Raw genomic sequence first — 103,247 nt, 5'->3', positions numbered from 1 at the left:
TTAATTTCTCCAGGAAGGTCTGCTACGTACTTATTATATTTTAATTCGAAATAATAGTTCAAAGTATCCTCCAGTTGATTATTAACAATTTGTTCAGGTTTTTCAGGAATTGCTGAGGATTTCTCCAAAAAAAGGTATTTCTCCAAAAAATGGCGTTTTTCCAACCTTTAGAAATCCCAAACAAACTTTTTTTTGCAGGGTCTATTATCAATAATTTTGTAGTACTGTAAAAGTTTAACTCGAAAATATTGCCGGTATTTTTTAAGAACATTACCGATCATGTATTGTGCTAAAATTCGTAATGTAAGATTTTCATGAATTTTGATCTTAGTGGAAACTTTTGCATTACTTTGAATATGTGTTAAAGAATTCCTGATGGACTTTCAGAAATCAGGAACCATGCGTATAAGAATTCTGCAATTTTTCAAAACTCCTATATTCAATCTTCTTTTAAATTTTTTTAAATTGCTTCTCGGCGTATGGATAGATTTTTGTGAAGGAAGGAGAAACAACAAAATATTGAAGCATGTAGAAAAAAAAGATGGGCAATGGCACAATGTAAGATAACTAATCATTTATAATCTTTTCTCAAGAGGTAAATTACAGGATAGTTATAACATCTTCTTTAGAAATTATCCGTTCAATCTATCCTTCCTTGAGTTCTGGTTTTCTGGTTCCGCCCTCGTTTCGTAAAAATTCAAACCAAGTATATAGATTCTGCCGATAATTGGTAAAATTGTATCTAAAAAAGTTTTTTTTTTTTTAAAGAAGATCAATACAAATTTCTTCATGAATATCCTAATAAATCCATGTCTTCTTCCCAGTTATTTCGCTACATGTTTCTCTACAGATTTCTTTCTCTTAATGGTTTTTCAACAAATTTCCTATGAAGATTCTGAAGATATTTAAAAAAGAATTTTCTCTTCATTTCTTTAATAATCCGGCGATTTTAAGCAAAATTTCTTGAAAAAAAGTAGAAGAATTTTTGACGCAATTTGTCTCATTTTGGAAATATTTCTTAATGACTTTTGATTGACCTCGCGGAAAAATTTGTAATATCATTTTCGGGAAAACTATTTAAAGGATTTCACAGAGGAATTTCTAGTAGAACTTTCATAGAAATATCTCAGTATTAGATTTAACGGAATCAATGATTTTTTGGAAGAATTGCGAGGGAAAACTAAACTTTATTAGGTGTCCGGATTTCCCATATTGCGGAATCAATTTGCTAATAAAAAGTAGACATATAAAGAATGGATGTCCACTAGGAGGAATACGCTTTGAAAGGATGAACAAGTCCTACAGTATTATTTGGTTAATTTCCAAGAGATTTGCAAAAGTTCTGAAGCCACCCTTCATTATTCCTTGAGGAATATGATCATACTAAAATTCTATAAAGTACCACAAAAAGTTTTTTTTTTATTTGCTACAAATTTGTTGGAAATGAAAGATGAAATAATGTATGTAATGATAAGTTTACTCAGAAAAATATAGTTTAAGCAATAAATTTATTCATGCGAAAAGACTATGGTCGATTTTGTTACATTTTTTCACACCAGGTTAAATTTCTGCCATTCATCTGAAGAAAATTTGGCCATGCCGAAATTCTTTGAAAGTTAAGCCTTATTTTTCAACAATTCAATTTTTTTTCAAAATTCCCGCTTTGTATTGTCTGGAAAATTCCTTTAGTAATTTTGTCTACCTTTTCGATTATTTTATTTTCGGACATTTTTCGAGTTGAACATAGTGTATGGATTTCTTTAGTAAATTCTCATGAGGGAAATCATCATCACCGGATACCTCGAGCAGGTTATCCTCCAAAAACATGAGAAATCTGATTGATTTTTGTTTGAAACATTGTTTGGATTAATTCGAAAAAAAAACAATTTCGGGAATCGAATTTCCAGGATATTGAGGCTTCTTTGTAGCACGGTATGTATTTTTTTTGCAACGGAGGTGTCGGAAAATTGCGCTTATCTCATAAATAAGAAACTAGTTCTAACAGTAACCATTCGATCAACAGCCGGACTGTTAAGCTTTCGGTTGTCACGCGATTCACCAAGGTCAAGGACTACTGAAGAGATTTTTGTCAATAATTGTTTTTTTTATTATCATCAAAAAAATCTGGGGGGGGGGGGGTGCTGGATGATTCTGGAGGGGGCCAAGCCCTCCCTGTTCCTACGCCAATACAATTGCTCTACTTGCCCGACTGTGTATCATCAATAAAAACTTATTCTATTCTCAAATAAATGTGATAAAATAATGTATAACGAGAGTGATATAATTCTTATTCTTGTTCTTAGTGCATATATTTTGTTATATGTAACATAGAACAAAACTGAAATCTTTTCTATGCCTTTCTGAATTTATTCACGATGTGTCTAAAATCGTTATAAACAGAAACAAATGACCATTAGTTAGGCACTCATCATTTGAAAGATATGGTATGCTAGCAGCCCCTTCGTGAATTGTAAAATATTTTATTCGAGGATTGGATTAGATGCATCTTCAACTTAAAATTTTAAAGGAAATTTTCAGAAATCCATTAGATATATTATAATTGGGTGCTATTCTGATGTGCAATGAAGATAATAAGAGTGTTACGTCTGTTTGTCTGTGCTCTTTATATTCAGTTAGGATTTTCTAAGATTCAACGGATAATTCTGAGATTAAAACTAGAAACCTTCAGGCATCATTAGTTTCGACTAAAAATCCTCAACAATCGTCAGGCTCATGCAAGGAATCATGACGATCCCATTAGAAAAGCTCCGTATTTAGTTATGACAGTGATTCCCAAAAAGGGCGAATTCGATTTTGAACGGACCATTGTGTATGGAAGATATTGAGATAGAGAACACATTTTTTTAAATTTTGGAGCCTGACAAAATACATTTAAAAAATCATTTTAACTTTGAATATAGTGAAATTTCAACACATTGGAACTTTGTTTAAAAATATCAGATTGAAAAGGTGAATTTGTATGGGAAACTGAAACAGACAACATCGAGTCTCGGATAGCGTTGGGCGATTTTGAATCGATTTCCCGAAAATCGATGTTTTTATTTCGATTTATCGATATTTTGAATCGATGTTTGGAGCCATCTGCAATCGGGTGAATCGATTTTCTTTATTCGTTTTTTTATTCGATTCAATTTGTTGAAATCGATAAATATTTCCTAATTAGTTAATGAAAAATAAGTCTAATTTGAAACTGGCCTTGATGTATTAAATCTATTCTATAGAATTTCGAAACTGAAATAGTTGAAAGATGTTAAAATCGAATGCAAATCCATTTGGTCTCATTTCAAACTTTATTAATTTTAATTCAAATTCGATTCGAATCGATTCAAAAACATCGATTCAAAGGATTTGATTAAATCGGGGAATAGATTCGGAAGCACAAATGTTAATCGATTCAGTAACATCGATGTTACAGAAAAATTTGCCCAACGCTAATAAGAATCCATTTGGTCTCATTTCAAACTTCATTAACCTTCCGCAGATGTTAAGAAAAACAACTTAATAAGATACTGGGGTCATTATGACCCAGAAATGTATACCCCTATAAATCAGTGAAATATCAACCGAATAATGAAATTTATGCCGCATTCGAAAGATATACTCCTCAAGATTCTGATCACTACCTGGAATACCGGTTCCGGTTCCAGTGGCCACCGGGAATCGGCTACGAAGGGGACCATGTTGGCCACGTGGAATTTCAGTACACCCAGTCCAGAAATCTGCAGTCATCACCAAATTGTATGAGATGCAGGCCATATAGGAACGTACTGCCTTCAGCAAACTTGCTTCAGGGACCAAGAACTTCCATATGGGATACAATTTAGTTCAGAACTCGACCACCGCGTGGCGCTAGCGTCGATATGAACTTCCGGTAGGGACTAATTATTCGATAACTCGAGATTGCGAGCACATAGAAGGTTGCTGTCTTCGGCAAAGTTGCTCAGAATGATAAGGACTTCCACATAGGATACAATTTAGTTCAGAACTCGACCACCGCGTGGCGCTAGCGTTGATATGAACTTCCGGTAGGGGCTAATTATGCGATAACTCGAGATTGCGAGCACATCGAAGAATGCTGTCTTCAGCAAAGTTGCTCAGAATGATAAGGACTTCCCCATAGGATACAATTTAGTTCAGAACTCGACCACCGCGTGGCGCTAGCGTCGATATGAACTTCCGGTAGGGGCTAATTATGCGATAACTCGAGATTGCGAGCACATCGAAGAATGCTGTCTTCGGCAAAGTTGCTCAGGAGGATAAGGGCTTCCACATAAGATACAATTTAGTTCAGAATTCGACCACCGCGTGGCGCTAACGTCCATATGAACTTCCGGTAGGGGCTAATTATGCGATAACTCGAGATTGCGAGCACATCGAAGGATGCAGTTTTCGGCAAAGTTGCTCAGGAGGATAAGGACTTTCCACATTGGTTACAATTTAGATCATAACTTGACTACCGCGTAGCGCTGGCGTCGGTATAAACTTCCGGTAAGGGCTAGTTATGCGATAATTCAAGATTATGTGCATATAGAAGGATGTATTTGGTAAAGTTGCCCAAGAGGATATTTTTTTGTCTCTTATAATGAGATTTTTAACCCATAGCATGTTTATCTCGAGAACAACGGCTCCCATCAAGGGTATGTGATTTGATCCCAGGTCTTCAGCGTGAGGGGCTTGTGGACCAACCACAATATTAGAGTTCGTCTCACAAAAGAATAAGATATTCCACATGGGCTACAGTTCAATTTAGAACTCGACCACCCGGTGGATTTGACGTCGATTTTTATTTCCGGTAAAGGGGGGTTTCATATTTCTCGAGCCCAAACCCAACCGGTACCCTACTTACTTTATTTCCTAAAACCCGGACCCAACCCGAACCTGAAAAAAATCCTCTGTTCAAATCCGTACCCTACTCGAAACGCAAACATTTTTGTAAGAAAAAACAGAGTTTTAAAAATAGATAAATTCATCGTTTCTGATGCATAAGGAAGCTTTCTGGTTGTTACTCTTTCCATAACTCTTACTAAACTCCACCTTAACCCGATTTTTTACAAGCCCGATTCCGGCGTAATCGAAATTTTTTTTCTAGCCTTCAAATCCGACCCGAATCGGTCGAGTTCGGGTTTGAAAACCCGAGACCCGACCATCTCTACTGATTATGCGATATATCGAGATTGTGAACTTATAGAAGGATGCTGTCTGCGGCAAAATTGTTAGAGAGAATAAGGAATTCGGCATGAACATACGTTCAAAATTTGTCCAGCATGTGGTGCTGGCGTCTATATGTATTTCCCGAAGGAACTCTCTTTTGAAGGTTTTTTCTTCGGCAAAGTAATTCAGTTTTTTTTATTCTGCGTAGTAAGTTCCGCGTGACGCTCGTCATTATATCGCTCTTATATGTTATGAACTACACGATCTGAAATGAAGTATATGGTACGATATAAACTATATACAGGTATGTTCCGTTTTTATCACGTTCCGATTTTGTCACGCTCCGATTTTGTCACGTTCCGATTTCGTCAACAAATTATTCCGTTTTTATCAACACACAAAAATTGATATTTTTTTTATTTTCAAAATGTTTATAATATAAACTAAATATTTATTTCAAAGCAATTTAAATACTTTTCAATAGCCTTAGAGTTGAATTTTCGACAATATGTTACTGTTGAGCACCTACGATACATGGTAGGTGTCAAGTCATATACGATTCAATAAGGTTTGACTCCTTCTTATCCACTAATTAATTGGAGTTTTCAAACTAAGCATGGTCTGTTGGACAAGATTGACCCATCCTCCAACAATCGTGATTTGCTCTGGCCACGTCCTCTCAACAACGGGAATTTTTGATTAGTTGAATACGAGAGTTGCATAGACCTGTCCATGGCATCAACGAATTTTTAATATAAATTTGATAGACAGCCTCTAGTCTATTAAATACGTAAGTCGATAACTATTTTTCGACTCCCCCCCTCATAGTATGATTTTTTGTATGAAAAAAAAAAATTGTATGGCACGTAAGATATCTCAAGACCCCCACTCCACCCATAACTCATTACGCGGTTAATGAACAATCCCATATATGTTCAGTTTTTTGTAAGATGTATGAATGTTTGGGCAACGGCAAAAGACATGATCGAGTTTATTTTATTTTTGATAAGACTGTCGATCTCGTCATATTTTGGAAATTATCTTCTATCTCTCAAACTCAATAGCATTGCACAAATTATGACAAACAGCCATTGATTAAATCCTGTTCCAACGAGTAGGGGAATATGTGAAGAGGTACAGCAAAACTAAGCAATCTATAGAAAATTTTGCAACCTGCATATAATAAGTTGGCATCGATTAAGAGGGTAAAAGACTGACCGTTCCCACGTCACGCACGTTGCCATTCCAATTTTGCTGGGATCTTGATTTTTGAGCAGACATGAACTCCTTCCCCACATGGAGACTACAAGGTTAATTAGGAGTCTTATACCAATAGCCATATGCTTTTTCATGAGACTTTAGAGTTTAGAGTTGTGTGTCACGAAATGTCTTAACAACGGGCTAATAGACTAATAAATATGATTATTTCACTGTTGCATTGATCAAGTGTTCCGACATGTTTGAGTGAAGGAAACTATTTGAAAAATTCGGCAAAAATGCTCTCAGTTGATAGCTTGGCTTAGTGTTTATAAGAACAGGAAGCTGAGAAGAAGGCTTTTTCATAGTTGGGATGTAATTATATAAAAAATAAGAAGAATCAGAAGGATGAGAATGAACAGTCGAAAAAGAAGTTGTATCTTGTTTAATCTTTCTTGCAGAAAAAAAAAACAATGATCAGCTTGACCCACTTTCTGTTAGTTATTTTTACGAATATGACGCACCTTATGGTGCAAAGGACATTTATGTGATTATCGTTTCAAGAGTTCATATTACATTTATTGAAATTCTTACCAAGAAAACTAAAATTATTTATGATTTATTACAAAATCATATTGATTGATAGGTATCTGCAATCAACTTTTATTACGAACCTATAAGAATGAACAATCTAAATGCCCCCTACAACTCCTAAACATCAATACTGTGCATTTATATGATTCTGACGGCTGCTTGGGCACGTCAGGAGTTAATCATCAATATTAACCTCCTTTTCCCGAGCAGCCTAGATAGCCGTGTAGTGTCGGTAGCGGTTGTTTCAACTGGCTAAGAATTAACACTACGGATTGCCTGTTCCGGTGGTAAAAGTCCACCTCACAGGTGACCCCTAATTTATGGTGTGATGCGTACCGTGCCTAAGAATGAATGGTTAGGGGGGTCTAAATAAAACCTAACCGCAAACGGAGCCTGTGGGGTACCAGGGCGCCCTCCACAGTATTGAGTCCTTCCTGTGCTACCCGGAGCAATGGTGCAGGTGACCTTGTGTTTCTCCGAGATAATCGGCTGCCCTTCTTCAGTCTCTATCTTGAGGCTTAATAAGGGTGGGATTATGAATATGTTGACATTTAATTTAAATTATCACCTATATGGATTCGCATTATGCGTTTTACACAGTGTATTCTGTGCTCTTTCGCCTTTGGCGACTTTAAATAGATACCGATCTGGTTTTTTCGTTGCTGGTCTTTTTCGTGCTGAGATTGCAAAAAGCTTAATCCTGCCTAGTTTGGGTAGTGGCTACGGTTAGGTTAGCTCAGATCAATCTTCAGCATAAAAGAACAGCAACGATCAATCTTTGCAGACTCATGCAAAATGGTGCAGCCCAAGTGGCGCTAGTTCAAGAACCCTACTTTCGTAGAGGGAACTTCTATCTAGGTAACCTTGTGGACCCAGTTTTTGCTACTTTTAGCAAGCTTGAAATGGCAAACTCGCGCTCCATGCCCCGCGCATGCGTGCTCGTTAATAAAGCAATCGTTGCTACACTCATTTCTGAGTTAACTACCAGAGATGTATGTGCTGTCACAATCGATGTTTCTGTTGGTGACCTCAACAGGAAATACGTCTATTGTTCGGTATATTTACCACATGATGAACCATCCCCAACGGATGACTTCAAACGAGTTGTCGTACACTGCGTAACAAAAGGCCTTCCGCTGATTGTGGGCAGTGATGCCAATGCTCATCACATCATCTGGGGCAGCTCAGATATCAATTTGAGAGGCTCCAGTCTGATGGAATACTTAAGTAGTACAGACCTTGGATTACTTAACATAGGCAATCGCCCAACCTTCATGGTTTCTAATAGAGAAGAAGTGTTAGACATAACGCTCTGCTCGAATAGAATCAGTCACGAGTTGACGAATTGGCATGTATCCGATGAGGAATCATTATCTGATCATCGCTACATCTTCTTTGAACATTCAAATGTAACTGCGCAGACTTTGCGTTTTAGGAATCCCCGGTCAACAAACTGGGAACTCTACATTGAATTGGTTGCGACCAAATTTCATGGATATTCTCCGTCCATTGAAAATCCAAGTGATCTGGATGATGCCGTTGATACTACAACATCCTACATTATGGAAGCTTTTGAAGAAGCATGTCCTCTGCGGTCTGTAAAGACTACAAGAGGGACCCCATGGTGGAATTCCGATCTGACTAGACTCAGGAAACAATGTAGAAGGAGTTGGAACAGACGCCGTTCAGCTGGATCAGAGTCGTTCAAGTCAGCTCGCAAGGCTTACAAGAAGGCTCTTCGTTCTGCTGAACGATCCGGCTGGAAAAACCTTTGTACAAATGTTTCCAGTTTGAGTGAAGTCAGTCGGTTGAACAAAATTCTTGCAAAATCTAAGGATTTCCAAGTGAACGAAATTCGCTTACCTAATGGTGACTTTACTTCTTCCGATGAAGAAGTTTTAGAATGTTTATTCAATACACACTTCCCCGGATGTGTGGACATAGCATCTACGGATGAACCAAATGTCTTTTCATGTAGTTACGAGTCTCTGGCCTCGGCTCGCAGTATCGTAACTACTGAATCGATTCAATGGGCACTTAACAGTTTTGCTCCTTTCAAATCTCCAGGAGCGGATGGGATTTATCCTGTTCTGCTCCAAAAGGGATTTGAGTCTATCAAACATGTTTTGAAAAAGCTACTTGTAAGCAGTTTTGCTACCGGGTACATTCCCAAATCCTGGCGTGATATTACTGTAAAGTTTATCCCAAAAGGAGGACGTGCGTCGTATGAGGAAGCGAAGAGTTTTAGACCAATCAGTCTGACCTCTTTTCTTCTGAAATGTCTGGAACGCATTATCGATCATCACATCCGTGATGTTTATTTGGCAAACATGCCTCTTCATGTGAATCAACATGCTTACCAATCTGGAAAGTCCACTGTGACTCTTTTACACAAAGTTGTATACGATATCGAGAAAGCATTCGCTCAGAAGCAATCGTGCTTGGGTGTTTTCTTGGATATTGAGGGTGCCTTTGATAACGTGTCTTTCGATGCCATATTGGAAGCCGCACGAAACCATGGGCTACCTACAATGATTACCAATTGGATTCATGAAATGCTCAAAAACCGACATCTCTTCTCGACATTGCGTCAAGCAGCGATTCGAAAATTGAGTGTTTGCGGATGCCCCCAAGGGGGAGTCTTGTCACCACTTTTGTGGAATCTCGTAGCAGATACGCTATTGAGGCAACTCAATAATTGCGGTTTTCCAACTTATGGATTTGCCGACGACTATCTAGCTCTGATAGTTGGTATGTGCATAAGCACCCTATTCGACCTGATGCAAAGTGCTCTTCAGGTAGTCGAGAGTTGGTGTCGCCAATATGGCCTTTCGGTTAACCCGAATAAAACATCTATTGTTCTTTTTTCGGAAAGACGAAACCGCGATGGAATTCGACCTTTACGTCTTTTTGGCACTGAGATTAATGTGACTGATCAAGTAAAGTATGTCGGAGTCATTCTAGATTCCAAACTTTCTTGGACACCTCACATTGATTTCAGAGTCAAAAAAGCTTGTATGGCCTTCGGTCAATGCAGGCGAACCTTTGGTAAAACTTGGGGCCTCAAACCCAAATATATCAAATGGATTTACACAACAGTTGTTCGACCAATATTGGCATATGGATGTCTTGTGTGGTGGCAAAAGGGCGAAGTGAGAACAATCCAATCAAAATTGGGCCATCTCCAAAGGATGTGCTTGATGGCGATGTCTGGTGCGTTCTCTACAACTCCCACGGCAGCGCTCAAGGCCCTTTTCGACGTTGCGCCACTACACATATATCTTAAACAAGAAGCACTTTCTTGCTCTTACCGTTTATGGGTACTGGATCTACTGGAGAAAAATCCAGTGAATCGTAGATCTACACACACTTCGTTGTTTCCACTTTTGGTGAATTGGGACAAAATTGTCCTTGCTCCAAGTGATCTCACAATTGCTTGTCACTTTCCTTACAGGACATTTACCACACAATTCCCTTCACGGGAAGAGTGGACGTCTGGCTATTTGGAAAGAAGTATATCAAACAATATAGTATGTTACACTGATGGCTCCCTTCTTGAAGGTAGAGCTGGTGCAGGAGTATATTCTCGTGAGCTAAGGCTGAATCAGTTTTACTCACTTGGTAGAAACTGCACCGTTTTTCAGGCGGAAATATTTGCTCTTATGTGTGGAGTGCAATCAGCACTTCAACAGCGCGTAATGGGTAAAGTCATATACTTCTGTTCAGATAGTCAGGCTGCTATAAAAGCTCTCGCTTCGGCCAACTCAAGGTCGAAGCTTGTTATCGCATGTCGAACTCAAATTGAGGAACTGAATTCAGTCAACTCTGTAAACCTTGTATGGGTACCTGGCCATTCTTCCATCGCTGGAAATGAATTGGCTGATGAGCTAGCTCGCGATGGAGCATCGCATGACTTCATTGGCCCTGAGCCGGCTATTCCAATTTCGAAGTGCTGGGTGAAGCTTCAGATAAACTCTTGGGCGGCAACTCAGCACAAGCAATATTGGAATAGTTTGGAGTCGTGTCGTCAAACAAAATTGTATATTACTGAGCCATCTCCAAAGGTGGCGAAGTATTTAACAAATCTGTCAAAGCAGAATTGCAGTCTCTTGGTCAGAGCGTTGACAGGCCACTGCCGACTCAACTATCACATGGCAAATATTCAGCGTGCTGACTCATTTGTGTGTGATAGTTGTGACTCCGATTATGGAACTTCGTATCACCTGATATGTAACTGTCCAGTTTTTGCGCAAATGCGATTCCAATTACTTGGTAAACACTTATTAAGTGAAACTGAATACAGAAGCCTGAATCTTCAGGACATCCTGTTATTCTTAACCCGCTGTGGTAATGAGCTATAGGCTCTCTTTACGCTCATGCGTTTTGCAGTGCCCTTTTTAGGGCGCTGTTCGAACCCATTGTGGTATGGAGCTACATGCTCTCATTTCGCTTATGCGATCTTCCCTCTTCAAGGGACCCCACTCCTATTTCCTCCCATCTTTCCCTTCCCTTTCCTCTCCCATCGGGTAGATGATGAAATAGGCTCACATATGGCGATGGCACAAATCTCCCAACTGGTGGGGAACGTGCCTTTGGAGCCGGCCTTCTGATACCTGATACCTGTGTGTCACGAAATGTCTTAACAACGGGCTAATAGACTAATAAATATGATTATTTCACTGTTGCATTGATCAAGTGTTCCGACATGTTTGAGTGAAGGAAACTATTTGAAAAATTCGGCAAAAATGCTCTCAGTTGATAGCTTGGCTTAGTGTTTATAAGAACAGGAAGCTGAGAAGAAGGCTTTTTCATAGTTGGGATGTAATTATATAAAAAATAAGAAGAATCAGAAGGATGAGAATGAACAGTCGAAAAAGAAGTTGTATCTTGTTTAATCTTTCTTGCAGAAAAAAAAAACAATGATCAGCTTGACCCACTTTCTGTTAGTTATTTTTACGAATATGACGCACCTTATGGTGCAAAGGACATTTATGTGATTATCGTTTCAAGAGTTCATATTACATTTATTGAAATTCTTACCAAGAAAACTAAAATTATTTATGATTTATTACAAAATCATATTGATTGATAGGTATCTGCAATCAACTTTTATTACGAACCTATAAGAATGAACAATCTAAATGCCCCCTACAACTCCTAAACATCAATACTGTGCATTTATATGATGAAAATGTGTATAATCCTGACTAAACTGCAATTTTCTTTTCAAATTTGTAAAATATTTTGTCTAAGAAAATTATTCCGTTTTTGTCACGGTTCCGTTTTTGTCAACTGAAAATTGCCGATCGTGTTGATAAAAACGGAACATACCTGTAATATGAAATGAGCTCTATGATATGATATAAACTATATTGTAGTCACTTCTAAAATTCCAACAAGAGTTAGATACAGATAGGGCAATTCGCCTAATGTTGAACGGCTAAAAACCTCGCCTATTGTTGAACAGTCCGTGCATTCCTTATGGCGTGTTCAACAATTAGCTAGCATTTTTTCGTTCAACAATTGGCGAATTACCCTAACGTCATAAAGTTGCGGAAAAAAATACTTCTTAATTTATTTAGAAGTTTCTGCAGTACCTGTGCACTTTAGTTTTTAATTGGATCCGGAGGAATCTTATGACTTTACACCAGTATTTCCTTCTGGAATTCCTTCAAAAAATCATCTGGATCTCAAGACGTAGTTCACATCGGAGTTATTCAAAGGAGATAGTCCAGTAACCTTAAATGATTTGTATGATGAATTCTACAGTTTTTTACCGAGAGCTCATCCGATGGTATACAAACTCAAGCCCTTCTGCTCATCATCCTCTCAAAATATCTTCAGAGACTCTTCCAGAGCTTTCTATAGGAAATCTTTCGAAGATTCCTCCAGGGATTTTACCAGAAAATAATCCAAGCTAATCTTTACCTTAATCCCTACAGTGATTTCTCCTGAAGTTCCACTAGGACTTTTGCCAGAGATTCTACCAGGAAGAACTTGTGTTCGCCATGCATGAAATTGTAGTTATTAGAAGACGTTTTCCCCAAAGCGTCTTTTCGAGCTAAGATTATAACTAACTGACAGTATATCTGTTTCTTGGTTTCCATACTCATATTTCTCCAAGCCAGAGAGTTGACAAGAAATTTCCTCAAGGATTCCTACAAGAAAATATGTACTTTAGAGATTTCGCAAAGATTTCCAGCAGAAATGTCTTTAGTGATTCCTCCATAGATACCTCCAGAAAAATCTGTACTGGGATTGTTTCAGGAATTTCCCCAACGATTCCTCCAGGATTCGTTTCAGGAATGCTTTGAAATTTCTCCGAAGATTTTTCCAGGGATTTTTCAAGTAATTTCTTCTGATATTCCTTTATAAAACTTTCCACAGACTTTTGCAAGGATTCCTCCCAAAAAATGTGTATACAAGGATTCTTGCACAGATATCTTCAAGGCTATCTCCAGGAGTTACACTAAAACAATCTCTTCAAGGATTACTAAACATGATTTCTCCAGAATTTATTCCGAGGATTCCTCTACGGATACATACAAAGATATCCCCAAGCAGTTCTCTCGATATTCGTTCAGAAATTACATCGGAGATTTTTTCCGGGATTCCTGCACGGATCGCTCCAGGGATGATTCTACGAGGAAATTCTACAAGGATTTGCCAAGGAATTTCTACAGGCGTTCTAAAACTCACAAATTCCTCAAAGAAATTACATGAATTGCCTCAAGGATTTCCCAAGATAATCTTCCAGGATTCCTCAAGAATTTCTTCAGGGATTCGTTCTGGGTCCAATAATACTCCATGAATTCCCCCAAGACTTCTTCTTGAAATTTCTCCAGAGATTCTCCCATAAATTCCTGCTGGAATATTATCAGAACTTATGCTAAAAATTTCTCCATAGATTACATTGAAAAAATCTCTACATATTTCCTGTAAAATCTCTACATTTTTTTTTAAATCTCTTCATGGATTTCTTCAGATATTTCTCCTGAGATTTTTCCAGAATTTTTTTTCCATTTAAATATTTCTATAAGGATTCTTCCAGGGATTTTTCAGAAAAAAATCTACAGGGGATTTTCCAGGGATTTCTCTAGCGATTCCACCAGCAAAATCTCTATAACGATTCTTCCTGGGATACCTCCAAGGATTCTCCTGTGGATCCTGACATCTCCAGAGATGTCTTCAGGAGTCCTTCAGTAATTGACTTAGAGAATCCTTCATGGATTCTTACAGGAGTTTATCCAAAGACTCCTCCAGGGATTTCTCTATGCAAATCTTTACAGTTTACTGTAGATATCGTTTCAGGAATGAACTGGTAGAGATTTGACTGTTTATATAAATGAAATATGAGTTTCGTCCACGCAGTCTTTATTATAAATAGAACGTTGAAAAAAATAAAGACTGCGTTACTGAAACGCATATTTGATGTTCCGGGGATTTTTGTAAGGAATTCCTCCAGAGTTTTCCTCAAGAATCCCTTCTTAGGCTCCTGCAAGAATTTCTCCAGCGATCCCTATAAAAACTCATAAAATAATTTCTTGTAAAATCCCCAATTGAATGGTGGAATCTCTGGAATAATTCGTTATAGAATTCCTGGAGCGATTCCTGGAGGAAATTTAAGGAATAATTCCTAGAGGAATCTTGAGAAGACTACCTGCGGAATGTCTGGAGAAATATCTTAAGTAATCTTATTGGAGGAATCCTTAGGGGAATCTGTAATTTTTATTAGAGGAATGTCAGGAGAGATAGCTTGAAGAATCTTTAGAATAATCGCTGGAGAAGTCCTTGAAGTAATCTCTGCAATAATGCCTGGAAAAGTTCCCTGAGGATTCCCGGAGAAATCTTATAAATCTATAAACTCCCTCAAAAGAGTACCTTTTAAAATTTTTCAAAATTTCTATCTGGAGTGAATTCTTCAGAGTTTTTGTAATTCCCTCACAGGTTTTTTTTATTTGAATTCTTCTACGAGCTGATTTTAAAATTGTTTTCGGTATTTCTCAAGTTATTATTGTTCGATTTGACGATATAGTCTGATGTTTTTCTAAAGGATAATTTTGAATTCTCTCATGAGGGTTTTTTTTAAACACTTCAGGGTACCTTTTTAATAATGCGTCCCGTTGAAGCTATTTGTGGAATTCCTCCAGCTGCTTTTTCTAGTATTAGTCCAAAAGATGTTTGCAACATTCGTTCAAGTTAATGTATGAATTCCTCCACGGTCATTCTTGGAATTGCTCTAGAAGTCTACTGAAAGTCTCGTTGAAGTTCTACATGGGTTTAGTTTGATTCTTCTAATAATTTATTATGGAATTTTACGAGAAAATTTGATTTTTGGGATTATTCCATAGGTGTTTGCGAAATTGCTTAATTTTTTTACAAATCTTCATTCAAGATAATGTGATGAAATTTCTCTAAGTTCTTCATGGTAATATTGTTATAATACAAAATTTTTACGCTAAATCTTGTACGCAATATTTGTTGAAATTTCTGCAGAAGCTGATTCTAAAGAAATGTCCAGAAGTTAACGGAGAAGAATTTTTTATGTCGACATTACTATCCTATTAATTATTTTTACTTACGCAAAAATAATTGATTCTGAAGCAAATCAACCACTTCAGCACTAAATTTTACGTTAAATCAAATTCACGCACCTTTTTATTTTACTATAAACTTGTATTTATCTCAATACAGGTCAGACTCGATTATCCGGAGTATCGATTTTTACTTCATCCTCCGAATAATCGAATCGCTAAAAGAAAAATTTAAATTTGCGATAAAATAACTTAAATATTATCGTTTTTCGTTGTTTTATTTATATGATGCAGTGGCGTAGCCAGAAATTATTTCTAGGAACATTGGGGCTTGAGAATAAAAAAAAATGACTAGTATACACAAAACAAAACCTTTTTCAAACTCTCGTTTTCTTACCTGCGCCCAAAACTGCTTAACCATTTATATTGTATATAACAATACTAAATTATCTCAAATTTATGCATAAAAAGTGAAAACAAGAATATCAAAAACAAACTCCGGATAATCGAGTCTAAAATTCCGGATTTACAACGTGCACTTTTTTAAGTAGAGGTAAGAAAAGGTAAGATGTTTCTTATGAAATGTGCTCAAGAGTTTCTTTCGGAATTCTATCTTTAACTTCTTCTAGGGATACGCCCCAGAATATTTTTCGAGGACATCCTTATAAATTATCTCCTAGGAGAGACATCTCTAATACTCCTCAAGGCGTAAGTTTATCAATCTATTTATTTTTACAATGATTTAAAAAATTACTCCTTAAATTACTGTTTAGGTCTTTTTGGAGTTTCTCATGAATTTCTTTCAGCAATTTGTTTCTCTGTTTTCATTGAAAATTGTTTGAAAGTTCCTTGCACAAATTATCTACCTATGCATTTCCCTCCACAATTTCTCCAGGAATTATTTCTTCACTTTTGCAAGAAATAGTTTGTAACTATTGCTAATTCTTTAAATAAGAGGTTTCGTTGGATGTAGTTAATGGGTCCCGCTTTTTGTGATACTTTCATGATTTTCTATTGATATTTTTCCCGTAATTTTTTCAAGTTCCTCTAGGAGGGTTTAGAAAATATCACTTTTGTTAAATATTAGAACACTAAAATGTTCGTACTTGGTAAAATATTTCTTCCTGAAAAAGGCATAGTAAGTCATGTAGATGTTCATGTAGATCGAAGTCTGAAAATTATCTGAAAAACGAGCATCCTTCTATGTGTAAGCAATTTCTAAATATCGCATAACTAGCTCCTATTGTAAGTTCATATAAAACCAGCACACTGCGGTGGTCGAATTCTGAACTTAATTGTATCCTTTGTGGAAGTCCTTATCATTCTGAGCAACTTTGCCGAAGACAGCATTCTTCTATATGCTCCCAATCTCGAGTTATCGCATAATTAGTCCTTACCGGAAGTTCATGTCGACGCTAGCGCCACGCGGTGGTCGAGTTCTGAACTAAATTGCATCCTATAAGGAAGCCCTTATCCTCCTGAGCAACTTTGCTGAAGACAGCATTCTTCGATGTGCTCGCAATCTCGAGTTATCGCATAATTAGCCCCTACCGGAAGTTCATATCGACGCTAGCGCCACGCGGTGGTCGAGTTCTGAACTAAATTGTATCCTATGTGGAAGTCCTTATCATTCTGAGCAACTTTGCCGAAGACAGCAACCTTCTATGTGCTCGCAATCTCGAGTTATCGAATAATTAGTCCCTACCGGAAGTTCATATCGACGCTAGCGCCACGCGGTGGTCGAGTTCTGAACTAAATTGCATCCTATAAGGAAGCCCTTATCCTCCTGAGCAACTTTGCTGAAGACATCATTCTTCGATGTGCTCGCAATCTCGAGTTATCGCAAAATTAGCCCCTACCGGAAGTTCATATCGACGCTAGCGCCACGCGGTGGTCGAGTTCTGAACTAAATTGTATCCTATGTGGAAGTCCTTATCATTCTGAGCAATTTTGCTGAAGACATCATTCTTCGATGTGCTCGCAATCTCGAGTTATCGCATAATTAGCCCCTACCGGAAGTTCATATCGACGCTAGCGCCACGCGGTGGTCGAGTTCTGAACTAAATTGTATCCTATGTGGAAGTCCTTATCATTCTGAGCAACTTTGCCGAAGACAGCAACCTTCTATGTGCTCGCAATCTCGAGTTATTGAATAATTAGTCCCTACCGGAAGTTCATATCGACGCTAGCGCCACGCGGTGGTCAAGTTCTGAACTAAATTGTATCCTATGTGGAAGTCCTTATCATTCTGAGCAACTTTGCCGAAGACAGCAACCTTCTATGTGCTCGCAATCTCGAGTTATTGAATAATTAGTCCCTACCGGAAGTTCATATCGACGCTAGCGCCACGCGGTGGTCGAGTTCTGAACTAAATTGTATCCTATGTGAAAGTCCTTATTATTCTGAGCAACTTTGCCGAAGACAGCATTCTTCTATATGCTCCCAATCTCGAGTTATCGCATAATTAGTCCTTACCGGAAGTTCATGTCGACGCTAGCGCCACGTGGTGGTCGAGTTCTGAACTAAATTGCATCCTATAAGGAAGCCCTTATCCTCCTGAGCAACTTTGCTGAAGACAGCATTCTTCGATGTGCTCGCAATCTCGAGTTATCGCATAATTAGCCCCTACCGGAAGTTCATATCGACGCTAGCGCCACGTGGTGGTCGAGTTCTGAACTAAATTGTATCCTATGTGGAAGTCCTTATCATTCTGAGCAACTTTGCCGAAGACAGCAACCTTCTATGTGCTCGCAATCTCGAGTTATCGAATAATTAGTCCCTACCGGAAGTTCATATCGACGCTAGCGCCACGCGGTGGTCGAGTTCTGAACTAAATTGCATCCTATAAGGAAGCCCTTATCCTCCTGAGCAACTTTGCTGAAGACATCATTCTTCGATGTGCTCGCAATCTCGAGTTATCGCATAATTAGCCCCTACCGGAAGTTCATATCGACGCTAGCGCCACGCGGTGGTCGAGTTCTGAACTAAATTGTATCCTATGTGGAAGTCCTTATCATTCTGAGCAACTTTGCCGAAGACAGCAACCTTCTATGTGCTCGCAATCTCGAGTTATTGAATAATTAGTCCCTACCGGAAGTTCATATCGACGCTAGCGCCACGCGGTGGTCGAGTTCTGAACTAAATTGTATCCTATGTGGAAGTCCTTATCATTCTGAGCAACTTTGCCGAAGACAGCATTCTTCTATATGCTCCCAATCTCGAGTTATCGCATAATTAGTCCTTACCGGAAGTTCATGTCGACGCTAGCGCCACGCGGTGGTCGAGTTCTGAACTAAATTGCATCCTATAAGGAAGCCCTTATCCTCCTGAGCAACTTTGCTGAAGACAGCATTCTTCGATGTGCTCGCAATCTCGAGTTATCGCATAATTAGCCCCTACCGGAAGTTCATATCGACGCTAGCGCCACGCGGTGGTCGAGTTCTGAACTAAATTGTATCCTATGTGGAAGTCCTTATCATTCTGAGCAACTTTGCCGAAGACAGCAACCTTCTATGTGCTCGCAATCTCGAGTTATCGAATAATTAGTCCCTACCGGAAGTTCATATCGACGCTAGCGCCACGCGGTGGTCGAGTTCTGAACTAAATTGCATCCTATAAGGAAGCCCTTATCCTCCTGAGCAACTTTGCTGAAGACATCATTCTTCGATATGCTCGCAATCTCGAGTTATCGCATAATTAGCCCCTACCGGAAGTTCATACCGACGCTAGCGCCACGCAGTGGTCGAGTTCTGAACTAAATTGTATCCTATGTGGAAGTCCTTATCATTCTGAGCAACTTTGCCGAAGACAGCAACCTTCTATGTGCTCGCAATCTCGAGTTATTGAATAATTAGTCCCTACCGGAAGTTCATATCGACGCTAGCGCCACGCGGTGGTCGAGTTCTGAACTAAATTGTATCCTATGTGGAAGTCCTTATCATTCTGAGCAACTTTGCCGAAGACAGCAACCTTCTATGTGCTCGCAATCTCGAGTTATCGCATAATTAGTCCCTACCGGAAGTTCATATCGACGCTAGCGCCACGCGGTGGTCGAGTTCTGAACTAAATTGCATCCTATAAGGAAGCCCTTATCCTCCTGAGCAACTTTGCTGAAGACATCATTCTTCGATGTGCTCGCAATCTCGAGTTATCGCATAATTAGCCCCTACCGGAAGTTCATATCGACGCTAGCGCCACGCGGTGGTCGAGTTCTGAACTAAATTGTATCCTATGTGGAAGTCCTTATCATTCTGAGCAACTTTGCCGAAGACAGCAACCTTCTATGTGCTCGCAATCTCGAGTTATTGCATAATTAGTCCCTACCGGAAGTTCATATCGACGCTAGCGTCACGCGGTGGTCAAGTTCTGAACTAAATTGCATCCTATAAGGAAGCCCTTATCCTCCTGAGCAACTTTGCTGAAGACAGCATTCTTCGATGTGCTCGCAATCTCGAGTTATCGCATAATTAGCCCCTACCGGAAGTTCATATCGACGCTAGCGCCACGCGGTGGTCGAGTTCTGAACTAAATTGTATCCCATATGGAAGTTCTTGGTCCCTGAAGCAAGTTTGCTGAAGGCAGTACGTTCCTATATGGCCTGCATCTCATACAATTTGGTGATGACTGTAGATTTCTGGACTGGGTGTACTGAAATTCCACGTGGCCAACATGGTCCCCTTTGTAGCCGATTCCCGGTGGCCACTGGAACCGGAACCGGTATTCCAGGTAGTGATCAGAATCTTGAGGAGTATATCTTTCGAATGCGGCATACATTTCATTATTCGATTGATATTTCGCTGATTTATAGGGGTATACATTTCTGGGTCATAATGACCCCAGTATCTTATTAAGTTGTTTTTTTGTGGCGCCATCTTAGAATCACCTTAAGAAAAAATTTTTTTGGTCTTGCGCTTCATTTCCACAAAATATTAAAAGTCAGGAAATTTCAGAAAGATCCGTTTGATAACAACAGAGATATTGCAGGTTGAAATCCGATTTTGGGTCATAATGACCCCAGTATCAAACTAAGGTTAATTTTAATTCAAATTCGATTCGAATCGATTCTGAGTTTTGAAGTTTGTGTCACGTTTACCTCGTTCCGGATTTTTTTTTCGTTTCGGCTTGTGAAAATTAGATTCGGCGGATGCCACGTGCAAATGTTCAGTGCGGGAATATGTTTTCGCAGTTTCTCATTGTAATAGGCTGATTTTAGGCTATAACATTAGACTGGCCCTTAAACAAAAAAGTTTTAAAACTCAACGGGGCACCCCCTAGATATATGCCTTAGATTAAGGAAAAAGCTCTCTCAAAATTTCAACTTATTTGGTTGCGCCCCCAGCTGGCGCATTCAAGTCGAAGTTTGTATGGAATATTCGTTTCAAATATATTGAAAATTGACCCTATGTCACTGTTTCGTTCCGTATACTAATTAATCACGTTCAATTGAGCTCAGAATGATAAATTTACTAGTTGATACCCTAATCCCCTAATGAACATAGCTGCAGAAGGTTGTATTCAGATTTAAGCTCATTTTCATTAACTTTCCAGTTGTTGAAAGTTAGGCTATGATCAGCACTCCCGTACAATCACTTATATACATGCGCCTTGTGCAGCAGCTCGCCAAGCGTCATAGGTAGCTATGATGCGCTTAGTGGCCACTACCCAGCTATGTAGAAGAAATAGTAAGCAGTATTGCAATTCAACTTCAGATAGTTAAAACACCAACTTTCTCAGTTTTATTCATGATACAACCTTCTACAATATTGTTCAGTATGGTATCAAGTAGTGTTTTTGACATTCTGGGTTCAACTGAACACGATCAACAATTTTCCTGACCCAAACAGGAGATGATGTGCTGTTTCCCATATGTTTGAGCTGAAAACCCCATATTAACTTCAATTTGATTGCGCCAGCTCATGGAACGACCAAATGAGCTGAAATTTTCAGGATGTCTTACTTTAACCCTAAGGAATAATCCTGAAGGGTGCCCCGTGGAATTCTACAACTTTGTTTTTGTTTTTCTCCCATACTGAGCTGGGCCAGTCTACTATAACATAGGCTGTACCACCTACGAATTTGTGCGAAATGCTTAATGCTAATGCTTAGTTCGATTCGAATCGATTCAAAAACATCGATTCGAAGGAACCCATTAAATCGGTGAATCGATTTGGAACCTCAAATGTGAATCGATTCAGTAACATCGATGTTGCAGAAAAATTTGCCCAACGCTAGTCTCGAAACATCAAGTTGAAGAAGTATCGTGCTAGGGAACAAAAACAAATAATTTAGAGATGAGAAAAGTTGACTGTTTTATTTTCAGCACTCGCAAAATTTTTTGTGTCGTGTTATTAAACTATTTATGATACAGTTTCAAGTAGCGTATTGATTGATTTCTCTGATTTTGGGGGTCTACCATTTTACTTAGATTTTTTTTCGAAGACTTTTTCTTGGCCGCAATAGAAATAAAAATACCATCGAACAATAGAGTGTTGGAAACCCAGGCACAGCGGTTATCTACTCAACAACAAAAACGTCCCGGGATTCGCGTGATATTACGAAGAAAAGTGCAACACGGGTTTTTCTTCTATCGTCTATTCAGGCCAACAGACTAGTACGGACTAATAATCATAACAAAACATACATTACATGGTCAATTACACATACATTAGCAATTATGCTTCGTCGGCTAATACACACTCACTCTCTATTGATCTTTCATATAGGGGATTGTCAACACTGCTCTCAAATACACCTTACCAGGGGGCTGACACTACATTACTCCAACATATAGCACCATCTGTGATCTTCCACCAAGTCAAGGAGACTTTGACGAGGTGAAGCTCTTAGGGAAGACTGAGCGCTCGTTGAACATCAAGAGGTCCGTATTGAAATTGAACCAACACACATTTCGTGATTTCCAAACAAGTTGAGCACAAACATTGCATAGACATATCAAAACCATATAGTTAGTTTAGGCTGGAGGGATTCGACTATAAAATTGTAGTGATCTTCGCTACACGATACCGAATCCAATAGCGATCGATAAATGTCGGTTCCACACACTCATACAATGTTCAGCCGATGGGCTCCGAAAGAAATTGAAATAAAAGAGATGATCAGTCGATTCTGATACTTCGAACTAAACAGCTCACAAGGGAAGGTCACGATGGTGTTACACGGGGTTTTCAACCGGACTATTTTTGTTAGATTCTACATGTCGAAATATGAAAAACCCCAAAGCCTTTCGGGTGATGGACCAGTGGTGTAGCCAGGAGGGGCTCTGAAAGGGGCAATTTTATACGTTTATTATATTATTAAGCAAATTGGAAATTTGACAAAAATATTTTTTCAGTGTCTATTGTGATGGTAGATTACAGAATTGACATTAATGTATGTTTAAAATGTATTTTCCATGCCATTGGAGTAACTAACATGGAATATGGACACCAAAACTTATTTGGTTTTATTAGAATAGTATACCAATACTAAACCCATCCCAATTGCGCCTATGGCATGGAAAATACATTTTAAACATACATTAATGTCAATTCTATTCTCTACCATCACAAAAGATATTAAAACAATATTTTTGTCAAATTTCCAATTAGCTTAATAATATAATATACGTATAAAATTGCCCCTTTCAGAGCCCCTCCTGGCTACACCACTGGTCCATCACCCGAAAGGCTTTGGGGTTTTTCATATTTCGACATGTAGAATCTAACAAAAATAGTCCGGTTGAAAACCCCGTGTAACACCATCGTGACCTTCCCTTGTCAGTTTCATCTCTTTTGAATCTACATCACATTATCTCGGCCCAATAATATCTATAGTTTATTAAAAGTATTAAAACACGAAATCGCGTATATAAAAGTGACGACGAGGCGGATTATCAACTTACCAATCGCGTGCAACAGTAACGGTTAATCTGCGATATTATTTTTCGGCTGTTTAAACCATCCCAGCAGTGTTGGTTGAGGATAAGTTATCCATTTAGTCAAACCTATATTGTGACCATAATCTTTTGTTGCTCGACGGATTTGTAGACACACCCTCAAGATTTATTCACATTTTATCTCTTTGCAAGTTAATTGCCACAATCTAAATGTTCGCTAAAGTATAAAAACCGTAAGTATTTATTCAGTTTTTTGTTTAGTGCAACACAAGCGTTCAATTATGAAGCTGTTCATCTGCACCATTTTGTTTTGATACTATACAGCGGATGTATTCAGTAATACAATTAAAGCTGAACTTCTTTTCACATCTCACGGACACATGTGTTAATAGGGTGACCCAATCATAGAACTAAATCCATTTCAACGAAAGTTAATTGTGCATTGGTGATTCCTTTTTTTTGCCTTTTGTTAACTGATTTGCCATTTTATTTTTCTTCAGGAGACTAACATGCTAGTTATCGTTTTATTTTTGCAGATTTTCAAATATATTAATTATTTGAAAACTGATGTGTGATGTTACTGTTTGGTAACGGCTCATGTATTTAAATCGTAATGTTCTTGGTTACATTAATCGTAACAAATATCTCTCTGCCTCATTGAAATAGTTTTGAGTAGGCTAAATTGTTAATTATCAATAACAAGTTCATCCCAATTACCAACTTATTATTTTAATTAGTTCAATTTGTGTTAATTTTTAATGCAAAGGTAAATTTCAATTAACAATTCCAATTATTATGAGCATTAATAGCACACCCGGTTTACAGCAGACAATGTATGGAAGGAATTTAAAAATCAAAGTTTTATGTTATAGCATGAATTATGCACGAACATTATTGTACGATTTTATGTTTATTATCAAACATTATGGAAAACAAATTTTAAGTTTAATAAAATTAATGTATGCTAAATTTGAGAATATATCTTTGACGTTGAATGAGTTTCAAGCATTAAATTATATTAAAACGACCACGAATCTCGTAATGTTTACACTTACACCTTTCAGTCAATCTGTAGTACAAACAAAATTGAAATGTGGCCAATTGGTTGAGAAATCACTAGTGAATGATTGGTTTAGGCATAAAATATGTTTATGGTGGAACAATACAGGGACGTTATATCGACCAAAGAAATATACAAACAAGAATTCCTACATTGTTAGATCACATATAGAATTTACGCTGAAGTTAACATCCTTTTACGATGTTGTAACGTCAAAGGACAGAAACACAAACAAGGATTACAAATACGACCAAAGGAACAAGGGGTTTGCTGTTGCAAACAATGCAACTAATTTACAGAGTATCAAAATGTTTTTTATCATTCGTGATGTTATTTCAACAAATGTGTTGATGGAAAATAAAGTTATTTGTTTGTTTAATGTTAAAAAAATATTTGAAAATTGTGATTACTGCCATTTATTTTTGATTATATCCAAATCCAAAAATAAAATACGGCCGATAGTTTTGGTGAGACAATTAAATAATAAGGACTTTTTGTTGGTCACAATTTTGGGCGAAAAGTCACTACATATTTTACTTAGTATTTTGGTAGGCATTATTTGCAAGAATATGAGACAAAATTCAAGAATAAATGTTTTAATAAATGAGGCCAGTAGTGTTGCTGTGAATAAGTTAGACAACGATTTCGGTCAAGTGCTAAAACAATTGTTTTACTGGGGGATTTATAAATGTAGACCTTTATATGTACCAATAGAGTTAGTAAATACTAACACATATGTTTGTAGTTTTGGTAGTAATACGTTTAGATCAAAAAAAGGAGAGCAAGAGCCTCATTGTAATGAAAAGTCATTTAGCGAGAAGATACACGTACACTCCCGTGCATAAGTTTGGGTTCACCCCCTAAAAAACATGCAAAAGTGTTCAGTCTATATCTCTGTGATTACATGTCCAATTGAAACTCTCTAAGCCGCGTTCGAAAGACAAGAGTTATTCTTACTTCGTATGTATTTTTCCAAAAATATTCTTTGAACTTAGTATACTAAATTTTAACTTAAAGTTGTGACATTTTTAAAAAACACACTGAAAAATCATAGCTAATTTCCTCAGCATTGGATCGACCAAAATCTTAAAACAAGGTGTCATTAGAATCGTAATCTTATATTCTTTGAAGAGCACTCATGAATTTTTTGCGGAAAAATCTGAAAAGTATTCAAAATCAATAAAACAGTCAGTCAAGTCATCGTGCAAAAGTTTGGGTTCACCCCTCAGTATGGTGTATCGTGCAAAAGTTTGGGTTCACCTGAACTTACTTAAATCTGTGAAATCTCAAACCAATCATGTGCGCGCCATTATTTGCGCTCAAAAAAGCTTTTAACTATTAAAATTGGTTGAAAAATGGCAGAGATATTGACAAAAATGATGTGCGTGCGGCTCAGGTGAACCCATACTTTTGCACGATTTGCATCATACTGAGGGGTGAACCCAAACTTTTGCACGATGACTTGACTGACTGTTTTATTGATTTTGAATACTTTCCAGATTTTTCCGCCAAAATTTCGTGGGGTCTCTTCAAAGGATATAAGATTACGATTCTTATGACACTTTGATTTAAAATTTTGGTCGACCCAATGCTGAGGAAATTAGATATGATTTTTCAGTGTGTTTTTTGAAAAATGTAACAACTTTAAGTAAAAATTTAGTATACAAAATTCAAAAAACGTTTTTGGAAAAATACATACGAAGTAAGAATAACTCTTTGCTTTTCGAATGCGGCTTAAAGAGTTTCAATTGGACGTGTAATCACAGAGATATGGACAGAACACTTTTGTATGTTTTTGAGGGGGTGAACCCAAACTTATGCACGGGAGTGTATGTGCATATTTAAAACAATTAAACGTCTATCCAGATTTTACCATAGAACTTGAATGGTTTGAGTTTATACATGAGTTTGTATTGGAAAAAAGTTCTTTGAAACCGAAAGATGTCGGTGTAGCAGAAACTTTACAAGATAATAAAACTAATGGACAGTTAAATAAAACGCCGATTTTGATGGCGAGTCCAGATAACGCTAGAATGACTGAAAGTTTAATGATAGCATATATCATAGTTTTGTGGTTGAGAAGAAATCTCAAGTTTGAAATATTCTTGAGTTGCCACCTGAGAGAACTGTACGGTTCAAAACATTGTTTCAAATTGAGTGTTTCAAACATAAGCAGAATAATCACTGAGGTTGAAAGAAAAACTTTCGTTTTCCACTATCGGGTGATTGAGTATATAATCAAATGGTTACAAATACTTTCGCATTTTAATGCATCGATCTTAATTTATACAATGTATTCCAATTGTGTTTTACAGATGAGCCATTTGAGAATAAGCGCAAAGGAGCAGGCCGACAAGGTACGAATGCGGCAAAGATATTGTGGTTCATCTGAGGCCTTCCGTCACGTCCAAATTAGTGATCCTTTATATGAGAGATTAGCGGAAGTAAAATGGAATGATTTGGCAACAGACCGGCAGTGCTGAGTTTGCTCGGCGTCGAGAATAATATTGTAACACGAACATGACTTTCTAATAGCTAAAAAGTGTATTTTGTTTCGTTATAGACCTTTGAGCTACAATGCCAAACTAATAAACGGCAGAAAAAATCACTAACTAAATATTGCATTGACAAACATTCAAAAAATGGAAAATATTTCATATTTTTTGCTCTATGCAAAACAAATTTCACCGAAATAATTTCAAGCGGATTACATTACTTCTCAAGAAAAGTTCAAAACAAACATAACGCATGTTCGTTTGGCTCACGCTTTGACAGCTCTCGCTGCTCGATTGGCTCACACTTTGACAGAAATGTCAGCTTCCGCGTATCTCTCTTATAAAGGATCACTAGTCCAAATGCATTAGAAGATTGAGACTATGCGAAACCAAGGAAATCTCAAATAAGAATTCGATCGTAGTAAATGTACAAGCAGAACAAACTCCGAGAAATGAAATATTTCGCTGTGATTATTGTCACCATGTACTGAGAGATTTAACCAACTTATTGTTTGTTCAATTTATAGTTTCCATTGTTGAGTGTTCGTTTATACAAAGTATTATGTATTATTTATTTGACAAATGTCAAGTTCTGATAATTATATTCTTAATTTTTAAAGGGGGAAGAACTGTAGTGATCTTCGCTACACGATACCGAATCCAATAGCGATCGATAAATGTCGGTTCCACACACTCATACAATGTTCAGCCGATGGGCTCCGAAAGAAATTGAAATAAAAGAGATGATCAGTCGATTCTGATACTTCGAACTAAACAGCTCAGTTTCATCTCTTTTGAATCTACATCACATTATCTCGGCCCAATAATATCTATAGTTTATTAAAAGTATTAAAACACGAAATCGCGTATATAAAAAAAAATAACACAAAAAGATTGTACAATTATTGTCGCTTACAGAATCTTGGGAATAATGCTAACCGACATAACATTGTTGGATCAGACGGTGGGGTAAATAAACGGTACACGCGATCTTTTTAGTAGCGCCGGTATGGAGAACTGTTTGATGGTCCGAATTAGAACAGGGTCCGAATTGGACCAGGTTCCAATATGATTATATCCGCAAAGCTGATGAAAAATCTTGAGCTGGCCCGCAGTACAACCCGAGCTGAGCACCACTGCGCTTATTGATGCCTCCCAAAACAGTGCACAGAAAAGAGTACTGAGTAGCACTTCTCAGAACTGTTTCTTATGTTTACTTTTCTTGAGCGGAACAACATATCTAGCTTTATGGCGATTATCTTGTTGATGAAAACCCAAATCGCAGAAAATTTTCCTTTTCAGTAGCAAACTGGGCTTTAGGATACGCATGTTACCCCGTATTCCCTTACAACTCGATTTTGGCGACAGAGACACGGAACGACTCCTCAGAAAATGAAAACACGCGCAGTGCGGTGCGTGAAGTGACAGTAGTGACAGATCAGCAGCAACATCAGTTTGTCAGTCGGTTCGGAACTGGAGAGCAGCAAACACTCGCACTCGAAAATCGTTTCCTCACACCACTTTTGCTTCTCGACTGTAAAGAAGGTGCTTCTTTTTTGCTGCTGCGAGCACAAAGAGAGCCAAGTTTCAGCTCAGCCTAAGTCGGTGTTGGTTAGCTTTTAGTTTTTCATTCTGTTCACACATTGTTTTTTAATGTCCTCTTCGCTGAAGTGAGGAAAATTAGTAGAGGTCCTGCTATATATTTGTTTTTAAATATTTTTCCTACAAATTTCAAATATCGGATTAAGTGCTTTTATAAAGTTAAGGTGAAACCCGAGTCGGCAAAATACCCGTCATTTTTTATTGCTTTGAAGAGTGCTCCGCAAAAGAAGTGAAAAATTAGCTTTGCCAGCAAGTGAAATTATTGTGCGGAAGAAATCGGAAATAAGTTCCAAGTCAGCTGCTCAAGGTCCTGCGTTTAGAAGCCGTGTGGAAGATGGCCAACCTGAAGCAGATTCCGCTGACATGTTCCGGCCATACCCGACCGGTGGTGCATTTGGATTTCAGCGATTTGACCGACTGCGGATACTTTCTGATATCGGCCTGCAAAGGTATGTGTTATAATCAATGATCATTGAATGGGTGGCCAAATTGGAAATTATTGTGTGTGGATTTTTCCTTCTCCTCTCCTCGTGTTTTCATGCTTCGGAAAAGACACTTTTCCCCCTGCATTACTTTCATCCATATCCATACAAGTCGGAGGAAGAGAAGTTGTATGGATAGAGGGTAGGAAGAAAGTGTTCACTGAGCGAATCGTCCAAAGAGGACCTTTTTTAATGGTTCACATGTAGGTAAATAGCATTGACAATTTTTGAGCCTTTTGTCCTTGACACTACTTCAGAATCTTCGTGTCTCGAAAACATACGCAAAATATTTACGAATGAATGAATGGTTTCAGTATATAGAGAGAGGTACTACGCAATACACTATGGGCCGGAGTGGAAAAAATGAAAGCAAGAAATTAGGAAATGTATTAATCACAGCTGGTTGGCATCTCTCAATGATAGGGGTTTGTTCACAAATTTCATAACGCTAAAAATGGCCATTTTCGACACCCACTCACCCCCTCGTAACGCTTTTTGTATGAATATTTTACAAATTTTGTATAAGCCGTAACAGCACGAGGACACCCACCCACCCCCTTAAGCGTTATGAAATTTGTGAATGGGCCCTAGAGCGTCAGAGAATATACCTAAAACCTAGGTATCTGCCAAAGGTCTGACCAGAAATCAAGGTTTGCAATAAGCATTGTTGTCCCAAATTGTTTAAGAGTACAAATAGTGAATTGTCTTTCCAGTGGCTTGCCCACGGAGGTTAGAATTTAAGGTTGAAATCCAAAGCAAGAAAAGTTCTTGTCTCGTGTCAACTGTATTTTGAAGAGTTTTTTTTCTGACGGCAACAAGGCTATCATCATGTTTGCTGTGCCGCTGTTGACGTATAGTTTCTGGTGGTAAAGTTGGCAAAACTGACTTGGAGGTAGATAGAACGCGCAGTGCGAGTGCGTTCGTCAAGCACTGCCACCCAAAATCGTCCATTGAGAGAGTCACCCTGCCACGTGCAGCAGGAGGAACAGGCGTCGCCGATATCTAGGCACTATGTGTCTTCCAGATCCAGCATCTGCGGGCATATTTCGAAGAAATGCGAAGCTGCCCAAAATTTCAGCGCCCTGCATCTGGCGCAGGAGGTCCAGCTGAACTGCGACTTCAAAACCATCGATGATCGAAACGTGGAAGCATAGTGGCGTCAAAGACATGTCTGGCGCGGGTGACCTCTTCTCGGAAACAGAAGCTTTCATGGTAGCCACATAGGACCGAAGAACTATCGGCATAGCACGAAGACGTGAAAAACCGTTGTAGGAAGTGCAATTCAGCAGAGGAGACTATCGAGCATGTCGTTGCAAGCTGTTCAGTACTAGCTGGATCAGCCTACCTCGATCATCACAAAGAAGTTGCCAAGATTGTGCACCAACAACTTGCTCTTAATCTAGGTGAACCGATACCTGCCTAACCCGGCCCTTGAAAATAGTTGCATAAAGCTGTAATGGGATTGTGAGGTCATAGCGGGCATCATCATCCGTGCCAACTGCCCCGACATGATGAGAATCCTGGAAACATTTGGACGTGACCCTTGAAAGAATTATGATGAGAATTCCTGAAGAATTTTGGGATGGGAACAGAGGCGTCGCGTCCACATGTGCAACATGTGCACAGCACAGGTGGCAACTTGTTCATCCTAACCACCTACAATATGTACTACTTTTGAAGTACAATTCAATAATTCTCTTAATAATATTAAATTGAGCTCATTTTGTTATTGCAATTTTAGAGATAACTTTCCGTTCTACTGTTGAACCAAAAGCTACCGCAGCTGTCACATTACTGTTTTCACAAAGCATCATCGATCGGTTGCGACGATACCTTGGAAACCAGACTGATGATTGTTGTTTTCGGCTGTTTTTCAAAGCTTTGGACTCTACTAGCATACTTTGATTAGATGGTTTCGTTCAATGATACAATGATTCTGAAGGCTGCGGTAGAACTTTGACAGCTGCGGTTGAACTTGGCGGCTACCGCAGAACGGAAAATTTTCAAAAGAACCGTATTATGTATCCGGTAGAAATCAAGACCAACATTTATTTATAATTATTGTTTTCTCGGGCCCCGTGCGTCGCAGCTAATATGTGAATAGTGCGCTGTGTTCATAAAAATCGTAAGAATGCAGCGCCACACTAAAAAACTGATTTCAAAATCGCGCGAGTTGAGGCGCGTCGCGAGTCTCACTGGCGCGATCCGGTTTGGTGGCGGTGCGACAATAATATCTCTATTATTGATAGCTTGTAACGCAATTTTCATCTGACAAAATATCTGTTGGTAAATTTTTGCTATGCAAATTAAATGCAAAAGCTGCTTGATGCGATGCGCGATTTGTGACCACATTTTCTCTACGCGCTCAGCATGCTGCATGCTACGCAACATTTTGTTCCACGCTACAGTTCGCTGCTGTGACGATGCAACCCAACACGTGCACTCTAATCGGGAAACGCGCTGCCTTGTATCGTACACGCAATTCTGTATATGTGGTAGAAAGCTTTTTGAGCTACAAATGCGAGTGTGTAAGTTGCCAAAGCGTCAACTCTGGCCGGTGCACAGTTTTGCTACATTACCAATTCGATCGGTGCTAGCGTGCGAATGGGAGAGAGAAGAGAAAAATCAGTTTAATGGAGAGATCTATTTTGCTTGCTCTCTTTTGACCTTGGCGCCTTCAGCATCACCATGCTTGTGGTGTGAAGTCAGGTGAATTTTTCGGGCGGCTGACGGTAGGAACTTCCTACTAGGAAGTTTCTTCTCGTTTGACACTCGCGCTGCTGTTTTTTTTTTTTTAACTAAACTGCACTCAGAAATAAAAATAGTCACAGAATTACTAAAGTTTATGCATTAATGACTATTTTCTATCTGCCTCTCTCTCATTCTGCTGTGAATTTTTACACTAACTGTCAATTCGACTGGGTTGAGACTTAGCGATGCTTCAACCCAGGCGAATTGACAAATAGGCATAAAATTCCCTGTAGGATGAAAGAGAGGCAGATAGAAAATAGTCATAAATTACTAAAATTTAGTCATTCTGTGACTACCCGTGTTTCTGAATGTGGTTAAACATCTCGCTTTTCACATACAGTGCGGGGGTACTTGCAATGGTCAGTTAGATGAAAAACAGAAAATAAACTCAAGAGGGGTGTATTTTAAAAGCGAGCATTGTTCAAAAGGTGTGCACTACACGATGCTACCGATCTTGAATTAATTATATGTAAATATATGTAAGCTATGATTGTAGTATTGCAATATTTACTAGAATCCAGTGTTTTACAAATCGTCAATGATGACCCACATAATTATAATATTCAATTTTACAATTTGCCATAATGATGACTGATCATTAAAATTGAGAAAGTGTTGGTTGAGTTGATAAATCAAACAAAACAACCCGATTAGCACATAAAATCTTAAATATTTTGAATCAACTGAGAGATCGGAATAAAATTCTATTTGAAAACGAAGGTTAGTAGCCAGTGGTTACACATTTTTATTAACTTTAAAAACATGGTTTCAATCCAATAATGCAAAAATAATATGACACTAAATTTGAAGTGCACACGTTGATAATTAGACCACGCGACGCCTCTGGATGGGAATCCTAGAAGGATTCTGATGATAATTCTGAAAGGATTCTACTCTAAACATGTGCCTTGACTTTTGCAAGCAAATGCATGCCGAAAAAATTACATGTGATTGCTTTGAATTTTAATTTACAGACAAACAAGCTAAACAAACACGTGTAATTTTTTAGGTAAATTTAATTTTGAGTGTATTTATTTATTTATTTCTTCTCCAACTAGCGACATGACTGTTGCTAACCAAGGCTAAAGCAGCACTGTTGATTTCGATCAAAGCGGTAGGTAGCCGGGTCCTATTATTGGCACTTTTTTCTCAAACTAATGTAAATGAAACAATCAATATTCATTATTTATCAGGATCATGTAATGCTTTACGTTCTTTATTGGAGATCATTCAATGGACCATACAGCCAATATTTTACAGGACGCTTTCCTGATATTCTTCCTATCCACATCCAACCTCGCACATTGAACATCGGCTCCCAAAATTGTCTGCGTCACAGCCATATTCGAATGTTGTATGCAGTATTCCTTCTAGAAAGAAAACTTTTCATTGTTCATAACGATCCTTTAATCAAACCAAAAAATACTTACCTTGAGAGATGTGTTTAATATTATTGCCCATTTACAAATAGTTACAGGAAAGAGAAATATTTATTTTACAAAAACAAACGCCACCGCACAGCCAATTGGAAAATGGCGCTGCTGCTCTTCAAAGCAGCATGAGTATTATGTACCCATCGTTAGTTATCGACTAGAAACTTCATTGAGAGGATTAAGTACCCTTTTTATGACATTTAAAAAATACCCTTTTTCTGACAACTCAGTACTGGTCATAAAAATGGGTACATGGAACCCATTAAATGGGTACTTCTGAGTTAGCGTGATATGCGTCGTATTGATGCAATGTGATATATAAGAGGTGAGGAGAAAGTCGGTGTTTGATTGTATTAGTGCACTATAAATTCAAAACAAATATTGAGGGGAAGATGGTGACGTCATACGGTTTCATTGAAATTCTGTGAGTGGATACAAAACGCTCCATATAGTGGAACAAGCCAAAATTAGACCGGAAAAAAAATCTAGAGCTAACACCTAGACGAAAAAGTCGTATAAGTAAAGTCCATGAAAAACGTTTCTTGGCAATAAATTTGTGAATTCAAGCACTTCTCCCACTTTTCGCAGTCATATTGGATTTCAGCTTTACTTTCATAATGCATCCATGTATCAAGCTAAATTTTCGTAAAATTCATTCCATTCATTCGCATCCATTAACTGCCAGTATTTCACTGTATCTTTCATGGTTCTATCTATGAATCTGCGTTGAAGATTCCTTCCTAAAATAAAATAAAAGTTAGGACTAAATTAAATGAATCACCTGCAGTGCCATCTTCCCGTGCTGATTTTTTTCTTGTTTTTGTTTGAGTAACAACACACAAAACAACCTTGGTAACGAAAGGGTTGCTAGCAACGAAGCCCCAGAAACGTTCGATAACAAACTGTATGACGTCACACATAGTCACATTGTAGTGGGTTGCTGTGTTAAAATACAAGCGCTGGACTAATATTGACAATTCGAGTGACAATTAGAAGTTCGGCAGTCAAAACTTCGGCGAAGTTCGGCGTCGGCATTCTAATTTGGTGCTTCGCCGACGCATAAGGATTGCCTTTGTCGGCGTAGCACTTCGGTAGAATGCCGACGCCGAACTTCGGCGAACTTTCGGTGATATTTCATTTCTCTTATGAACTTCGGTCTAAAGTTAATCTGAATGCACAATACATACAAACAATTGTGTGTTATACAGAATCATCTCCTCACCTCTATTACAGCACATTGGTATGGATGTGCTGCTTGTTGCAAAGTTTTAAACCATTCGGTCGAGAAAAACCCCCCATGATAAAGTAAATCTTGGAAGTGCCCAAGTAGCTCTGCACCCTATATGGCATAATCGGAAGAAAACTCGGAGTTTAGTATTGCAATTTTAGAGATAACTTTCCGTTCTACGGTTGAACAGGAAGCTACCGCAACAGTCACATTACTGATTTTCACAAAGCATCATCGATCGGCTGCGATGATACCTTAGAAACCAGACTGATGATTGTTGTTTTCGGCTGTTTTTCAAAGCTTTGGACTCTACTAGCATACTTTGATTAGATGGTTGCGTTCAATGATACAATGATTCTCAAGGCTGCGGTATAACTTTGACAGCTACGGTAGAACTTGGCGGCTACCGCAGTACGGAAAATTTTCAAAAGAACCGTAATATGTCACTGTCGAGCCACGTTTCGGTTAACGCGATGACATCATAATCGCAAATATTGAGCGCGCTAGACGAAGATCGGTAGTCTTGGTTCTCAGCCCACGGACATTCTGCAAGAATATTGTAACAGGGTGGCCACCGAACCGGGAAAAACGGAAAAAGACGGGAATTTGAATCCACCGGGAATTTGAGATGGTTACCGGAAAAATTGTCTTGAGGTTAAATTTTCAAGCTCAAAATCTACAAACCACCATAAGTTGTGTTATGTTTGATTATATTTTGATTGACCATCTATGGTTTTTGGAAAACAACTTTCCTTCGAATATGTTCATTGATAACATCAATGATTTATTTGGGGGAGGGACGTTTCGCATAAGGACGATTCGCATAAATTTATGGGTGGACGTTTGGCATAAAGAGATTTATATGCCTTCTTTAAAATGCTAAACGTCCATTATGCCAAACGTCCTTATACGAAACGGGTCACCCCCGATTCAGTTTTCTCTTCGCTACATTTAATACTTCTTAAAAATATATTTTCTTTTCTCAATGATTAGCAATGTTTCGAAATATTTGTTTTACATTTTTTAAACTTTTATTTAAATTTTTAACTCGAACTTTTGAATCTAAGTTGAATACCATAAGGACGCCATTCTCCGCTCATTGAATTATTTTGAAAAGGAACTTAACGAATTTACGCAATAGAAGTTATTACCATGTAGTAGCATATCAAAATGTGAGTGAGTTCTATTAGCGTGACATTCATATAATTTTGATATATTGTCGTAATGATAACAACCAGCTAATTAAACTAAATTAATTTTAACTAGTAATTTATATAAAGCCTCATCCTTAGGATAAGCGGTGAATGACCTCCCTTTATCATTGTCATACATATAAACCGATTTTTGTCAGAATTTAACATGTTGAAATTTTGTTAAATGAGCGGCGAATGGCGTCCTTATGGTAGTTTTTCACAGAAAGTTTCAGCACTCAAATATATTGGAATGAAAGTTTTCTTCAATCAATGAATATTTATACCACAATAAATACGGACATTCTTGAAAACTATTCTTTAGTTTAAAGAGCTTCTAATATGTCATATGCTATTCGAATACGAATAAAATAAAACAGTTAGAGATGTGTAATGGTTATCGTAAGATATTTCATTTTTATTTAGTTTAGTTTTGCAAAGAAATATTCACAGATTTTTAAGTCGTAAGCAATACTGGTGGAAAAGTCAATACTAAACAATCCACTGGAGCTAAACCAACATGCAAACTTTGATTGTTTGAAATATTTTGTAAGCTCATGTGTGAACTATTGAGCTCATTTTTGAAATCATACATCATTGCATGCATAGTTTCTTCAATCGTAAAACCGTTTATTCTTGTAAAATCTTCTTATTTGAAAGAAAATCTCCTACAATTAGGCGCATTATGCTGACTTCCAAAATTTGAATTTGCAATAAATTGGTCAAACACACCATTTGTAAGAATATTGGCGTCATTTTTTGATTAAGTGGATCCAATTTTTGAAGATATTGAATTTTTCCATTCCTCAACCTGTTTCGTTACATGATGATCATTTTCGCAAACTGTAATTTTCAATTTTGTGCTAACTTTATTCATGCTACCTTTATGAAAGATTCAATATTATTCATACAAACTCAATTAATTCAAATTGCTCCCTGTCCTTTGGTTCAGAAAGGGGTATGGGCGCGTTCTGCCAACTCGGTCGAGGCAGATTTCTTGTGTGAACAAGTTACAACATGGACGTTCTAAAGTGCCAGAATGAAGTGTTGTGCTTGTGGGGAGCACTTGAAGATGGGATGGAAGGTCATTACTTCGCGTTCGTGCTTTACTCCTGCTTATCTTAAAAGTTACATACAATAACCGACCTTAAGTTTAACTATCGAAATTAACAGTTACAAATACAATAATCGTCCTGAGTTCACTAACATGTCGTCGCGTTAATTTTATCATAATGATCTTTTATCTACATCCGTCGAACCATTCTGAATGGCCGTTGTGAGAATATCACCAAGAACTTCTCACATGCATTAAAGCTGAATTGTCCTACATTGAAACATTGAGGTTTTCGCTTTTTTGGATTCATTTTTTGTTGTTTGTCCTCAGTATTGTTGAGATGTCCTGAATGCCGCACATGGCGTACAGTGATCATTGCCATGGAGTTTCTCGTAAGCTGCATGGGGATTGTTATCATGGGAATCCAAAGAGCGAATTTTCTATGATTTCATTGTAGGCCAATGCAGCAATAAAGCATGTAACAATCACTAACATTTATTCTCTCTTTATCCTTGTTTTCATATCTAACCCGCCATTACAACGAGGAAACATCCATTGGAGAGAAAAGACATGGCAACGTATTGAACGAGAAAAGATAAGTATCATATTTTTGTAAATATTCTTATTACTGATTGCGAGGTGAATCAGATTAACTAAATTTTTAACTAATAACAAACTTGTTCCACAGAGCTATTTACAAAACACCACCCAAAATCCCTCCTTTCCCATATCCTTAGGCAAAACACTTCACTACCGCTATATGTATGACTGATTCATGTTCTTTTGACCTTGCACCATTCATACGTGTATTGGAAGTCAAGAGTAGAAGCAAAACTTAAAGAACCTTCTGGTCAAAGATGTTGCGTTGCCTACTTCCCAAACTCCAAAACCCCCTCGGTGTATTATGGACGGTGTGAGTTTTCAAACTTATGCTGGAGACTTGGCCCCTGACCCCCTTGTACATCAATAAAATAAAATAAAACTCAATTAATTCAAATTGCTGAAAAAAGGATGACAATAACTCAATTTCTAAGGATAATATAACAAAAAGTTGTAAAATAGTGATCAATTTGCCCCTCTTTACGATACCAAGAATAGGAACCCTCATATAAACATAATTGAAAACAGGGAAAATTTTGTAAATTAGACCGGGAAAAAAGCGGGGATTTGAAAATGCAAATTTGGTGGCCACCCTGTTGTAAGAGGATTTGGCCCAATAGGGTGGGAGGTGTTGTACTTTGATGTGGAAGACTGTTTGACTGAAATCGGAAATATATTTTTCTATAGGCAATAGAAACCTTAGCCAGCGCAGTTGCTGGCTAGTGTAGTGTGCTATTCCTATACCTAAAAAACAATGCGCTCTCGGGCTAGGCATTGGATATGTATAGAAAGCGTTGTGTTTGGATGGGCATCTAATTCTTCCGAAAGAGGTGCACTTTGCGAAAAAGGACCACGTGATTATTGAGCTGAAATCGAATTCAGGTTAACTTCTGCGTTCATGAGTCCTCTCATGGCGTAGTGGTTAACGCGCCCCAACTAGAGATCGGGGAGTCGTGAGTTCGATTCTCACTGAGAAGACGTGTAACTTTTTCGCAAATCTTCACATCAATTTGTCCATCTAATCCAATTGCAAATTATATGTAATGTTTAGCTTTTCGGTAGTTGTTAAACTTCCACTCGGCTGGTTGGCCGTAAACCACGATTCATAATTAACCCCTCTACCGGCAGCTTCATTTTTTGCCGCGAAATTCAAATTCAAATCGTCATAACTTTTTTGGTTTTCAATATTTTTGAACCATTTCTTCAGAAGCTTTTAAAAAACTCTTCTAGTTTTAGGATCTGTGTCGATATTGATCATTGGTCATCTGGTTTTGAAGATATTCCAAAATTCCTTGGGGGACCGACCCGTAACTAGAACCCCCCGTTAATTTCTTAGGCTACAGAATTTTAATCGTATTCGGATATTTACTCTTCGGAACAATACATTAATGAGAGTATATTGTGAAAAAATGAAGCAATTTGGTGCAGCCGTCTTTAAGTAATGAGCATTTAGGTTTCTGGAACCACGCTGGCCAAATAAAGATCTTAAAAATTTCAAAAAACATCATATCGTAATTTTCAGATATCTCCAAGAATACTGAACCGATTTGCATTATTTTTTCAGAGTAGCTTCTTATTACCTGGCATTATATAGCCCACATTTTATTTTTTTGATAAATTGATCAAAAATAAAATGGCCGCCAAAGACATTTTGTATGGAAAATGTCGGTCCCCCAAGGAACATCGGAATATCTTTAAAACCATATCACCAATAATTCATATCGACACGGATTCCTAAACTAGAAGAGTTGTTTGAGAGCTTGTCAAAAAATGGTGCAAAAATATTGAAAAACAAAAAAGTTATAACGATTTGAACATTTATTTTGCGGTAAAAAATGAAGCTGCCGGTAGAGGGGTTAAAAACAAGTAAAATATATGTTTATTCTCAAACATGTTTACTTGACTGGATCAAACAATTAAGGTTTTACGTAGTATTTTAAATCAAAGAAATTTTGAGTGTCATCAAAAATTTATTTTTCTACTCAAACATGATTACTTAACTCCTACACATAAATGAAAGCCGCAAAAACATGTCGTACATGTCATAATCTTCAATTATGGTTTACAGACGAAAAACCCCAGTAAATACGTTGTTTGTGTTGTTTTGTGAGTAGAACAATTTTTTAGTGTAATCGGAAACATAGTATTATTTTTTCTACTCAAATACGTTAACATGAGTTTCACAATCAATTTTATATAGAAAAAACTATATGTCATCGCTTTGAATTTTGAGTTACGTGCGAACTGGCTCAAAAATATGGGTTCTCGTAGTACTTATTTTGAGTAAAAGAAAAATTGTGTGTAATCAAAAATGTATTTTTCTGCTCAAACATGTTAACTACACTCATACAAGAAAATATATCTCGAAAAAACTACATGTCACCGCTTTGAATTTTGTTATATTGTTGGATTTGTGATAAAAATGGCTTTTACAAAAAACTAGGAAGTGCCTTTTGTTTAACAACTTTGGGTAGACGCATCTACATCTAAAAATGTATTCACTCTTCATATTTTTGGGTTCAAAAACTACTCCAAGAATATCTCTATATTGTTGCTTTACAAATTCCTCTATGATTTTTTTTTTTGATTTTCATACAAAAAAATCTTACTATGGGGGGAGGGGGTTTTCAAAAACCGCCAAAATTGTCTTACGTAATTAATGGACAGCCCCTAATGTAAGATTTTGATGAATTTTAATCTTAGCGAAACTTTTGCATTACTTTGAAAATTTGTTGAGGAATTCCTGATGGACTTTCAAAAACCAGAAACTGCATTCTGCAGTTTTTCAAAACTATGTTGTACAAAGTTCCTTAAAGCGTCATGCGAAAGGAGGGAGAAACAACAACATGTTGGAGCAGGTAGAACAATAGAGGGGCAATGGTACAATGAAAAATAGGTGATTATATATAATCTTTTCTCTAGAGGTAAATTACAGGATAGTTAAAACCTCTCTAAACAATTTACAAATAAAACAAATTTCTCAAGAATTTCCATCAGAATCGTCTTTAGAAATTATCCTTTAAATTTATCCTTCCTTGACTTCTGATTTTCTAGAACCCTCTAGAAATTCCGCCCTCGTATCGCACAAAAAATCAAACCAAGAATATGGATTTTGCCAATTAATAAAATTATTTCTAAAGAAGTTTTTAAAGAAGTTTTAAAAGTTTTAAAATATTCAAATTTCGTTTTGAATATTTTAATAAATCCTTTCCCCTTTCCCAGTTATTTTGCTATATGTTTTTCTACAGATTCTCTACAGACTTTTTTTTCTATTCGGGATGAACCACTGCGACCAGTTTTCTTTAATCTTTTGTGGTATACCCGTGTCCTTTATTTAGTGCATATCGTTCTACTCCATTACTATTGAGAAATAATGAAGTAGTCGTTTTTTTATACAGTTATCATTCTTTACCATTTTGCATAGAGTCTCTTTAGAAAAAGATACCGCTATTTATACTTTTTGGAGAAAACAGTTTGTCACCATTGAACTCTCAAAAGCGCACCCCTCGTTCAAGTTCGGCCACAAAGCTGGTTGAGTGATACTGATTTTTACCAAGCATCGGTACTCCAGCGTATCAAATTATTGGTTCTACTATTAAGGTTCAAAGTCGTTTTTTGTTACTGTGAACAGGTTTCATCGCATTCGACATTTAGATTTCTCGAAGCAAGAAACTTATTTAAGAATGTAGGAGATCTGCTTCTGCTACTCCACTGATTCGGAATCGTTTACCTCCTAGATATCCAAAGTTAAGTACTTGAACTCAGAAAGAAATTGTCTTATGAATTGAAACCAGCCTCAAATGCTGTTTGAGTCATTTTTTTCACTTCGACCTCCTCATCATCTAGGACAACTTGGTGGGTCTTAGTGACTTGTTACTCTCTTATACTCTTCCGACCATAAATTATCAGTATTAACAAGAACAGATACAACAAGAGTACAATATGGTAGATCTTACCTCGTAACGCACCTCGAAAAGGTGATCAACCCGCGTTACGGGAAACAGGTTCCTTTACCGCTATGCTAATTTCGGAAGCAAAAGTTTTCCTGGGGTATTTTTTTTTTCTTCTGAAGATTCCAAGGCGAGAGACGTTTCAATAACATCTTTACAATTTTTGAATAATCCGGGGACTTGAAGCAAAATTTCTAGGAAAAAAAGCATAGAAGAATTTTTGAAGCAATTTGTGATGTATTTTTTAAATATTTCTTAATGACTTTTGATGAACCTCGCAGAAGAATTTGTAATAAATCAGCGAAATAAATATCGAAATATTAGATTTGACAGAATCAATCATTTTTTGGAAAAAATACGAGGGGAAACTGAAGTTTTGTAAAATTAAGTTACATTTTTTAGGTAATTCCGGGGACATATTCCGGAATTAATTTGCTAATAAAAAGTAGACATAGAAGGAATTGATGTTCGACAGGAGGAATTCATTTTGAAAGTATGAACAAGTCCTACAATATTATTTTCCAAGAGTTGAAAAAGTTCTGAAGCGACCCTTTAATATTCCTTGAGGAACATGATTATACTAAAATTCTATAAAGAAATTCAAAAAGTTTTTGAAAAGTTTTTCTATAAACCTGTAAAAAATTGATCAAACAATTTATGAAATAATGAGATTACTTGGAAATATATAGTTTTAGCAATAAATTGATTCATGTGAAAACACTATGGTCGATTATATTACATTTTTTCGCACCACGTTAAATTTCAGCCATTCAACTGAAGAAAACTTATAATTCGACACAAATTCATTTAGTAATCTTGTCTATTTTTTCAATTTTTGATTTTTGGACATTATACGAGTTGAAGTTAACGTATGAGTTTCTTAAGTGAAATCTACTAAGGGAAATGATCATCACTGCTCACCTCAAGCAGAGTATCCTCCAAAAACATGAGAAATTAGAATGCAGTGGATGTGCTGCTTAATGCTGAAAAGGCATTATTTGGATTATTGAGAAAACCCGAATTTTCGGAATCAAATTTCCAGGACATTGACTTTTTTTTGTACTACGGTATCGTATGTTCGGTCAATCGTTAAAAAATGCAGTTCGCCGAAAATGGGTTTTTCTCGGTATGGGGCTAGGTAGGGCGCATTAGAACGCATCTGGATGCGAATCGAATACACCACTACCGAAATTAGGTATCTCGTATAGATTCCGAGAAAAATCCAAGAAACCCATTTTAGCTTTTCACCGTGCCGAAAATATTTTTTTGCCACGTCGGAAAATTGCGCTAATCACATTAAACAAGTTCTAGTTCTAACAGTATCATTCGATCGACAATCGGACGGTTAAGCTTTTGGTTGTCGTGCGATTCACCGAAGTCAGAACCGCCACGCTGATGCTGTGTAAGACAATCGAAGTTTTCTCACTATGGTTGTACCGTGTACCCCCGTTAATTTGAACGGTACCTCATGCAAACCATCGGGGTTCGTTTTTAATTTAAACATCTAGTCACCCTGGAAACGTGTTACTGGTTACCTCTTTCACTGTTTTTTTTTTGATTCTGCGTTCCGTTCCACAGCGTTCCATCTCACTTCACTCCGTTCCATGAGCTAAATCCATGTGCAAATTGGCGGGGTACAGATTAAAAGGTGTTCAGGTTAAATGTGGTCAAACCAACGGGGGTACCCGGTACTACATAAAATAACAACTGAAGAGATTTTTGTCAATAACAAGAGTGATGTACTTTAAATTGTTTATTGTCATTAAAAATTCTGGGGGGCCCTGCTGATCCTGGAGGGCTTTCCATGTATTTTTTAGAAATATTTTCTCTTAGAGTGTCCAAAACCAGTGCTTCTCAGTCCACATAAATATTCGAAATATATTGATATTTTGTCACGAATCACTGGTGGAATAGGAGGTGTGCAATACATATAAATCTCCTGCACACCACCTTAATTTTTTTTTAGAATTTGTGCTTACTAAGCCAAAATACGTGGGCAAAAGAGTGTAACAAAGTCGTCCACGCCTTTTTAAGGGTCGAAAGAAAAGCATTTGGCAGCTAACTTTTGGCTCCGCCCAAATATATTACAAAATTATTTCGCACAAATATCGCATTTAATAATTACTGCTACTATAAACTATTTTATATCGGGCCCATAGTGGCATATATCAAGCATCACAAGGAACGCACATTTTTATCCAGGTGTTATGTAAATCCGGTCCACATGAATGATATTCATTCGATTCGTCGATTACAATCATAGGCCTAAAAAATCCAAACATCGTCTTTCGTTGTTTTCGTTCCATGCGTTCTGCCCTATGCAGAACTATTTGGGCATGAATCTTCACTCCTTTGATAGCCAATGAAATAGAGGTCGAGCTCAGCATAGGCGAATTACAAGTCATCTAGATCGTTAAGGCTCAGAGGCAACCATCCGTATGTAACGAACATTATTATGTGCGTCTGTAAACTTTTGTTATCAACATTTGTCTATTCAAGGTCGCCGGTATCATTGCGTGGAACTATTCTTGTTTTTTTCGTTTGTAGTTTTTCGGCGGTTAGCAGTTGTCGGCAGACCATACGAAAAATACAACAAACACAACCTCTCTCAATTGAGATTTGCGGCTGGATGGTTTGCTCGAATAAATGCCGATTTTTGTGTTTCGCGTTTGTATTCTCGGATATTTTCATTCATTTTTTTTCGCTTGAAATTTGAATAAAAATGTACTTATTTGTCAAATATAACAATATTAAATTATTATTAATTAGTGTTGAAATGTACACAATTAAGTGATTATCTGACTCAGTGTTTTAGCAATACTTCCGCTACCATAGCAAAACGTTGTTTAGAATGACAGAATATGAAATTGGGCAACTTACGTATTTGTTATAAGAGGCTTTTGTCGGCCAAATCTTAATATGAAATTCGGCAGTAAGATACGCATACGCTGAAAGGATTGATGCAAATTTTGAGCCCAAAAGATTTTAGAAAACCACCCAAGACGAAACAAAAAAAGCTGCAGAAAACAAAAGAAAAAAAAACTAGCAATCTTGACACAAATTCTAAAATAATTTAAAAAAATCAACTTGTTTTACTAAACTACCTGTAAGAAACCCCACAGGATCAAAAACAGGAATAGGGTGTCCCAGAAAGTATGGGCACGGCTTTACCATACTGCCATTTCGAGACTAATGCAGATAAAAATCTGATTTTTATACATTTTATTCTTTTACTTGTCAAGAGTAAATATTGAATTTTTAACGATTTGTTCGCTACCTGTTTGTTGATGGTGCTACATTTCTGGAAGCTCTTCTTATCAGTTTTGCACAAATTGCATTATTTCTGAGCGACTTTGTTGTACGAAATTCGTGCTGGGTCATATAGTACTTACAATAAAAATCTGAATGAATAAATTTGTCATTGTCGATTCGATAAATGATTAGACTATCACTTATTTTATTTGAAATTATAAACTTAAGTATATGAAAACTAAAAATCCGGTTCTTGCTGTGGTCGATTTTTGAAAGTGTCAAAACCATGTCCGTGTATATCCAATAAAACATGTAAAAACCTAAAACTTGTTTTGTCTACACAAATGTATAGATATTTGATATAAGTAAATTTGAAATGAAACAATTTTACTCATATCGAAAATACCTGAAAAGCTATGATTTCGTGAAGTTATCGTAGGTAGAGAGAAAAACTTGCGAGTTTTTAGAATTTTACCATTTTGTCAAATGTTTTCTAGCAAAGCCAAATAAAATTTTAAACAAAAATTCTTGTGGAACGTCTTAGATACAATGTACTTGAACTCACCACATCGAAAGATTTCGATAGAAACATTTATTACTAGTTAAGTTCCAACAAAACACAAAAGTAGGGTCTGTGCTGGTTAGATAAGAATTGATCTTCTAAAATCAAAAGTTTCAATGTAAAAAATTATGTATTCAAACTAAATTTTCACAAGCAGCATTTAAAATACCCTAAAGTAAAATACAAAAACTAAAAATATGTATTTGTTTGAAAAAATATTGAATTTCTCGTTATCAAAGTCGTGCCCATACTTTCTGGGACACCCTATATTGTTTTATAAAAGGTGCTATTCTTATTCTTAGCAAAAAGAAACATAAATTCAGAATTAGGGAATTTTATTTTGGAGAAAAATTGTTCACTAATCAATGCAATGATTGTGTTACAGTGATCAAAAATGTTTCCATTTTAAAATCATTTTAGGAAAAAGTTTTCCGAACAGAAAATAAAATCAAAATAAAAAATGGGTTTGTTGTTGTGTTGTTAGATGATGAACTTGATTTTATAAACTTTTGATCGAGTTAGCAACAATCACTTCAGAAATTGAAATCAAAATTGTACATGAGTACCGTAAAACGGGGTAACTTTGATAATGCGGGTAACTTTGATAGTGCGAGACGCACGACATACTTAACAAAATAACAAAGTTTATGTTCATCAGTTAAGCAAAACGAATGCAAAAGTAAAGTGTATTAGTATGACACTTCATGTCAAATCTATTTTACTTGGAATCAAGTACATTTGAAAATTTATATGCAAATATAGAAAAATTATAAGATTTTAGCATTTTTCAAACGTTTACAAACAATTATCCTTGACAGCCTAGTTGTAGTAGAACATGAATTCGGTCTCAAATCTCTTAGCGAAACCCATTTTTACATACTTGGGACCATTATTGTAATCTAAGTCAGAAATTCCCATATAGCGTTAAACGCCTAGAGGTATGCAACGCCCTATAAATGTTCCGTAATTGATTCAATATTGTTTGATTTATAGTCCATTATCAAAGTTACCCCAAAACAGAAAACCGACTTTCAATTATATGAAAAATTATATATCCATTTAGAATAAATCTTTTGGCAATCTATCAACTGCAATCGATAGTTAGGATGCCAGTACTTGTTTTAAAAATATAAATTATAATTCTTTGAATCAGCATGCCTTAATATTAAAATTTTCTTCAAAAAAACTATTAAAGTTACCCCGTTTTACGGTAATTTTGAAAGTGAAACATAATTTCTTATTGTTGACAACACTTAAAACGTATTGTCATTTTTTAAACTATAGAAATTAGTAACACAGTGCATCAAAAATTGAATGTGTTGCCTGTCTCAAGGATCAACTCAATGTATCATTAGTAAATTTGGGGTTGCTGAATTCGATACCGAAATGTTTCAGCACGTCACACATTTGAGCAACAGGTCACCAAAGTTATCTAAAATACCGATTCAATTGATATTCACAAGAATTTCAAACGATGATTTCCAAAACTTTTTAGCGATCTAATCCACCAAGTGGATTTAAACTTTCATATAGGATATAGTTTGGTCTAAATAACACGATTAAATTTCGATTCAGTCGAGTTTTAAACATGCATGCAGTCTCTATACATTATTGTCATGTGCTCAAAATACCATTTCAATGTTAAATTATTTTGTTCGTAGGTCCTAAAATAATCAATTGAGTTATGTGACTTATCATTACATTTTGCAGCACTATTAGCATTAGAGTGTCAAGTCCATTACAATTACCTGAAACGGAACCCAATCCTGTTTTCCTTTTTCCATGGCTTTTGCGTTGTCAGCATAGACTATTGAGCCATTACCCCTCCTACCATCGGTTTTGGATTGACTTGCGCTCTTATTGCCCCACCAAACGCTGCAAAATGAAAATGAAATTATTTTTATGTTTATTATTAATACAGATTTGAATACATTTTTTGCTATAAAACTTTACTGTAGATTGGAAACTTATGGAGTAAACGTGCTTGACAGCTGCCATTGGGTATTTACTTGTTTGAAAAACGAGTTTCAATGATGAGGACTATGCACTCTAGTCTCAAGATTCATGTTTTGTATGCCCTGAAACCAAAATTTTCTTTAAATGCAACGATTGTTAATCAGTGAAAAAAAAATCTTCTAGAGAAAACTTACAATGGAATTTCTGGTATTTTGAACAATTGGTTTCTTGCGTTTACTAATGCTCTTAGGCGGCATCCACAAATTACGTAACGCTCGAAGGGGGGGGGGGGATTTTTTTGTGCAAGTCGAATTGCGAAAAATTACAAAGGAAATACATTTGTAAGTATTGCTTTTTGAGAAAGTGAACTGGAAAAATTTAAACTATTTCTAAAATTAGATCTCAACTAACAAGGTAGCACAAATTTACCGCTATAATTTGGCAGTTTATTTTTAATTTATGCTTATATTACTCATTTCATACGATTCAAAGAAATTAGAATCAATATTAGAACTTTTACTAAAAGCTGCTATTTGATTGAGATACATTCTGCAAGAAAAACATGTGTTGCTCTTCTCATTTTTATATAATGATGTACCGTAAAACGGGGTAACTTTGATAATGCGAATAACTTTGATAGTAGAGGACGCACAACGTACTAAACGAAATAACATAATTTCTGTTAATCAATGCAAAACGAATGCAGAAGTATAGAGTATTAATATGACACTTCACGTTAGAACTATTTTCGTTGGAAGTTATCGCTATGAAGCTTTATATTCGAATATTAAAAATTGATGAGAGTTTGTCATTTTTGAAATCCTTAAAAACAATCTGTTTTACGATCTTTATGTGATGAATCCGTCGCTAATCCCTGACAGAACATGAATCCGGTATCAAATCTCTTAGCGATAATCATTTGTACAAATTGGAGCCATTTTTGTAATCGAAGTCAGAAAGGTTGAACGCCTAGAGGAATGCAGTTCCCTATTTGCTCTAAGTAATTCATTCGGTTTTGTTCGAAATATACAGTTGTGTTCAGAATAATAGTAGTGAAAGGCGATTTTCATACAAAATGCTCAACTTTGGCATGCTGTAACTTTGTTTTCACATGAACAATCGGCATGAAATTTTGGCAGTGAACTACAAATATACTCAATTTTATTTTAACAAAATTTGAAAATTTTCACACTACCGGCTAAAAAAATAAGCACCAGGTGAAATCGCTCAAAATAATAGTAGTTTTTCTTTTGTAAATTTTTGTTCAGCAACAATATTGTAAAACAATGGCTTGTTTATACATTTATAGCTTGGGTGGTAATGGTTGAAAGGATGAGTAAAGAAAAATTCAAAAACTCAAAATACAGCAGATATTTAAATTATTAAAACTACTATTATTTTGAGTGATCTCACCTGGTGCTTAACTTTTTAGCCGGTAGTGTGAAAACTTTCAAATTTTACGATAATAAAATTGAGTATATTTGTAGTTCACTGCCAAAATTTCATGCCGATTGCTCATGTGAAAACAAAGTTACAGCATGCCAAAGTTGAGCATTTTGTATGAAAATTGCCTTTCACTACTATTATTCTGAACACAACTGTACATGTTTATACAGTTAACTCTCTCTTACTCGATATTCCGTATCTCAATATCGAGTTAGAGAACCATAGTAAAAGTTGGTTTTCATGGCTAACTCGATGGTCCCTTGGAACGCAGTTGCACTGCTTTTGTGTTCTGTAACTCGATACCTCCCTAACTCGATGGTCCCTTCGATATCGAGTAAGGGAGAGATGACTGTATTCCAAAAACGTTCGATTTATGTCGAATTCAATGTCTAAACGTGAATATCAATCAACATCTTCTAACAGATATTAGATATTAGATAACAGCTCGAAAATCATCAAAATGGCACTTGTTGGCAAACATTTTATTCGCTTTTATCTCAGTCCAGTGATTAAATCGAAAGACATCTATTCGCCTAAGATCTTTAAAATTCGGAAGTCACTCTCTTGATGGCGCTAGTTGTCAAATATTTTGTTCGCCTATATTGAAGTCCAGTGACGAAAAATAAACATGGTGTCTTCGAAAAGTTAGGGGTCTTCCTTAGCAGAGTGGTGAAAGTCCGCGCCTCTTAAGCCATGCTGAAGGTGTCTGGGTACGAAACCCGGTTGGTCCAGGATCTTTTCGTAATGGTTATCTCCTTGACTGCCCTGGGCATAAAGTATCATCGTATCTGCCACACGATATACGAATGCGAAAATGGCAACTTTGGCAATGGAAGCTCTCAGTTAATAACTGTGGAAGTGCTTATTGAACACTAAGCTGAGAAGTAGGCCCTATCCCAGTGAAGACGTAATGCCAAGAAGAAGAAGAAGAAGAAATCTTCGAAAAATTAATCAACTAAATGAAACAATTTCGCAAAAAAAAACTTATTTCCTGGGAATTGACTTTATGTGCGAAACATCAAGGAAACAACCAATCAGAAATTGGTCTGCCTAGACCAGCGGTTTTCACATCGTGCTCCGCAGAGCCCTTGGTGCTCCGCGAAGCCTTGGGAGCTGCTCCGCGACAGTTTTGAAAATTTGTGCAAATGGCTTGACATACCTCAACTTTTTGTTTCAAAATTTACTTTTAGTTATACCAAACCAAGCCATATATATTGGTTTTAATTCATTTTCGCCTTATGATGTTTGCGACATGACATGGATGACGAAACACAGTTTTTACGACACACGGTGTCGATTTTTTTTTTACAGATTTTACAAAATTGAAAAACTAAAGATATTATGGTGGTTAAAAATACATTTTGTTTGGAACAGTTTTAGCTGCAAAAAAGAGTTTCCTGAATTTAATATGGAAAATAACCCTTAAGATTGAAGGAATCTTATTTTCCCTGACAGAATATGTTAAAACTTGCAAGGTGTTCTGATAAGATAAAAAAGGCTGAAAACGACTTGAAATAACTTAAAACGGCTAAAAAGGGCTAAAATGACTTAAAACGGCTTGTAAGGGCTAAAAACGTATTAAAGCGGTTAAAACGGCCTCAAATGGCTGAAAACGGCTAAAAACGGCTAAAAACGTCTTAAAATGGCTTAAATGGCTTAAAACGGCTTATAATGGCTTAAAAAGGCTTAGAATGGCTAAAAACGGCTTAAAATTTCTTAAACGGATTAAACATGTTTAAAACGGCTTAAAATAGCTTGAAACGGATTAAAAATGTATAAAACGGCTTAAAATGGCCTAAAACGGCTTAAAACAGCATAAAACGGCCAAAAATGGCTGAACACGGCTTAAAATGGATAAAATGGCTTAAAACGGCTTAAAATAGCTGAAAACGGATTAAAAATTACCGAAAAGCTAAACATTACATATACTTTGCAATTGGATTAAATGGACAAATTGATGTGAAGTTTTGCGAAAAAGTTACACGTCTTCTCAGTGAGAATCGAACTCACGACTCCCTGATCTCTAGTTAGGGCGCATTACCCCTACGCCATGAAAGGACTCATGGACGCAAAAGTTAACCTGAATTCGATTTCAACGTGATCCTTTTTCGCAAAGTGCACCTAAAAATGGCTTAAAACGGCTTAAAATTGCTTGAAACGGGTTAAAATGGCTTGTAACGGCTGAAATCGGCTAAAAACAGCTTAAAATGGCTAAAAACGGCTTAAAATGGCTAAAAAAGGCTTAAATCGGTTTCAAATGGCTTAAAACGGCCTGAAACGGCTTAAAATGGCTAAAAACGGCTTAAAATGGTTAAAAATGGCCAAAAGCGTCTTAAAACGGCCTGAAACGGCTTAAAATGGCTTAAAATGGTTAAAACCGAACTCACGACTCCCTGATCTGAGGACTCATGGACGCAGAAGTTAACCTGAATTCGATTTCAACGTGGTCCTTTTTCGCAAAGTGCACCTAAAAATGGCTTAAAACGGCTTGAAATTGCTTGAAACGGGTTAAAATGGCTTGTAACGGCTGAAATCGGCTCTAAAAACAGCTTAAAATGGCTAAAATCGGCTTAAAATGGCTAAAAACGGCTTAAAATGGCTAAAAAAAAAGCTTAAAACGGCTTCAAATGGCTTAAAACGGCCTGAAACGGCTAAAAATGGCTAAAAATGGCTTAAAATGTAAAAACGGCTTAAAATGGCTAAAACCGTTTTTAAATGGCCGTTGTTTTACAACTTAGAACTGCTAAAAACGGCTTAAAATGGTTAAAACCGGCCAAAAGCGTCTTAATACGACAAAAACGGTTTAAAACGGCTCTAAAAGGTTTAAAATGGCTGAGAACGGCTTAAAATGGCTAGAAACGGCCTAAATGGCTAAAAACGGCTTAAAATTGCTTAAACAGCTTAAAATGGCTTTAAACGGCTAAAAATGGTTGAAAATCATCAAAATGGCACTGCTAAAAATGGCTTAGAATAGCTGAAACGACTTAAAACGGATTAAAAATGTTTAAAACGGCTAAAAATGGCTGAAAACGGTTTAAAACAGATTAAAAATGTTTAATACGGCTTAAAACTGATTGAAAATGTTTAAACCGGCTAAAAATGGCTTACAACGGTTTCAAATTGCTTGAAACGGCTTAAAATGGCTAAAAACGGCTTAAAACAGCTTAAAATGGCTAAAAATAGCTTTAAACGGCTTAAATGGCTTTTTAAGCGGATTAAAAATGTTTTAAACGGATTAAAAATGTATAAAACGGCTTAAAATGGCCTAAAATGGCTTAAAACGGCTTAAAACAGCTTAAAACGGCCAAAAATGGCTGAAACGGCTAAAATGGCTTAAAACGGTTTAACATAGCTGAAAACGGCTTAAAACGGATTAAATTTACCGAAAAGCTAAACATTACATATACTTTGCAATTAGATTAAATGGACAAATTGATGTGAAGTTTTGCGAAAGAGTTACCCGTCTACTCAGTGAGAATCGAACTCACGACTCCCTGATCTGAGGACTCATGGACGCAGAAGTTAACCTGAATTCGATTTCAACGTGGTCCTTTCTCGCAAAGTGCACCTAAAAATGGCTTATAACGGCTTAAAATTGCTTGAAACGGGTTAAAATGGCTTGTAACGGCTGAAATCGGCTAAAAACAGCTTAAAATGGCTAAAATCGGCTTAAAATGGCTAAAAACGGCTTAAAATGGCTAAAAAAAAAGGCTTAAAACGGCTTCAAATGGCTTAAAACGGCCTGAAACGGCTAAAAATGGCTAAAAATGGCTTAAAATGTAAAAACGGCTTAAAATGGCTAAAACCGTTTTTAAATGGCTTAAAACAACTTAGAACTGCTAAAAACGGCTTAAAATGGTTAAAACCGGCCAAAAGCGTCTTAAAACGACAAAAACGGTTTAAAACGGCTCTAAAAGGCTTAAAATGGCTGAGAACGGCTTAAAATGGCTAGAAACGGCCTAAATGGCTAAAAACGGCATAAAATTGCTTAAACAGCTTAAAATGGCTGAAATGGCTTTAAACGGCTAAAATTGGTTGAAAATCATCAAAATGGCACTGCTAAAAATGGCTTAGAATGGCTGAAACGGCTTAAAACGGATTAAAAATGTTTAAAATGGCTAAAAATGGCTGAAAACGGTTTAAAACAGATTAAAAATGTTTAATACGGCTTAAAACTGATTGAAATTGTTTAAACCGGCTAAAAATGGCTTAAAACGGTTTCAAATTGCTTGAAACGGCTTAAAATGGCTAAAAACGGCCTAAATGGCTAAAAACGGCTTAAAATTGCTTAAAACAGCTTAAAATGGCTGAAAATGGCTTTAAACGGCTAAAAATGGTTGAAAATCATCAAAATGGCTTAGAATGGCTGAAACGGCTTAAAAATGTTTAAAACGGCTAAAAATAGCTGAAAACGGTTTAAAACAGATTAAAAATGTTTAATACGGCTTAAAACTGATTGAATAAACATTTTCACCGGCTAAAAATGGCTTAAAACGGTTTACAATTGCTTGAAACGGCTTAAAATGGCTAAAAACTGCTTAAAACAGCTTAAAATGGCTAAAAATGGCTTAACATGTCTTAAAACGGATTAAAAATGTTTAAAACGGCTTAAAATGGCAAAAAACGGCCTAAAATGGCTGAAAACGGCTAAAAACGGATTAAAATAGCTAAAAACGGCTTAAAATGGTAAAAAACGGCTTAAAAACGCTTAAAATGGTTGAAAACGGCTAAAATCTGCTTAAAATGGCTGAAAATTGCTTAAACCGGCTAAAAACGGCTTAAAATGGTTAAAAACGGCTTAAAATGACTAAAAACAGCTTGAAACGGCTTACAACAGCATAAAATGGCTTAAAACAGCCTAAAATGGCTAAAATCGGCTTAAAATGGCTGAAAATGGCTTGAAACGGCTTAAAACGGCTTAAAACAGCTTAAAACGGCTAAAAATGGCTGAAAACGACTAAAACGGCTTTAAATGGCTTAGAACGGCTTTAAACGGATTATAAATGTTTAAAACGGCTTAAAATAGCTGAAAACGGTTTAAAACGGAATAAAAATCTTTAAAACGGCTTAAAATTGCTTAAAATGGCTTAGAACAGCTTAAAACGGCTAAAAATGGCTTGAAACGGCTTAAATTGGCTAAAAACGGCTTAAAATGGCAAAAAAAAACGGTTTAAAAAGGCTAAAAACTTTTTTAAATGGCTTAAAACGGCTTAAAATACCTAAAAACGGGTTAAAATGGCTAAAAACGGCTTAAAACAGCTTAAAATGGTTTAAAATGGCTTTGAATGTCCTAATAGGCTGAAAACGGATTAAAATGTTTAAAACGGCTTAAAATAGCCTAAAATGGCTAAAATTGGCTTAAAATGGCTGAAAATGGCTTGAAACGGCTTAAAACAGCTTCCCCTAAATTTAATATAAAAAAGTGTAGTGAGGCTTAAAATGGCTTGAAACAGCTTAAACGGCTTAAAACAGCTTTAAACGGCTTAAAACAGCTTTAAACGGCTTAAAATGGCTGAGAACGGCTAAAAATGGCTGAAAATGGCTAAAAACGGCTTAAAATGGCAAAAAACAGCTTAATATGGCTAAAAACGACTAAAATCGGCTTAAAATGTTCGAAAATGGCTTAAAACGGCTGAAAACGACTAAAATCGGCTTAAAATGTCTGAAAATGGCTTAAAACGGCTTAAAATAGCTTAAACGGTTAAAAACGGCTTAAATGGCTAAGAACGGCTCAAAATGACTAAAAACAGCTATTAACGGCTTAAAGCAGCATAAAATGGCTGAAAACGACTAAAACAAATTGAAAATGTTTAAAACGGCTTAAAATGGCTGAAAACGGCTTAAAAATGTTTAAAACGGCTTAAAATGGCTAAAAACGGCTTAAAATGACTAAAAATGGCTTAAAACAGCTTAAAATGGCTGTAAACGTCTTAAAACGGATTAAAAATGTTTAAGACGGCTTAAAACGGCTCTTAAAATTGCTTGAAACCGTTGTTTGCCGTTTTAAGACGCTTTTGGCCGTTTTTAGCCATTTTAAGCCGATTTTTAGCCGTTTAAGATGTTTTAAGTCGTTTTCAGCCATTTTAAGCCATTTTAAGTCGTTTTCAACATTTTTAATCCGTTTCAAGCTGTTTTCAGCTATTTTAAGCCATTTAAGCCGTTTTTAGCAATTTTAAGCCGTTTTAAGCAATTTAAAAACTTTTTTAGCCATTTTAATCTGTTTTTTTTTGTCATTTTAAGCCGTTTTAGCTATTTTATGCAGTTTTTAGCCATTTTAAGCCTTTTCAAGCCGTTTTAGGCCGTTTTAAGTCATTTAAAGCCGTTTCAAACCGTTTTAAGCCTTTTTTAGCCATTTTAAGCCGTTTTTGTCAGCCATTTTAAGCCGTTTTAAAAAAAAATAAGCCGCTTTTAGCCATTTTAAGCCGTTTTTAGCCATTTTAGGTCGTTTTAAGCCATTTTATGCTGCATTAAGTCGTTTATAGTTGTTTTTAGTCATTTTTAGCCCCAAGTCGTTTCAAAATATACTTGAACATTTTGTATTTTTTATTTAAATATCTAATCTAATCAATAACCCGACAAGGTGTTTTATTTTCAGAGCAGCGGAATTCATGTACCATATTATGTTTTAAACTTGATATTCAATATGAATAGTAGTACTAAGATTTGCACGACTAATGACAAGGATTACATGTGAAATCCAGACGTTTTATGTTTCATGCACTGAGGCAATTAAACTATCGATATACATAGAAACCCCTTATGAAAATTCGGGTTGAATATCATAAATTTGCCTTATGAACCTAGAATTTGAAAACAAAAACAATTTGTCGCGGCAACCTAGAATCGAACCAAGAACCTTGTGATCGATAGGTCTAGTTCGCTGCGTGTGGGAATCTTATGACGGAGAAAAAAAACAGACAAGAATTTAAGTCTCAGGCGTTCTCTTATGCAATTCGTCCGTATTTTTTGGCTCAGTGTACGGTCATCGATGCTCATGCATTGAGCTCCACTGAGACAAAGCCTGATACTTATCCTTGTGTTCTATAAGCACATCCACAGTTATTCAATTAGAGCTTTCTTTGTTTAAGTTGCCATTTTGCATTCATTTATCGTTAGGCTGGTATGGCGACCAACTATGTCCCAGTTGGGACATAATGACAGATAGAAGAAGAAGATCCTGAACCGTCCGGGAATCCAGGAAACACCATCAGCATAGCTTTTGTTTTGTAACCACAAAATTTGCTGTGTCAATCTCAGAAAGAATTCATGAAAACCTTCTGGATGAGTGTAAGAATGAATTTATTGAAAGGATTTTTTTAAGCAATCACTCTGGAAGTCTTGCAGAAATATTTGAAGAATTTTCTTAGAAATTCGTCAAAGACTTCCTTAAAAAAGTCTTCGCAGAAATCCTTTAGGAATTCTCAGAGAAATCTCCTAAAATTTATAGATATTTGGACTACCAATTTGTATTTCCACGTTGAAAATTTCCATGAAAAATTTGAAATAGGGGGACGTGACGGCTATAGGGTACATAGTTCGTACAGATTTGATCGAGCATATTCACAAATGTCAATTCCCCAGTATACACGTCATGTGCTGAGCCAGAATCAGGAACTAGAAGCATCGCGTCCAGATCAAAAAGGCAAAATAAGAACGAATGAATCGCTCAGACGACGCGCCGGGCAACCTGCTGACATTGAAAATCAATTCCAAGGTAGTGGAATATCAAACAGTAAAAAAGTGCGTCACATATATTTCATACTACGAGCCGCACCGGCTTTCAAGCGACTGTCTGCCCGCTTCCTAGAACAAAATCGCTGCAAAAGGGAGTGTAAAGAAGTCTACTCGCTCCTTTTTTACACGACGAGATTAACTAGACAACCTTCGCGATGTGGCACGGGAATGGAGGGTTTCCGTGTGTGAGATGTGGAAGTAATTCAATTTAACGCAATACATGTGGATATTGTGGCTCACTTTCACACATGGCGTGCACTACTTTTGCAAAACTAAATGAATTATGATTCTGCTACGCAACCGTTGAAGATAGCATTGCCAAGAACATATGTTGAACGAACCGTAAACGTTGACAACAGGTGTAATTATCATTAAAATGGGGAAAATATCTAGTCAGACGTTCACTTCAAACTATTTTGATAACGTCGCACAGTGCGTTGCTCCATAGACAAAAATCAAATTTCAAGTTATTTTATTCGGCGATAATAAGTATCCACAAGTGTTTATAGATAACATCAGCTATTGAAACGTGTATTTATAAGATTTATAAAGCACTAAAACGACTACAACAAGCGTCGAAAGTGACAGTTGTCGGAGTAGCAGAAAAACTTAATTTTGTCGCATGTTTTCAACATTACTTTCAACTAGTACCGAGGGTGTTGAAACCAATCCATTCAATCAAAATTTGAAAGAGAACATGTTTGAAGGTTGGTAAAGTATATTTGATGGGATAAGCACACCAATTTTAACTTTGAATATGAGAAATCGGCACGATGAGTTGGCTATTAAATCAAACTTATGAAATACTAACATGTAACTTTGGTTATCGATTCAAAAAAAGTTCCACCGAGTTCCACCCTAAGTTACCCACAGACATGTTTCTCAGAGTGTCCTCTAAGAGATCTGAAAGATACAGCTGCAACTCCCTGCAACTCTTTGAGATTTTCAATTATTTTTCGGTATACTCCTTAACCAGCACAAGTATGAAAATGAGTTGTTTGTGATAAAAAATCCGAAAATCTCGCAACACTATGTGGTCAAAGCTGAACCAGACATTACACCAGAGCAAGTTTATGTTTGAAATCATATATTTTAAATGAAGTTTCCAAGATTTTATTCGAATTTTATGTTAAAAACTAGAAAATTTTAAAAATATGCTTATTTTTTGCATAAAGGCGTATAAGTCACTTTTGCAGCTACGAGTGTGAAGAGACATATTTGCAAATAACTTCTTACATCATTATAGGCAATATTAGTTCAAATTGCAAGGTTTTTCTTGGGAAATAATGGAATTGGCGCTTAGGACAGTTTTGCGATTATGCGTATACTATATGTCATTTATGCAAATTGCAGCTCTTTTCACCAGAAAAAACTTTTCCTCTCATACCAAGGTGCTAAAATGGCTTGATCTTCCAGTTTTGATTTTTGTCCCGCATCTCCATACATTCAACGCACTGTGCGTCGTTGAGAATGACAATAAGTCTAGAACAGGGCTGCCCAACGTTCGTCCCGTGTGCCACATTCGGCCCATGAGTCGACCCGCGATGAACTTAAAAAACTCTTATCGTAATCTGGCGCGTTGTCTGACAAATTCTGAATAAATTTCATTCTAATATTCTATAAGCTTAATCATTCTTAACCTTGTAATTTGGAGGATGAGTATCCGTTATAAATGTTCTACGCGATGATCTGCTTAAGGGTATTTCGTATATCGATATCGAGTTAGAGAACCATAGTAAAAATTGGTTTCTATGGCTACCAAGATGGCTCCTAGGATCGTAGATGCTCCGGTTTTGTGTTCAGTAACTCGATGGATGAACCGCTTGACCGATTTTCAATTTCTTGGACGAAATGAAAGCTAAAGATTTTGACTTCTCAAGAAAAATATAAAATTCACAAAAATTGTTGTTGTTGTTGTTGTTGTTCTCATTTTTTCATGAAATTTCAGAAAATTTTACGTGTACTGTCAAATTTTCAGCGATGTATGTTTTTTAGTTTTTGAGACATATTTTTTTGAAAATAAAAAATCAGTCATTTTTATCGGCACATACTGTACGTTCCAGCGCATTAGATTTTGTATTTTTTAAAAATAATAAATTTTGAACAGCTCATCCGATTTCCAGTATTTTTATATGGAATGAAAGCTTAAGATTTCAACCTTTCAGAAAAAAAATATAAAACTCTGACAAAAATTTACATAAAATATATAAAAAATTCGAGTTTTTTAGGCTGTTTTAGTTTTTTGGGGTTTTTTTTTTGGTTCTGAGACCAAAGAGGGTAATACTGTTTTCATTTTTTCTAGAACGTTCAGAAAATTTTACGTTTACCCTCAAATTTTCAGCGATGTATGTTTTTTTAGTTTTTGAGATATATTTTTTGAAATTTAAACATTAGAGTTCTATATTTTTTTTGAAAAGTTGAAATCTTAAGAGCCAGTTCGCCAGAGCCGCAAGGGAAGTTGTATTGATATACTCCGATCAGGCTGAAATTCTCAGGGATTGTTCTTCTATATAAAAGAAGATGTTTTGCAAATTTTTATATTTTTATATTAGGGGGAAGTGGGATAAAATGACCCCCAATGATTTCATGTCACTAAACATGCAAAATCACAAAAACTGATATAACTATAGTAAAACTGCATGGATTATGCTGAAATTTGGCATAATTACTTACTTACTTGATGGGCTACAATCCGCTACGTTGAATCTACGCCGAATGGATAATTCTTCTCCACTGGGCTCGGTCCTGAGCCCATCGCTTCCAGTCGCCTTGAACGTATTTTATTCAACCTGGAAAAAAACTGGAATTCTCAGGGAATTTTGGCCACACTCAGGGAAATAATTTTGAAACAGTAAATCATGGGTGAATATGTCCACGATTAACTGTTTCGAAACTATTTTTGCACACCTTATTTAATATAAAAAATTTCGACCGCTTAAAAATGCTACTTGAACGATTCAGTTCATTCCAAGTTTATTAGGACGATTTCGGTGAAATCACCATATAAATCATCGGTTATTCGTAATTCCGGAAAAAAATCTTGTTTGTTGCAGGTTATGAATCTGCATGATTAAAATTTTCAAAGGTAGCAGTAATATTACACAGCTTAAAATGTATGCGTGTCTCAAAGATCAAATCATGTGCCTGGTAAATTTGGGGTTTAGTGAATTTGAAGCTGATTTCGAAAATGTTCCAGCACATTACAATTTTGAGCTACGGGTCCTCAAAGTAGTATAAAATGCTTTTTTATGTTGAAAGTTAAACTATGATTGGTATATACAGGGTGACCAGCGTACCGGGAAATCGGGAAAAAGCCGGGAATTTCGAATCACCGGGAGAAAACCGGGAAATATACGGGAACTTTAAGTAGCACCGGGAAAATTTTGCATACCAAGTAATGTTTGCATACCAAGTAATGAACTAGCACGATCTTAACTTTAGTGGATTTTTTCAAAAGCTTCTGAATTCGAATTCCGAGTTAATCAATAAAGTCAAGAATATATTCTTTATACAAATGTTACTACTTGCTCTAATACAGTAAATAATTAGCCAGTGAATTAAAAACTTTTAATGAAGAAACATTTTGCGAAAAGATTTCATATAGTTTCATGAAGCATTTCATGTTAAAAACTACAATGATTGGATGTTATAAATTTCTCTAAGCTAGATAAAATTAAATGCGTTTACAACCTATGATATTCATTGAAGATTTGCCATTCGCTTCTTGTTTGGGCTTGTTAAAAATAGTTTAAAATTCTTATCCATTTCAGAATTATTACTGTTATTTTTAATCAGAAATAATTGCTCTGAGAAAAAGTTCTAGATTTGTTAGAATAAAACATAACAAAAACTTCTATGCTGATGATCATGGAATGAAATGTTGATCCATTGATAAATTCATTTTTATGTCTACCAAATCTGTGATCGTTTAAAATTTAAAATGCGATTCATTCAAAGATTGACTCGATCCCATCATATAAACAAGGGTCAAACTTTTTTAACACTAAACTTTTTCATAGCAAATTCCACGATTACTTAAAATGACCGTCGCAAAATATCGTTTCATAGATCAAACTGGAATTTAGCAGAATCAGTATAAGCCCAAAAAATTTGAAAGCGCTGTTAGCTGGCGGGTCAGAAGGACCTGCCTTAGGGGTGAGACTCTTAGGGTCGGCACGTTGGAGCTGGTCAAGAACCCAAGTAAAACTCGCTTTCTTTGGCTTTAAGCGTTATATTTTTTCCAACTTACTGGTGTGTGTAGTGTCTGGGTGTGGCGTGTGGAACGTTGCGGCCGGCCGGAAGTGGAGCACGTGAGGGTTGTCCTGGGGTTGCTGGGGCGAGCGGGACGCTCTTCGAGCTCACGGATGCCCACGAATGGCGGCTGGGCGATGGCTGCGGAGAGAACCCGGTCTCTTGGAGCGTCCACCAAGCGTCCTGGGTATCGGAGGGCTCTCAACGACGGTTTGGCTCTCTGGGGTGACTCCTGAAGCCACTTGGATGCTCTTGGTAGCTTGTAGTACACCACTCGGAAGCCAACGGTCCGGGGTGGTCAATACTAGGTGGAATCGGCCTATAATAATGGGTCCTGAGGGAGAACGGAATCGGGCAACGGTTAAACCGAGCGACAGGATTTACTTTAAACTGTCGTTGGTAGTTGCTTTCTTCATACCTGATTCGGTTATCTATCACAACGACTGTTACTAGAACTTAACCAACGGTTATTTTAAGTACACCGGGTATATAGTTTGGTTTGCGAACTGGTTGCCTCGAGGTTCAAACTTGAATAGGCTTTGCTCTTAGCTCAGTTCGACCCAGATGCCTGTCCCTTTTCCCTCTGTCCTTTTCATCCTTTATTTTCTCTTTTTGATGTGAGTTTAACTGTGGCAACCCGTTTTCCCCTTTTTGGCTCAATCTTATGTGTGTTGTCTTAGACTTGTTCAGTGTATGGTGAAAGTGTGTTAACAAATTTTGTTCTCATATATCATAATTTTCTAATAGTTTACTAACATTTTACAAACAGAAGGATAACAATTTACAAAATTTAATATTAACTCTACTAACAAATACTAACCAATTAACAAACTTATTCTTAACAAACAATTAACAAAGTTAGCGTATCTCAACGGTAACAGCGCAGCAAAATATCTGATTTCCGTCTGCCCCTAATAGAAATGCTTTGGTTTATGACCAAAAAACTCGTACTTAAAAGCCGTTTGAAATGAGAAAAAAATCGCAATAATGTTTCTCAGCATATCATTAAACCGGGAATATTTTTGAAATACCGGGAAAAAAAACCGGAATTTGAAATTGACTTTTAACTGGCCACCCTGCCAGCATGACCAGTGCAGCGGGAAATCGAGAAAACCGGGAAAAAGCCAGGAATTTCAAATCACCGGGAGAAAACCGGGAAATATACGGGAATTTCAATTAACACCGGGAAAGTATTGTATGCCAAGTAATGTTTCAACCAGCACAATCTTCATATTGTTTGTGGATTTTAAGTAGAGCTTCTGGAATCGAATCCCATTAGCCATTAAAGTCAGGGGATAGTTTATGGAAACATATCTATCTATCTATATAAATAAAAATGGAATGGTGTTTGTATGTCACGAAATGGCTTGAGAACGAGTTCCCAGACAACCAGAAATCGCATGAAAGTTCACGTTATAACTCGTTTATTCATACTAATTACATCAAACCCGCAAAACATTGTGGATAAACTCGTCAGATTGATGAGTTTCCTCGCATAAAACACTTCTTTTCTGAGTTCATTTGTACACTTTGTTTCGTCTCGTACACTCGTACAAGGTAAATCGAATCAATCCGTAGCAGCTGTCAAATTAATAGTCGCATAAGATCACTAGTTAGTTCGGTAGGATATTTATACACTCGCATTGTATGTTATTATTCATCACATAATATATGCACGCATATCGCCTCCACTTTTGTACGTAGAAGGCCTTTTCGCGACATCTTATAAGTGAAATTTTGCACATACAAAGCCTCCAGGTGATTTCGTTATACGTACATTTTGGTTGTCTGGGTTATCACATAACTTCCGTTGTTATGTTCCTTAAGTGGTCCGATGTGTTTGTGTATAAAAGGTGGTAGGTCATTTGGCATAAAGTCGTTTGGCATAAAGCCGTTTGGCATAAAGCCGTTTGGCATAAAGTCGTTTGGCATAATGGTCATTTGGCATAAAGTCATTTGGCATAATGGTCGTTTGGCATAATGGTCGTTTGGCATAATAGTCGTTTGGCATAATGAGTCTGAAACCAAGAATTTCTATTTTTTTTCATTTTTACGTATCTATTGAATCTTTCTGATGACATCAGGCTTGTTTTGGAGTCAATTGATACAAATGACACTTTATTTAACAATCATTCGCTCTTGAATAAATTAAGGCATATTAGGAAAGTTATTGTCAATAGTATTTTATTTTTTATCCAGAAATTATCCTTCTTTCAAATATTAATTCTTCTTTTGAGTTTCGCTATTGGAACAAATTTTTGCACTGAAGATTTTTATATATTTAGCACAAATTTACCCTTCTTTTAATTGTTTTTTTTTTTTTCAAAATATGATGTAACCATTATTATAGGTATAAAAACTGTTGATTAAAATTTCATTAAAGTTCTCCTTCTTTTTTGCATAGGCTGTTCTTTGGAACTATATTTTTTAAGTATTTTTTTGTTTCCAACTGACAAAAGGGCGGCAATCGATAACATTGATCTGCTCAAATTATCAGCGAAAAGAAAAATCGATTACTGCAGTTACTTCGATGGGTTGTGATACTTTTATCCAAATGTCGGATCCCCGAATGTCGTTTCCCCGAACGCCAGTTCCCCAAATGCCAGTTCCCCGAATATCCCGTTTCTCCGAAAAGTTTTTAGCACTCATAATTGTCGTAACTTTATACATTTCAGGGTGGTGAACGAATCGACCATCTAATATGCACCCTTCTTTATTTAATTGGCGGTTCTTTCGAGTTTTACCGTCCTCAGCATTTTTGCCAACATGTGTATAGCGGAGAATGACAGAATACTTCCTTCTTTTGGCTGCTCATCGTTCTTTCTCGTCACCGCTTTTTGGGGAAACCAGTCATTCGGGGAAAAGTAGCACAATCACTTCGATGATTCTGAACGCACTTTTCTATGTCTTTTCGTTTTGTTATGCCGCAATAATTTTTGGCGTCAATTCTTCTATTAGGCTAATTATAAATTTTGCCTTCTTTTAAAAATAGGATGTTTTTTTTATATTTATACCGTTTTCAATTTTATTGTTTAGTAAAGCTGAATGTTAACCATTTTTATATTTTGCTGTTTTATCAATTCTTGCCAGATGTGTTGTTAAAATGATAATTACTTTAGAACCTGCCAATATACATATACTTTTTTGGGGCAAACGCGTGATCTCCTTCCGAGATATGCTGGAAAACATATTATTTCAGTCACAAATTTTCCCTTCTCTCGATAATAGACGATATTTTTGATGAACACTTCCAAAATTAGAATTTATATTGATCCGTTGAAAAGTTTTGTCACAAATATTTTCTTTTAAAGATGTGTTGTTCATTTGAGATATGCTGTGAAAAGATTTTTTTGCGTTAGAGCCTTAAACATTTTAAACGAAAAATAATCTGGTCTTCTATATATTTTTGCATTAAGTTGCATTGATAGATCTTTGGACTAGAGCTTTTGATATTTTGCAAAAAAAAATCCATTTTTTTATCAAACAATTTCCATCGAGTGTTACGTCCAAACTGGGACAGAGCTTGATTTGCAGCAAAATATTCTATATGCGTTCCCTTGATGAATAACTGCGAACTTTCTTTGTCAATTTATTGTTTTCAAATATATATATCGCAACAACTTCAAAGATACTCTATGTTCTGAGATGTAGGGACCTGTCACGAGTTTTATTTAGTAATGCTCTCTAATGTCACAACAATTTTTGAAATTTTCAGCTTGGAAAATCTTTGAACGAACATCACGCTTGTTTAGAACTTACCAATATTTTTTGCTATGGGCTCGGTGGTGTTGATCTCGGTAAAAGCTTAAGAAATGCCGATATTTATTTTAAGTCAATCATTATGCCTAACGGCCATTATGCCAAATGACCATAATGCCAAACGACCATTATGCCAAACGACCATTACGCCAAACGACTATATGCCAAACGGCTTTATGCCAAACGACCTTATGCCAAACGACTTTATGCCAAACGGGGTGCAATCGTATATAAAAAGCTCAGGATATTGAACGGGAAAGTCGAAAAAACGTTAGTGAACGGGAAAAACTTTGCCGGGACCGATATCCACTAAAACTTTGCCACTCGTTTCTTTTTTGAGAATGGTAAAAATAGTATAAAACTTTCTAATTAATTCCAGAATTATAACTGTTATATTTTATAAGAAATAATTGCCCTGAGAAAAACTTCTAGGTGTGTGGGGGTAAAAACATAAAAAAATGTCTATGATAATAAACATGGAACGAAATGTTGAACAATTGATAATTGATTTATTAGGTTTACTAAATATGTGTTACCGTTTAAAATTAAAACTATGATTCATTCTAAGATTGACTCTATCCCATCATATAAACAAGTGTTAATATTTTTTGGGCGGGTCCATTTTGCAAAAAGACGTTTCGCATACGGACGTTTGGCATAATGGACGTTTCGCATAAAGCAGTTTCATACAAGAACAGGTAGCATTTCAAAGAAGACATATACACTCCCGTGCATAAGTTTGGGTTCACCCCCTAAAAAACATGCAAAAGTGTTCAGTCCATATCTCTGTGATTACACGTCCAATTCAAACTCTTTAAGCCGCATTCGAAAGGCAAAGAGTTATTCTTTCTTCGTATGTATTTTTCCAAAAACATTCATTGAACTTTGTATACTAAATATGTACTTAAAGTTGTGACATTTTTCAAAAGACACACTGAAAAAACATTACTAATTTCCTCAGCATTGGATCGACCAAAATTTTAAAACAAGGTGTCTTTAGAATCGTAATCTTATATTCTTTGAAGAGCACTCATGAAATGTTTGCGGAAAAATCTGAAAAGTATTCAAAATCAATGAAACAGTCAGTCAAGTCATCGTGCAAAAGTTTGGGTTCACCCCTCAGTATGGTGTATCGTGCAAAAGTTTGGGTTCACCTGAAGTTACTTAAATCTGTGAAATCTCAAACCAATCATGTACGCGCCATTATTTGCGATCAAAAAAGCTTTAAACTATTAAAATCGGTTGAAAAATGGCAGAGATATTGACAAAAATGATGTGCTTGTGGCTCAGGTGAACCCAAACTTTTGCACGATTTGCATCATACTGAGGGGTGAACCCAAACTTTTGCACGATGACTTGACTGACTGTTTCATTGATTTTGAATACTTTCCAGATTTTTCCGCCAAAATTTCGTGGGGTCTCTTCAAAGAATATAAGATTACGATTCTAATGACACTTTGATTTCAAATTTTGGTCGACCCAATGCTGAGGAAATTAGATATGATTTTTAAGCGTGTTTTTTGAAAAATGTCACAACTTTAAGTATAAATTTAGTATACAAAATTAAAAAAATGTTTTTGGAAAAATACATACGAAGTAAGAATAACTCTTTGCCTTTCGAATGCGGCTTAAAGAGTTTCAATTGGACGTGTTATCACAGAGATATGGACAGAACACTTTTGTATGTTTTTTAGGGGGTGAACCCAAACTTATGCACGGGAGTGTATATCTAAAAAGTAACAATTTCCCTTCGCGAATGCATTTTGACGGAAACGTAGGTGATAACTCTTCCGATATCTGCAACCTCTTTGCAGATTTCTTCCAAGAAGTGTATACCACCTACTCTGAAGAAGACCGCGACCGCAGTTTCTTTTCTTTTTTCCCAGAAATTCCTAATAGTATATCTATTGAAAAACTATCAGAATAAGAAATCTTATCGGCACTAAAAAACCTGGACGCAACTAAGGGAGCAGGACCGGATGGCATTGCACCCGTGTTCTTCAAAAGTCTCTCAGAAGAACTTACCCTTCCCTTAGAACGCCTTTTCAACATGTCTCTAAACAATGGAAAATTCCCAGAAGCTTGGAAATCCTCATATTTGGTGCCTGTTTTCAAATCAGGTACCAAATCTGACATACGGAACTATCGCGGAATTGCCATTATCTCCTGTATTCCCAAACTCTTCGAATCTCTCGTAATCGACAAAATTTTCCAGCAAGTAAAAAACCAAATTACTTGTAGGCAGCATGGATTTTTTAAAGGTCGCTCAACATCTTCCAATCTGCTAGAATTTGTATCTTTCATTCTCAACGCAATGGACAATGGCAAGCACGAGAAGCCCGCTACAATGACTTCAGTAAGGCATTTGACCTAATCGACATACCATTATTAATCTTCAAATTGCAAAAAATAGGAATGGAGCCAGAACTCTTGAGTTGGATCCAGTCATATCTATCACATCGGAAACAATTAGTGCGCTTTCAAAATAAATTATCAGCACCCATTTCTGTAACCTCTGGAGTACCCCAAGGTTCTCATTTAGGCCCACTTCTTTTTATTTTGTATTTAAACGACATTTCCATTTTACTTAGAAAAATAAAATTTCTTATATATGCAGACGACATGAAGCTTTTCATGGAAGTAAGTAATTCTAGCGAAGCAGAAGAATTCCAGAATTACATTAACTTATTCTTCACTTGGTGCAAAAAAAGTCTACTCCAGCTCAATATCAAAAAATGTAATTCAATAGCATTTAGTCGAAAATTGAAGTATTTTTAGGAAATCAAGTAGTGCAGAAGTGTAAAATTGTAAGGGATTTGAGCGTAATCCTAGACTTTAAACTCACTTTTGTAGAACATTATAATTCCATAATAAACAAAGCAAACAGCATGCTTGGCGTCATTAAGAGGTTCAGCAATAATTTTCAAGACCCATATACTATTAAACTATTGTATACAATATGTAGGGAGAAACCGATACGAAATTTATGTACGTCACAGTGAGCCGAGATTCTGCTGTCACAGAATGTCACTGTGAGCCCGGATCTTAAATACTGGACTAACATGATAATAGCGCGTAATTGATCAAAACATATTTTCGCATTTCATCAAAGATGACACAAATCTAACGAAAATCTATTCAAAAATATTTAAAAGTAATTTCACGATAACACCTTTCATTATGATTGAACACAAAGTAATAAAATACGCATCTCTTTTACATTTTTGAATAGAAATGAATATGGAATGCATAGAATACTGTGGCCCTTTTTCCATGTTAGTCCGAAAAGATCGAAGGTACACTATAAAAGAAAACTAGCGATTTGCATCAAGCCTGCCTTGATGTTAGTTGGCAAACTGGAGTTATCTTGCAGTTTGAAAAAACTTTGTTTAATATTTCGTGTGTAGTATCTGTACCTCCCTCCCAGTGTAAGACCAATTCTGGAATACTGTCACCTAGTATTTAACCCGTATCATGTCGTAGACGAAGAACGCATAGAATCAGTACAGAAGCAATTCCTTTTATACACCCTTCGGAAATTGAATTGGACTGTACTGCCTCTTCCGTCGTATGAAGCACGCTGCATGCTCATCAACTTGGAAACACTTAAGCAACGCCGGGAGTTCGCAATGATTCTCTTTATAAACAACATTATTTCGAACCGTGTAGACTCTGCTGCACTTCTTTCTCAACTAAACTTCTACACACCCTCTCGTCATTTAAGAACAAGAAAATTATTTTCAGAAAAATCATGCAGGACGCATTATGCTCAAAACGGACCAATAAACCGTATGATGCGTCAGTATAATTTGCGCATTCATTGGCATTACTATGTCCAAAGAGCAGCTTAAAACACGACTAAAGAACACTAGAAGTAATCCATAGCTTGTAAGAAAGTATTGTAATTATTGTATGTAGTCTACCTATGCTTGACAAAATAAATAAATAAATTGACAAATGCCAAACGTCTTTACGCAAAGCGGGCCACCCCCTTTTTTAACACTTCATAACAAATTCCACGATTACTTAAAATGAAGTAGAATATCGATTCATATATAAAAATGAAATTCAGCAGAATCAGCATAAGCCCAGAAAATTTATATGCGCAGCAAAAAAAAACTGATTTCCGTCTACTCCTAATAGAATTTTTTTGCAGTGTTACTAAAAAACTTAAGTACGAGTTTGAAGTCGTTTGAAATGGTAAAAAAATCGTAATAATGTACATTTCATAGCATATCATTAAATCGGAAATATTTTCGAAATACCGAAAAAAAACGGGAAAAACCGGGAATTTAAAATTGACTTTTCACTGTCACCCTGGGTAACGGTCGTATTTTGGACCCCTGAGGAAGTGATTTTAGTTTTTTGTCCCAATTAATTAATTGCACAGCGTAACCAAGTCAAAGAACATGCCAAAATGCAGAGAAAAACTTCCTCTATGAGATAAAAATGCCCATACGGTCATGTAGGATCCAAAAAACGTCGAAAATAATTGAATTGTGAAGCATTGCTTTTCATAACTTTGGACACACCAATACATTTTGTACCCTCAAAGGTATATATTTTGGACACCCGGCATTGTTTATCGTTTGGCGACAAAGTCCACGACACTGGTTGTATAATATGCTTGCCCATAGTCTAATCAATCGATTGATAATGGAAAACCGCAAAAAATCTACGCTGTTAGTTCAGAAATTTGGAAAAAAATTGTTTGTTTACATTTGAAAAATTTCTGACGGCTTCAATTTCTGTGTGTAACTTGTTTTAACGGTTGCATGCATGAACCGATTAAATTAAATTAATTTCAGATAAAATAAACACCGTTTCTATGTACAAACGGTTGATACAAGTGCGGAATAGTCCTATCTTTCCAAATTGCATGCGAATTGAGTTGGTCTTTCGATTTAAACTGGGAATTTCGCAGGAAAATGGCCCAGGGAATCCAAAATATATTGGTTACCCTATATAAGAAGATATAGCGGTTCTTTACTTAGGTGACCCATCTTTACCCTACACATTTCAATTGTTGCACGATGTACCGTTCATCAGTTCTATCTGTTTATAATATACCTTATACCATGATGTTTAAAAACAGCAAATATTTTCTAAATCCAGATATGTACTTGATTGTTTATATGACAATCGATAGAAATAATATAGAATATATTATTAGAACATTTTGCAATGGAAAATTTCTATAATATGTTGTACATTACATACAGAATTATAAGGGAACATATTGTTAAACTAAAAAAAACGCTTATTCGTTGTTGTAAAAAGAAGAGGTGGTCAACTTGTCCCTAGTGAACACTTGCCCCAAACTCCGCTACTTGACATCATTTTTCATTCCAAAACCGATCAGCTACAGCTTCATCAATGAATGCCTGCAACAGTGTTCTGAAAAACTCAATTTCTCATAACTCACGCTTGAGGTTTTTCATGCGTGAGTTGTCAATCACGCAACTCAGCAGTCAAAAAATCATGGATGAATTGGCTCACCTTTTTGACTCATTGTCTCGTATTTCCAAAGTTTACTCACACACGGCAATAATTTCTTGTTAGTCTGGTAAAATTATAGTAATCCTTTCTAATGTAAACAACAACATTCGGGTTTCACGAGTTTTTGACGGATTTTGAGACTGAATCATTTTTTACGGTTTAAGTTGATTGAGTGATTTTGCATCAAAATCTCAAGCGCGAGATTTGCGAAGCAGATCTCTAATGAATTTGATCTCACGGGAGAGCGCATTGATTGAGATTTGACTGTGAGTCTATCAACAATGGCCTGCCAATGTTTACAGTAAAATAATTTGATAAATCTAATGAACATGTAACTATTCATTTAAATTGTAAAAAAATCCAATCCTTTTGACCAAGTTTATTGATATTCTTATTTTGGATGGAATACATTTCCTAGGTTTGCGGAACTGTTAAGCCTGTCCTGATAGACCGGTGCAATAACACAAGCGACACAAGCCTTTTAACATACAGGCATACATAGTATGACTTGTTGACCGGCTAGTGGCTTTACTTCGTGCACATTCAAGGTGATCTAGTCGGGTCGCACAATTCAATCCTATGGCGGAGGGTGGGGTAGCGCAATGAAGCACGTGCATATTTATATACGTCTAGTTCTTCCTGCAGTTTATCGCTGCGAAAGGTAAACCAAGAAAGGCGGCACTCGTACACTGGGTCATTGGCTGCTGCAAGCTCGTCCTTGATCTTGAGATACGGTAGTATGTTGGTGCTCATATTTTATGCGCTCTTAAATTATTCCTGTGTGATTTCGATTTCTTTTCAAATAAGTAGAGTAAAGTGGGGCAAAAGTTCGAGTGGGGTAAGAGTTTCTTTTAAAGATTTCTAGCTCAATTCAAAACAAATCTTATAAATGTCATGGTGGTTCGAATGCTATTCAAGTAAGAGACTTTTACTCCAAATATCATAAAAATCGATTGAGATTTGGAAAAGTTATGGCTTTTTGTTGTTTTTCGATGTGAATATTGTAATTTTTGGTAAAACTTTCGTTGCATGGAACCAATTGAAGATAAAATCTTTTTCAATATTTTATGTAAGGGCGTTTCTAGGCCTATCATAAGGTTGCTTTGAGGTGTCTTAGTTTTTGCATACATGCTTGAAAACAATTTTTGGCCCATAGTGGGGCAAAAGTTCGAATCAGCGGGGCAAAAGTTCGACCCATGTATAAAATCACGGAAAAATTTGCAAATTGCCTAAAATCCACATATTATATTCAGATTTAGTTAAATTTGTCTGATCGTGTGAAAATTTTCACCAAAATTTTACATTTCCACTTAGTTTTGCGAAAAACTGCTATTTTTGAGTATAATACAATTAACCCGATTTTGGACAATTTTTTGATGAAAATTTAGTGTGTATTTTTTGTCAAACTTAAGTTTACGGCTGGTGTAAAGTATGTCTGTCATAAAAGGATCGATATTTTGTGTTTTAGCCAGCGAACTTTTGCCCCGCACTAGATTCGAACTCTTGCCCCACCGGTGGGGCAAAAGTTCGTTTAAGACAATCAATTTTGAAACTGTTATAACTAAAAATGGGTAAATATTTTGACACAAGTTTGTTTAACAAAATTATAGCCAATATGTTGAAGGTTCACTGTATGGTATTTGTTTTGTTTTAACTGCTATTGTTTTCCTGGAAACTTTGATTCTACCACTAAGGTCGAACTTTTGCCCCACCTTACTCTACCTACTTGAATGCTATAAGGGATTACTAAACTAGGAATGTTCAAGTTTAAGTTGAATTAGTCTGTTTATATACATTAGAGAAAAGTAATCGCTCATACTTCTACCTTCAATCACTAGTGTATAAATTGCCCCTCCATAGATAACTAAGGTATCTATAGTTCGTGGTCTTATTTTCTGGCAACATCAACATTTATTTTTAGATTCTGCTATATGACAAGATACAACATATTCTATCATAAAATAATTTTAGAGCATCTTAAATCTTATGAACTTTGTTGATAACTATTAATAATTAACTATGAATTGAGTTCTGTGAGAACACGCTGGGAAATTATGTATTTCAAACATAAGAATACCGGTTTATTTCAATTTCAATAGAGCTTGAAGCTAGATATCCCTTTCGGGACGAACCAGCACAATTGTGCTGGACACATTTGTTTTAAAACGGCTAATTCAGGGCCCGATTCTTATACATCTTCTCTCTGTCTTCAATTCCCCATAGTCAATGAGTTGCATTAATAACTCATGAAGAGTGTAATAACTTAGCAAAGAAAGTTTGATAATAAAGGTGAAAAATCGTCCGTCCCGAAAGGGATATAGGGTGAGACCAGAAAAATTTTCCACGAGATTGGTTGATTGAATGATTGTGTATTTACAGGCTATCGACATGATGGAGACACCATCTTCTATGGTGACAGAGGGCTCGATTGGCTTGTCAGATTGATCGGGCCCGGTACATCCTGTCTACTGCAAATCGCTGCAGTTGATATAGGGCATGTCCATTGCCTGTGTATTTACGACACTTTGGGATGGTATACAAATTATGTCACGCGAAATTTCAACTTTTCCGAATTTTGTGAGGCTTGTCGACCCCCTCCTCCCTTTTGAAGCGTGATGTAATTTGTGCATGACCCCTTTACATCTGAATGCATTCACGTCGGATTTGAAAGGAGGTGCGCAACTATCTGTCAACTTCTAAATACTTCGCATCATTGCTAACTTTTGGTGAGTTGGTAGAGATAGTTGATTAGGATCCTTGAAACATTTCTAGAAAGGGACTTAGGGATTCCTGGCAAGGTGCTTGATGATATGCTTGTTAGATTTGCATTTAGATTCACAGCAAACTTATAAGGAGATCTTTGCTGGAACCCTAATAAGGTCCTAAAATGTTTAATTAAATCTTGTTTTTATTTAATATTACGAAAGAGTATGTTACTGCAACTACTTTAGCAATTTTCCCGCTTAAATAACGACTATATCATGATTAAACTTCAATTTAAAAATTGAGTCCGTAAATGAACCTTGACACTTTTGATCATGTTGACGCTCGCTTAGTCGTCGTCAAAAACACCACAGGGCTTTTAGTTTTAACACTGGGGTTGTTCCTATCTGACATTTCGGAAGGGACACGAAAAACAAAATACACCCAAAATTTGAGTTTAAGCCAAAGGGTGTGACAAAATAAAACAATCATATTTTTTGGACTTAATCAAACGAAAAATATTAAAATATTGTTTTTGGCCTAAACTTAAGCGTTTGGCACTAAAATTGGGACAGGGCTTTTGGACCCTATTGACCAGTTTCTTGAAAGTACTCTCTGATACTGAAGTATGAGTAGAAGACACCCTGATACTGATACCTTCATTACCAATCATGAAGGTATCAGTATCAGGGTGTCTACTACCTGGAAAAACCTGGATTTATCAGGGGATTTTATTCAACCTGGAAAAAACCTGGAATTCCCAGGGAATTTCTATCACAATCAGGGAAATTATTTTGAGGCAGTAATTCATGGTAGAATATGGTCAGTACAAAGGATTTTTGCGTCAAAACCCATTACTTGCAAGAAAATTTTCTTCAATCGAAATTTGAGCCGTTCTGTGAGAATCTTTCCAAAACATGATTGACGTTTACAATATCTTATGGTTGATCAGTAAAGGAATAACATATCTAGAGCCGGTAGCAGGTTTCTTTTTAGAGAATTGTTTTTTTTTTGTAAGTCTCTAAGAAGTCTTTATTTTAATCAAAATGGTATTTAAAGTATTTTTTCCCTTATCTTGCTTGCAGACAATTATGATGCAACATTCCTTCTCATTCTCAAGAACAGCTTCAGAAATTATCCTAGTGGTTTCTCCAGGGATTTCATCTAAAATACTATCAGGAACTAACGCAAGGTTTTCACCAGAAATACTTCAAGAAATTCCTCTACCAATTCTTTTAGTAATTTTTCAAAGGATGCTTTAAGGAATTATTCGAGAACTTGCTTCAGGAAATCCTTGAGCACTTCAACGTTACGTTACTTTGAACAATTTTCCAAAGACTATCCTAGGACTCCCGCCAGATATTTTTTTCACTAACTTTTCAAACGAATTCTCTAGTCGTTACTCTAAGTGATCTTCCAAATATTTTTTTCCAAGTAAACTCGCAAAGGTCAATTCTAGAGTTTTTGATTCATTCAAAGGTTTTTTTTTAACAAAACCGACAAGAATTTCATCTACTGTTATTCCAAATAATTGCTCAAAAAATTCGTCGAGTGGTTGTTCGAGTGAATCTTCAAATAATTCCGTAAAACCGACTTAAGTTTCATTTGATATTTTCTAGGAACTTCTCCAGCATTTCATCCAAGGATTACTGGAGTTTTTTCTAAATATTTTGCAATTAATTACTCCAGAAATTATCACCCATGGAATATTCAAAAGGACATTTAAGGTTCTGCACCACATAACACCACAGATTTTTTTTTTCACGAAATCTTCCTATCATTCCTACACATTTTTTAAGGATATTATCCAAAGATTGTTTTTTTGTTTTCGATTATCTCATCATCTCATTCGATTATCAAGGGTGACTTAAGAACTTACACAAGTTTTAACAGAATTTATTCTAAGATTTGCTTTCGCAACGACGTACACGATTTTTTTTTCGACGATTTCACATGCTTTCTGAAAAATTTCATTCACATTTCCTTGGAGAAATACTTAAAAAACAAGGAAGAATGCTTGATTTTTTTTTTAAACTTCCTTGAGAAATCTTTTAGAATTATTGGATGACTTCCCAAAGAAATCTTAGGAGCAATCTCTGGAGTAATTCCTGAAGGTATTCTTAGAGAAATTTTAAGTTAAAATCTTAAAGAACAATTTTATAGAAAATCCAGAGAAATCCTTGGATACAACTAGAGTAGTTTCTGGTTCAATATTCCAACATATTTTAAACGAGAGTCTTGGAGGATGTTCTTGAAAATCCGATGAAAGAATCACCTGATAAATTCCTGGAGGACTGAGGGCTTTCGTTAAAAAATATTAGAAATAATATATGCAAGAATTCTTGTTGGAATCCCTAAGGTATTGTTTGTAGTACTCTTTGAAAAGTCCAGGTTTTATTCAAAACATTTTCATATTCCTTAGGAAAATTCTTGGAGAGATTTCATGGAAAATAATAACTAAATGAACTCAAATAATAACTAAAAGAAATCTAAAAAAAGTTATCTATTTTTTCATCCAACCTGAAGAAATTATTTGCCGTAATGGCACAAGAAATTTCCTAAACTTGTTTTAGAAATATTCTCTGAGAAATGTCTCCTGATAGGTCTCGTTTTGGTTTTTGATTACCGTTTGTATTCTTTTCGGTCTCATTTTGGTTCCTGTTAAGTCTATTTCATCCGGAAAGATTTTTTGTTTAAATTTCCTAGACACTTAGTCGCTACCAGAATTGCTCCATGCACAATTTTGAGAATTTTTGAAAAATATTTGATAAAAACACGATTTTGGAAAAGTAATCTGGAATTTGAACAACTTTAAATTTAAAATTTCGTTACAATTATGATTAACCCTCACTTTTCCCTTCAATCCACTATTTATCTACGAAAAAGCTTTTTTATAGAAATTGTTTGAATAAAAAGGTTAGCAAATGAGCTAAATTATTCGAAACCTGTCCAAAAAATTACTGTTGTTATTTATCAATAGTTTTACTATTGAAGCAGTTAATTGAGTGTTGGGGTAATCTGATGTGTATAGAATCATATTTATGTAACTATTTTGCATTGTATATATCTTATTCAGTTTCTCTTAAGTTCGTCGAAAATCAATGGAGCTTTGGAGCTACCATGGGAAACAGAACATTTTCGAATAAAATGTAAAATTTCATCATTTATCTTAATTACTACATATAACGGTAAAAGGTATACAGGTCAGACGCGATTAACCGGGGGCTTGATAATCCGTGTTTCTATTATCTGAAAGAAGTTTAACGGATTATTTGTATTAATTTAGATGGAAATATACCTTATCAAATATGTAGCAAATGATTTTTTACCAACCATTAACACGATTCAATGTAGGTCAGAACTGTAAGAATACTTGCGAAAACATCGGTAAACTTAGTTTTTATATTTACATATTGTCACAAATCTAAATACTAAATCTCTCCATTCTATGGAAATATATAGTCTAAATTAAGATGCACCGAGAAATAATCTCACAGAACTTCCCATTAAGGGGGTGGATGGTAGTTTAGATATTTCAAAATATACCCAGACAACCAGAAGTCGCATAAAAGTTCACGTAATAACTCGTTTATTCATACAAGTTACATCAAACCCGCAAAACACGGTGGATAAAATCATCAGATTGATGAGTTTCCTCGCACAAAACGCTTTATTTCTGAGTTCATTTGTACATTTTGTTTCGTCCAGTACATTCGTACAAAGTAAGTCGAATCAATCCGTAGCAGCTGTCAAATCATCATTTGTTATCATAAGTTAAGTCGCATAAGATCACAGGTTAGCTTGGTAGAAAATTTTTACGCTCGCATTGTATATCGCCTCCACATTTGTACGTAGAAAGCCTTTTCGCGACATCTTATAAGTGAAATTTTGCAAATACAAAGCCTCCAGGTTAGAGTGTCCATCCCGGGACATCCCGCACGCTAACTTTGAAGTACCCATTAATGGGTACTTTCGTACCCATTTCAATGAAAAGTGGTTTAACTCATTTAATGGGTATTGGCCATTTACTCATTAAAGAGTATTTGGCTCAAACTTCAAAACATGGGTATAATTTACCCCTCATAGATTTCACAAAAATGGGTAAAAAATACCCCCCTCTTGCCGGCAAATACGGGAAACAACGATTTCGAAGGAGGTTTTAAAATAAATCAGACGACACAACACATAGTCTAATGAACATCATTTTATTAGATGATTACTTATGAATAAACTGCTAATTGGGATACTTTTACGTTGAATTTTTCATTGTCCGTGTCTCTTACTCCATATCTTCCTGTTCCAGATCCCGGATGAAAAAAACGATCTCTAATTGCCGCTTTCCATGTTTCTTCGAGGGTTCTGTGTTGAGGAGAAGTGAATTAAGCCTTTGATGTAAATAGTTTGTTCAAAAAATAGTTACTTACCATGATTCTTTCTACAAATTAATGATATATAATTCGTGGCAAAATATTCAAAGTTTTCACTCCATATAACGACAAGTGGCTTTTTTACCCATTATTGTTGACGGATCTCATTCTTCAAGAAGAGTAAAATGTACCCTTTTTAATGTCAAAAAATAATACCCTTTTTCTGACAACTCAGTACTAACAATAAAAATGGGTACAAGAAACCCATTTAATGGGTACTTTAAAGTTAGCGTGCGAGACAAAAAATCCCGGGATTTGACAAATTTCGGGATTTCCCGTTTCCCGGGATTTTATTTCTGACATCCCGGGATTCCCGGGATTCCCGAAATGTACGTAGAATACGAGGAAAACCACTAAATTTCAATGAAAAACAATGACATTTTTCCTCACTATCAACCTTATTTGATAAAGTAGAATAGCATAATGAAAAAGAGAATAAACGAGTAATTATTTTCATGAAAGGATTAATTTACCAAGTAAGAAACACATATTTTTATTTGTCTAGTTGCAAAGTTTTAATGCTTTTCTTTTCAACATTAGTTGTTCTTATAAGCCTATGCTGAGATAACAAATTTGAAAGTACACCTAAACTGCCGCAAATCGCAAGTCAGATCCATCTGTGAAAATTAGGCATTGAGAAAATTGACTAAGAAGTTTTCAATCTCATTGTCCATACAAATGTTCTAAAAATTCCAGGAGGTTGGAATATGTTTCGATCTAAATGAAACTTTCATTATTTGCTTTTCACTCCATTACCTCTCCAAGAAAAATATAAAGATGACCAAATGGTCGGTGTTCAGACAGACTGAACCAAGTGATTTTTAATGGTTTCAGTAAAACGTACTCCAGGAATTCGAAATACACTCCAACCTCTTTTTACGACCGTTTTTTTACCGACGGTTCTTTTTCCGACCACTTTTTTACGACCGAAATTCAGATTAACGACCGTTTTTATAAATGATCATTATCTTGAAAAGTATTCAAAATAGAGGATCATGATGTTCAGCAAAATTGTTCAGTAGTTCAAGGGCTAACATGTGGCGGTCATTCAATTGCGGAATTCTGCCACTAGGCGGCGCTAGTGTGCATAGAACTTTTGTTTTGCGGATAGCTCAGGATCCTGACCACTTAGAGAGATGGCGTCTTCGACAAAGTTGTTCAGTAGCTCAAGGACTATCATTATAAACGCTATGAAGTTCAAAATTTTGCCACCAGGCGGCGCTAGTGAGCATGAAACTTTTATTTTGCAGATATCTCAGGATCCTGGCCACTTAGAAAGATGGCGCCTTCGGCAAAGTTGTTCAGTAGCTCAAGCGCTATCATTATAAAAGTTATGAGATTCGAAATTTTGCTACCAGGCGGCGCTAGTGAGCATAGAATTTTTTTTGCAGGTAGCTCAGGATCCTGGCCACTTAGAAAGATGGTGTCTTCGGCAAAGTTGTTCAGTAGCTCAAGCGCTATCATTATAAAAGTTATGAGATTCGAAATTTTGCCACCAGGCGGCGCTAGTGAGCATAGTTTTTTTTTGCAGGTAGCTCAGGATCCTGGCCACTTAGAAAGATGGCGTTTTCGGCAAGGTTGTTCAGTAGCTCAAGGACTATCATTATTCTAGCCAAGAGATTCGGAATTTTGCCACCAGGCGGCGCTAGTGAGCATAGCATGTTTGTTTTCTCGATAGCTCAGGATCCTGACCACTTAGAGAGATGGCGTCTTCGACAAAGTTGTTCAGTAGCACAAGCGCTATCATTATAAACGCTATGAGGTTCAAAATTTTGCCACAAGGCGGCGCTAGTGAGCATGAAACTTTTGTTTTGCGGATATCTCAGGATCCTGGCCACTTAGAAAGATGGCGCCTTCGGCAAAGTTGTTCAGCGCTATCATTATAAAAGTTATGAGATTCGAAATTTTGCCACCAGGCGGCGCTAGTGAGCATAGATTTTTTTTTTTGCAGGTAGCTCAGGATCCTGGCCACTTAGAAAGATGGCGTCTTCGACAAAGTTGTTCAGTAGCACAAGCGCTATCATTATAAACGCTATGAGGTTCAAAATTTTGCCACAAGGCGGCGCTAGTGAGCATGAAACTTTTGTTTTGCGGATATCTCAGGATCCTGGCCACTTAGAAAGATGGCGCCTTCGGCAAAGTTGTTCAGCGCTATCATTATAAAAGTTATGAGATTCGAAATTTTGCCACCAGGCGGCGCTAGTGAGCATAGATTTTTTTTTGCAGGTAGCTCAGGATCCTGGCCACTTAGAAAGATGGCGTCTTCAGCAAGGTTGTTCAGTAGCTCAAGGACTATCATTGTTCTAGCCAAGAGATTCGGAATTTTGCCACCAGGCGGCGCTAGTGAGCATAGAATTTTTGTTTTCCCGATAGCTCAGGATCCTGACCACTTAAAAAGATGGCGTCTTCGGCAAGGTTGTTCAGTAGCTCAAGGACTATCATTATTCTAGCCAAGAGATTCGGAATTTTGCCACCAGGCGGCGCTAGTGAGCATAGAATTTTTGTTTTCCCGATAGCTCAGGATCCTGGCCACTTAGAAAGATGGCGTCTTCGGCAAGGTTGTTCAGTAGCTCAAGGACTATCATTATTCTAGCCAAGAGATTCGGAATTTTGCCACCAGGCGGCGCTAGTGAGCATAGCATGTTTGTTTTCTCGATAGCTCAGGATCCTGACCACTTAGAGAGATGGCGTCTTCGACAAAGTTGTTCAGTAGCTCAAGCGCTATCATTATAAACGCTATGAGGTTCAAAATTTTGCCACCAGGCGGCGCTAGTGAGCATGAAACTTTTGTTTTCCGGATAGCTCAGGATCCTGGCCACTTAGAAAGATGGCGTCTTCGGCAAAGTTGTTCAGTAGCTCAAGCGATATCATTATAAAAGTTATGAGATTCGAAATTTTGCCATCAGGCGGCGCTAGTGAGCATAGAATTTTTTTTTTGCAGGTAGCTCAGGATCCTGGCCACTTAGAAAGATGGCGTCTTCGGCAAAGTTGTTCAGTAGCTCAAGGACTATCATTATTCTAGCCAAGAGATTCGGAATTTTGCCACCAGGCGGCGCTAGTGAGCATAGAATTTTTGTTTTCCCGATAGCTCAGGATCCTGACCACTTAGAGAGATGGCGTCTTCGACAAAGTTGTTCAGTAGCTCAAGCGCTATCATTATAAACGCTATGAGGTTCAAAATTTTGCCACCAGGCTGCGCTAGTGAGCATGAAACTTTTGTTTTCTGGATAGCTCAGGATCCTGGTTACTTAGAAAGATGGCGTCTTCGGCAAAGTTGTTCAGTAGCTCAAGCGCTATCATTATAAACGCTGAGGTTCAAAATTTTGACACAAGGCGGCGCTAGTGAGCATAGAATTTTTGTTTTCCCGATAGCTCAGGATCCTGACCACTTAAAAAGATGGCGTCTTCGGCAAGGTTGTTCAGTAGCTCAAGGACTATCATTATTCTAGCCAAGAGATTCGGAATTTTGCCACCAGGCGGCGCTAGTGAGCATAGAATTTTTGTTTTCCCGATAGCTCAGGATCCTGGCCACTTAGAAAGATGGCGTCTTCGGCAAGGTTGTTCAGTAGCTCAAGGACTATCATTATTCTAGCCAAGAGATTCGGAATTTTGCCACCAGGCGGCGCTAGTGAGCATAGCATGTTTGTTTTCTCGATAGCTCAGGATCCTGACCACTTAGAGAGATGGCGTCTTCGACAAAGTTGTTCAGTAGCTCAAGCGCTATCATTATAAACGCTATGAGGTTCAAAATTTTGCCACCAGGCGGCGCTAGTGAGCATGAAACTTTTGTTTTCCGGATAGCTCAGGATCCTGGCCACTTAGAAAGATGGCGTCTTCGGCAAAGTTGTTCAGTAGCTCAAGCGATATCATTATAAAAGTTATGAGATTCGAAATTTTGCCGTCAGGCGGCGCTAGTGAGCATAGAATTTTTTTTTTGCAGGTAGCTCAGGATCCTGGCCACTTAGAAAGATGGCGTCTTCGGCAAAGTTGTTCAGTAGCTCAAGGACTATCATTATTCTAGCCAAGAGATTCGGAATTTTGCCACCAGGCGGCGCTAGTGAGCATAGAATTTTTGTTTTGCGGATAGCTCAGGATCCTGGCCACTTAGAAAGATGGCGTCTTCCGCAAAGTTGTTCAGTAGCTCAAGGACTATCATTATTCTAACCAAAAGATTAGAAATTTTGCCACCAGGCGGCGCTAGTGAGCATACAATTTTTGTTTTGCGGATAGCTCAGGATCCTGACCACTTAGAAAGATGGCGTCTTCGGCAAAGTTGTTCAGTAGCTCAAGGACTATCATTATAAAGCTATGAGATTCAAAATTTTGTCACCAGGCGGTGCTAGTGAGCATGAAACTTTTGTTTTCGGTTATCTTAGGATCCTGGCCACTTAGAAAGATGGAGCTTTCGGCACAGTTGTTCAGTAGCTCAAGCGCTATCATTATAAAAGTTGAGAGATTCAAAATTCCGCCACCAGGCGGCGCTAGTGAGCATAGAACTTTTGTTTGTGCTTTCCTGACCACTTAGAAAGATGGCGTCTTCGGCAAAGTTGTTCAGTAGCTCAAGGGCTATCATTATTAAAGCTACGAGATTTAAAATTTTGCCACCAGACGGCGCTAGTGAGCATAAAAATTTTGTTTTGCGGATATCTCAGGATCCAGACCACTTAGAGAGATGGCGTCTTCGACAAAGTTGTTAAGTAGCTCAAACGGTATCATAATAAAAGCTATGAGATTCAAAATTTTGCCACCAGGCGGCGCTAGTGAGCATAGAATTTTTGTTTTCTGGATAACTCAGGATCCTGGCCAATTAGAAAGATGGCGTCTTCGGCAAAGTTGTTCAGTATCTCAGAGACTATCATTATTATAGCTAAGAGATTTTAGAGTTTGCCTCCAGGCAGCGCTAGTGAGCATGAAACTTTTGTTTTGCGGTTATCTAAGGATCCTAGCCACTTAGAAAGATGTCGGCTTCGGCAAAGTTGTTCAGTAGCTCAAGCTCTATCATTATAAAAGTTATGAGATTCAAAATTCCGCCACCAGGCGGCGCTAGTGAGCATAGAACTTTTGTTTTGCGAATAGCTCCGGATCCTGACCACTTAGAAAGATAGCGTCTTCGGCAGAGTTGTTCAGTTGCTCAAGGACTATCATTATAAAAGCTATGAGATTTCAAATACCGCCACCAGGCGGCGCTAGTGAGCATATAATTTTTGTTTTGCGGATAGCTCTTGATTATGACTATTCAAAAAGGTGGCGTCTTGGGCAAAGTTGTACATCAGCTCAAGGACTATCGGCGCTATGAGATTCAAAATTTTGCCACCAGGCGGCGCTAGTGAGCATGAAACTTTTATTTTGCGGATATATCAGGATCCTGACTACATAGACATGGCGTCTTGGGCAAAGTTGAGCTACTCAACAAGTTTACCGAGGACTTCATCTTTCTTAGTGATAAGGATCCTGAGATATCCGCAAAACAAAAATTCTATGCTCACTAGCGCCGCCTAGTGACAAAATTTTGAATCTCATAGCGTTTATAATGATAGTCCTTGGGCTATTGAACAACTTTGCCGAAGACGCCATCTTCCAAAGTGGCCAGGATTCTGAGATATCCGCAAAACAAAAGTTTCATGCTCACTAGCGCCGCCTGGTGGCAAAATTTTGAATCTCATTACTTTTATAATGATAGTCCTTGAGCTACTGAACAACTTTGCCGAAGGCGCCATCTTTCTAAGTGGTTAGGATCCTGAGCTATCCGCAAAACAAAAATTTCATGCACACTAGCGCCGCCTGGTGGCAAAATTTTGAATCTCATAACTTTTATAATGATAGTCCTTGAGCTACTGAACAACTTTGCCGAAGGCGCCATCTTTCTAAGTGGTTAGGATCTTAAGATAGTCGCAAAACAAAAATTCATGCTCACTAGCGCCGCCTGGTGGCAAAATTTTGAATCTAATAGCTTTTATAATGATACCGCTTGAGCTACTGAACAATTTTGCCGAAGACGCCATCTTTCTAAGTGGCCAGGATTCTGAGATATCCGCAAAACAAAAGTTTCATGCTCACTAGCACCGCCTGGTGGCAAAATTTTGAATCTCATAACTTTTATAATGATAGTCCTTGAGCTACTGAACAACTTTGCCGAAGACGCCATTGTAAGGAAGTAATGGAAGTGTATTCAAATAATCTGTTCAGACATCATCTAATAATAAGCAGGCTTGGAAAAACTGGTTAGAAACCAAGAAACAAGCTACATTCAGTTATTGGTCTAATTTTGGCTCGCAAAGACGTTTTGAGAAAATATTCTCAAATAACTACATTGGCGCAGTCAGTAGAGTAAAATAAGAAAAAAGTGAGTTTTCTGATTGCCAAAGGCAGAAACTCAAAATTGTACATATAAAAAAAAGTAGTCTCCGACGGACATGGGCGGAGACGAATGAGCGATTTCCGATGGAAATAGGCGGAAATTCGCGAAAATATTATGGTCTCTGATGGACAAAGGCAGAGAACCGCAAAATAGATTCTGACGGAAATGGGCAGAAATCTAAAAAAAATGGCTTCCGATGGCAGTCGAAAATAGCTTGAATGCGGACAGAAAATAAAATGTTGAATCAATGAGCAAATTAAACAGAGCTTCTAGAGGTTTCCATAGAAATAACAAACTTGGCCTGAAAAAAAATAAAGAGCTTTTGTTGCACACTGAACTAAAAAGTGATTCACGTTTCTCAAAAAAAAAAAAAAAAAGAAAAATAAGAATTTGATGTCATTGTTTAAGAAAAGCCTCAAAAATAATCTGTTGTTGCAAGATCGTTGCAAATTTCATTTTATTCATAATACTAAAAAAAAATACATGATATTAATTGTAGATATATAAAAGAACAAGTGAACAAATTGTCAATTGGCAATACGTGATAAATACGACAATGTATTTCATTCAGTGTAAACTGCTGAGGCGACGCTTCGCGTCGTTTTGATATATGGTTTGTTTTCCTGTCTCTTGGAAACGTAACATAGTATGCGCATACGAAAAAAAATCACTTCAGGCATTCAGTTGTTAAGGCTGTACATAAGCGAAAAAAAAAATCTGAAGATCTGATTTAAGATAAATTAATTTCAATATTGGATCATGGAAACTAGAAAATTGAAGAGAAATGGGTAAGCATTTCAAGATTAATTGGAGAAAAAAAATATATATATATATATATATATGATTTTGAATTTATGTAGTGACCAGCATACGGCTTCAAAAAAAGGTGGCTGAGGCAGGTGAAAAAACGGCATCGAAAAAAAGGCTCCAGAAAGAACTAGAAGCGTCGAGAGCAGAAAACGCATCACTCAGGGCACAACTTCAAGAGATGGCCAATAACGTGAATCTCGCTACATCTTCTGTGTCGGAATTCGGTGAGCATAGTCCGGCGGCACAATCCAGTGAAATACGCACCGAGCGGCAGACTGCTACATGCGAGTCGATGATGATGGCCTCTATGAATAATCTTTCATTAAGTACGCTGAGTGTTCCGGAATGTAAGCCGTCCGATGGAGAATTCGAAGTTGACAAGCAAGCATACCTACGCTGGAAGGACATTTTGGAAACATCGTTGAATTTAATCAACACGACGGATGAGCACATGAAGATGGGAATTTTTAAAATCAAGGCAGGCGCAGGACTGTTGGAAATCTTCAATGGAACAGTTTCAGCTCCGGGCATGCCTGATGAAATGGTATTTCCCTACTCGAACGCCATCGCTCGCTTAGACAACTATTATGGATCAAGAGCGTACTTACTATCACAGAGAAGCAAATTGATGAACTTGAGCCAATTATCAAACGAAGGAAACATACAGTTCGTGCGGCGAATCGGTGTCGCAGCCAAGTTATGTGAGTACACCAGCGATGAAGAGATGGAAGCGATTGCGAGGACAATTACGAAAGGCACCAATGACAGTACTGTGCGTGCACTGGCATATCGAAACTGGACCAAGCAAGGATCAATGAAAGATCTCATAGATATGGTTCGAGATAGCGAGATAGAAAAATTCAACGAGGAAGAATTTCAACGTAAGCAAAAATCGGCCGTACCGGTCCAACCCGCTGTAGTTGCGGCAGTTTCACATCAAGGAACAAACTCTGCTCAGAAATATTATGGTCAGCAAAGACAAACAGGCAGTAATCGACACTTTCGTGGCAATGGAAGAGGACGATTTGAGTCACGCGGTCAGGGCTCCCCGCGAACGAAATTCTGTTGGAGATGTCGGAGCGTTTACCACTCTTCGCTGCAATGTCCCCTAGCTGACAGAGTGTGCCGAATATGTAATCGAATGGGGCATATTGCACGTGCTTGCACGGAACAATTGGTTCAAGGTCGGACAGGACAGAAACGCTCAAGTGACAATACTGATGAACAACCGTCACGAAAAGTAGCGATCATTTCGAAGGTGGAGGACCAACCACAGGAATCAACACAGGTACTGGATTCAGCTAATGATGAGTAATTCGTTTTAAATGCTATAAATATTTGACTTTTGTTGTTACTCTAGAATTGCTTAAATTACTTGAATTTGATAAAAAAAAGCTTTTGTAAATAATAGCAGCAATGAAATTTTATATCATGATTAATAAAATAAAATAAATGCAAATGAACTAGTTGTACAATAAAACATGATTTTGGTTTGCAGGACTGCAAGACAATCGTAGCTGCAACAACCCATATCGAGGCGTATCACATTTCCAAGAACAGTTATAATTATTCAGCAATCAACGAAAAAGGTTTAAACAGAGTCCCGTTCAATGTCGGTAAAATTGATATATCTTCAAACAAACCCCAATCTGAAAACGAAGCATTGATTCAAGCTAGCGTGGCAGGTGTGGAAATTCTATTCTTCATTGACTCAGGCGCCCAGGTCAACACCATTACGAAAAATTTCTTCGATCTTATACTCTCTAATCCAGAGAATATTTATAATTTAAAATATGCAACGGATAAACCTCTAAAGGCATATGCTTCAAGCAGCAATATCGAAGTTATAGCTACGTTCAGTGCTATCTTATTCATATCGGATGATCGTCCAGTGTCGATGGAGAAGTTTTACGTAGTGAATGAAATCAGATCGCTGTTGGGTTTCAACACAGCATCAAGATATAGTGTTCTGGCAGTTGGACTCAACGTTCCGATTCGAGATACAGATGATCTAGCATGGCCATGCGAGCTTTATGCACCTTATATTCGTTCCGTGTCATCAGAGAAGTTTCCAATGTTCAATATCGCACCAGTTCGTCTACATTATAACAAAGAAATTGCTCCAGCTCGGAACATATTTACGCATATTCCACCAGCGTTCAAGGATAGGACAAAACACATGCTGCAGGAACTTTTATCTTCAGGTATTACTGATGAATTCATGGACTGCTTGTTCTGTTACGCCTTCTTAGCTATATCTGTAGTTATCATACATTCATGTTTCATTACGCAGGTATTATTGAAAAAGTGACTGAATCTATGGACCGATCGTTCTGTTCCTCCTTGTTGGTAGTTCCAAAAGGAAAGGCCGATATTCGTCTAGTGATCGATCTTCGTGGGCCTAACAAATGCATATTTCGTACACCTTTCAAAATGCCAACATTCGAGTCAATCCTGATGGAACTTCATGGTGCAAAATTTTTTTCGACCATTGATCTTTCAAGCGCATTCCATCACGTACCGCTGGCCGAAGATTCCCGTCACTTGACCAATTTTTTCGCTGGTGATACTATGTACCGTTACTGCCGACTACCCTTCGGGCTATGCAACGCTCCTGATATTTTTCAGGAGATAATGCAAACAGACATCCTTGCTGGCTGCAAAGGGGTGGTTAATTATTTAGATGACGTGCTAATTTTCGGCGATACTAAAGAAGAACATGACGCAAATCTTCGTGAGGGTAAATTCATTATTGTTTTACGTAAGCCACACAGAGTTTTGAGTATATTTTCCAATTTCAGTTATGCATCGGTTTGAAAATCACAATGTCAAGATAAATCAGCAAAAATCGAAAATTTCACAGGCTTCAGTGGATTTGCTTGGGTTTACTTTATCATCAGAAGGCTGGAGCATAGAATCAGAGAAAGTTAGTGCAATCAAGGGCTTTCGAAGGCCGCAGTCTTTGGCAGAAGTGAAAAGCTTCCTTGGTCTGATTACATTTGTTGAGAAGTTCATATACCATAGGGCAGACAAAACTAAAAATCTGAGAGATTTGGTGAAGTCTGACCAGTTTTATTGGGATACAAATTTAGAATTTGAATTCAACTATCTCAAAGATCAGGCATTAAAGGCGATCGAAGTTCTAGGATATTACAGTCGGGACGATGAAACCGAGTTATATGTTGATGCGTCCCCGTATGCACTGGGGGCCGTCTTGGTCCAGTATGATAGTTCATACAAAGCAAGGATCATTGCGTGTTCTTCTAAAGCTCTTTCGGAAACTGAACAAAGATATCCACATACACATAAAGAGGCGTTGGCAATCGTGTGGGGAATTGAGAAGTTTTCAATATACCTCACCAGTAAGTTTTTCACTGTAAGGACTGACGCTGAAGCAAATGAATTTATATTTAACGGGCAACACAGAATTGGAAAACGAGCTGTATCTCGAGCTGAAGCATGGGCTTTGCGCCTACAAACATACGATTTCAACGTTAAAAGAGTCCCTGGAAACATGAATATTGCAGACGCAGTTTCAAGATTGGTAATTTTCGTATTTTTCATAAAAAGATAAATTATTTTAGAATATGTTTTTGCATTTATTATTAGATTCAACCTGTGCCATCAGAATCGTTCGATGAAACGCATGAGAAACATTTACTTTACTTTCTTGACGTGGGCATGATGGAAATCACATGGGACGAAATTACAATCGAAGCTGAAATAGATGAAGAACTCCAAAAAGTAAGAAACGCCTTAACTTCCGGACAATGGGAACAAGGATTGCGAAGATTTGAGTCCGAGGCCAAGAACCTTAGATTGTTAGGTCCTCTGGTATTCAAAGACAGTAAAATCATTCTTCCAAGAAAGCTACGCGGCAAAGCAGTGAAATCTGCTCATGAAGGCCATATGGGAGCACTTTCTGTGAAACGTATTCTTCGTGAATACTTCTGGTGGCCAGGGTTGGCCAAGGAAGCAGACGAGTATGTTAAAAAGTGTGAAACATGTCTTCTTTTATCGCATAAAAACCCGCCAATTCCATTGTCCAGTCGAACTCTTCCACACGGGCCATGGGAGATTCTTCAAATTGATTTTTTCACGGACAAGGACTTTGGATATGGAGAGTTCTTAGTAGTAGTCGATACTTATTCGCGATATCTCTACGTTGTCGAAATGAGAACAATTGATGCCGATGCTACTAATCTAGCTTTGAGTCGAATTTTTGAACTATGGGGATACCCATTGGCCATTCAGAGTGATAATGGCCCCCATTTCAAAGTGAGAAATTTATCAAGACATGGGAGGACAAAGGTGTGAAAGTATGGAAATCTATTCCCCTGAGTCCCCAATCAAACGGAGCAATAGAAAGGCAAAATAGAGGAATCAAGGAAGCGCTTGCGGCAGCAAGAATCGATAAAGCAAATTGGAAATCCGCTCTGGACCGATACGTACATATGCACAACAAAGTAAGGCCGTTATCTCGTCTAGGGGTAACTCCTTTCGAGCTTTTAGTAGGCTGGAAATTCCGTGGTACATTTCCTCATCTTTGGAACGAACATGAAAATAATCTGGATCGGTCGGAAATACGAGAAAAAGATGCTATGTCAAAGTTGGAAAGCAAGCAATATGCAGACGAGAAGCGAGGAGCAAAGCCTTCGGATATAGTGGTTGGCGATACTGTGGTATTATGCAGATCCAAACGATGTAAAAGTGACCCCACGTTCAGTTCTGAAAAGTACATTGTTATTGCTAGAGATGGAGCCAAAATAGTTGTTTGTAGCGACCGTGGTATTCAGTTTTCTAGGAACGTTCAGGATGTTAAAAGGGTACCAGAAGGTTTAATCACGAACTCCCATGAAAGTTGTTCAAAATCGAGTGATCATCAAGAGCAATGCCCCATACTAGAGGATGTACAAAGAAGGCCAAATCGTGCATCGAAGAAACCTTCCAAGTTTAAGGACATGTTACTTTATACAATATTCGGATAAATAAAAAAAATAGTTAAGAATTTTAAACCTGTTAAATATGAATAGAGCTAATAAATATCGTTAAAAAATATATATATTTATATATATGTTTTATCGCCAATGAAAAGAAACACTAATTTAATACTTCTTGAATGAAGGAGTAGATACAGGGAGTAATGTAAGGAAGTAATGGAAGTGTATTCAAATAATCTGTTCAGACATCATCTAATAATAAGCAGGCTTGGAAAAACTGGTTAGAAACCAAGAAACAAGTTACATTCAGTTATTGGTCTAATTTTGGCTCGCAAAGACGTTTTGAGAAAATATTCTCAAATAACTACAGCCATCTTTCTAAGTGGCCAGGATCCTGAGCTATCCGCAAAACAACAATTCTATGCTCAATATCGCAGCCTGGTGGCAAAATTTCGAATCTCATAACTTTTACAATGATAGCGCTTGAGCTAATGAACAACTTTGCCGAAGACGCCATCTTTCTAAGTGGCCAGGATTCTGAGATATCCGCAAAACAAAAGTTTCATGCTCACTAGCGCCGCCTGGTGGCAAAATTTCTAATCTTTTGGTTAGAATAATGATAGTCCTTGAGCTACTGAACAACTTTGCCGAAGACGCCATCTTTCTAAGTGGCCAGGATCCCGAGCTATCCGCAAAACAACAATTCTATGCTCACCATCGCCGCCTGGTGGCAAAATTTCGAATCTCATAACTTTTACAATGATAGCGCTTGAGCTAATGAACAACTTTGCCGAAGACGCCATCTTTCTAAGTGGCCAGGATTCTGAGATATCCGCAAAACAAAAGTTTCATGCTCACTAGCGCCGCCTGGTGGCAAAATTTTGAATCTCATAACTTTTATAATGATAGTCCTTGAGCTACTGAACAACTTTGCCGAAGACGCCACCTTTCTAAGTGGTCAGGATCCTGAGCTATCCGGAAAACAAAAATTCTATGCTCACTAGCGCTGCCTGGTGGCAAAATCTCGAATCTCTTGGCTAGAATAATGATAGCGCTTGAGCTACTGAACAACTTTGCCGAAGACGCCATCTTTCTAAGTGGTCAGGATCCTGAGATATCCGCAAAACAATAGTTGCATGCACACTTGTACTGCCTGTTGGCGCAATTTCACTTAACCAGTGTTGCCAGCTACGAAAAAAATTTTGAACCCTTCATGAAAAACTGGACTACAGTTGAAGAGTATTGCTATGTTGCTAAGCATTATATTTTTCTGTTCCGCTCAAGTTTGATGGTTTTGATCTTTACTTTATTCTTCTTAAACAGTGTTGCCAGCCACATTAACATTTGTGATTCGGCCGACTGTATGGCACGCAACACTTCCTTCAACTTTGGTGAACATTCGTTATCTTCAAAAATTTTTAGTATTTGCATATCACACCCCCATAAAATTGGCTCTTTTGATAACAATCGAGCAGTGTTGCCATCTATTACCAAAATATGGAAACTTGAACGGCCATTTTGGAAAGTTCTCAACCCATGCTTCAACTTTGCAGAATATCTCGAATCAGTATTTCCGCATCTAGACGTTGCATTTTTCAAAAACATAATTATTACCCTGATTTTTTTTACGACCGATTTTTTTTACGACCCCCCGATAACGGTCGTAAAAAGAGGTTGGGGTGTACTAAAATATACGCATTATTTGCTGTGATAATAGATCTCATCTATTTGATGATGCATCAAAATCAAAATAACATCGAAAAATCCAGAATTGATGGAGTTTTTCAAGTATATTTACAACGTCAAAAAACCATGTAGTCTGTCTGAACCGACAAAATAACGATTCGTTTTTGTGTAACACGATGCGAAAATCTGCAGTGGGATTGACATGCGTTTACTTTTCATTATGGGCCAATTTTCCTAATTTTACTGAAAAAAAAAGGATTTCTCGTTAGAGCAGCTGAAAGATCATTAGAAGATATAATGAAAACTGATATCAACTCAATTTTGACCAAAATGCAGATGGGACTGACTTGCGATTTACGGCAGTAAACTTCAGTTCGTTTCTTTTATTCTAAAGTTGTTATGACTTTTTAAATGTTTGAAGCAAATTGCTTTAAAATTATGACTTAAGTTTTAATCATACTTCCATTCATAAGTGTTATAGAGAATTTGAAAAAAAAAATTCCATAGCAAATCCGTAATTAGTCAAGCTAAGCATTGATTTTTGTTAGGTTACTTCATCAGAATAAGAAAGTCTTATATGAAATGTGATTTGCTGCAATTAACATATTATTTTGAAAAGTTACATTATCTGTTTATCTCATTAAAAACAAGTTGTATTGTTAAATTTTTACTTCCATTTCAACCAAAATGCTAGCTTCATTTAAAATTTGATAAATCCCGGGATCCCGGGATTTCCCGGGATAAGCATAGATTTTTGTCCCGAATCCCGGGACGAGTAAAATGGCCGGGAAATGGACACTCTACTCCAGGTGATTTCGTTATACGTACATTTTGATAGTCTGGGTAGTTTACCATGCTGCATTGAATTGCCGGACGCTTCGAAATGCATGATGCATCATATTCTTCTATGTTCATTCAAAATGGTGAATATTCAGGATTGCTACCGTGTGATTTGCTAATCATTCAATTTGGGGCAGGAGCTTTCGTTCAGTGTATAAGCATAAAATCGTTTTCCTGTCATCACAACTGCAAGCACTTGCTATGTAGGGTATTTATGGTTGTAATGCACCAGTAGATTGGACTATGCAATAAAACGTATATTTTCCGATAAAAAACGACGTGTTCTGTTTTATGCTGGATAGGGGGATTAGGAGCATAATGAACATGTGGGGCGAACTGGACACCCCTAGAATCTCTGAGAATATGCATACTTAATCACAAGTTCGTACACTACATGAAATCTGTATTGCATTTAAAATGTTTGGCGGTATGAACGTTTATTATTTTGCTTCAATTGTCCTTTGAAATTTGACATACATTTTTCTTAGTTTCAAATTGGCATATAAGAGTTGTGTTTGATCCTTCGACCTTGACGCTTGCTCTTGCGAGGGCAGGATCAAACATGTCGCGCGTCGGTCGATCAGTAGTGAAAAAAGTGCCGCGATAATTAGTTGTGTTTGGTCCTTCGACCTTGACGCTTGCTCCTGTGGGGGCGAGTGATGAGGGCAGGATCAATCGTCTTGCGCGCCGTTCGCGTAGCAAGGTTGAATAGTGTCGCGGGTCGCGGAACGCGTTAGTTGTGTTTGATCCTTTGATCTTGTCGCTTGCTCCTATGGGGGCGAGTGACGAACACTTGTTCGGCATTCAATGCGTTTATCGAGTAATATCGCGAATCCGGTTAGGCGCATTCATTTCAAATTATATATTTATCGTTTACCAAAACGAATCCCTACCCCATATCCAAACTCCCAGTGTTTACTTGTGGAAGTGCAGAGGACTCATCGGCTTCCATAAAGCAAGTAACACGTCAACATTTCCCTCCCATCCCCAAATTGACCTGCATTCGGACGCAGCCGGCGCCGTTATTGCTTGTTATAATAATGAGAGCACCAGTACTTACACATTGAGGATGCTACTGATCCCGAGTAGCGTCTGTTGGTTCCCTGTGTAAGTACAGCTGTTCTTGCAATAACGGAGTAGCATCTGCGGGTGGTCAATCATGCTCATGCTCATGCTCAGTTTCAAATTGGGGTTTCAAGGCGGTGGAAGAATCTAATTTTTGAGCAAAGTACAAACCCGTCGTACTAACATCAAACTTGAAAACTAGCCGGAGGTAAATTAAATACTTTACCATTTTATGGTCTTAAAAGGAACATTTGCTTAACGTGTCCATTATGCCCCTAATTCCCCTAGATCGTTTCTAGTTTAATCGATTTGACAGAAATTTCAGCTTTTTATGTTTTCAAAAAATCATATAATATATTTTTACAGAAATTTAGCTCCCTTGCATCATTATTTGTCGTCGTCTTCCAGTAGTGGATCAACTAATGGAAGCTGTTTTGTTAATAGATGTATAAAAATGCCTAAGAGATGTTATTTATACTTCATTCGAAAGATTTTAGTTGCCGAGGGAAAAATGTTAAAACTACAGTCGACTCTCCATAACTCGATATTCAAGGGACCATCGAGTTATAGAATTATCGAGTTATAGAATATACCAACACAAAAAATCACAAAATCGAAGAACCAAATTTCTTTATTTCCAATACATATATAATCACTTCTGTAAGCAAGCAATATTATTTCGTTGTTAGTTTTTTACAAACTATAATTTGCAAACTTTTTTCGAAATGCCCGGAAAATCACGATATTTTTACTGACAATATTTTTTTTTACTTACCTGTTTTTCAACTTTTATAACAACTTGTAAGTATTTATTTACCTCCAAACAAGATTTAGACCAAGTTTCTCCAAATAAGAATTATTTTAAAATGGATATCGAGTTATGGAGAGAAATTTACCTCTTACCGGACATCGACTAGTGGAGATATCGAGTTATAGAAATATCGACTTATGGAGAGCACGATGTATGGAAATTTGAAGGGACCGAAAAATCCATCGAGTTATAGAGTATATCGAGTTGAAGAATATCGAGTTGTGGAGAGTCGACTGTATGTAAAAATCAAATTTGTTTGAAATTCCTTGTATCATTACCGAACAGCTACGATTTTACCCCATAACCCCGAATTCCATTTCCCCGAATGCCATCACCCCGAATTCCATTACCCCGAATGTACCATTACCCCGAATTCCATCACCCCGAATGCTATTTCCCCGAATTTACCATTATCTTGATATGATGATATTGATAACATTTCCCTATCATATAGGAATTCGGGGTAATGTCATTCGGGGTGATGGGTCGTTCGGGGTTTTGGAATTCGGGGTAATGGGATTCGGGGTAATGGGGTAGAATCAACAGCTACTACTAGAGCACTAGCACAACTACAAGAACACGTGTATCAAATCTATGACTTTTGGTCGAAAGACATTTGGTCGAATGACGTTTGGTCGAAAGTACGTTTGGTCCAACGGACATTTCGTCGAATGGACATTTGGTCGAAAAGGTTTAATTGCAACAGAAAGCATACGATATTTGGTCGAACCGGCATTTTGTGGAAAAGATAGAGGTCGAATCTAAATAGTATAAAAACAAAGGTTTACGTTTAGTCTGACTATCGTCGAGAGTAGCATTTTGTCGCTAATACAAGAGTGATTGAATAATTGAAAAAGTATCAGTCATTTTACCAACAATCTATATGCGATAAGCAAAATTTTGTTATTCAATTTGATGGACGCTCTCCCAGCATATTGATCAACCCCTTGCGTTTTTTGTACGTTTCATGCTGCTTTTTCGTTCAGGCATGTTCTGTGATTCGAGATATGCTGATCTCAAATGGAAGCAAGCCAACTTTTGTCGCCTTAGTCAACTCGTCTTCCCTTTCCCGATGCATAGAATTAGCACAATTTTGATTTTTTAATAATTAACAGCTTTAACTGCAAACTCTGTTTTTCACCCGAGGTCATCAACATTGTCAGCAAAGCCATATTTTTGCTTGAGCAATGTTATTAAGCTGGAAGTCGCAATAAGTAGAGTTATCGACACCAAACATTCACTTTACCATAAAGGTTTTCCTTGAAGCATTTTTTTCCTGCCGTTTTAATTCTGATTTCCGCATTCAAAAATCTTACCCATGTCCGTAAGCGAAATTCAAAGAAAGATCCCGAGCACTCTCCGAATACTTCTATCAGATGAAAATCAGCAGTTACGAAAAACGATGATATTTCAAAAGAATAATAAATAATAAAACATTATATTCACATCGTTGAGTAATAAAATAACTTGTTGAGCAGTTTTTCAAGGAATGATGATATTTTCAAAGAATAATAAATTCACTGCAGCTAAATATTTCAGTCAATATACAAAAAACCTACTTCTAAAAAGTTCATTTGGATAACCATCGAAATCCTCGATTTTAGCATAACTTCAAATCACAAATAAAAAGATGTATGGAATTTAAAAATAAGACTACATAAAATGTTCCGTTTTTTATTCAACAACAGTTAATGATTCAGATTATTTAAAAGAATACGTTATATTACCAACTTTGCAAAACTTAGAAAACAATAATCAATTCAACCAAATGATCCTCCAATAAAGCATTTGAAAATAAGCTTTCAAAATTTCCGTTCAACTGGACGTCATTCGACCACAATAAATGTTCCAAAGCAATTCGACCAAATGTCTATTCGATGAAATGTCCTTTCGACCAAATGTACTTTCGACCAAATGTCATTCGACGAAATGTCCTAAAGCCCTACTGGAATACGTGTATCAATAGTGACTAAAGAAATTGTATGCTCAAGACATTTTTTTTTAATCTTTCTATATATTTCTCTCATAGTGGAAATGTTATGATTTTTTTTTTTGCTTGGGTAATCCACTAATGGCACCGGTACCTCAATGTAAACAGAATATATTTTGCTTTTCTTACGTTTGACGAGCGCATCGTTTGTCGCTTATAAGACATTCAACATTTTCTGCAAGAGAACAATCAAATATTGCGTCCATGAATTGAAGGAGCGGTGTTCAACTAAATTTAGACAATGGCCATAATTTTGAAAAATGAGGGATCTTGATTGGACCCTCATAATTATAATCATGGTACTTTCCGGATGTTCCGTGCTTTTCTGCCTTCCGGTGTTTTTCAAATTTTGGTATTTTCTGCCTTTTGCGTTTTCTGCCTTCTGGTGTCTTTCGGCCTTTACGCCTTATGGAATTCTATCTTCTGGTAATTCTTTCTTATGGTTTTCGACCTTCGTGGTAAGATTAAGTCAAACCTCTCTTTACCATGGTCTGCAAACCTTCACTGATTTTCGGATTCAAATGAAAACTATGCAATAGTTATCAAAACATGATTCTATGTTCATTAGACAAATCTAACAACTATTTATTTCAAAAGTTGAACTGATTCTCATAAATTTTGTGTATTTGCAAAAATGTTTGTCCAAGCACTTTGCCTAAAAACGCTATTTTTGTATAAAAATAGTCGACTTAATTCGTGTGAGGGAAAGGGTTCAAACAATTAATTGAATAAAAAATTAAAATAGAAAACATGTATAGGTACCTAATACAATAGACAGAAAATGATTGTGCAACACGTACTCATTATTATTATTTTTATATTTTTCAGATGGTAAACCAATGCTGCGTCTTGGAGACACCGGAGATTGGGTAGGCACATTTGAAGGCCACAAAGGTGCCGTGTGGGGTGTTGCCCTCAACAACAAAGCCACACTGGCCGCATCTGGAGCTGCAGATTTTACCGGAAAAATTTGGAACGCAGTGACAGGCGAAGAAGTACACAGCCTTCAACATAACCACATTGTAAAAACGGTTGCATTCGATAGCAATAGTCAATGTCTGGTAACTGGAAGCAATGAAAAACTAGTCAGAGTATTTGATCTAAACGCATCAGGTACACCCGTGGAATCATACTCTGGTCATGCTGGTAACATTAAACGGGCCATATTTGCTCGTAACGACAAGTATGTTATTAGCTGCGCTGATGACAAAACCATGCGCCTGTGGGATCGTACAAGTGGACAGGAAACCATGCGCGTTGAATTCAACGCACATCCAAACAGTTTGGAGCTGTCACGAGATGGAAACATATTGACTGTTACCTATGGCTCTAACGTTGCCTTCTTTGAAACGGAAACACTGAAGAAGATGAAGGAAATCGTTGTGCCAACCAAAGTCAGCTCAGCCAGCTTGCATCCTGACAAACAAATGTTCGTTTGTGGTGGAGAAGATTTCAAAATGTACAAATTTGACTACATAACTGGCAACGAAATTGGTATGATACGATACGAAAGATGTCTACAGTAAAACTAATGTTCAATTTTGCCTTTCAGAATCTTTTAAAGGTCATTTCGGACCCGTTCATGCCGTGAGCTTCAGCCCAGATGGAGAATTGTACGCAAGTGGATCGGAGGATGGCACACTTCGACTGTGGCAGACCACAGTTGGTAAGACCTACGGCCTTTGGAAGTGCACTGAGCCGACCGATCTCAACAATACAGTCAATTCTACTGCTACTACTCGTGAAGTGACTGCCAACTAAGCTCTACACCTGCATTGAACATCATTTGAATTCAATAAAATGAAAATCAATAGCCGGTAAGTTACTTTTATTTCTATTTTAATTTCTTGTGTTATTTAACACAGGAATTTATGATTTATCCCGCCAACTTAACAGTGTAATTATTCCAATGAAATTAAAATATCTTTTTTTTTTCTAGACAGCAATCAGTGTATTCATTGCTTGAAAATTTTGATAGGTTTAAAACACGTACATGATAGTAATTTATTATTTTCAACGATTAAATCGCGTTGTCCCAAACTTGTTGACCGATGTATGTAGAACGAAAAAGAAATCCCTACGAGGGGAGGTGGGGGGCACTACAAAGAAAAACAACCGGGGGGATTTTTCCAAACAAAATGTCCTCATGGTTTATGAACAGCCCCTAATCTGCCTGTTCACGCACAACGCGAACAGTGTGCAACACTTCAACCCTGATCAGTTCAGTCATAGTTTTCACCATCTTGTTGATCCTCTCTATGTAATCCATTTCCCCCTATTCCCATTCATGTAAAACAAGCACATAACTAATCTCGAGTCGCCGCGAGTATTTCGGCTACCACCACTAACAAACACCCTTTCCTACCTGAACCACACACACACTACTTCACGCAACCCTACCGTCAAACTTGAGCTCTCCATCATCACATCACCCGGACCACCGATTGCAGCATCCAGTACATAAGACAGTGGAAATTTCCCACCGAAGCCATTTCACTGTGCATGCAATGAGTCCTTCTACCTGCAGCCTACTTAAGGAGCTTGCGTGCACAGATATATTCATTCAGTATTCAGTATCTAGCCGTTGTATGGCACGCGAATAAACCGTCTTAGTTCGAAAACCGTTATCAAAAGTGTTTCCCTCACCGAAGCAGCCCAGCTAGTAGTCCTTTATAGGACTGTTGTTAAGAAACCATATTCACAGTCTGAGCTATCGACAACCCAGGCATTCCTTCAGGAGAAGGAATTGGCCGATCATCCCTGGCATTCCGAAGAGGAATTGGCCGCCGAAGCAGGGATCCTTCACTCCGGAAGGATTGCCCTCGTCAACTACTGTCCGTGATCGGACATTTTGGTCCCATCGAGCCGGATCTGAGTGATCCGCATCCAGCGTGTTGCACCCGCAACCGTGGCTTGGCAATCAACCGATTGCCCATCGTTCCCGTTGTTCCCGTCGATGCTCAGCAGAGTTGCTTAGGAAAATATTCCTTGCTGCTTCGATGAGGGAAATTGCCTTCCGTAAGTGCGAAAGTAAGTCGCGAGTGAGAAACATTTCGCGAAACGTGAGTGCGAAAGAGAACTGGATAAACTGTTCCGAGAGTGCGTGAAATCGTCGCCGCGGAAAGTTAAACCGAAGTGAAAGTCGATCCACCAGTGCGAAAAGTTGCCACGTGTGCAACTTGTTGAACGTGTCGAAACACGTTCGTACCTGTCGTCGTCGTGCGGAAGCGAAACGCACCATCGCCGTGTTCGATGCCGATCGAGCACACACCAACGAAAACCGACCAGAAGGAGAGGATGGCGGAGCTGAAATCGCTTGTTCACCTACGCGGACAGGTGAAAGCGAAAGTGACGCGCATCCGCAATTCCGTCGAAGAAGCATCCGACGCAGGAGCAGTGCAGTTGGACTTGATTCAGCTAAAGCTGTACCAGCGGAATCTGGAAACCCACTACAAGGAATATTGTGAGTTGCATCGCCAAATTGTGACTCTGACGCCCGCCGAGAAGCTGATCGAGCAGGATGAAGCGTACATCGTGTTCGAAGCCCAGCACAACGAAACCTGCATGCTAGTCGAAACGCTAATCCAGTCCATGACCGACACCACCGACATGAGACTGCAACGAAGAAGCCAGCAAGAAGAAGCACCCCGCATCATCGTCCAGCAGCAACCGCTGAAAGCACCCATCCCCACGTTTGATGGGAAACCAGAGAACTGGCCACGCTTCAAGGCCATGTTTCTCGACGTGATGAGAACCTCCACCGATTCCGACGCCATCAAGCTCTACCACCTTGATCGAGCTTTGATCGGCAGTGCAGCAGGAATCATCGATGATTGCACCATGCAATCCAACAACTACGCCCACGCATGGAAGCTGCTAGAAGAACGATTCGAAGACAAGCGCCTCATCGTAGATACTCACATCTTGGGTATGCTACACCTGAAGAAGATGTCCCGACCCAGTGCCAAGGAGCTCCGTGAACTGATCGACGATGTAACCCGGCACATCGACGGTCTGACCCTGATGGAGGAGCAAATGCTTGGAATGTCCGAGCGTTTCGTCGTGAACCTGGTTGCGACAGCGTTGGACAACCGAACCCGGATGGAGTGGGAATCCACGGTGCCCCACAAGCAAATTCCCACCTACAACGAGACCATGGACTTCCTGAAGAAGCGCTGCGCAATCCTCGAGCGATGTGAAGGCGCAATCGAGAAGCCCACCATGAAGCCGAATCCAGCGAAGAGTTCCAGCCAAATGAAGACTTTTGCTGTCACCGAGCAAGCAGAACCGACCTGCCAAGTGTGTGGCAACGGAAGCCATCCAATCTTCAAGTGCGACGCCCTCCGCAAGATGTCCGTTCCAGAACGAGAAGCCAAGGTAAGAGAGCTCAAGTCTTGCTTTAATTGTTTGCGAACGGGTCATAGGAGTAGTGCGTGTAAATCCCTCTTTAACTGTTGGAAATGTGAAGGTCGACACCACACCCTTCTCCACCCTATCGAATCTGATGTGTCTCCGCCCAAATCCAGATCCGATGATTCGGATTCCGAAATCAAATCCCATTGTATACAGTCCACTTCTGCAGTCTATCCCACCAAGAAAGCCCACCACATGTGCAACAGTCTCTTGATGACCGCAATGGTTCAAGTGTTCGATGCCAATGGTAAAATTCAGCCTTGTCGAGTCTTCCTCGACAGTGGTTCCCAAGCAAACATTGTTTCTCGTAAACTCGTCCAAACCCCCTCCCTCGGCTCGCAACAAAGGTTGATATTGTTGGAGCCAACAACCAAAAATCATCCCTGTCAGAAGTAGCGAAGCTCAGAATTCAATCTCGTTATTCCGAATACAATGCGCAGTTAGAGTGTCTTGTTGCCGATCAAGTCACTGGCCCAATACCGTCAGCTCCCATCGATATCAAGTCATGGGACATTCCGCCCGGATTTGCCCTTGCCGATCCGAATTTCCACATTCCTGGTGAAATCGATCTCCTCATTGGCATTCAGCACTTCTTCAAGCTGATGATGCCAGGACAAATCAAACTCTCCGACGATCTTCCTATCCTCCAAGAAACCCGTTTTGGATGGGTGGTCGCTGGAGCTGTTAATTCTGCTCGTACTAAGCAAAACAAGTACACAGTTGGTGTACAGTCGTTAACCGGTCAAGTAAATCCCTCCTGTCACAACTGTCCACCCCGTCTTACAGTGTATAGTCCCACAGATGATCTCTCCCTCGATCCACCTGATATTCCATCTTTCCCAAAACGATCAATCTCACGAAAAAGAAGCCCTGTATATCCGTTTGTTTCCCAAAACCTCGAAGATACCCAATTCATGAAACAGATCCGTCAGTCCACAAACCCGCAAAGTTGTCAGTTACCAATCCAAGTAAATGAGCCCCTGAAACCCAATCAGTCACAAAATCCTCCCACCTCGATTGCTGAAAACCCGCTTTACGATCTTCTGCTAGAATCCCGACAGTCTTTAGTGAATTCTCGTTCTTTCCCCAGTAACTCAAACCGTAAGTCTAGTTCGTCCACACTACTTGTAAACCAGAATCAAACTGTTACAAACAAACCCACCGTAATTAATCCAGGTCAACAACATCCGCTTTCCGTTAATGTAAGTGATTCTGCTAATCTGTCAGATACCCAGCCCGTAATGAATCCACAAATCACTGTAGAACCAATTTCCTCAAATCCGCCGGTTTCACACTTTTCGCTGGCGGGAGAATGTTCACGCACAACGCGAACAGTGTGCAACACTTCAATCCTGATCAGTTCAGTCATAGTTTTCACCATCTTGTTGATCCTCTCTATGTAATCCATTTCCCCCTATTCCCATTCATGTAACACAAGCACATAACTAATCTCGAGTCGCCGCGAGTATTTCGGCTACCACCACTAACAAACACCCTTTCCTACCTGAACCACACACACACTACTTCACGCAACCCTACCGTCAAACTTGAGCTCTCCATCATCACATCACCCGGACCACCGATTGCAGCATCCAGTACATAAGACAGTGGAAATTTCCCACCGAAGCCATTTCACTGTGCATGCAATGAGTCCTTCTACCTGCAGCCTACTTAAGGAGCTTGCGTGCACAGATATATTCATTCAGTATTCAGTATCTAGCCGTTGTATGGCACGCGAATAAACCGTCTTAGTTCGAAAACCGTTATCAAAAGTGTTTCCCTCACCGAAGCAGCCCACCTAGTAGTCCTTTATAGGACTGTTGTTAAGAAACCATATTCACAGTCTGAGCTATCGACAACCCAGGCATTCCTTCAGGAGAAGGAATTGGCCGATCATCCCTGGCATTCCGAAGAGGAATTGGCCGCCGAAGCAGGGATCCTTCACTCCGGAAGGATTGCCCTCGTCAACTACTGTCCGTGATCGGACACTGCCCATAAACGCATGTCAGTCCCATGTTTGCTGGATTTCCTATTCACATGGGACAATTATGCGTTTATGGGCAGTAATTAGGTTAACAAATAGCAGGCCAAAAGCTCTCAGACCGAAGAAGAACGTTAAACTGTTTAAGGGATTGAAAGGATAGTTAGTCTGAAACAGTTTGTAAGGCAGAGGGTCGACGATAATCCGACAAAGATGTTAAATAACACGAATCCTTAGTCTGAAGGGCTGGAACTGAAGGAAGAAAATTGTCTTAAAAGTTTAATTACAATCAATTGAGATCGAATTGGGTCATATACTGTATTTTGAAAGCCAAACTCCGCTATCACGAAAGTACGAATAAAATACATAAATACAGAATTTTCACATCGGCAAATCACAAGTAGCATTCATCGGATAACAGTGCTGTTCTGAATAATAGCAGCGCATGTCGATTTTCATACAAAATGCTCAACTTTGTCATGATGTAGTTTTGTTTCCTTTCAAGCAATCGAGTTGAAATTTTATCCACAGAACTACAAATATGTTCAATTTTGTAAACACAAAATTTCAAAATTTTCTAAGCCCCTGCCGGAAAATGAGATACTAGGTGAAATTGTTCGAAAAAATAGCAGTTTTAAAAATTTGAATTTCGGCTTGACACTAGAGTTTTAAATTGTATATCACTTACCATTGGAACAATCACCTCCTACTTATCAAACCTACACCTAAACCGAAAATGTTTCAAATATTTGTAGAAGAAAAATTTTAAAATGAAAAACTGCTATTTTTTCGAAAAATTTCACCTAGTGTCTCACTTTTTAGCAGGGACTCAGAAAAAACAGAAATTTTGTAGTTACAAAATTAATCATGTTTGTAGTTCTGTGGAGAAAATTTTAGCTCGATTGCTTGAAAGAGAACAAAACTACTGCATGTCAAAGTTGAGCATTTTGTATGAAAATCGACATGCGCTGCTATCATTCAGAACAGCACTGTATATACCGTAAAGTGCCGTATTTCAGCGCAGTTAAGGAATAAAACGATTCAAATGGTTACTTAAAAATTAGTATTGCATCAACAAAAAAGCTTTATGGGTGGATCGCTAACAAATCTATTCTAGATTGTGGGAAAAATATAAACTAGACTGTATTCATAATTTACATTCGTGATATTTTTGAAATAGTACACATGTTGAAATTGCCTAATTCCGTGCATTTTTAAACCCTTTTCCATATTCTGTTGAAATTGCCTAATTCCGTGCATTTTTAAACGCTTTTCCATATTCCGCGCAGAAGAATGCCTAATTCCGCGCACTCATGAAACAATCAAATTAACATTAATTTTGATGAGGGGCTGCATAAATCCGTTACGTAACACTTAAAATTGAAAATTTTCAACCCCCTCCCCTTCCGTAACACTTTGTATGAGAAAACGTAGAGTTTTGTATGAACCGTAACTTTTTGGTCTACGTTCAGTTTTTTTTTTATTATATTTTTGTCTATCCCATGAAATAAATATAACCAATACCGTG

General features: G+C 37.4%; 1 protein-coding gene and 3 long non-coding RNA genes across 5 annotated transcripts; 2 read left to right on the top strand and 2 right to left on the bottom strand.

Moving 5' to 3' along the window:
- The first annotated feature begins 23,215 nt into the window (after positions 1-23,215).
- LOC110676467 lies at positions 23,216-27,068 on the top strand. The gene is made up of 2 exons (XR_002500415.1): positions 23,216-23,465; positions 26,767-27,068. It is a non-coding gene; the product is annotated as an uncharacterized LOC110676467 (long non-coding RNA).
- Positions 27,069-28,393: 1,325 nt separating this feature from the next.
- On the top strand, positions 28,394-97,365 carry LOC5569119 (serine-threonine kinase receptor-associated protein). 2 transcript variants are annotated; one of them, XR_002500413.1, is made up of 4 exons: positions 28,394-28,997; positions 96,154-96,819; positions 96,878-97,142; positions 97,265-97,365. XR_002500413.1 is itself a non-coding variant. In XM_001652672.2 (3 exons), the coding sequence occupies exons 1-3, from the start codon at positions 28,883-28,885 to the stop codon at positions 97,084-97,086; spliced, it is 990 nt and encodes a 329-aa protein (XP_001652722.1). In that variant the 5' UTR covers positions 28,394-28,882; the 3' UTR covers positions 97,087-97,365. The 2 variants fall into 2 exon arrangements, 1 of the variants encoding a protein (XP_001652722.1); XM_001652672.2 differs by having other exon boundaries at positions 96,878-97,365.
- LOC110676466 lies at positions 32,967-33,529 on the bottom strand. The gene is made up of 2 exons (XR_002500414.1): positions 33,212-33,529; positions 32,967-33,151 (listed from the first exon to the last, which is right to left on the bottom strand). It is a non-coding gene; the product is annotated as an uncharacterized LOC110676466 (long non-coding RNA).
- Positions 76,585-77,052, bottom strand: LOC110676468. The gene is made up of 2 exons (XR_002500416.1): positions 76,823-77,052; positions 76,585-76,757 (listed from the first exon to the last, which is right to left on the bottom strand). It is a non-coding gene; the product is annotated as an uncharacterized LOC110676468 (long non-coding RNA).
- Positions 97,366-103,247: the final 5,882 nt, after the last annotated feature.

The sequence above is a fragment of the Aedes aegypti genome, chromosome 2 (assembly GCF_002204515.2).
Source record: "Aedes aegypti strain LVP_AGWG chromosome 2, AaegL5.0 Primary Assembly, whole genome shotgun sequence".
NCBI lineage: Eukaryota > Metazoa > Arthropoda > Insecta > Diptera > Culicidae > Aedes > Aedes aegypti.
This window is presented reverse-complemented; position numbering and strand designations above follow the sequence as displayed.

Excerpts from the sequence above, each read along its gene's own strand:
- LOC5569119 (XM_001652672.2), top strand. The coding sequence starts at position 28,883 with ATGGCCAACCTGAAGCAGATTCCGCTGACATGTTCCGGCCATACCCGA. Across the intron at positions 28,998-96,153 it reads TCTGATATCGGCCTGCAAAG|ATGGTAAACCAATGCTGCGT; the intron begins GTATGTGTTATA and ends TATATTTTTCAG. Across the intron at positions 96,820-96,877 it reads CATAACTGGCAACGAAATTG|AATCTTTTAAAGGTCATTTC; the intron begins GTATGATACGAT and ends TTTGCCTTTCAG.